The sequence below is a fragment of the Brassica napus genome, chromosome A3 (assembly GCF_020379485.1).
Source record: "Brassica napus cultivar Da-Ae chromosome A3, Da-Ae, whole genome shotgun sequence".
Taxonomy (NCBI): domain Eukaryota; kingdom Viridiplantae; phylum Streptophyta; class Magnoliopsida; order Brassicales; family Brassicaceae; genus Brassica; species Brassica napus.
Window position 1 is genome coordinate 31,565,228 of NC_063436.1, and position 131,967 is coordinate 31,697,194.

Genomic DNA, 131,967 nt, shown 5'->3' on the forward strand with positions numbered 1-131,967 from the left:
GAAATTTGCAAGGGGAAATATATGGGTAATTTATACGATTATCATCCAAAACTACTAATAATATTACGATTTTTTAAAAAGATATATGATAAGACTTTTTAATGATAAAGTAGACAAGCATAGAGGGGTATTTTACACATTTCTTACACCCAAAGAAGCAAAAACTTATCCACAAAGAGCCGTTTGGCTTTTTGCTTATGACTCAAAATAGTTTGCGTCACAAAAAGATCACGTGTTGGTACAATATTTACTAGATCAATGGAATTTGAACTGAGAACTGGGTAATTCGTAAAGGAATCGTTACGTATGTCTTTAGAAATTCCCTAATTGGGTAATGAGACCAAACAATGTAACATGTGAGTCTACTTTTTGCCCAAACCGGGTAATTTCAATCCGGAACACGTATGTTTTGGATCCTCATTCTCTTTTGCTTCTTGACCATTTCACCTTTCTTAGAAAGCTCTACACTCTACTAAACGGCTTATGTCACTATGCCATTAGTGGAATAACAAAAGTTTTAATCAATGAAATTTATCAATGCTCGAGCGCAACTGCTAAGATTTAGCTATGAGCGCGTTGTATATGTGAGGTTAACTTTTATATTTAGTAAATCACCACTGGACTCAAGTTACAAAAAAAGAGAGATCTGCATTAACTTGAATTGCCTGTTTGGCTGTTCAAGCTTAGAAGAGCTAAACGAGATTAGATTTGGATTAAAAATTAAATGCATTGCTATATAAAGCTACAAAATCTTAGACCCACGGAAAGAAATTGATATCTTATGTTATGTACACATACATAGGTATAATCAAATGCATTACTAATTAGGGTCCTAAAGCTATATAGACACAACATAGAAGTTAGGTAGTCTATATAATAACAATGGAAGTTTATCCAATGGATTACGAGTAACAGGAATATGATCGTGTTTGTATGCTCTCTCTCATCCAATATGTACTTTAATTGGAAAGTCGTAACTTAAAATATATTTAATGCCCTTTTAATTAAATTATATGATCGGTTGTGTTTATGCCAACACGTTTTTTTGTCTCAAAGTAACTTTCTTTGGGGAACATTTCTAGACCAATGTTTGTTCATTAAATATTCTCCCTCAGTTACGGCTTAATTCGAGCACGAAATACAAACTACGATGCCTTACTTAGTTCTTTAATATAAGACGCACATGCAAATACTTTCAAATATTTATATATTCCTTCACTGATTTGAAATACGTAGAAATGTCTTTTCAAAAACAGTAATTATAAGTCTTGTGTTGGCTCAAAATATAAATCAGCTCATATGTCTTTTTGGTGTAAATCAGCTCATATGTTGAACTATAGGCTAATAGCTCTACTAGATCACACTCGAGTTAGAGTTCTTTAGTGTCCTGTGAAGCTACCTACGATATATATTGAACAATGATACGCATGAAGTTTAGAACTTGTATTAGCACATAGTTAGAGTGAGTTTGCTCTCTCACGTGTTTGGTTGCGTTACTCTTGAATAAGAATAAGAATTGACCTAATCCATGTTTTGCAAGTAAATAATATTTTCACAGTTTAACTATAAAGGTAGAAGCTATGGACCTTAAAATCTAGAATAAAGCATGCACAGATTTTTATTTCTTCGACCAAAAAACAATTGGGACACAAGCCTCTCCGTCTCGCACGTCGCTCTTACCGGTCAAAGCACAAAATGTCCATGCACACTGAACCAGTGATTATAAAGAATATATGCTTCGTTATATTAAATAAAAACTTGTAAACATCAATTTTGTCAAACATATGTGCAGCTAAATTTTAACAAAAAAAAAAGAAGATGTGTAGATAATTAATCTAGATTATTACATAAATGAATTATCTTACACAGTTTTTTTATTAAATTATTTTCGTGTAGATTAGTTTATACTATACAACTACTCACCAAGAACAACATTTATATGCACACAAATCTACACAACTATCATCTGTGTTTTTAATATTATAGTCTTATACTGAAAAAAAAAACTACGGTGTTAGCTTAAATTTCGTTAAACCTAATAATTTAACGATTTGGTGCTAACTGCTAATTTTTCACAAATATTATTTTCATTTCCTGTTTTCTAATAACCAGTATGTAATTGAAGAAGTAGTTGATTGTTGAAATTTGTTTGTTTAAAAATCCAATAGACACCCTTATATCGTTCTGTAGTGAATTATAAGTATAAATAATCGGTAAACAGCTAAGACTAAATCTTTGGTTCTTTAAAATAGCAATTAAAGATTCTCAATTACTCGATTAAGACACTAATCACACCCTATCTTAATGATCAACTTCAATCACAAAACACAACGTGGACGGTCCAGAAAACACTCACGTGGAGTAAAAATTGATTTATACTTCCCACAAAAATATACTCCACGGTTCTTTGCTAATTTATTTTGCCTCTTTCGAGGTCCAACCTGTCTCTCTGTTTCTTCCTCCATCCAAACTCACTATTAGAGCTTTACGCACATGGTTAGCAACTAAACAAATCTTGTCAAAATTTCCATAAATAGCTTTATGAAACGTGGCATGTCTATTATCTCCACAGACGTCCCTAATGACAGCTAAAAGAGGATACATTTTCTAGATTGCTCTCGGGTTTGGTCCTAGATTCGTGAGGTGTTAGTTTTTAACGTATTATTTTATAAAAAATATTCTCATAATCAGTCTTAATTTATTGTTATGAACTTACTATAAGACTTATGAGAGAATGATACTTTATTGAATGATCAACGTACAATATTTATAAGTACATGACAAAGGAATATACTCAACATATTCTAAGAATATGTACAGCTAAGATAATCTAGATTTGTAGTTATCTTGTAAGTCAAGTATATCCAATATGCTCCCTCAAGACGGACGGCGATTTACAAGTCCGATCTTGATAAACAGAGACTCAAACCGACGACGAGGCAGGGGTTTGGTCAAGGCATCTGCTAACTGATCAGCAGAGCAGACATGTGTGACGCGCAGTGTTTTGGCCTGAACTTGATTGCGAACAAAGTGATAGTCAAGTGCAAGGTGCTTCATCCTGGTGTGAAAGACAGGGTTTGCTGCAAGATAAGTAGCGCCAATGTTGTCACAATATACAGTGGGAGTAGCAGGTATAGGAACACCTATTTCGTTAAGGAGTGAGGTGACCCAGCAAACTTCAGCAGAGGTGTTAGCAACAGACCGGTATTCAGCTTCAGTAGATGATCTGGAGACACTCGTCTGTTTCTTAGCTGACCACGAAATGGGGTGCTGTCCAAGGAATACAATGTAGGCTCCAGTGGAGGTATAGTCATCTCGATTGCCAGCCCAATCAGCATCGGAGAAGGCATGGAGAGACAGTGAGTTGGGACGCTTGAAGACGAGACCAGTTGTTATAGTGCCAGCAAGATACCGAAGAACACGTTTTGCTGCTTCCCAATGCGTCGTTGTGGGTTTGTGCATGAACTGCGAGAGCTTGCTGACCGCAAATGAGATGTCCGGTCGAGTGAGAGAGAGATATTGCAGACCACCAACCACTGTACGATACTCAGTTCCATCAGACAGCTGTGTTCCATCTGTGAGAGTCAGAGACGATGAAGAACACATAGGAGTAGCAGTGGGCTTTGCAGATGTCATATGAGTTCGATGAAGAAGATCAGAGATGTACTTTCGCTGAGAGAGAATAACACCAGAACTGGAGCGGGTGACTTCAATGCCAAGGAAGTAAGAGAGATCTCCAAGGTCCTTTAGGGCAAAGCGATTGGAGAGGAGATCAATGAATGACCGGACTGCAGTTGGAGAGCTTCCTGTGATGATTATGTCATCAACGTACACAAGAAGATACATGGTCACAGATTTATCCTTAAAGAAGAATAAAGAGGCATCAGCAAGTGAGTTGCGAAATCCAGCTTGCAGGAGGAACCGTTTGAGCTCATTGTACCACGAACGCGGGGCTTGCTTGAGGCCATATATTGGTTTCTTGAGTTTGCACACATATTCGGGACGATCCTTGTCAACAAAGCCTGGAGGTTGTTGCATATAAACATCTTCATCGAGAGTTCCCTGGAGAAATGCATTGTTGATGTCAAGTTGTCGCAGCGGCCAATCCCACGTAGTTGCAACACTGATGATGATTCGAATCGTTGGAGCTTTCACAACCGGACTAAAGGTTTCATGAAAGTCAATGCCTGGACGTTGAGTGTAGCCTTTAGCGACGAGGCGAGATTTTCGTTTGTCAATGGTGCCATCAGGGAGGAACTTGGTTCGAAACAGCCACCTGCAGCCAACAACGTTCTGTTCCGACGAGGGTGGAACTAGTTCAAACGTGTCAGTGCGTATGAAGTTGTTGAATTCTGCGCTGACAGAGTCTCGCCATAGAGGGTCCTTTAGTGCTTGAGTCACCGTGTGAGGGTCAAGACTAGCAAGTACTAGATGAGCCGAATATGAGTACTTTGGATTCTGTTTGACGATTTTGTTCTTTGCTCGAGTGACCATTTGATGATTGTTCGTTGGTACTTGTTCCAGCGATGAAGTAGGAGGCTCAGGTTGAGTCGTTGTTGTTGTCATGATTTGATCAGGAGGTGTTGTTGATGTTGTTGCCACACCGTGAGCCGGTGCTGCTGATGTCGTGTTCATCGGCAAAGGATCTGCACACGTGAGCACAGCTGGTGCTGGAGGAGCCGTGAGTGACCTGAAATCATTGACTAGTGGAGTCACTGTCGGAACCCAAGAGGGTTCAGACTCGTCCTGGTGAGCAGAAGATGAGGTTGAACTCGGAAAAGGAAAGTTATTTTCACAAAACTCGACATGTCTTGAGACATAAAGCCGTGAAGTTGGTAAGTGAAGACATAAATAAGCAGATTGAGTTAGAGAATACCCAAGAAAGACACATGGAAGGGAGCGGGGGTCGAGTTTGTGAGATGTGTATGGACGAAGCCACGGGTAGCATAAGCAACCAAACACTCGGAGTTTTGCATAATGCGGTTCCTCTGAAAAAAGCTGAGAGTATGGGGACTTCATAGCAAGTGTTTTTGTTGGCATGCGATTGATGAGGTAAGTTGCTGTGGCAAATGCATATGTCCAGTATGTAGGAGGCATTTTGGCGTGTGTGAGGAGTGCTAGTCCAGTCTCCACTATGTGACGATGACGTCGTTCAGACATGCCATTGTGTTCTGGCGTGTGTGGTGGAGTTGTAAGGTGTGAGATACCATGTGTTGACAGGAAGGAGGCAAGAGCAATGTATTCTCCCCCGTTGTCAGTGTATAGAGTACGGATGCGTTGGTTGAATTGATTTTCCACCAGAGTTTTAAACCGAGTGAAGGTTGCTGCTACCTGTGACTTCAGTTTAAGAGGGAAAAACCACATGTAACGAGTAAAGTGGTCAACAATAAGCAAGTAGTATTTATAGCCATCGACACTTAGGACTGGTGAGGTCCATACGTCTGAGAACAAGACATGTAAAGGATGAGTAGAAGAGATTGTAGTAGTAGAGAAAGGAAGTTTGTGGCTCTTATTCAATAAACACGAATTGCAAGGAGTAGACTCCAAGGCATTACATAAAACCGAAGGTAAAAACGAAGATGTTATTGTTTTAAGAATTGGAAAAGCAGGGTGTCCAAGGCGATGATGCCAATGAGACAAAGATGATTTTGAAACAGAAAAAGCTCCTAGAGTTGAATAAGGCCACTCGTAGCTACCATCCTTAGCCAGTCCCTTCAGCAGGGTTGCTCCCGTGTCCAGTGCCTTCACCTGAAACATAGAAGGGAAAAATTCCACAGAGGTTTGATTATCATTGCAGAACTGATGTACTGAGATCAAGTTCTTATGAATAGACGGCACACAAAGGACATTGTTAAATGTATAGTCTCGAGTAGGAGTGTGAGAGCGAAAAGAACCAGTATGTGTTATTGGAAGTGCAGAGCCGTTGCCAATGACAATGGAATCACTTCCCGTGTATGGGTTGTGAAGTGACAGGTTGTGGAAGTCTGATGTCACGTGGTTTGTTGCTCCACTGTCCATGAGCCAGCCTTCAGGGTTCATCGTGTTGAGACCTGCTTGATGGGCACTGGGACGCCATTGCTGTCCTGAGGAGGGTGCATTCTGAGTTGGTATAACACGGAACATGGGACAGCGTTGAGCACTGTGACCCTGAACGCCACATGCTTGACACTTTCCAAGATAAGGACGAGACTGCCTTGTGTAGTTGCGGTTTTGTTGTTGTTGTTGACCCTGAGATTGTTGCTGTTGCTGATGATGTTGAGGAGTTTGATTGCGCCAGTTGTTGTTGTTGCTTTTGGACCGAGATGCTTGATTTGCCGTGATTGGGAAGGCTGGAGATGATGGTTGAGCACAGAGTATCATCGCTTCCCGATTTACCAGTTTCTCGTGAAGCTCCGTAAAGGAGATGAGATTGTCACGACCATTGGTAGCATCTACTTCAGGTTTGTACTCCTCCGGAAGTCCAGCAAGGACTTGTTCAATGAGATCCTCAGGATCCATTGGCTTGCCTAGTAGCGCGAGTTCATCAGCTTTTGTTTTCATAGTGCGTAGATATTCACTGATGGTTGTGGAACCCTTAGTGCAGCTTTTGATCTGGAACTTCAGCTGTCGTATGTGACCCCTGGTTGGAGTACCAAACGCACTAGCAAGCGTGCTCCATACCTCATGTGTGGTAGTGGCACTGGCAACAAGAGGTTGGATTGGGAGGGAGAGCGCACCTAGGACCGCACTGTAGAGTAAGCGATCCTGTCTCCTCCATGTGATATATGCAGGGTTTGGTTCTGTTGCACCATCTGTTTCAATAGTTGGCGTAGGGATGGAGTCATGTGCAACGAGAAAGGTGTGAAGTTCATGACCTTCGAGTAAAGCATGGATCTGCTTGCTCCACATGAGATAGTTTGTGTTGGTGAGTTTGGTGATGTTGCCCATGTTCACCGAGAGAAGTGAGTTGTTAGGATCACTTGAGTTGTAAACCGCGGTGCGTTCAGCAGTGGCGGCGCTGGATTCAGACGACATTTTTGAAAAGAAAAAGAAAGGTTTTGAGAGATCAAAGCTCTGATACCATATAAGACTTATGAGAGAATGATACTTTATTGAATGATCAACGTACAATATTTATAAGTACATGACAAAGGAATATACTCAACATATTCTAAGAATATGTACAGCTAAGATAATCTAGATTTGTAGTTATCTTGTAAGTCAAGTATATCCAATACTTACAGCATTCTTTCTATATTCGCTATTGCAGCTTTAAATGTTATCTTGTAGAATTTTCGTGGTGGTCCAAGGTAATACATGGCACGACATGAAGCATGGTGTTAGTAAACTAATTAAGCTTATCAAAACACTAATAGTAGTTTATTGGTTAGCAAAACCAATCAGGTAAGATCTAGCTTTTAATAGCTACCATAAACAGTTAAATACAAACGTTTAATCAATTCAACATTTTGAATGTATCTTTAGCGTCGACCAGTAGAGTTTGGATATGGAATTACTTTAACCAATAGCTGAAATTTGACTTTCAGGGTGTATTAACTATTCTCCTCATTAACAACTTTATTTCTTTCTATTTACAAAATGTACCACTACGATTGATAATTTCATGCGACTCCTTTTTGAGATAGTATAGGTAGGATGATATTAGGTTAATTTGATTACGTTAGTTAAATAATACGCTTTCAAATACGTCAAAAGACATTCGGATTAGCCACTAAGAAAGCAGTCATAATAACAATTATAATTGCAATACTGTTAGCTATGTGTAGCTATATTATATATACTCTTTCTATTTCTAAAAGATAAAAAAGTTGTTTTAATAGATACATTTAAAAAAATTATATATACTTTTATTAGTTAATATTACAATTATTTTAAAATTATAGAAAATATCTCATTCCAAAATTTTAATTTTACGCCTGTACATGGAATTTATTAATGGTTGATTATGTAGTTTTCATGCTTTTTCAGTTCAGATTAAAGATTAAAGAGAAACAATTCAAACTAATACAAATCGAAAATAGATGAAAGTCTTTATGAAAAATGCAACAGAAGTGGGATACCATACTACTTACCTACTTGTTCTATCCTAGAAATTTATATAGTTATACTTTCAATCTAGCTCCATGATTATTATAAGGCATCAACAACAATAATTGTTACCATAGTATTGAGCAAGAGAGGGGAGTCTAGGCTCCATTCATCGCTGTGACAGGAAGGAACTTATATGCATACTTATTCCTTTCTTTTGTCTCCATCAAGTTTGCTGTGGTGTATTTGTTTCCAGCACTTTTCTTATTGTTTTCTTTTGTTTCGGGCAATGTCCCAAACTCTATAGCTTGGTCCGTTTGGCCCTATCAACTAATGAAGAACTTTTCAGTGTTAAAAAAAAAGTATTGATTTGACTTATCATTTACAAAATAAATTCTGTTGCCATTGACAAACCGCAACATAGACGGTTGTAGAGCTATTTTCTTTCGTTTGACGAATTTGTTAGTCTCAATCGATTTTTTTCTCTTTTTTCGATCTTTTCCACTGGAGTATTTCAATGTCTTTTTAAACTATTTGAAACTTTTTCGAGCTATGGTTTCAAGGATTCAAATGAAGATTGTCTGTGGATTTTTCTACTTAGATCTAGTCTCTTCTTTTAACACTTTTATCCTAAGGGCATCTCCAAACCTACTCCATTTTTGACTCCAAACTCAATAAAGGAGTAAAATCTTCTCCAACTCCACTCCATATTCAACTCCAAAATGGAGTAATAGCTAGGGTTACTCCATTTATGGAGTAATCTTACCCATTACTCCATTTTGGAGTTGAACTTTTTATATTTATGAAATAGTCCTTTTGATTTTTAATGTTTTTATTTCATACTTAAAATAATATAATAATATAAAAAATATAATACTCCACAAAAGATTACTACTTTATAGTTTACAGAAAATATGCATAAACTCATAAAAGTCAAAACTAAGAACAAAAAATATAAAATAAATATAATATAATATAAATAAGTAATTTAATAATTAATTCGGTAAATTGTTTTCGAAATTACCAAAAGCGGTGAAGTATTATTCAAACGGAATAGATGAGTTTTTTAATCTTGTGGGTCAAAATTTTGATTGATAACATTTGTACTTGTTGAACTTGATATATGCACAAACAAACAATAGGATCCAATACATAACTCAAATTACAAAACAAAACTTTATTTTTTCTTTATGTTCTTTTAATGCATAAAAATATTTTTGAATTAGAAAAATTGCATATGATAAAATATGCACGAATTGAAATTGGAAGATAATCTCTAGTTGTATTTTTAATGATAAATATTTAATTTAAATAAAATATATTATTATAGAAATTTTGTAAACATAAAATAGTTGGGTTAATTGTTAATTTTTATAAGTTGAAGGTACTAATAACAATTATTAACTAAATGAAAAAAGAATCTTTTTGTTTGGAGTAAAAAATGGAATAATACATTGGAGTAAAATCCAACTCTATTTTGGAGTTACACCATTTTGGAGTAAAATTTGGAGTAATACATTGGAGATGCTCTAAGTTCTATTGTTTTCATGTTATTGTTCATCTTATATATATCCGGTTGTAGTCGTCTAAGCGTCTTGGCATTGAGTTAATGAAATTTGTGGTAGAAAAAAAGAAAATATATAAACTCAATATGAATTTAACCCATGCTTATATTGTAAATCACAAACTGGACAATAAATATAAAGCCCAATAACTGGTCATACTCATTACCTAAGCTTCTGATATATATCATAAACGGGCTGATAAATATAAAGCCCAATTGTAAATATATTGACCCGTAAGGCAATACCGTGGACCTGACTTTGATTCTGTGTGCCTGTTAAATCTTCACTTAACCCCCATCTTTTAATTGCGATCACTATTTAGAGTGTTTGATTAGTTTTGTTTTTGTTTTTATTTTTATATTTTAAAAATTAAATCGATTTTATCGTTGACTGAAGCTTGGGGGAGATTATCACGATGGGGAAAGGAGGCGGATGCGTTCCCAGCAAGAAGAAGAAGCCGTCCTCTCTCGCCGCCACCACCACCACCGGCGATGGAATCGACGACGACGGCGCCGCCAATGCTCCGATCCCAATCGAGGACGATCAGACGACGAACACCGCCGGAACAACGACCCCATCGATCACGGCGAGGACGATCGCTCCGCCGCTCAAGATCTTCGTCGTGTTCTACTCGATGTACGGACACGTGGAGAGCTTAGCTAAGAGGATGAAGAAGGGAGCGGACGGCGTGGAAGGGGTGGAGGCGAGGCTGTACAGAGTGCCGGAGACGCTTTCTCAGGAGGTCGTCGAGCAGATGAAGGCGCCGGCGAAGGATACGGAGATCCCGGAGATAACGGCGGCGGAGCTGGCGGAGGCTGATGGGTTTCTGTTCGGGTTTCCGACGAGGTACGGGTGTATGGCGGCGCAGATGAAGGCGTTCTTTGACTCGACGGGGCAGCTGTGGAAGGAGCAGACGCTCGCCGGGAAGCCGGCTGGGTTCTTTGTGAGTACGGGGACTCAGGGAGGTGGACAAGAGACCACTGCGTAAGCTAACTCTGTTGTTTCCTTTTATGTCTGAAAGTAAAGTAGTTGACTTTGGAGTACAAGTGTTTAGTTCTTGTCATCAAAGTGTTTTGTCTTTTGATTGAGGCATTGTCTGAAATAAATGAGCAAGTACTTAAAAGACATGAACTTTATGTTTTACCTGAAAAGTTTGTTGTGTTCAGGACAATTGAATTTATATAGTCTATGTTGGTAGGATAGGACTGTAAAAATGAAAAACCTTTATTAGATTTGATTCTGTAAAATGAACTTTATATGAATTGATCCAAATTTGTCATCACCATAGTTGCTAAATTTCTAGACATTTGCCTCCTGTAAATTGCATATCTTGCAATAGATTCTTCAATGCTTTTTTCATTATTTTTACTCATAGTGTGGAATCTCTTCTCTTCATCTGATTTAGTTTCAGATTCTATGGAATCTATTCCCTTCTTCTTCTTCTTCTTTTTGTAACTAGGCTTCTGTGGTAGTTTGGTTCCTTTACACAAAATATCTTTGCAATTTAGTCTTGTACTGATAATCTAACAAGGTAATATAGAGAAGCATAACAATGTGGGATCTTAAGAGCTAAAGAAAAACAATGTGAGGTCTTAACATCACATGGCTTTTGTCAGATCTTAACAAGTGTACAACTAGGAGGTGTTTAATTCTGCTATTTTTAGTGTCAGTCTCTGAAACATATGCTGTGTTTGTTTTGCAGATGGACAGCAATAACACAGCTGGTGCACCACGGGATGCTATTCGTCCCCATAGGCTACACATTTGGAGCAGGAATGTTCAAGATGGACTCGATCCGTGGAGGCTCACCTTATGGAGCGGGTGTGTTCGCTGGTGATGGCTCAAGAGAAGCTACGGAGACAGAGTTGGCTCTTGCTGAACATCAAGGAAACTACATGGCTGCAATTGTCAAGAGACTTGCACAACCTTGAGAAGAAATACAAAAAACAACTTTGGTGGCTTCTTTATTTTCTTGTTTTATTTAATTCTATCCATTTTTTTCTGAGTGTTTTTGAGTTTTGCCATTCTCGGAAGAACATTGAACCTATCATAAGGTTCTTACGTTAATGGCCGTGTGTACATGCTTCTTATTTTTTTTACAATTCTCTCTTTGATTGTTCTCCTCCACAAATGTGAATTCCTGTCAAAAATAAAAAAAGGTTTATTGTGTGTTCTTTTATTTGAGCTTAATCAGTCCCAGCATTAGTTTCTTCACTTCTCTAACTGTTAAACGAAAAAATATTGCAAGACATTACACAGATTAGTTTCCTTAATTAGTTTCCAATAAGAAATCCACAAAATAAAAGGCTCATGTTTCTGATTATCAGTTCTTGAACCTTGTCTATATCTTCCTGACCACCAAAATTGCTTTAAATAAAAATGACTGGTCATTAACGTGTCACATGACTATGAACAATGTTTCGATCGTAACTCACCACCAAAGCAACAAGAAAAAAAAGAAGAAGCAACTCAGTCTCACGTGGACCCGAAGTAGGTCGTGTTACAGTTGCCTCATCAAATGGGCAATGAAAACATTGTCTTGTATCGTGAGAGTTACGACATATGGTATTTAATTTACAACACGCGATAACTTAATATAAAAGAAAGAAAACAAGTGCAAATTGGTGAAGAGAAGTAGTTGCTTTAGGTCCCAGCAAAAAGAAAAAGAGAAAGCACATGGTAGCAGGGGTCCATTATCCTCTCCTGTCCGTTCGTGGAGGTTTCCTTTCATTCAATAAACTTCTTTGCACCGAACTTAACACATACCACAAAGTCCACAATAAACTCTAAACTAATAACAATAGCTAAATAAAAGAAAAAAAAAATCTGAATATTATCATATCTTCAAAACACCTTGTATTATCAAAAACCCATTCATACATTACATCTCCAATAACATTATGATCACAAAAGAAAACATTTAAAGCATAAATGGAGAATGGTAACGGTATCTAAAATGTTCGACCCTTGCTTTGACCTTCCTTGGCCATGCCAGATCCTGTACAATGCCCAAGATTTTGTCTCTCACCACCAACTTTCAAACTGATGTTCATCGTGTTTTAGTGCCACCGAGAGTTAGCTCAAGATCTTCTACGGCAACTTCATGAATCATTTCACCTTCCCATGGCTTAACAGTTCCATTCTCAAACACAAACTCTGAACCGTTAATATTCATTCCTGACATCCCCCAGTCTGATCTCTTCATGTCAATAACCATAGATGTTTGCTTCACTAGATTAAACGTTGGTGAGCTAGGAGCTGTAGATTGAAAATTAATCCACCTTCCTGAATCCTCGAACGAACTCTCCTCGGACTCGTCACACTCCGGTATAGTAGGCGGTGTCTGGTGACCAGCACGGCGTGTAGGGCTAGATGGAGCTGAGATAGCGAAAAGAAGCGGATGTCTCGGTAACTGTTGCGTCATGAGTTTCCTCTTCGAACCACGAGAAGTAGGAGAGGACAGAGGCGGAGTTACAGGAGCACTGTTTGATGTTCTAAGAGGAGGAAGGTTTGCTGGAATGGAAGAAGCGATGTTGTGTAGGAAAGGGAGTAGAAGGTACGAGGAAGGGTTACCGTCGTAACGAGATGGGCTAGGGAAGGAAGATGAGACGGGACTTCCATGGTAAGAAGGTGCAGGGCTTGGGAAAGCAGATGATTGTGGACTTGCTTGGATTGAAGAGTTTGTGCTGAATGTTGTCGGAGTTCCTAACATGTCTGAAGCTATTGGCTTAGACCCCTGTCACACAATTCAAGAATCAGTCACCATATTTCAAGAAGCAAAACAGATCATTATTCTAAAAATCATCTAGACGGTACTTAGATGTCCGCATATGCAGCTCAGACCTAAACGAAATAATTTTTTGACTTAATTTTGGAGTCCGCCTAATCAATAATCTCATGTAACATGTCTAACTACAGCCTATCGATTTTTTGAACATTGAAACATATATTTAAATTCTTGGCATCAACAATATGTAATTACAACGAATGCAAGATTAAGTTACTAAGATTTGAAGTTAGATCGGTAATGAATCATTTTGAGATTCTTCTTCTCATCTAAAAGTATTTTAGGTTAATTAATTATTAGAAGAAAGATCAGTACCTTGCGATAAGTGGTGCCATCGTCTTCGACGATCCAACCAGCTTCGAGACAAAGAGCTTTAAGAACCTCGTTGTTATCGCAGTGCTTAGGAAGCTTGTAGTTACCTTGTCCCCTGAGACCAGAGTAAATCTTTGCCGTGATGGCTCTTCTTCTCCTCTCTCTCCTCTTATTGTTCTCCCTCTCCTTCCACGTTGGAGTTCGTCCAGACGATGATCCTCCTCCTCCTCCTCCTCCTGCCGCCATTGAAAAAGCTCTGATCTCTCTGGATCTCTTTCTGTCTTTGTCAGTCTGGCGCACGAGGGAGAGAGCGTTTCTTTTAGTTATTACGGTGACTCTCAAGCCTATTGGCTACAACATTTCTTCATCGTGTCTGAATATAAACTTGTTTGTCTCCGCACGTGCGATCCGCTTGTCCGCTTTGCAAGTCATCTTACACGTGTCGGATTAATGTAACGCACGAGCTGTGGTCCCCTCGTTGTTTCCCCTTCACTATTCAATGAATTGGTATCTTGTTTTTTTCTTTTGCGATTTAATGGTTTTTACAGAAACTTTTTTTTTAACTGAATTGAAACTTTTTTTCGGCACAGAAAGCATTGTAAACATAATTGAAAATAGATTTGCATCTCTTTTTCATATTTTAAAAAGAGTTATTAACACTGCAGGGTATTTTTATGTTTTTATTTACATTGGAAGGCAGTTAATGCTATTAGGGTAGTTTTTCATGTGAAAAGTCATTATTTACCCTTGAAAAAAGTAACTCCCCCTTAACTATTGAGTTTGGCGCTGGTTTGAAATTCGAAATTAAAGTAGGGCCCACATCCTTTTACCCTAGTTTTATTGTGTAGTTTATTTCTATTGGTTGTTATTTCACGGGAATATATTTGTACCGAGGAGAGAGAGAAATTGAAAACGCAGTGTTGCCGGAGAAGATGGATACCGACGACGGCAGAGGCGGACCCGATAAACACCGTAGAAGTGCGAGGAAGACGAAGGCCACAGTAGACGACGATGGCGGGAGCAAATTACGTCGGAGAAACTCAAGGAAGACGACGAACTTGATGGCGACGGAAGCCAACAAACGGCCTATTGCTGCCCAGAAACAAGCCACGGAGGGTAAGCAAGTAAAAGTGTGGTGTTTTCTTTTTTGGATCGGTGGATTCAAGTAAAAGTGTGGTGTTTTCTTTTTCAATGAAACTGTTAATTTCCTTTTGTATAACCTTCTCAATCGCATGTATGGATTCAAGAGAATGTTTTGTTATTTTTTAGGAATTGAAGGACATGTAACTTAGTACTAAAGCTGTACACATACGGTTTCCTAATAAACATGACGATTTACAATCAATCAGGAGTGAATTTAGTCAGTGTGCATGTGTACCAGTAGTTGAGTAGTCTGCAAGAGTAAATTTAGTCGGTGTACATGTGCATGTGAGCCGGGGCCAGCGATATGTGAGACAACAGGTGTTGTCGAATTCAGTTGGTGTACATGTGTACGTACAGATGGTGTGGCTTTGTGTGCTTAATAAAACAGCTTAAATCCCCCGAACGTGTACGTGTGTATGAGGCATGAAAGGCTGTACATGCCGAAGAAGTAGCTTCCTTGCGTTTGGTTGACATTTATAGTTGTACACGCACGTAGCAGTACGTGATGGTGGTGTACACGATTTATAGTGGTACACGCAAAAGACTTCGTAACTACTTGTTAGTAAGTTGTACGAGTAGATGTGTACGAGTAAATTGGTAGTCTTGACAGGTGAATACAGTAGGTGTCCATGTGCATGGGGACATTTCTCCTTGATATTTGAGACAATAGACGGAGAGTCCGGTCTGTACATGTGTATGAGGAGTTGAATGACCCTGACTGTACACGAGAGAGTAGTATCCTTGCGTTTGGAAATGATCTCGGAGGAGTACATGACATTTTTTAAGAAGTGTGAAAGTAGATGGGATATTGGGGAAATGAGAAACTTAATTTGTGTACATGATTTATATGTGTACATGTGTACATGGGACTGATCTCGGAATAGATGTACATGTGCACATACGTGTTAGTTAGATGTACATGACATACGAGTAGATGTGTACGAGTAGATTGGTAGTCTTGACAGGTGAATACAGTAGGTGTCCATGTGCATGGGGACAATTCCCCTTGATATTTGAGACAGTAGACGGAGAGTACGGTCTGTACACGTATACGAGGGGTTCAATGACCCTGGCTGTACACGAGAGAGTAGTATCCTTGCGAGTAGTATCCTTGCGTTTGGGAATGATCTCGGAGGAGTACATGACATTTTTTAAGAAGTGTGAAAGTAGATGGGATATTGGGGGAATGAGGAACTTAATTTGTGTACATGATTTATATGTGTACATGTGTACATGAGACTGATCTCCGAATAGATGTACATGTGCACATACGTGTTAGTTAGAAGGTGGAGATCTTTTCATGGGGGTTGTGTGTACGAAGTTTAAAGGTAGTAGAGTGAAAGATAATTAAAATGTGTTGCTTGGAGATAATAGAATTAAAGCAATCAAGCATCTTCCAAACAGCTAGCATAAGTTGCAATCCAAAAAGAAACAAAAGAGCTGTTGATGGGTGAAGAGTTGTTGATTTGAGGAGTCAAAAAGAGACAAAAGCAGTTACAATCCAAAAGAGACAAAAGTGGTCGGCCATGGAGAACGGTGGATGAATAGGGTTTCAGCTTTGGGAATGTGACAGCAAAATGGAAAACTTAGAAAGAAGGAAGATGAGATTGACTTTTGCATCAACATGCAATATTGGCCATAGATGAACAAATGAGAAAAATAAATCCAAGGACTGAAAAAAGAAACAGATATCAGTTTTGTCAATAAAAAACATATTAAATCTGGGCCGTCTATGGAGTTTAGATCAACGACTGAGAACATCTCCCGCTAAAAACAAAATTTAGTTAGCAAGTGAGTTAGTTAAGATATAACTAGTTAGTTAGGCAAAAATGAAGCTGTTACTCGAAACTGTGTGAGGAACATAAACTGTTTTTTATGATATAAAAAAGACAAAACTGTCTTATGATATAAAAATATGACGACATGATTGCATAATGTCATATCATGAGTTTGCAACGCATCGATACAACTCACAAGATTTCCACATAAATTTCTTTTTACAAATAAATATAGAGTTATTAACACTGCAGGGCAGTTTGTGAGTTTCTTTTACACATCAGGACAGTTATTGCTACTGGGACACTTTATGGTGTGAAAAGTCATGTTTTACCCTTGTAAAAGGTAACTGGCTTTTTATCTGGTTTGGATCGTAGCTTTTCAAAATTTTTATGGTTACCATTTCAAAATTCAAAAAACATGGTGGGGCCTAGAAAGAGATAAGACTAATTTTTCTACCGAAAAAGGTGAGTAATATTCTTTTCATTTCTTTTACCGAGGGAGGTTTTGAAAAAGTGAAAAGGCGACGGAAACAAGATTTGCGACGGAGGAGATGTCGGTACGACGGAACAAGCGTGGGAAAGATAACGCCGAAGGTTAGTTTACTCCGCGATTTGCTTGTACTTTTTTTTATTACTGGGATTATGGTATTAACCCAAGGGGGGTTGTGGCTGCGTAAATTTTTGCAACGCAGCGGTGGGGGAGGTTGAGGATGTTCGGGAAAAGTTTTCAGAAAGATTGTTTGCTACCGACCGATTCTCAAGCGAGAGGGTGAATATGTATTCCACCGTAGATAGACTATTATGGGTTAGGGATGTGCTAGATGGAACCCCGGAGATGTCGACGTTCTTGGAATCTTGTTGGGATCTTGTTTTAGAGGTCTATTTCTGTGTACTAATATGTGGTGTATATGAGTAAATGATGTGTACGATAAACGTATACAAAATGTCTAATGTACCCCATTTAATCATGTACAACATATTTTAATATTTACATTATACGTACACATCAACTTGTACACTAAATGTACACGAAGCCATCTCATATTTTATGCACATGGACGCGTGAACGTTATGTACACTGTCATCTCAGCATTCAGGCTAGTCGCCGTAACCCAGTCATGTGCACCACAACATGTACACTCTTATATCATGTACAACGTATAAAATGTTTACATGATATAAGGGTGTAAGTGTTGTGGTGTACATGCATGGGTTATGGTGACCAGCAGTATACACTCTAAGAATACGCATAGCTTGAATGCTAACAAAGTGTGTTAAAGTGATATGTGTTTTTATTGTACATATGTATAAGGTGGGTAACTAGATGGTGTACAAAATGGTCGTCAATTCCCAACCACAACGTACGTGTACACATGTACTCAGAAGATGAGTGACAATGTAATTTCAAATACACAATGGTAGTTGTTTTTATGTACACACATTTTCATGTACACGAATTCATGAAAGGGGTAATACATGTTTGCATAATACGTCTAGTGGTGAGTGTACATGTGGATTTTTAAACATGGATGTATAATGAACATAGTGTGGTTGTGGGTGTGGAAGTGTGCCTAAGTGGTAAATGAACACATGTACAATGCATTATGACAATATAGTATACATTATATATTGTCGTATGGGCACAACCTGGTTTTGTTGTCATCTGTACATCATAACAGTATACGCATGGTTTGAATGTACATTTTATAGTTGCTACATGTGGTGTAGATGAATGAAAGGTGTGCACGAGACACGTATACGAAATGTCTAATGTACCCCCTTAAATCATGTACAACGTATTAAATATTAACATGTGCACTAAATGTACACAAAACCATCTCATATGGTGTACACATGTGCAATAGAACATTATGTACATGTACACCACAACATGTACACCGTTATATCATGTACAACGTATAAAATGTTTACATGATATAAGGGTGTACGTGTTGTGGTGTACATGACTGGGTTGTCAGTATAGCCGGTGGTGTCGTCAGTCCGGTGGCAAGCTCTTTTGTGTTAGGTGACCAATAACTCAGTTGGGCGAGAGGAGGTGGGTTCGTGAAAGTGAAGAACTCCTTCGCCACATTGTTTTGTAGTTCCCGCAACGACATGCCGCTCCACACATGTACGATTCGTGTCATATTCTTCTTATCAATTACGAATTCCCAGAGAGAGCCGACGGAGGCCCATGCCCCCAGGATGACCATGCAAATACTCAGCCATTACGAATCTGCGAAAAAAAATTTAGTATGTGCACTAGATTTTAGAAAAACTTTGTTTAAGTTTGGTTTAGTGAACAACCTCAAACTTAGAAGCAGTAATCTGATTTGCAGAAGAACAAACCGTGCCAAAGCTAAAGATAGAGAGAAGGTTAAATTGACTTTATCAAACCCAGAAAATCAAGATCGCTTGTGCATCTGATAAAAAGTAAATCCAACGGTGTGGAAAGATTTTGGTAGATATGTGTCTTGTCACTCGCTTTACGATCGGCACCGTTGATAGGAGAGTTGAGATGTGCGTTGGACAATTGTTCCCGCTTTTACCATTGTTTAGTTAGGAGAGATAGTGGAATGTCAGTTATAAATGGACTTAGTTAAAAGTATTTAGTTGAGGTAGAAAATGGTTTGTTAAGAGAAAGTGTGTCAGTAGTGTAAACTGTCTTATTCTGATATTAAAAACTTGAAACTGACCTGCAGCGTAATATTCTCATATAGTGATCTATTCGAGTTGTCTAATCGAATAATTGAAATCTATAGTATTATTTTCTAGTTCATGTATATGCATAAATCTAAAATTATATTTTCCATTTGTAGCATCTAAATAACTCAAAGCAGTGATATTCAGCTCCATAAAAATCCAAACAATTTACTTTTATTATTTGATGTTTATCAAGTTCTATAATCATCAAGATACACTAGAAGGGGAATAGTTTGATGTCATTCAAATGTATCTACGTAATTAAGAGAACTAACAACATTTTAAGCATAAAGAAATGACACCATTTGGATCATGGTGGTCGGACCACGTGCGGTTCCAGTTAGGCGTGAGCAAAGACAGGAAGCAGAATCCCCAGCTGGATTCATGCTATTATTACACAGCCCAGCCAACTAATTTTAGGATAATTAAACACAACCTTTTATTTATATACTCACCGATTATTTTTTTACAATTTCAACTGATTTTAAAATATTGAAAAGTATTACTTGTAACTACATACCAATCAAATGAAACTATTCGCGTTATTTTTCTTGTTTGGTTTTATTATTTGCATTATTTTGTGTTTATTATTTAAACCACGTTCTATAATTTATATTCACAAACCCAAAAAAACACGAAACTAAAAAGAAAAATACAATAATTGGTGATACAAAAAAATCCAATCTGTCAGTGACTTTGGATCAGATCACTCACGTGGGGAATATTAACATCGACGTGTACGGCGGGGTCAAGTACATTTAAGAGAAAAAAACTAGGATAACACCAAACCAAATTTTTATTCCCAAAATAGCACTCAAGGCTCAAGTCACAAAAATAGATTTCATTAAAGAGATAAATATACATTTATACCCCTTGGATTAATTAATCTAAACCTTAGGGTTTAGAGTTAAGGGGTGGAGTTTTGGAATTAGTGTTTAAAATTTTATGAAAAATAAATACAAAAATAAAAAAATAAAAATTTTAAAAACAGTTTCAAAAAGTATTTTTAAATTATAAAAAGAAAATTTGAAAAAAAAATAAAAATTTTTTTTTGAAAAAAACAATTTCAAAAAAAAATTTATAAAAATTTCGAATCTGAAAACATATAATTTGAAACTATAAAAGAATTTCTTTTTTTCATTTTTTTATTTTTATTTTATTTATTTTATTTATTTTTGTTTGTTTATTTAATTTTAAACCAAGAGTATTAGAAATATTTTACCCTTTAATGAATGTCATTTTTGTGACTTTTTCCTTCTAGTGCCATTTTTGAGACATAAACTTCAAAAAGTGATATTATTGATAATTGCCCTACATTTAATCTATTTTGATTAATCTAATCTAATTAACCGTGCGGCGTCCATTGAGTCCCAAAGGACCCAAACCAACGAAACTATTCTCGTTTCTCAGAAGTGTTCAATGCTTGGGTCAATATTGGTTATTGCGTATGTAAATTGTTTGCAAATTTGATAACTCATAAATATTATCGCGTGCTTCTCTCTAATGGGCTTTTGTCGATGATGGCTGTTCTGTTTGGTCTGAAATGATCTTGAGAGCTTTCAGTTGTTCATTAACACACACTTATAAACTGAAACCGAACAAACCAAATCCACAATTTTGAGTTTTCATTTTCTTTCAGTCTCTAAGGGAAATGGAGGATGTAATTTTACAACAGCAAGCAAACAAACAAAGGTCCTTTGAAAATAAGAGAAATACAATGGAGGATAAAGTGGTTTCAGGTTCTTATCTTTTTTTTTTTTTTGCTTGGAGAAGACCAACCAGAGCTTTTTGTTAGATACAGCTAGGGAAAAAGGTTTGACCAACATATCCACCGGTCATGGCCTTGCGGACATTGGTCTCAAACAGCTTTGGTTCCTGTGTGAACACAGAACATTCAGTTTAAGAGAATCAAATAATAACATAAACACAAAGCTTGATGATGTATCAGGCTAATTGTTTATACCGTGAAAAGATGGAAGAGTCCATAGATAACAGTGTTAATGTTAAGAACAGGTTTCCAGTCTTCACGCAAGATGTTGAGGCAAACGTTTCCTTCCAAATCAATATTGGGATGATAAACCTAAAAAACAGAATACAAAACATCTTTACATACATAAACAAGTAACATTCCAAGAAGGAGATGAAACTATAAGGATCCAACCTTGGTTTTGCATTTAACTTTAGGAGCTTCGTGTGGATACACAGGAGAAACTTGGAACGTGAAAGCAAACGTACCATTACTGTATTAATTCACAAGAAAGAAACAAATGAGTTTCTGAACCATTACAAGTGTGAGAAGAAAAAACAAAGCTGGACTTAACTGGTAGTAACCATCGTCAGGTTTAATGGAGACTTCAAAGTTCATCAAATCATCTTTGACATTGGGAAAAGATATCGTGCAAGAGCTCGGAAGGTTCAGCTCTGATATATCTACACCAAATCAAAAAAAAAAAAAAAACTAGCATTAGGAAGAGAGCATAAGAAAGAAAGATAAAAAGGGAATATAAAGAAGACCTTTGTGAAGACGAAGTTCACCAGCAGATTGCTTCTTGACAGAAGCTCCTCCTCCTCCTCCTCTACTAGCGTTCTGAGCTTGTTCTCTTTGCTTCTCCTTTACTTTAAACAACCCAATCATTGCTTCTTCTTATAACCTAACCTCTCTGAGAAACTCTTCTTACACAACAGCTGTCACAAATCATTGTTAGATCAACTGATTCTTAATGTGATGTTTGATCAAAACAAGGTCAAGATTCGAAGTCGGGAAAGCTATCAGACTTTCAAACAATACAACACTTGAAGAAGATCCCTAACTCAGAAATGAAAACTTCATATTGGGGGTATATGATAGGATATACACGAAAGTGTTGATAAGTCCGTATAGGTAGTCAAGATAAGGCTAAATCTTAGAGTGAATCTTATTGTTACGTGGAGATCACGTCGACTCTCATGTTGTATAAATACTCAGCCATTGGCTTTCTAATAAACAACACACATACAGTACACAAATCTACATGGTATCAGAGCGGAAGATTCTGAAACTCTGATCTTTCGTTCCTTATTAGCGTAGAGAGTCATGGCTGATACTGTAGCTGTTCAAAGGAAGGATGAAGCGACGTCAAGCTCACCTTACATGTTGTATGGTTCCGACAATCCAGGGGCCGTGATTTTCTCTGTCAAGTTGAACGGAGTGAATTACAATGAATGGTCTTTAGAGATGGTTAATGCTCTGCAAGCCAAGCGTAAATTGGGTTTCATTAGGGGAACCTTGAAGAAGCCAGAAGAGACGAGTCCAGATGTGGAGAACTGGCTGACGGTTAACTCGATGATAGTGGGGTGGATACGGGCTTCTATCGAACCGAAGGTACACTCCACGGTCACGTATGTTACGGATGCGCATCAGTTGTGGGAAGATCTGAAGCAAAGGTTTTCCGTGGGAAACACCTTACGTGTTCATCAAATCAAGTCTCAACTTGCGGCGTGTCGACAAGATGGACAGTCCGTTTTGGACTATTTTGGCAAACTCTCGACGTTGTGGGAGGAGCTGCAGATGTATCAACCGCTTCATGCTTGTACGTGTGGAGCAGCTGCGGCTATGGCAAAAGAAAGAGAGCATGAGAAGATTCACCAGTTCGTAATGGGGCTAGATGATTCACGTTTTGGGAACATATCAACAAACGTGATTGGTCTTGATCCTTTGCCTTCACTTGGTGAAATTTATAATAAAATGGTGAGAGAAGAACAGAGGCTGGAGACTGCACGAGGTCGCGATCAACAGCAGGAAGCAGTAGGGTTCGTGGCTCGACAAAATTCAGCTTCGTCGCGACAACTCTCCAAGCGATTCTGTCTCAAGCAAAGGTGACAACTCGATCTTGCGTTCTCGACCTCTCTGCTCTCACTGTGGACGCACAGGTCACGAGAAGCGTGACTGTTGGCAGATCGTGGGCTTTCCTGAGTGGTACAATGATCGAAGTGGTGGTCGTGGTCAGGGAGCTGGTAACAAAGGAAGAGGACGAGGCGCGAATGGTCGAGGACGTGGTCAGGCTAATGTTGCTCAAGCCACAAGCTTCAACACTTCAGTTCCAACCCTTCCAGAGCTCTCATCAGAACAATGGAAAGTGCTCACTCAGATGATACAGGAGAAGGCTAGTGTTACAGCCTCTGACAAGTTGGCTGGTAAGAGAATTTTGGGTGATGTCATTCTCGATACAGGTGCTTCGCACCATATGACGGGAAACTCGGATTTGTTAACCGATATTGAGATGATTCCACCTTGTTCCATCTCGTTTGCTGATGGAAACAGAACCTTTGCAGTAAAAATGGGAACATTTTCCTTATCTGATAAGATAAAACTGCAGAGAGTGTTATTTGTTCCTGATATGAACTGCACTTTGGTATCAGTTGCAAAGCTTTTAAAACAAGCGAACTGTTTTGCTCACTTCACTGATACAATCTGTTTTGCAGGACCGTTTTTCGAGGACTCTGATTGGAGCCGGTGAGGAACGGAATGGTGTGTATTACTTTACGGATTTGGTCGTGGCGAAGAGTCATCGGGCAGTCGGAGGATCTGATCAAGTCTTGTGGCATCAACGTCTAGGCCATCCATCGTTTTCAGTGTTTTCAGATTTATCATTTGTTTCTAAACCAGCTAGCTCAAGTCCGTGTGACACTTGTTTTAGAGCTAAGCAAACTCGAGAAGTTTTTTATAAAGCTTGAGAATGGAGGAAGAAGATGGCTTACAAGTTTATCAATTCGATACGTAAGACGATGATCGGAAGAGATTACGAGTGGATCAAAGGTTGCCGATTCTATCTCTCTTTCTCTCTCTCTCATCCACCGGATTCTCGTGCTCGAAAGAATGTTGATGAATCTTTTGTCGACGCTTTGAATTAAAAATGAATCGCTATGTTGGCCCATGAGGTTTATTATGGCCCATTAAGTGATTTGCGCGCGCTCTAAGCATTAATTATTTGCAAAGCCAAGCTAGAAGATGTCTAAAAAGTAATTCAAATGCCAATAACTCTCAGGCTCCCAATGGTGACTGCAGTTTGAGCGGTGCGGGACAAGCGGTTCAACTGCGGTGCGATTTTAACAATTATAAAACGTATAGATATATGGTATATGTAGAGATTTTTGTTTGCGGTGCGGAGCGGGATGGGTGTAAACATTCGAAGCCTCAGTCAGAACCGGATTTGACCCAACTATGTATCATGCCATTTAAAGTATTTCGTGTCAAAGATCAACACAAATGATCAACCAGTAAAAATGGAAGATTTGTTTCATGTTGGACTTTCGCTCGGATTTTTTTTTTCTCTAATGTTTTTTCTTAGTTCGGTTATTTTTTAAACAACAGTTTTTATTTTTTGAAAATTTTAAAAATGTTAAAGCATTTTTCTATTCTCGTCTTGTTGGGTTTTAACACTTCATTCCATCAATCTGAAGAAGTACACTACTTTTTATCATATTTTAAAATTAATGATCAAGTAGTCTTGGCCTAGTGAAAAATGGCTCATAGCTCATAGCTGTTAGTATCGTCTTGGGTTCGATTTTCTTTGGTTATCTGGAACGTTTTAACTGATAAAAAAAAAAACGAATCCTGCGGGCCTCGTGGTAATTAGATTTTGGGCCTAGAAAACCTTTAAAATTATACCACAGTTATAAAAAAAAGATATATATTACTTATCACTCAACGAAATTTGACCCTAGTTATTTATTGAATGTTTTTCAAAATTAATTTATACAATGGAGAAAAAAATATTTTTTTATCAAATGAGAAAAAAAATGTTTTTCCAGTTCTCCAAGTCCTTATATTTTTTAAAAAATCATTTTTATAATCCGAAATTACAGATTTTTGGAGGAATCACAATGGATTCTGCAGTAACTCCCGGTTCATGGATTCACCACAACCAACTTTAAGAAATAGTTTCTTTAACTTTTTAGTTAAAAATTAAGAAACAGTTTCTTATGTTTTTTAAAGAACTCCACTCCAAAAAACCCAAACCCTGGATAATGATGCTCTCAGATCCAGATCTCCTCCCCCCATCGTGACTCTTAAACCCTTCCCCCTCACTCCAAACGAACCGTTTCATCTCCAGTCGTCACGACAGAAGAAGCCAACCGCAAATCCTCTTCCTCCTTCGACTTCATGTCTTACATCCTCCTTAAAGCCGACTCCGTCAACAAAGCCTTAGAATCCGCCGTCGCTCTCCGCCAACCACTCAAGATCCACGAAGCCATGCGCTACTCTCTCCTCGCCGGAGGCAAACGCGTCAGGCCCGTCCTCTGCATCGCCGCCTGCGAGCTCATCGGCGGTGAAGAGTCCCTCGCTTCACCAACAGTTTGCGCCGTCGAAATGATCCACCACGACTTGCCGTGCATGGACAACGACGATCTCCGCCGCGGAAAGCCCACAAACCACAGAGCGTTCTTTTCGGCGAAGATGTCGCCGTTTTAGCCGGAGACGCGCTTCTCTCCTTTGCCTTTGAGTTCAGAGGTTTCTCCGGTGAGAGTGGTTAGAGCTGTGGGGGAATTGGCTAAAGCCATTGGCTCGGAAGGCCTCGTGGCGGGACAAGTGGTGGATACGAGCAGGGAAGGTTTGGACTTAAACGACGTCGGATTGGAACATCTTGAGTTTATATAAATTTGCATTGCTTGAAGCTTCGGCGGTTTTGGGCGGGATCGTTGGTGGAGGAAGTGATGAAGAGATCAAGAGGTTGAGGAAGTTCGCGAAGAACTGGAGAAAACCGCTGAGAAAGATTTGGTTGCTGATAAGTTGACGTATCCGAAGATTATGGGTTTGGAGAAATCGAGAGAGTTCGCTGAGAAGTTGAATATAGATGCTTGTGATCAGCTTTTAGGGTTTGATTCCGTCAAGGTTGCTCCTTTGCTGGATTTGGCTAGTTACATTGCCAATAGACAGAACTGAACTGTGTTTTTTTTTAGGTTTCTTGTCGGAATCATTGGAGATTGAATTGTAAAAATCTTAGAGAGAAGTTAAAACAGGTTAATATTGCTTGTAGTGATCTCTCCTCTTGTTGGTGTAATCTCTAAGTTTCCTTATACTAAAAACTAGGATAAGACTTGCGCCTTGTGCATAGTGAATTTTTATGAAAATTATTTAAGAAATATCGTATGGGAAAAAATTATATTATTGATCGAATTACTATATTTGGCTCTTAATCAATTTTTAAAAAACTTCTTTTGGTTAATTACATAATTTGTTTACTAATGAACTGATACCATTTTAAAAATATTTTAGATCAAAAAATTAATTATCGCATAAAACTTAACGTTTAGGCCGAAAAATCTCATGCCTACTATTTGGTTACAATGAAACTATCAACTCGTTTTCTATCATGATTTAGCAATTTTAAAGTTAATTATGGTTATGAAAAGTTTACGTTCACGTGTCAATCCTATCTATCTTCGATATTTTTCTCCTTTTTGTGTCATTTTGGTTATTGATCGATATAAATATTAATTTTTGAGTTTATTCTCATTTATTTTATTTTTTTGGCATGAGATTTAGAAAATATTTAAGATTCAAAATTATTAAAGAGATAAATACTTAGGTTAATATTTGCTCCTTGTGTAGAATAAATACTTATTTTATATTTTCTGTATATTATGAAATAATAAAATAATAATTGTATATTAAATAACTAAGAAATCAGTTACTATAATGTAATAAATTAGCTTGCACATATAAATCAAATGACTGTTCTTGTTTATTCGCAATAATTTCAGAATAAATAATTAAAATTTTTTTATTTTATCTATCGTATATGATATATACTTAAATTTAAATGATATGAAGTATATATATATATATATATATATTTACATAAACACCTATTAAAATAAAATTACTTATTTATATGATTTTATTATCATTGTATCTTATTATAGAAAAAAAAATTAAACATTGATCACACAATTTTATGTGAGATTTTTAATAGTTTTAGTAATTTGTACTGGTTTTGAAAAATTCAAAATAGAACATATACAAAAGAATCTAAAATTTTAATATATGAATAATGTAATTGTGTACTTTATTTTAATAGTAAAAAATTAAACAAAAATGATAGAAAGCATACATATTATTAGCAAATCTTTATTATTTAAAATCATTAATTACTATATATATCATAATCACATTAGGTAATTTCGTAGGTTTTATTTATGGAAATAATATATAATAAATAGCTACCTTGTTTTAGTTAATATCATATGATATCATATAGTTGGTATTAAATGTTTCTAGTGAGATATAAAAATCGAATTGGACCAACATGTTTTTCAATTTCAATGTGAGTCTGACATGTAGGACTAATTAACTACCTAATTGATTGACACATAAGCAAATGATCTTTTTTAATTATTACAAAAGATGTTACATCTTTTCAAATGTTACTCAATTAATATATAGGAGATTGGATGATTTTGAATTTGATTAGTCAAATGCTTGAAGCTGATGATGAACAGTGTATTTTTAGGACAAGGAGATCTCTCATCTTTGTAATTGTGGTTATTATTCAGATTAAAAAATTTTGAAGGTACTACAACACGGTGTCGTTCAAACTCGGTGAAGCAATCTACTAGTAAGGTCAACAAGCAGAGCAGAGTTACAGAATTTAAGATTAGTAACATTAACTCATAAAAGCCCGGTAAGCAACTTGACCGAGACAACGAAAATGTTATGAAATATTTAAAAATGTTTTGAAAATTGGCCAAGCCCATATATCGGTTCATAAATCAAATATATTGAGTTCTTATTGCTTATGTTGTCTTTTGGGTATATTTAAATAACGATGTAATATAGCTATTGGAATCATGTTCTATCCGTCCCAAATCTTCAAATGTCGATCGATAATATGGATTTGCTATCCTTTGCACCTGACAGTACCAAAGTCCGTACACAACTGTCAGCAGTATAATTTAAATTTATGATGTGGTGTATAATCAATCGTTAATGGCGTCCATTCTTTTTGGAACCCCCGTGTCTTGTGGTGTTGGTACATGCAGCGTGAAGATTTAGGATTTTTTTTATTCTCTCTTTCTCAATAGTATCTTTCACGTTTTTATCTAAATTTGATATTTTGAGCCCTTTTATCTATTTTGTCCGTATGCTCCATGTGCTTATATTCTCTATATGACATTATCAAAAATATACTACCGTTAAAATTACAAACAAAAAGTAAAACTACAGAATCTGATTTCGTTGGTTGATGTTATGGTGTATCATATGATCATACGTCGAAAAGGAATATCTACAAAGTTTGGTACATTCCTGATTTCTGAGATTGTGTGAAACTCTGGAGAAAAAATGGATGTCTCTTTAAAATCCTTTCCTTGATATTATTGTGAAGATTTTAACTAAGATGATCTTATATCCAGAGCTATACTACATTAATAAGAATTATTATAGTTGGTTTAATATATTGAGGTGCATATATTTGTAGTGCTTATAAACAAAATTGCATCCCATAATATTTTGTGACTATAAAAAGAACACATGCAATAGATCGTATAAAAAGTATAAATCTCGCAACAAGAAACTGGCCACTTGCGCAACGAAACAAATTGTCACTTGCATGATTTTCCAGCATTGTTTTATAACTTTATAGAATTGGGTTGAAAAAGAAAATGAAGTGCTACTAAAATAAATTTATCATTTAATTTCTTACAAAATGACTTGAATTTATATCAACTATATTGATTTTAAAGAGACCAATAAATATTTTGTAAATGAATAGTAATTTGGATTTCCATTATCATTGTAATTTCTGTAATAGTTTTCAGTGTATATAAACTACATAAAAATAATTATCTCTTTGTTTAGTTAACATATCTTATCTGCTGAATGCTGATACTCTTTATCCTAACCAGTTATAAAAAAACTTATATAATTATAATAATTATTGTTATTATTATTATTATTTTAAAGATAAAACTAATACTGTATCACCAAAATAAACCAAATAATACAAAATCTTTCACCAATATGGCAAAGACTAAATGGAAAATGTCGGAACACGTCAACTTTCAGTATTACCGGATTTCCAAATATACATACACATAAACACCATCCTTTCTAACATTATCATCTATATGTAAAAAGATAAAGTCAGAAACTATGGTGACACCTTTCCTTACAAACTATAACTGAGTTAAAACCATAAACAATTTGAGTAACAAATCAACAAATCATCTCCTCTAACATAACCATTCACTTACTATATGTAAAAAGGATAAAACAGAAAATATGTGGCGACACGTTTTTAGTTTTAAAATCTGTTGTTTCCATTATAGTCGAAGAAAGATAATATTTACAAACCAAAATGTTAATCGGACGGCTGCGGAGGCACCGCAAGCTATCACCAACGGTTGTCAGCCATCCAATATCTCAAGAATTATTCAGGAAAATGAAACGTAGTATATTGTATTGAATTGTTCTGATATATATCGGCTGACGTGTGCCGGGCCCACTTAGTTAATTTTGTTTTAAGACAAAAAGTAAACTAGATTGTAACAGAGGACTTTGGTTTTATGTACCCTATATAAAGCTATCTTGCTCCAGCTATTATTTTTTAATGTATATTGAATTCACTCTTTCTCTTTGGTTTTTCTTTCTGGATTTCGTTGTTGATTATTTTGTTTTGATTCTGGCAATGGCTATGGGGAAGCTTTTGTCGCAGCGTTTGTTCAACATCTCTAAGATGTCGTTGCAAGGTCTCATGAACTGTCGAATCTCCTCGTCTTCGTTAGCCGTGCGGACCAGGGTTCCCAAAGACCCAGGAGAAGCCACGGTTGATCCGGAGCCTGGTGATGTGTCGGTGTCACGTAGGTTTTGGCAGAACATCGCCGTGAATTGGATGGATACGACTCTGAAGGTGCCGGTTAGGGAGAGTTTGATGGATAAGCTTCGAGAGATGGATGTGAACAAGGGCCGGATTCGATTAGACGGACTTTCACCTCCGATGAAACCCGCGGCGGAGGAGGAGACGTTGGCTTTGGGGCTTACCGTGCAAGACGCCAAGAAGTTGCTTAGAGCTGCGCAGATTGAAGTCGTGAAAACGAAGCTGATGGAGACAGGGCAAAGCTGGATCCCTTACTCTGATTTCGTCAGCGTCTGCAATGATTCTTGTTCCGATCCTGCTCATGGAAGTTGGATAGGGAAGATGCTTGATGATTCAGGAAACGTCATCGTTCTGGGAGATTATGTGTGCTTGAGACCTGATCAGGTAACTTGTTCTTGTTCTTCTTTCTATTTAGTTTGGCCAATTTCAAATAATCATTAATTAGATCAATGTTTAAGAAATTGCTGGGTGGTAATTAGGTATTTTATAGAAAAATATGTTTAGGCAGGCATATATAGGCGCCTACACCAATTTTTTTTTTAAATGTCTTATAATTTTTTTTTCTTTTCTCGGTCAAATTAATTTTGTTTTGTTTATGACCGACGATTTGTTTAGGCGCACATGATTTGGATGATTGACAAATTAGTCAATAATATCATTGATCATAAGCTGTCTTGTGTGTTTTAAATGCTAATCATGTCCAAACAAGTTTGACAAAAAAAAAATCATGTCCAGTTAAAGCTTAGAGAGGTGGTGGGTGAATTTGTTGTTATAACTAAAAGTTTATATGTTTTTGTCTTCTGTGTGATCAGGTAACCAAATCCATTGAGGGCCTGCTTCCTTTAACACAGATCCGTAACCCAAAGGACCCAAGAAAAAAGGAGCTAAAAGAGCTTGAAGCCATAAAGAAGGTCATTGACCAGAAATCACATTTCTTGGTGAGGAGAGAGCTTCAGGCTGGTCTTGGTTTCATGATCCTCCAGACCGCATTGTTCATGAGGCTAACCTTCTGGGAACTCACATGGGACGTTATGGAGCCAATATGTTTCTATGTCACATCTATATACTTCATGGCCGGTTACTCTTTTTTCCTCAGGACTTCAAAAGAGCCTTCCTTTGAAGGGTTTTACCAAAGCAGGTTTGAGGATAAACAGAGGAAACTGATGGAGGCTCAAGATTTTGATGCTGGGAGGTATGATGAGCTGAAGAAGCTGTTTAATCCAAAGCCTTCTTCAGCTTGTGTTTCCAAGATTCTTAGAACTATACAGAATTAATCTTTGATGAAGGGCATATTGTTACATACCGTGATGTCTCGTTGTCCTAACCCGAGAAAGATATTCTATTAACAACCCAAAAACTTTGAAAGAAAAGAAAGAAAACAAAGTGTTCGGATAGGTGCGGCTTATGTTAACATCTGGAAGAGTAGATAAAATATCTAATATGATGTATATGTAATAAAAATATCGAAACTATTATCATAGTTTTTTTCTAACAAAATCTCCATGCATATGAACTTCGATTTCTAAAGTGTGAAGTTCTTAATTTTTTAATTGGATAAAATTATTGATTGTATTACACTATTACTGTATCCAGACAATCTCAATAATGCTAATGTATCATATCGTCACGTTTGTATAAGATTAGTATAGCAACATGTATAAAGTTGCCTAATCTTATTTCGTCGGACTTTGCTTAAATGATTGATAGAAGTAGAACATGCATCGCGTGGTAGTTGTTGTTGTAACTTGTAAGCTCACCGTCCAAGTCCGTTGTAGGTATTGGTAAACACAGTAGAAAGATACAAATCTAATCTATTAAAACTGAAGTAAAATAATATTTAACCCTGATAGTTTTTTAATATTTACAACATATGCCATTACTTAAAAATCAATAAATTTATCACAATCATTTACCTACTTTATTAAAACAGAAGTACACTTATAGAATAACCCTAAAAGTTACATAATATTTACAGTCAAATGCCATTAAAAATTAAATTAGTTTTACATTAAAAATGATTGTCTTTTCTACTTATTCATTGTTTTCCTAAAATAACTCAAAGGAACCACAAAAAAAGAAAACATATTATTAATAAACTCAAACAAACTACATATTTTAAAATAAAGGAACAAACATAAATAATTCCCCAGCAATATCGACACCCTAACATTGCTTATTATATAAATCCCATCCTTAGCTTACTTAACCTGCACGAACATCAAATTATATAAGTTTTATAAGTAATTAAACTAAGAAAAATTAACAATGATACTCACACGAGTTTGAACAATTTCAGTTCACTTAATTTATGGTGGTGTCTGTAGCATATTTGTAACCACCTTATTATATTGAAATATTCCACTGACTTCCATATGTCCAAACAATTAATAATCATTATATATCTTATTAAAATCTAATATTTTTGAATTGAAAAGTTGTTTCCCTAACAATCTTCGGAAAAAAAAATTAGAAATATTTGCAGAATTTACTAATTTGTTTCTAAATAAGATTTTCCCCTTCAGTTTTGGAACAAGGAATATATATATAAAATTTGATCCATAACTACTAAATAATAAACACAATATTCGAATTTCAACAACATATTCTGCATACTAATGCAACCAAGTGATGCCTTGCGAGGGTGGTTAAGATATTTCCTCAATTTTAGCGTTTTGTATTGCGGTAAAAAAATTGACCCACACACTTGCGGAACAAGCACAAGATCTTATCATTTCCTATTTCAAATCGTAACCATTAAGATTTTACCATAATTTCAAAAACAAGAAACAGAATCAACAAAATATTCTTTTCATTTATTTCGCCTAATATGACTTGTAAAATAAGCAAAGATATTTATTTTCAACTAGGGTATTGTCCCTCTACTATATATTCTACCCGAGTACAAACTCATTCTACACATTCTTTTACGACTTACCTCACAAAAAAATCATGTCTGTTAATAAAATATTTCATTTGATCAGCGATCTTAAACCCTTTAAGGATGTGTGGCGTGTTCAAGTGAAACTGATTCACTCATGGATGCAAAACCCACCTTACGCTGATGAAACATTAGAAATGGTTTTAGCTGATCAAACTGTTAGTTCTACTCTTTGTATTTTTTTGAATTTTAGTAAAGTAGATCAGGATGATTAAGTGATGATCTACAATAAATAACAAGTAAAACATTAGAAATGCCACAGTGTGATCAAATTATGTTACAGCAATATTTGTATTATGTGATGTATTTTTTTCATCATTTGTATAAAAATTTGATACATTATATAAGGTGTAAAAAATTTTAATTGCATTAAGTAAACAGAAAAAAACACCCGCCCGGTCGGGCGGGTCTAGATCTAGTTATTATTAAGGTGAAAGTAACCGATTTTATTTTAACCACTCGCTCCACCACTTTGTAATTAATGTAGCCATGTTTGTTATTTTATTTTTGAATACATTCTTCAAAACATGCAACACAATATATTATCATGTGCTTTTCGTTTTAAGTAATGAAACTAGAGATTGACCCGCCCTCAAGAGGGCGGGTATATTTTTTTGTTTTTGATTTTTTAACCTGGTATAGTTTATATGTTTGTGTGTTTGTATAATCATATTTTTGTATGACATGAATTTAATAGAACAGATAACTTTTAAAGTATATTAAATAAATAAAATTTCGTAAGTATACACTTGTGTCATATATGTTTGGGATTTTTTTTTAATTTTTATTCTTAAATTTTGCAATATGTTATCTTTTTGTAGTTTCATATATGATAACAATTTTAATTTCCCACATTTTATTTCTAAACCTAAGTAGGTGTTTTATTAAAAGATATAACAAATTATAGAAATTGTTTGACAATAATGTAGATTAGTAATATTAAAATTTTGGTATTTAAAGAACTTAAACCAAACCCGAACCGAAGTATTTCGGATACCTGATTATATCCGAAATAAATTTATATACTTATATATATTAATTACTTTTAGATTTAATGTACATTAAAACATTCAAAATATGTAACATACTTTTAAGTTGTCCAAAATACTTAAAAATATATATATATATAATCAAAAATACATGTTCAAAATAGCTCAAATATACTCAAAACACTAAAAGTACTTAAAATATTTATTGATTCGCAATCCAAATATTCAAACCAAAACAATTTATATGTTAATTTAAGTATTTTGACATATGCTATTCAAATTTATATGTAATATATTATTTTATTTATAGATTTTGTGTAATATATTACTTTATTTATAGATTTTGAGAAATTTAAAGCATATATTAAATTTTCAAATTTTAAAAATAATTGAATTGGATTATCCGAACTGGAACTGAACCCGCAAAGATCCGAACCAAACCCGAACTACAATCTAGAAAATACTCAAATGGGGCTGAAATCTTTCAACTCGAAAATCCGAAACCCGTATAGATCCGAACCGAACCCGAATAGGTACCTGAACGTCCATCGTTAGAAAATAGATTTTATATGGTCCAGAATATTAGGAAACAAATCATAAAAACGGAAGTAACTTTCTTTTAGTTTCTCACCCGAAAACAAATCATATTTTTAGTATATATTTGCATCTTTATTTGATGTTTGATTATTTGCATTTTTATTTAATATTTGATTAAAAACAGAAATATATAATTTTAGCAAAAAAAAAAAGAAAACATAAATATATTGAGGCGGTTATAACTTATAAGACGTGATCATGTCGTGGTTATTAGGAGAACTGATGTGGTGGTCATCTATGTATATTATCGTTAGATGCAGTTATCATATAAAAACATAGTTATTAAAGAAAATAATATTTGGACTGAACTAATATCAACTTGTCATACTTGTGTTTTAATAGAATAGATGATTTCTTTTTAACTATATATGATTCATTCGTGCGTGTGTGTGAGATTTTCTGATTGACATTTGAATATAGAGACAATCAAACTACTCAAACTTTCTTAGTTTCAGCTACAGAGACATTTCAATGTTTTGTTCATTGCTACAGACCGCGCTTTTGAATTTTGATTTATTATCGTGTGTAACACAAAAATTATGAAAATATAAATATTTTTGTAATATCAAACCATTCAAAAAATATACCTCCACATATTAACCAATACTAATAACTGAAATAAATTAAACATTACAGAAAAAAAAGAATGATGTTTTCATTTTTATCTACCATATTAATAAACGTATATGCATCCTTTCAGGACATATATTTTAAACATTATAGCTATTTAAAAAAAAACTTATATAATTATCCTATTTTAAATTTAAATAATTAAAATTAAACTAAAAGTTAAATAAAAAGGTTAAATAAATAAACTTTATAAATAATATTTCTTTTAATAAAACGGAACCCGCGATTTCTAAGGGCAGGTCAAAATCTAGTAAAATTTAAAGGATAAAACTTATGCTGCAGTTGTGGTGGCTAATTAACATTAAACTTCATTTGGGTATCACCACGTCTACGTCGGAGGTCATACAAGTCCTCATTGCTGCAGATCGGCTCAGAATCTAGGGCAAATTGTTATTCAACAGACAGTGGAGACTGAAGAGTGATTATGGTGTTGAGTCAGTAGTAAGAGGGAGGGTTTTACCTTCCTCACTCTCTTAGGCCTCTAGAGCAACAATTCAAGGAAAAGAGGTCAAGTGTGGTTAAGGGAATGGAAACGCTCTTTAGTTGTTAGGCTGAGCTGATACAGTGGAAATAAACATATTTGGGAAGGAGCAAAGTATCTGATGTATTGTCACTTCTGAATTCATTGCAGTTGAACTTTGTGATTCAGGAGTTATCAAATGTTTATCACTGCCTAGAGATTCAAAGGAGGCTCAAGCCAAAATGTTTATCATTGCAGTTGGAACCATAATAAGGTTAGGGTTATTTAAGTCTATGATTGATTCTATAATTTTAGTGACTAAAATCACAGTCAGTTTCTCTGATTTTTATTTGAAATATTGATCAAATACATATTATTATAAAATATCTATATGAGTATACTAATTTATCTGAATAAATCGGATTTTTTGGTTTATTCGATTTGATCGCTTAATATACAGAACCATATCTATATACTGTGGTTCGTTTTTAAATGGTTCAGTTTTACTAGATTAAACATCCTAGACTATCGTTATTTTGTTAATGTGTTATATTTGTGATTTTTATAATCCTTTCACTGCCACATGATTTCTTTTCAGTCCAAATACAATGTGTGTTTAATTTCAAATACAAATTTCCTAATTTACTTATTGCTATTAGAAAAGATTTTGATTCAAAATCTACATCACATAAATAAAAAATAAAACAATGAAACAAAAGAACATAATTTAATACATTGATTACTAATATGAATTTTGAAATTTTATAATTTAATAATTAAATTTTGTTAAAAAGAAACATTAAAAGTAACAAAATGTTAGGTATATATATTAATCCGCACAGGGTGCAGAACATCAACTAGTAATTATTTATTAGTTATGAGATAAAACAAAATCTAATCATATAAAACCTACACAAATAAAAAAGATTTTTGAAGAGTAACATATATGAGACAAAGAAAACTTTGGTATATCCATTTTTTTTATCTGTCTCACATTTTCATTTTCGAAAAGAAGATGACCTTTGTGTTTTTGTGTTTTGCAAATTAATAACCTTGAGGTTTTGAAGAAAATCTTGCGCGTAAATGGGTGAGGTTTGATAAATCAAGGCGATGATAGAATTAGAGAACAGAGTAAAATCCAAAGATATTAAGCAAACACAAATAAAAAATATGATATGGATAACAACATCTCTCGGGGAAGAAGCCTTACATTGCCACATCAGGTTTGCGGATCTTTTAGTTTTATTTTTGTAAGAATCAAGAAAAATTTGTTGCTCTAAAACCAAAAGAAACGTGATGAAAAAAATAAACGATTAAGAAAAAAAGAGAGAACAAATAAAAAAGGTTAAGTGATAGTTATATAGGCAATGAAACAGTTTGGTTCGTGCCATGAAATTAGAGCTAGTGGGGTTCTTTATTGTTAGAGAATTATTTTCATTACAATTGTTTAATTTTGTAGTTGGCTTAAAATTTTAACCATTACGTAAACTATTAGTTGGTTTTTTAATTTTTAATTTTTTTAAAAAAATTCCACTTGTCATCATTTTATTGGAAATGTGATTTGTGTAATATATTACTTTATTTATAGATTTTGAGAAATTTAAAGCATATATTAAATTTTCAAATTTTAAAAATAATTGAATTGGATTATCCGAACTGGAACTGAACCCGCAAAGATCCGAACCAAACCCGAACTACAATCTAGAAAATACTCAAATGGGGCTGAAATCTTTCAACTCGAAAATCCGAAACCCGTATAGATCCGAACCGAACCCGAATAGGTACCTGAACGTCCATCGTTAGAAAATAGATTTTATATGGTCCAGAATATTAGGAAACAAATCATAAAAACGGAAGTAACTTTCTTTTAGTTTCTCACCCTAAAACAAATCATATTTTTAGTATATATTTGCATCTTTATTTGATGTTTGATTATTTGCATCTTTATTTAATATTTGATTAAAAACAGAAATATATAATTTTAGCAAAAAAAAAAGAAAACAGAAATATATTGAGGCGGTTATAACTTATAAGACGTGATCATGTCGTGGTTATTAGGAGAACTGATGTGGTGGTCATCTATGTATATTATCGTTAGATACAGTTATCATATAAAAACATAGTTATTAAAGAAAATAATATTTGGACTGAACTAATATCAACTTGTCATACTTGTGTTTTAATAGAATAGATGATTTCTTTTTAACTATATATGATTCATTCGTGCGTGTGTGTGAGATTTTCTGATTGACATTTGAATATAGAGACAATCAAACTACTCAAACTTTCTTAGTTTCAGCTACAGAGACATTTCAATGTTTTGTTCATTGCTACAGACCTCGCTTTTGAATTTTGATTTATTATCGTGTGTAACACAAAAATTATGAAAATATAAATATTTTTGTAATATCAAACCATTCAAAAAATATACCTCCACATATTAACCAATACTAATAACTGAAATAAATTAAACATTACAGAAACAAAAGAATGATGTTTTCTTTTTTATCTACCATATTAATAAACGTATATGCATCCTTTCAGGACATATATTTTAAACATTATAGCTATTTAAAAAAAAACTTAGATAATTATCCTATTTTAAATTTAAATAATTAAAATTAAACTAAAAGTTAAATAAAAAGGTAAAATAAATAAACTTTATAAATAATATTTCTATTAATAAAACGGATCCCGCGATTTCTAAGCGCGGGTCAAAATCTAGTAAAATTTAAAGGATAAAACTTATGCTGCAGTTGTGGTGGCTAATTAACATTAAACTTCATTTGGGTATCACCACGTCTACGTCGGAGGTCATACAAGTCCTCATTGCTGCAGATCGGCTCAGAATCTAGGGCAAATTGTTATTCAACAGACAGTGGAGACTGAAGAGTGATTATGGTGTTGAGTCAGTAGTAAGAGAGAGGGTTTTACCTTCCTCACTCTCTTAGGCCTCTAGAGCAACAATTCAAGGAAAAGAGGTCAAGCGTGGTTAAGGGAATGGAAACGCTCTTTAGTTGTTAGGCTGAGCTGATACAGTGGAAATAAACATATTTGGGAAGGAGCAAAGTATCTGATGTATTGTCACTTCTGAATTCATTGCAGTTGAACTTTGTGATTCAGGAGTTATCAAATGTTTATCACTGCCTAGAGATTCAAAGGAGGCTCAAGCCAAAATGTTTATCATTGCAGTTGGAACCATAATAAGGTTAGGGTTATTTAAGTCTATGATTGATTCTATAATTTTAGTGACTAAAATCACAGTCAGTTTCTCTGATTTTTATTTGAAATATTGATCAAATACATATTATTATAAAATATCTATATGAGTATACTAATTTATCTGAATAAATCGGGTTTTTTGGTTTCATCGATTTGATCGCTTAATATACAGAACCATATCTATATACTGTGGTTCGTTTTTAAATGGTTCAGTTTTACTAGATTAAACATCCTAGACTATCGTTATTTTGTTAATGTGTTATATTTGTGATTTTTATAATCCTTTCACTGCCACATGATTTCTTTTCAGTCCAAATACAATGTGTGTTTAATTTCAAATACAAATTTCCTAATTTACTTATTGCTATTAGAAAAGATTTTGATTCAAAATCTACATCACATAAATAAAAAATAAAACAATGAAACAAAAGAACATAATTTAATACATTGATTACTAATATGAATTTTGAAATTTTATAATTTAATAGTTAAATTTTGTTAAAAAGAAACATTAAAAGTAACAAAATGTTAGGTATATATATATATATATATATATATATTAATCCGCACAGGGTGCAGAACATCAACTAGTAATTATTTATTAGTTATGAGATAAAACAAAATCTAATCATATAAAACCTACACAAATAAAATTGTTTTTTGAAAAGTAACATATATGAGACAAAGAAAACTTTGGTATATCCATTTTTTTTATCTGTCTCACATTTTCATTTTCGAAAAGAAGATGACCTTTGTGTTTTTGTGTTTTGCAAATTAATAACCTTGAGGTTTTGAAGAAAATCTTGCGCGTAAATGGGTGAGGTTTGATAAATCAAGGCGATGATAGAATTAGAGAACAGAGTAAAATCCAAAGATATTAAGCAAACACAAATAAAAAATATGATATGGATAACATCATCTCTCGGGGAAGAAGCCTTACATTGCCACATCAGGTTTGCGGATCTTTTAGTTTTATTTTTGTAAGAATCAAGAAAAATTTGTTGCTCTAAAACTAAAAGAAACGTGATGAAAAAAATAAACGATTAAGAAAAAAAGAGAGAACAAATACAAAAGGTTAAGTGATAGTTATATAGGCAATGAAACAGTTTGGTTCGTGCCATGAAATTAGAGCTAGTGGGGTTCTTTATTGTTAGAGAATTATTTTCATTACAATTGTTTAATTTTGTAGTTGGCTTAAAATTTTAACCATTACGTAAACTATTAGTTGGTTTTTTAATTTTTAATTTTTTTAAAAAAATTCCACTTGTCATCATTTTATTGGAAATGTGACTTGTGCTTTAGTATATAAGGGATTCTTAGAACATTAATTTGGATTATTGACAAATTAGTCATTAGTCTCAGGTAACCAAATCCATAATTGTATAGATAGTCATAATTGTATCACCAAAATCAACCAAATAATACAAAACCTTTCACCAATTTTGCAAAGATTAAATGGAAAATGTGGCAACACGTCAACTTTCAATATTACCGGATTTCCAAATATAAGTACACATAAATAAACATCATCCTCTGTAACATTAGTCTCATTGATCACAAAGCCGTCTTGTGTGTTTTAAATGCTAGTCATGTCTATTAAAGCTTAATAGTAGAGATGGTGAATTTCTTGTTAAAACCAAAAGTTATTTATGTTTTCGTCTTGTGTGTGATCAGGTAACCAAGTCCATCGAGTGCCTGCTTCCTTTACCACAGATCCGTAACCCAAACGACCCAAGAAGAAAGGATCTAAAAGAGCTTGAAGCCATAAAGAAGGCCATTGACCAGAAATCACATTCCTTGGTGAGAAGAGAGCTTCAGGCTGGTCTTGGTTACATGATCCTCCAGACCGCATTGTTCATGAGGCTAACCTTCTGGGAACTCACATGGACGTTATGGAGCCAATATGTTTTTATGTCACATCTATATACTTCATGGCCGGTTACTCCTTTTTTACTCAGGACCTCGAAAGAGCCTTCCTTTGAAGGGTTTTACCAAAGCAGGTTCGAGTCTAAACAGAGGAAACTGATGGAGGCTCAAAATTTTGATGTTGAGAGGTACGATGAGCTGAAGAAGCTGTTTTATCCAAAACCTTCTTCAGCTGTTGTTTCCAAGATTATTGGAAGTATACAGAATTAATCTTTGATTAAGGGGATTTTGTTACATACCGTGATGGTGTCTCGTTGTCCTAACCTGATAAAGATATACTATTAACAACCCCAAAACTGTGAAAGAAAACAAAACAAAGTGTTCGAATAGGTGCGGTTTATGTTATCTTTTGGAAGAGTAGATAATATATCTAATATAATGTATACTATGTAATAAATACTGAAAGTACAGTATTATCATGTATGGACTTTCATTTCTCGAGTCTGGGGTTCTTAATTTTTAATTGTATATGATTTATTGTATCCACATAATCTCAATAAGGCTAATGTATCATATCGTCGCGTTTGTATTAGTTTAGTACCGGTATATACAATACAGTAGCGTTTTATCCGTATAGCAACATGTGTAACGTTGCCTAATTACATTTGAATTCGTCGGACTAGCTAAAATGATTGACAGAACATGGGTTGCGTGGTAGTTGTTGTTGTAACTTGTAAGCTCACCGTCCAAGTCCCTTTTAAAATTAATTCACGAGAAATCAATTACGACCGTGTAAATAAAAGAAATCTCGAGTTTGGTAGGTCAAACGTCACTTATCGCATATACTATGAATCAGGTGGACAATACCAATAACCCAAATTACTCATTGTGAATTAACAAAGAGATGTAATACCGGCCTTGACACAACAACGATTACGATAACCGACAACTAATACTTAATCCTGTTGTTTGATTACGTATCATTCAACTACGTTAAACTCAAATAACTCATAGAATGTGATTGTAAAGTATTTTTAACGATAATAAAGTGGAGGAAAAACTAATTTCAGCTGAGTTACTTTACTTTCACCTGATTTCAGCCCATTTATTCCAAACTAGAGTAAAATTTTACTCCCATCCTCACTTTTCTCTCCTCCGTTTTCAACCATTTATTTTTTTCATTCTTACTCTATTATTAATTATCAATCAAAGCCATAGTGTACTGGTAAGGGTGAGCGTTCGGATACCCGTTCGGGTTCAGATGTTTTGGATTTTCGGATATTTCGGTATAAAGGTGTAGAACTCGTTCAGGTATTTCTGAACTTTGGGTCGGGTTCAGATATTTTTAGTTCGGATTCGGTTATTTCGGATCGGGTTCGGATATTTAGATTTGGAAAAAAAATATATTAAATTTTTCATTTCTCGAATTTCTTGTATTTAAAAATATAACTTTCACTTAACTAATTTTTTATTTTTAATAGATTGAATGGTTAATAGATTTGGACATAACATTTTGAAACTAAAAATACATTAATTTGGTTAATGTTTTTAAATTTTGGATTTAATTTTTTGTTAATTTTTGAAATAAAAAATTTGGCATGCATTTTAAGTGAGTAGCAAATTATTTTCTCCGTAATTGTATGTATATCATATGAACTTAAAATATTTGTAGTATCAATATAAATATTTTTTTATAAAATGAGAGATGTAAACTAGAAATATAAGGTTAATTATACATATGTTCGTTATCTTCGGATATCCATTCGTATTCGGATATCTAATCTCTCCTAATTCAATACTGTAGAACCTAAATTCTACACAAAGTATTTGATAATTATCAGGGTTGATCTAGGAAAGATAAATGATGTGGGCAACGATATCTTTAGAACACAACGATGTTAAATAGTTTCCGGTAGGCAAAAATAGACTTTATTGATAATTGAAATCGAATACAATAAGTTGAATTAGATCGATTGATACAAACAAGTTCGATCTAGTTGGAATCTAAAAATGGAAAGACAATAAGATCGATGTGAATGTAAAGCTCTCTCTAGGGTTTTGAACGTGTCCTCTTTCTTGTTTCTTCTCCTTCCTTTATAGCGAATCGACTGTGAGATCTCCGTGGTAGCTCCGCGATCTTAGCTTCTTGTTGCGCGATTTTTATGGCTCCTTTCTCGAGCTCGATTTTGGTTGTGGGCTTTGGTATGTTTCGATCCATGTCTTTGATCGTGACCCATTTCGATATTGACCAAAATTGGATCCAATAAATATCCGTTCGGATATTTTGCTACATCGGTTCAGATTTTTCGGATTAAGTTCGGATGCGGCTTCAGATATCGTAAAGTGACCACCCCTATGTACTAGTACCAGTAAAAAAGTGTGGTACTAAAAGAAGTTATACGGTTATACCTCCCAAATAAGACTAGCACTATTATTTAAAATTATTTTAGTGGATACGTATCAGATATATGTCTTAGCTGTTCATCAAATGGTGTGAAATAATAATTTAATAACTCGTTACTACTTACTACTGATTATCCATCTTCGTAATAGTCGCCCGACGCATATTCCATCCTAGCCATGAAGTAAAAACTCATGCATATTGACCGACTCAAACTCTCCTTTAGTCCAGAGGTGTTTGGGTTTTGAATGCGAGTAATTACCAACTTATCGCGTACCAATTATTCTTGATTCCCTTTTGATTTCAAAGATATCCAAATATTGTTTCCTATTCCGAAGATATAATAAAATCAAATTTAGACCAAAATCTTAAGCTTTTAGAAACGTTTTCTAAAATATGATTTGATATGATAATAGATAACATACCTAATTTAATTTGTCACGTACCGAGCACATGTGTGACAAATAACATTGGTCCATATCAACTTGCTTTCTTGACAAAACCGGCCATCTTGTGAGCTATGTTGTTTTATCTCAGTTATTTGGAAATGAAAATGATGTAAAGAGAGCTTTACATATGAAAAAGACACACGCACACATATAAACACACTAGAGGGAGTAAACAAGAAGAAGAGTCACCGACGATCACCGCCACCTCCCGATCATGTCCACGGCTCTGATTAGCTCTCTCACCTACTACCTCTCCGAACATCCATACATCGTCGGGTTCCGCTGGGGCCACAGCCAATCATGGGGCTCCACGTGGTCTTTTCTCATCACCTCCATCTTTCTCTACATCGCCGTCTCCTCCTCCCTCCACATCCTCCTCTCCGCCTTCCTCCGCCGTAACCGCTCCGTTCCGTTAGGCCACATCCCAGACATCCACAGCCTTCTCATGTCGATCCTCTCCGCCACCATTTTCGCCGGAATCCTCCTCTCCGCCGCCGCGGAGATCCGTGACACACGGTGGTTCTGGCGCCGGAGCAAAACCGCCACTCCTCTCCAGTGGCTCCTCTGCTTCCCGCTCGGTACGCGCGCCTCCGGTCGCGTCTTCTTCTGGTCCTACGTGTATTACCTCACGCGGTTTCTCCACATGCTCCGCACGGTCTTCGCCGTCTTTCGTCGCCGGAGACTCGCCGTGTCTCAGCTCTTCTGCAACTCTGCCATGGCGTTCACGTCTTTCCTCTGGCTCGAGTTCTCGCAGTCGTACCAGGTTCTAGCCATTCTGTCGACGACGCTGGTTTACTCTGTGGTTTACGGTTATAGATTCTGGACCGGGTTTGGTTTACCCGGTTCGACATTTCCTTCGTTGGTGGTGAATTGTCAGCTGCTTCTCGTGGTTTGTAATCTCGTGTCCCACGCTGGGGTTCTTGCGATGCACCTCATTAAAGGCGGATGCAATGGGATCGGCGCGTGGGGTTTAAACTCTGTCCTCAACGGTGCGAGTTTGTTGCTTTTTCTTAATTTTTACATGAGAATGCATTCGCCGTTGCGACGTCATATTATCAACACTTCGCCGGAACTTGAACCTAGTAATGCAAAATAATTAACTTTCGAGGATTAGGGTGGCTCTTGGGTTGATCCTTTTTATTCTTCTCAATAAGACAAATATTAACCTTAATCACTTATTATAAAAAAACTTTGTAACTCTCTCCTTCTTGCTAATCTAGCCTTAATTGCTAACACTTTACCACAATATTTAAAAAATAATCATCTAACCACCACTTAGCTATTTTTGAAACATTGACATCTTTCGTAGTTGTTAATTAACTTTTTTTTTTGTAAACTACATACATACGTAGGGAAAACGACTTATTCATGCCCGAACTATGAGCCGCTGAAAAAATACATACCCCAACTTTTATTGTATGTCAAATCATACTTTCACTAATAATAAATTTAAAATTCATGCATGTACTAGGGATCAATTAAAAAATACACACCTCAACTCTTATAGCATGCCAAAACATACATTAACTAATCAAAAATTTGAAATTTATACCTAGGGTTTAGAAGTCAACGCTAATCACAATCTATACTATTATTTGCGAAATAATTTTTCGCAACGAAGTTCTCACGTTAAAAACTAGAGTGGTTAAAGTCTATCTTACCCTTAATGAATTTTTATATATATTCTATTATATAATAAAATGAATTTTATATTAAAAATCTTATATAATTTTTTTAAAAAAATTATGATAATTCTTATATATTATGTTGTTATCTTAAAATAATATTTTACTATTATAAAAGTAAAAAAAAATTAAAAGAAGTGATATTTTACAATATTATATATTTTTTTAAATAAAATAATTCTTATATAGTGTGTTGTTATCTTGATGAAAATATTATTTACTTATAATATTTAGTTATACAAAATATCTTAAAATCACTTCTTAGAAAATATCTTTATACAAATATATTGCTTCATTAATATTTACTTAGATATTATGTTTATCTTAAAATTTAACTTTCATAACAGTAAAATATTATTTCAAGATAACAACACAATATATAAGAATTATCTTATGTATTTTTTAATATAATATTGCAAAAAATCACTTCTCTTATTTTTTACTTTTATAATAGTAAAATATTATTTTAAGATAACAACACAATATATAAGAATCAGCATAATTATTTTTAAAAAAATATATAAGATTTTAAATATAAAATTGTTTTATTATATAATAGAATATATATAAAATTTCATTAAGGATAACATAGACTTTTGCCACTCTAATTTCTAATGTGAGAGCTATGTTACGGAAAATTACTCTCTTAATTTTTTTTTTACTTTTATAATAGTAAAATATTATTTTAAGATAACAACACAATATATAAGAATCATCATAATTACTTTTTAAAAAATATATAAGATTTTTAATATAAAATTAGTTTTATTATATAATAGAATATATATAAAAACTCATTAAGGATAACATAGACTCTAAATTTTAACGTGAGAGATTCGTTGCAAAAAATAAATTTTCAAATAATAGTATAGATTGAGATTAGCGTTGACTTATAAAGACTAGGCATACATTTCAAAATTTTGATTAGTTAAGGTATGTTTTGGCATGCAATAAGAGTTGGGGTATGTATTTGTTTATCGATCCCTAGTTCAAGCATGAATTTTAAATTTTTGATTAGTGAAGGTATGTTTTGACATGCAGTAAAAGTTGGGATATGTATTTTCTCAGCGACTCTTAGTTCGGGCATGAATAAGTCATTTTCTCTACATACATACATACATACATCCCTTAGACTATATTTGCGAAGTGATTTTGCTACATGTCATTTATACAATCAATTTTACAAAACAAAGAAGACATTAATACTGAAATTGATGACATGTGTTATAGCTTAATATGACATGGAAAATTACATTTAATATTAATTTATATTTTTGGTAAACTTTTTAAAATATGGTAATAAATCATATATTACATTTAATGTTAATTTATATTTTTAGAATTTTTTTAGAACATGAGAATAACTCATAAATCATCATCTATACTATTATTTGCGAAGTAAATTTTTTGAATCGAGCTCTCACGTTAAAAGTTAGAGTGGTTAATAACGTTTATACCCTTAATAAATAAAATTTATAATTAAATTAAAAATAAAAACGAAAATTTAATTTATTTGATTAGATAATTGATTAAAATTAATAATAGTAAGAATTATCCAAAATCTGAAAATATAATTTAAAAAAGAGATAATTTCTGTATATATTGTATTGTTATCTGAAAAAGTATTTTAGTAAAAAGTTAAAAACACGAATTATATAACTAAATATTAATTAATTAAATAATTTGCGTAGTAAATTTTTTGAATCGAGCTTTCACATTAAAAGTTAGAGTAATTAATAACGTTTATACCCTTAATGAATAAAATTTATAATTAAATTAAAAATAAAAACGAAAATTTAATTTATTTGATTAGATCATTGATTAAAATTAATAATAGTAAGAATTATCCAAAATCTGAAAATATAATTTAAAAAGGAGATAATGTCTGTATATATTGTATTGTTATCTGAAAAAGTATTTTAGTAAAAAGTTAAAAACATGAATTATATAACTAAATATTAATCAAATAAAATTCTTAATTATATAATTAAAAATATAATATTGAATTATCCAAAATCTAAAAATATAATTAAAAAAGATAATTATATATATATATATATTGTATTGTTATCTGAAAAATTTAAAAACATAAATTACATAATTAAATATTAATCAAATAAATTTTTAATTATATAGTTAAAAATATAATATTAATTTATTTTAAAATTTATTTTAGTATAATGAATATAGTGTACAAAGAATTTTTCAAAAATTATGAAAATATTTAGGCCCGCATTGCGGGCAAAACACCTAGTTAAAATATATATTCAAATATGGCATTCTAAATTTCGAAATAAAATTTAATTAAATATTTTTAAATTATACAATTTTATTAATAAAATTTTAAAAAATGTACACAATTTTTTAAGAAAATTATAAAAATTTAATTGTAAAATTATTATTTTCTTATATATCTACAACTTTATTAAATATATTTAATTGAAATAAATTGGTAAAAAAATCTATCTAAGATTATAATTTCAAATATATACATGCATATTATAAAATTAAATTTTTATGTTTAATTAAATAAAATTTATTTTAAAATATTGATACGAAAAAGAAAATTTACAATATTGATAAAATTTTATTTAAAATACAATTTATATTTATCTGTTAAAAAATATTTTAAATTTTTTACTGCACATGGTGCAGGAAAACACTTAGTAATAACTTATTTTGTTAAATGTATTTGTTAGATATACAAAAAAGTTGTTGTTTTGTAAATCATATCTTGCATCAATGATAGTTTCATAACTCAGGAAGGATGATCTATTTTTTTACCAAAAAACAAGAAAAAAAAGGAAGGATGATCTTTATTTCGGGCAAGTTCTTTTTTTTGCTGGGCAACAAAGGTAGGATGATCTATTTTCATAAATACTCGACTCTAGAGGCTGGTCTTCTACGCATAGATTGACGATTTTAGGCTGGTAGTAAACGTATTCATAGAGTAATATAATGCTGCGATAAAGGTTTATATCAATAAATAAACAAGTGACAAAAATCCAGTAATATTTGGTGAGACGTGTTGGAACATTTCTAATGAGTCTGAATTTAAGTATCAAAATAAAACCTACTGGGAATGTGATAAGTCATTGTTGCAAATGTTAAAAAAAAAACAAATATATTCTCAATTCTATTATCGATTGTATTTAATTAAATAAGTATATTTTCTTTTTATATTAATAGTACAAAAATATAAAAGACATATATGTTACAACCTTACTCTTTCCAATTTTTTTTTTAAATTACATTAATGCACATCTTTCATTTATAATGCATACATATATGAATGTAGTGGATGAATTTTGTTCGAGCAACTACTCATTAGTAATGGATACAAACTTAACTAGGAATTATTCATAAGAATGGAATGAAACCATTAATAATGCACTTATAATCATATTTATTATAGTATGGTTCAAACAACCTTTTATTTTTGGTTTATAAATTGGATGTAGATTTGTACATATATTTTCTTAATGAACATAAAGATCGTCTGATCATATCTTGTTCATGCAATGTTATCACTAACATTACAGAGATAACAAATATCTGAGATGTAAATATATAATACTTAAATAAATATAAGAAATGTCATATTTTTTGTTGACCAGCGTAAATTTTTTTTCTCTTACAAAATGGAATACAGTATTAACAAATCTTTAAAGTAATGAAACTATCGAATAGATCGACATATGGTTTGGTTCAACTGGCTGAATTTACTTTGTTAGATATACTATTAGTATTCCGGCGGTACGCGCCGGGTTTGTATATTTTATTTTAATGAATTTTAAATCGATTCTATAGTCTTACTAAATAGAATATTTTTAAATATACGAAGAAACAAATATGTTGAAAGAAACAAATCGATTCTGTTTGATATTGTTTTCATCGATCAATTCAATGAAATCTAATATATATATATTTGCCTTGTGTTCTATTCTCAGGCGTCCACGTCAGCAAGGAGGAGGGGGCTTTTTTGGACACGTGTTCAGCTCTTTGTTTTTATCGTTTTCGTTTGATTTTTTACATTAGAAATCTTTGTTTGTTACTAACATTAGTAAAACTATCATCTTAACCAAGTTGCAGGAGCAATTCATTTCAAATGTAATTGCTATAGTGATGTTATTGTAAATTTGTCATACTGATCAAACGTAAAGTATATTACAATTTTTATATATATCTTTTTTTTTGTTAAAGGGTTTTGTATAATGATATATGTTTTAATAGTTTTAAAATTATTTTTGGTGTTTTAGTAAAACTTTTTTATCAAACATATAAAGATATTTAAATTTATTTCAATTCTTGTATTAGTTGTCTTTAGATTTTTAAAAAAATAAGAAAAAATTGAATATATATACAATATATTTTTGCCTTTTATGTAAATGGATCTTTTGACCTTTTTATTAATCTTTGTTGCTTTTGATCGAATTTTAACACTTGGATATTATGTTCCTAAATTTTAGAAAGATATACAATGAATTTCCAATGCAATATAAACAAATTGAACATTATTAATCACAGGTGATCTAAAATACTATAATATCAATGAAAAATGCATTAGAATCAAGACTAAAATACGAAAAATATTTTATTTCTTTCATTTGATAGAACATTTTTGATTGTTTTCCAACAACATACATGTATGATTTAATGTACTCCAATTTCAGCGAGATAATAATTTAGGAGAAGAAACCGAGCCTCTCGATTGAGGGAGACCGTAACCAAAGTCACGATCAGTCTAAGGTTGAAATCTGGATGATCTTTTTGCTAGACCCGCTGGTTCGAGTCCAGCTCGTGACAAAAGGCTTTGATCAGACTAAAATATATAATCATATTATACTTATACCATTTGATAGAACATAGTTTCACAAATACTATTATTTAAGCTTCATATGCATATATTAAGGGTATTCATATATGCACCAAGAGTAAATCTGCTACTCAAACTAATAGATTATTTTATTTCTGTTATATTTCAAATTTTGGAGGCTGAAATACAATTTATGCATGAGTATTGATATTTTATATGATTTTAATTGTTTTTGTTTGATTTTAGAATCATTTTATTATATTTAAATATTTACGCTATGAGGATTGTTTTAATTTTCTATTTTAGAAATTGTTCAATGAAATAACGATTGATTTAAAGTATAACATCTGAATTGTTTATTATTTGAACATACAAAAACAATTAGTTACACTGAAATGAGAGACAAATTGGTTCTAAAATTTGGATATTTTTATAGAACAATCATATAGATTACCTTTATATGTTTGCTATTTCTGCTCATACGAACATATATTTGATGTAATTTATCATAAATATGTATAATATGTATATTATGAGTATGTATGCAACACTAATCAGTTATTGGGCTTGATTCTTATTTAGAAGAAAGATTGTTGGAAAGAGGAAGCATAAGACGTTCTTTCATTGAACTCAAATGTTTATTAGTTTTCTTAATTTATGTTTTGTACGTTTATATAAAAAAAGAGAGTTAAAGGTAAACTAAAATTATCGTTGTATACTTGTAATGTGTCATCATCCTTTATCTGATAATTGTTTATAAATTAATCCTTTCTTAATTTGATCTCTGTTGGTTGGAACTTTGGGGCTTTAGATTTTAGACCAGGATAAGATTTATTCGCAAAGTTGAAAATGTTAAGAAAAATAAAGTGTATCCGACTTTAACTTGTTTATTAAGTCAGTATATATTATGCACTACAAATAAGAAGTTTCATGTTTCTCAGATTAGTCATAGCAAGCCGATCTCCTTTCTAGATCATCCACTTCAGTAGATTGCAAGAAACAAAGTTTTAGTATAAATCACCTAGGGTTATTTTCTAAGACATATTTAGCAAAACTTTTTAAGAAAAGCAAACCTTAAATGCAACACAAAACACTAATCTCATCAAGCACCTATGAGATCGATACAAAGGAATGAGCTACTTAGAAGAAGCTTGAAGAAAACCAATGAAAAGTGTGCGAGTATGAATCTTGTGATTGAAAAAGCAAATAACTACATGGTTTAGTGAGATATTCAGTTTTATTTTCATCTTCTCTTCGTCAACTCCATCAGTAACCTCTGACATCATCGCTTTCAATAAACACTATAAACAAAACAAACATGACACAGTCAATCTTTGTGATTACCCATGATTTCAGAGTATTATGGTCCTAGAAATGAATGTAGTTTTTGTTTTGCGTCATGTCCAGTTGTGCATAAAGCTTTTGGAATTCGTTGATCACTTTTGCTTGATCCATAGATGAGATTTTCTGAAAATGTGAGAAACAGAGCAAGGTATGAGAATATCAATTGTGCTAAGATTTTCTTTTGCTACACCTTTTAGCTACCAAATCGTTAAGATATAATTTCCTCGTAGAAGTAAGTTTCCAGAGATAAGAACACATATCATGTGTAGCCACAACCATTTCTTGCTTGAAAGTGCAGAAAACATCTGCTTGAAGAGAAGCAGGAACTGACTCAATTACAAAGACACGAGACCATAGTTTCTCCTGACAATCGATTTCCGGGAATAAAGGCATCCACGACCTTTCATACATTGTGGATAAAGATCATATGCAGTCGTACCTACCCAACATAGAACAAAGCCCTAAATCTCTCAGAACGAAGATTATGATTTAGATTTCCAGATAAAGAAGATTTCCATTCAGGTGTTTGGTTTGAGAGTGGAAAGTACATGTTCTTCAAGGAGATAGTACCTGGTGAGGGTGGCTATGATAAGTTTAGGCTTCAGGGAGAATAATTGAAGTCTCCGAAATTCCATAGTAGGTCTAATAAATCAGAGGCCGAAGAACAATACGAACCCTAGAATTGGAGTTGAGGTTCTTGAAGACGAAGAGTTTGACTATCGATTTCAGTTAGTACACTTAGGAAACGTCGTAAGCCCATCGCAATTAAATCTCCGAAGCCCAAAAAAAAATATCAAACGAAAACGATAAAAACAAAGAGCTGGACACGTGTCTAAAAAACTTCCTCCTCCTTGCTGACGTGGACGCCTGAGACTAGAGCACAAGGCAACTTTATATATACTAGAGATTTTTTCCGCGCTTCGCGCGGATTGTTTCTTATAAATTTATTTTATTTATAATATTATTTTTTGGTTTTTTTCTTTTACATTAACTTCTTGTTTTTTCAATGTTAGTTTTTCTTAATTTAAATTTATATGTTTATAGTTTTTCATTTTTCTTGTTGTAGATGGAGAATTATATTTTCTATTGATGGTTTTTTGTATGTGATATAAACTTTTTGAAATTTTAAAATAATGTTATATATAGTACGATTAACACATTAAAGAAGAGAAACATATTCAGGCACATTTTACACAGGTTTTATATGCATAATTTTAAACATTATATATGTATATATTATAAGTTTGAAACATGTAAATGCTTTCTAAAGCTAAATACTTGTTCTGAGTTTACATAACTTATCGAAAGTTTTATCTCTTTTTAAATTCAAATCACAGAAAAAAATATCAAAAAGTCAGTATAGATGGGTTTTTTGGGCTTTTAAATCAACACTGAAAAATTACATGAATCAGATAACAACAGTTTTATAAACAACTGGATGAAATTTGACCGAGCCAAAGATTTTCACACAATATGTTCTTTTTTCTTCAAATTGCGAAGAGCCTATAGGTAAAAGAAAAAAAATCATAATTTTTGTTTTCACTTATATAACATTTTTTCTCCTTTACACACAGAGTTTATTACACTGTTATAAGCAATGGAGAACTCTATTCATATAAGATTCACATCTATGCATTTTGACAAAGAAGAATTTTAGTCATCTTTAGTTTCAGAATGGACCAACTTCAGTCATATACACTATTTTCTCTATGATTCAAATCTTACGATTTTAATTATGTGCAGATTTCCATGTGAAAAAGCATGCACGTCATCTATCATTCAACCTATTACTTTTTCCAAAGTAAACATTATAACCTTGTTTGGTTAGCTCCACAAATTAATCTCTTTGGATCAATTTACTAAAAAAATATAGATACTAATGTCAGAAAAGAATATAAACACTATCAACAACAAATATTGGCACAAGACTATTTGGTTCAAGGAACATATTCTACGTAATGCGTTTATATCATAGCTGGCTTTGCGGAGAAGACTGCCAACCAAGGATCGCTTGAGGTGTTGGGGGTTAAATGTCTTAGGAACGTGCGTCCTTTGTAATCTGGAAATAGAGACTCACCATCATCTCTTCTTTGAGTGCTCTTTCTCTCGCTTGATATGGGAGCCTTTTGCTGCTGAAGTTTGGATTTCTCCTCCAGCGGATCTCTCCAGCGGATCTACGCTCTGTTGCAGCCTCGATCAATCAACCTCGCGTCAACGCAGATACGCATGCTACTCCAGTCATCAAGCTCTACTTTCAATCAGCCATCTACCTGCTGTGGAAAGAGCGTAATGCTCGTGTGTTCACAGCTGTCTCCTCACCTTCATCAGTCATCCTTGCCTCTCTCAACCGTATGATGCGTGATCGTCTCCTCTCTTACCCAGCAAGTTCTTCTTTCTCCTCTTCTTTACTTCTTTTTATCTTTCTTGTATAAGACTTCCTTAAGGCTTTTTTTACCTTGAGTTGTTGTTGGTTGTTTTTGTTTCCTTGCTGTAATAAGTTGTTTAAAAACAACAGTGTAACCTTTCAAAAAATGATAATCTTAACATCTTACCAAAAAAAACAACAAATATTGACTTATTTATGTGAATATGTATTTTATTTTAAATCATTATAGTGGACGTAGAAAGCACCATAATTTGCACAACAAATTTTCTTAGATTCACGTCATCATACTCACCATTTTACCATTTTAATTACATAATTTTACATGAGTTTCTTCACCCTTTCCGGTTATTTTCTCTTTATTTATAACTACAATATAAAGTTATAAACTATATATATTATAAATTAATAATTTATTTACCTTTGAAGTCTAACGATTAAAAATAGAACATAATTCAATATAAATATATGATTCTATTAATAAATTAGTAGTTACAAATTTGAAATTTCTAGAAATATCAAAAGTTGTATGTTAGTTAATTATCTTCTAAGTGACATTTATTTTTAATCTTTTTGGATGAGAATATTTTGGCTGAGGTGGATAGTCCCAAAAGCCTTGAATTTAGTCCCTTTTATATAGTAGGATATATAAAAGATATGCTGGATATAAACTTAATATATGTTTAGTGTAGTATTACTTTACTTGAAATAGTTAAATAATATTGTAATGTAAGAGTTGGAAAAAACAATTAAAATAATAAATTAAGCAGTCGAGGCAAAATAAATATTAGTTTAATTAAGAATGATAAGTAAGCTTTATGATGACATACGTTCACGCGGTAAATGTTATGGCAAATATTATGGCAAATATCATAAATTCACGTTCGGGATGTTATTCCTTGTAATATAACTTGTAATAAGCAGCTTGAAGAAAGACATTTGAAATATTTCCCCACTGACACCGAGAACTGTAAACAAAACTTTAAAGTTAGGTTAGAAAACACAATATTCAAATTCCTGATAATTTAATACTACCTGATGAAAATTTTTGGGACCTCATAATCTATGATGGGTTTATCACATGCATGAAATTCAGGATGCCAAACACCACCCATGCAACTCCAAATCTTCCATGACTAATATCAGCTGCAGTGAGACTCTTGCATGGTATAATCTATGGTTTATTTGTCTAATTGAAAGTTATTTAGAAATTGACATAGAAAATAGTTTAATCTGCGTTCCTCTTACTTTTTCATTCCCAATTGAAGATCCTTTCTTGATGAAGATAAGCAACAAAGACGAGTGCATAAAAAGAATATAGCAAACTAACAATCATTGTCTTGAAGAATATCACAAGTTCACCCTGTTAACATTTGGATATATTCACAAAAAGCATAAATATTTATAATGAACTAAATGCAAAATATTTAAGGAAATAAGTAAGAGCTCATATAATAATCACACTGTATTACAAAAAGGTTTTATTTTGAAAAAGTGGAATATTATACACATTTCCAGAGAGGATGTTTTGTAGAAAATTTTATGTTTGGAGTATATAATATATATTAGTGGTATACATTAGTTTACAGTTCTTTTTCTCTATTTTTGTTGTTGTTGGTCTTATATGCTTTTGTGTGGAGATATTAGCAAAGCTAAATGATTGTGTCGAGGTTTTCTGGATGACTGATTTGCTTACAATCCTTCTCTTTTCAAAATGGACTATTCCAGATAGAGCATTTCTAGTGCATACATATAGGTATGCTATGAACAAAATATTATAAAAACTACTCATATAGAAGTAATGATTCAACCTTGATTAGAAATCATGTGATTCTCTTAAAGAAACGACTATAAATAGTCATTTACAATAATTTACTTGTAATCATATCTCTAGTTTGTTTATCAAACGTGATTAAGATAACTGATGGTGAAGGTTGAGCGCCAGGTATCTTTCATAAGCAAGTCAGGTATGTGGCAGTTAGGTAAGATGGTGGGAGGAAGGTGTGGAAAGTTTCGAGATACATAAATGTATACATCAACCTCCTTGTAGATTTTCTTCAAAAAGAATGAGTCTTTTGTGTGGAAGGACAGATGGAAATGGATGGGGATAGTCAACATTTCATAATCTGCAAAATTAAACTTTGTATAACCTTTCTCTTTAACTTATTAATTTATGTTTTTTATAAACTTAATCCAAGTACTTCTTTTTTTTCAATAATAGAGGGCAGGGGAAGAAGAATACGAAGACACTTTCTCGGAGAAGAATATAGACCTCTTCAATTCCATTGTCTGAGCCACCATCTCCGAATGTCATAGGCGCTTTGCATTTACACTTGACGCAGACATTCTCCACTGCATCTTTCTCACGGCCATAGCAACCGGACTCACAGTCAGAGAAGTTCTAAATCGGTTTAGGCAGCACCTAAGCGACAAATAAACCATAACCGAAAATATTGTCTTAAAATTTTTTTTAAATCGATCTAAATTTGTTAATCAAGCAATAATGTTAGTTTTTGTATATGTAATTTTTATAATTCATCAAAATAAGTTTATAATTAACCTCAAAAACTAAAATATCTAATGTAAATATTATAAAAAAATCAATATTTCTAACGGAGATGAATATTTATCTAGTCTCTAGTCCTCTACAAAGAGCCTAATTTTGGTTCTACCGCCTAGTGATTTCTCGAATATTGATTTTTCGCTTTGAAGCATGAAAATCTCACTCTAAAATGTAATCCATAGAAAAGTAACTAGAGAAAAGAGATTTCAATGAGGACATAGTAAGCAACACAACTACAAAAAGCCTAAGTGACAGCGAGACGGAACTTTCCAAAGACGTTGCTCCTGAAACAATCGGCGCAAAATCTTATTCGTCCGAGCCACCGTCCTGAATGTCATAGGCTCATTGCTTTTACATTTGAAGCAGACACTCTCCTTGTTATTTGATAGTGAGGGGAACCAAAACAAAAACCTTAGGGAGGAACAAAACATGTTGGTAGGGAAGATGTTAGAAGCCCAAATATATTTAATAGGCCCAATAATATGATGTGGGCTTTTGTCCAGTTTTATAGAACACTGCATGTCGTTTTTTCGTCCAATACCGGGATGATGTTCTTCTGCCTTTATGAAATATTTATTGTTGTAGAATACTGAGATATTCTCGAAGATAGTGATTGTTACATTCTGTTTGTCCAGTCGTCTTTGTTAGGACGTTGGGTGGTGGCTAAAGACGGACCTATTAACATTTGGAGATATTCACTAAAAGTTTGCACACAAAAAAGCATAAAAATATATAGTAACTTAAACACAGAAGATTTTAAGAAAATAAGAAAATAAATAGGAGTTCAAATAAGAACCACACTTGTATTACGAAAAGATTTTTCTTTTTAAAAAGTGGGATGGTAGAAAGCTTTTATGTCGACCTTTTCCTTTTTGTCTTTGGTCTTATATGGTTTTGTATAAGAGATATTAGCAAAGCAAAATGATTATGTCGAGGTCTCGTGGTGGACAAATTTGGTTTCAACCCTACTCTTTTCAAGTTGGACCAATGCACATAGAGCATCGTCATTACATAGTGCATTCATATATGTATGTAGTGAAATAGATATTTAAAAAAAGAAGCTACTCATTGGAATGTAATGGATCAATCTTTGATAAGGAATCAAGTGATTCTCTTAATGAAAGGATTATTAATAGTCACTTATAAACCGTATGTATGTTTTAAACAACTTTTTCCTTTTGGTTTGTAGTGTAGTTGTAGAATTTTACATATACTTTCTTACAAACTAACAATAGCTGATGAACAAACAATAAAGATCGTCGTATATTCTTTTGTAGTGATATTTTTTGTTCGTTTGATCAAATCTTTTGCATGCAATGCATGCTATCACTAGTATTATTGAGATCGATAAATGTGTTTAATAGTTAGAAATATAAAAGAAATGACATAATATGATTTTTATTGTCGACCGACATAATATATATGATATTTACAAAATGAAATATCAACAAATTATTAAAAAGTAACAATGAATATCAAAAATAATCGACATATGGTTAGGTTCAGCCGACTGAATCTACTTAGTCAGTTATGTCGGATCTAAACTCTGAGAATAGCGTGTAAGAGTACTTTACTTGAAATAGTTAAATAATAGTATCATGTACAATATCAATTTTAAAACTAATTCTAGATCTTGGGAAAATGGTAGAGACATTCTTTCAAAAAAGAAAATGGTAGAGACAAATAATTTAAGAAGCTAAAGTTTACGGGGTAAAGACAAGAAGACAATACTACTACATTAAGCTTAAATTCTTTCTTAAAAAGAAACAATACACATACAGTAGCTGGTGATTCGTAGAACGAATCCAAGAGTGATTTATTTTTGTCATTCAAAGAGTCTTTATAATTAGTAATAAAAAATGTTGAGGACATTCGCATTAACAAAACTTAGTAAACTATAAATGGATTGGCCAATGGTTACATCGTCGAATCATTTATTAGAATCTTGAACAGCTGGACTTTTTAGAATCTAGAGTCTCGAATATAAGTATTCCCTCTGTTTTTTTAAAATGCATATTCTAGACTTTTCACATATATTAAGAAAATACATTAAATATACATTATTTTTTGTGAATAACAATTTTTCATAACTTTTAGCAAATAGAAATTCAATAAACACCATTAATTTTTTTTTAAAACTTACAATTTTTCATAAAATCATACATTGAAAAAGTAAAAAATCTATCTTTTTAAAACAATTTTTTTTCCAGAACAAATATTTTAGGAATGGAGAGAGTATTTGATAACATCATGAATTGTAGTAAGTTGTAACCAAGGCTATAATATCCTTTGTTAAAAAAACCTGCCAAATAATTTTAAATTTGAAGTCCATAAAATTTAATATAGTATCAGAAGCACTAGAGTGGATTCACACACTCTTATGATTTATAATTTGGTCTAAAAAGTAATTTATGCTCTCGGACTCGATAGAGTTAGTATTCAAAAATAATGGTAGAAAAATTATTATTTCGAGGGAAAATATTGAAAATATATGTGTAAATTAATAGGCCATAAGCCTTAATCTACAGAGTGTGTGAGTATATGCTCCACGTCGAAAGTTTTAATGAAACATGAGTAATATATAAAAAAATTAACCTATTTTATTTACCGCTAATCCCATGTATATTAATCATGAAGCATTACAACATGTTTTCGTAGCCACGTGTCATCACGAGAATGATTCTTAGAATTTTTAGAAAATAAATTGGTCCATATAAACATATACTATGCTTTTAATTAAACTAATTATAAAATTAATTAATAGTGTACAAAAAAATATTTTTATTTCCTTAAATAAAAGCTACAGAATTACCTAATATAGTTAACATATATATGATAATTCATTATTATGAATAATACATATTTGATAATAATTTTCTAACCTATCTCTTTTTTGTTTAATTTTATACTATTAAAAGAAATTAAACAATCACATTAAACATATAATAAAAAAATTTACATTTTTTCTTATATGTTATATTTTGCATTTTTAAAAACGAATATAAATGACTAAAAATGGTAAAAATCCCACATTGAAAACTTTGTGATCAATGGTTTAACTTTTTTTTTGTTCAAGCAAGATACAAATAGTGATCATATATCGTAGGGGCGGGCATTCGGATACACGTTCGGGTTTGTATAGTTTTAAGTTTTTTATATTTTAAAATATATTTTAACTTATCTGAGTTTTCAAATTTTTAAGAGATTAAGCTATAGATAGGTTTGGAGATAAAACTTTAGAAATATAGAGGCTCTAATTTAGTTGTTGTTTTAAAATTTTAAATGCAATTTTTGTTAATGCAAGAAACAAGAGTTTGATATGTATTTTAAGTGAATAGCAAATAATTGTGTCCATAATTATATGCATATTATCCAACTTTGAGCAATAAGCATCATTAATATAAATATTTTGAATAAAATGAGAGAAATAAACTAGAAATATAAGGTTAAGTATACTTATGTTTGGTTATCTTCAGATATCCATTCGGGTTCAGATATTATCCAAACTGGTGAAATAAGTAATTTGTTTTGTTGTTCCAGAAATAGATGATTTTTAGACCAAACTGATGAATATATACTATACATATATTAATATTTTGAGTCTGCACTTATATATTCTATAACAATTTGATATATTAGATTTGAACACTAATCTATTAATATAGTTTGTCGGTGATTTTCTTCAAAATTTTGATTCTTAGATATGTATCTGAAGTGAAAATAATTTTTACAGATGTCCATTTTTTTTTTAAATTGACACTTATTTAATTCACCGAATTCATAGAAGAAGTTAAATTTTTTTTTTAACTCATATTAGTAAAACAAAGACGAGAATGAAAGCACAATTTTGTAGTTGTAAAAAATGAACTTATTTATGGAGAGTTAATAGTAACAAATCGCGAGCAGAAAACCTAATCACATTTCATCATTATACAATCAATGTTGCCAATTTTGTTTTGGTGATTTGTGTCAGCCGTAAAACTTAATTTTCTTCTGTGCATATGAAGTCTTAAAAGTAATTAAAATGAGATGTAATATGTTAACTCTTCAACAACGATAATATATTTAAGAGACCAACATTTGTATTCGTCATTTTATAATCGATAAATATTATAGTGTATTAAAAGCATTTAATAAACAAACATCAAAATACTAAAAGGGGAATATGCTGAGATATTAAGCTATCCACATCATCAAAAATAATCAACCAATCAGAATATTTTATTTTTGGGTATGGGCTTAAAGTTTGTTTAAAGTGGACTTAGGTGTGTGGGCTTGGTTTGATCCCAACAAAAAACAAATCATAATCCACCTCTGAAATTGACAATCACGTTTTTTCTAGGTTCGAGATACAAAAAGAATGGAGAACCCACCTCAATCGCTCCCTTTGGAAACTGCAGGTACAAAAATACTTTACTGTAGAAAGTATTGTTTTTTTATGGAGTTGAAAATAGTTCATATATTTTAAGTAACCATATTTAACTCCATCGACACAAAACTTATAATACCAATGGCTGTCACCCAATTTTTTGTTTCTGAGCAACAAATTTGTCAACGTTGATCAGTTAGACAGAATTTTTTTAACAAAAATTAATGTGTTCTAAATTGTTAAAAAACTATAAAGAGTTTTGGAGAATTTGGGGAGTATTGTTAAATGGTTCTACTAAAACCATATAAATGATGCAAATATTTTTAAAACTCTAAACTCACAAAATACTTTACTGTAGAAAGTAATGTTTTTTTATGGAGTTGAAAATAGTTCATATATTTTAAGTAACCATACTTACTCCATCGACACAACACTTATAATACCAATGGCTCTCACCCAATTTTTTGTTTTTGAGCAACAAATTTGTCAATGTTGATCAGCTTGACAGAATTTTTTTACAAAAATTAATGTGTTCTAAATTGTTAAAAAAACTATAAAGAGTTTTGGAGAATTTGGGAAGTATTGTTAAATGGTTCTACTAAAACCATATAAATGATGCAAATATTTTTAAAATTCTAAAGTCATATATGGTTTTACTAAACTAATAAAATGGAATTCAATTATATTGTAGTATAATTACATGTAACTATAAAATTGAGAATTGCATTATAGATAGGACGACACTGGTCTCCACAAATATAAAAAAACTAAAGAAGGTTTGTAATCAATTATTAAAAAATCATAAATTATTTTCGTGTATTTATTTGTATACTATAGAAATAACTGCATTTTAGTATCTTTTTATTAACTACATTTAATATAATCTGGATTTCTCATATATTATTATTTCAATTTTTATAAGAGTTAGTGTTAATACGGAAAAAAAACATGCATATGGTTTGATAAACATAAGATAATTCTCTTTTTAATAGGAACGTGGTAAGATAATTTAGAAGTTAACTAAAAGAACCATAACTCATATTAAAAAAGTTAACTAACTCTACTATTATGAGTTTTGTAGGTAACACAACTGTAATACCATATGAACTTTTTTTTATTTGTATGAATGATAAGTTTTTTCCCCACATTTCGGGGGTTTAATAATTTTACAGAAAATAGTATATAGATATATTATCAATTCAGAAACCATTAGAATAATTTTATTTTTATGACATTTTTAATAATAAACTAAATATTAATTTTTAATATATGAAATTTTTTTTAAAATAATATTCTGCACTATTTATTACAGTATTAAATATTAAATATTATAAAAAATCACATAGTATGAATACATTATTTAATAAATGTCTATAAATAGTTTTACTAGATTAAAATTTAACAATAAGAATTTTCGTATTTAAAAAAAAATACTTTAAGAATATTATTAGACATTTTTATAAAACAAAAATATCACTTTTCATTACTATAGGTTAGCTATTTCAGAACACCAATTTGTTAATTTTTACAATCTCTTAGTTATTGACGCTTTTTCAAATCTTTATCTACCTACAAGAGAAAATGTTAAAAGTCGATTACGGTGTAGTATTAAGCTCCAAAACCTTAAATGTAAACTGTAGTTTTCATATTATAAACAATTTGATGTAATATCAACATTACTATAATAAATTCATGAAAATCATATGAATATTCCTACTTACGAATATTTAGTTTACTTAGTTTAGAATCATGAAAAAATAAAACAATATTAAAAATTGTTTGTAAAGTTTTACACAATGCCATTACCCAGCCGCTTGAAACCCCAATTCCCCTAACTGCCTTGGAGCAGGCAAATTCATAAATATACTTATTCAAGAAAAAGAAAACAACTATAAAATACATGATTTCTACCATGCACAACGAGCTATTCCCTATTAAATTTAAAACTCAAAATCTCATTGAAGGTTTCTTTAGTGATTATGTATCTAATAATTCACATTTATCTGCTATGCAGTACTCGAGCTATCAACAGAAATGAACCAGAGTTAAAATTCCTTATCCGATGATGGATACCTCACTATTTCCAAGTACGTCTCCCTATTCTATTAACTAAGTAAACCGATTCCTATTACTAAGTTATGTTCACTGATATATTTCAAAATAAATTACAGGCTCTCCAACTCAAGAAAATCTCATCACATGTACCATCTTCGTCGTCAAAAAGTCCACCATCTTATTTATGATTTCCGTTTCTCTGTTATAAGACTTTAGCATTTACTCTTTATAATGATAATGACTTTACTGTGCTTCTAAACATGATTTATAACAAATTTAAATTTTAAAACTGATCTACTGTACTTTGGACAACCAAAAAAGTTTGACAAATCAAACAAATAATAGCTAAAACTTCATCACATATGCGTTTGAGATTAAAATAATATAAACATTTTCCGCGCGTAAAAAATATCAAACCACACATCAAAATATACAAATTATAAAGATGGGCAATACAAAATAATTCTCATTCTCATTTGTGCAGGACATGCAGCCGAAGATCACCCCAACCAAAGCGACCACCTCGGACCACAATCAATAATCGTTAGGATCATTAGGATGTGGTCCATCACAAACCACATAAACAAAAATGTTTTCCTAAGAACAACTTTCATGTGTCTTGACATCCAGGTTTGTCTAAAAATACTATGTTTTTATCACTTTAACTACATTTGAAATGATTGCTTTTAACCACTAAACATGAACAACAAATGGAATGGAGGGTGCATATTTCTACATCTGACAAAATGTACCAACGGTTCGAAGAAGGGAAAACATACCACCAATTCCTTCATACATATTCCATCCCCAACACTATATCCAGTTGATCAGCTTAGCCAGTTCAACTAACTTCCTCCCAGGTAAAAAAAAAACCATTACCTATCTCACATACCAAAAAATTCTCTTTTATTGTTACTAAAAAATTTATTCCCACAACTGTTATTGGCCGAATATGCATCATCCAAAAAAGTGATATATATATAACCACAACAACGATACAAAGATCATCATTGGATTGTGTTTAGACTGGTACTAACATTTTATTAAATAAGATTTGTTTTTCACCAAAAAAATATAATACAATATTTTTTTGTAGATCCAAATTGGTACGTCTAACTATATGGGACAACGAAGTGGCTAATTTTAGAGAGCTAAATCGCATATCTACCTGAAAAAAAGCAAATCGTAATCATCACAAGTATAATTCCACGGTTACATGAAGGTAATAACCTAAACATAAAGTTTATGTCAAACTAAATGCTTAAAAATATTCCACTTCTACAGAGAAACTATCACTCACAACCACACCAGGATCGCGCTTTTACTTTGACAACGACATTGATATCATACAATGCTTTTAAAAGAAGAATGAACTGCTATCCTAAACCTGATGGCATAACTCCACATGGGATCGAACAATAAGACAGTAAACGAGACCAGTCAACTGTTTAAAAAATTACATTACTATTTCCTACGTCAATTAAAATAATCATTGTATCAATAATTACCAATAGCCATCGATAATACTTTTTTGTTTCTTTATTTAACATTCAATGATTATTTTAATCCAAGCATTATTTTACATTAAACATAATTTAGACAAAATTATATTAATATACTATGATATTCTACTTTAACATTTTCATAGAAAGTAACCCATGCGTAACCCGGGAACCGCCCTAATTATTCTAAAAATTTATTCTGCGCATGCGTACGAATTATCATCTAGTTAATTTTAATTTAGAAACCAACGAAAATTAACAACTTATAGAGTAAAGATACAGAAGACGAATGCCAAGGTCATCTATACGAGTATTGTAATATTTATACCTACAAAAGGCAAATAATTAAAGTGAAATTGCATCCCATATACATAATTTTTCCCTTAATTAACTAAATACCCTAAATCCCACAACATCATACCTTAGTTGTTAGACACACAACTTGTCACATCATGTGTATTCACCTAATTTCTAACTTCTTTGTGGTTATTTAGCTAATTGACTCTAATTAAAATGGTCACAAACTAACATGTAATTCCGTTTTCTATTCGTTCTTGATATCAATCTATCTAGTCATTTTAAAATGATGCTTCGTTAAACATACTTATATCCAAGTTTGATCTTATGATCATACTTTGTTCAAAAAAAAAAAAATCTTATGATCATATACTTATAATACCGAGACGGGATGTCTTAAATGATAAACATTGTAACGTGATAGAAATTGACATGATATACTTAGTAAAATAGCAACTATAGGTATAACCTGTAGAGGGTAAATTAGAACTCAGCTTTCTCTAGTGAACACAAAAACAGACCGATTAAAGAACTGTGTAACTAATATTATTGAACATTTAACATGTGAAAGCACATCTGTTTTTCTTTGTCAACGTGAAAACCACATAACATCAGGTATGTATGTACGTATTTTGACGATTTTGTTAAACATTGTATTTTAATTTATATTGCAATCCAATACCGCGTTACAGGGTTTTCGGGACCAATCACATGTTCTTTTCTTATCATTATAACAACAATGAAATAGTGTTCTGTATTTGTCTATTCAAAAGATGAAATCTAATATGATTAGTTATGCTAATTTAATATGACCAAGATATAGATTTAAACTATAAAATTGTCTCATAACGGAGATTTTAGAATCCATGGGAAAAGGGAAAGTGTAAGAAGAATAAGAATTTAAAGTCGACAAATGTCACAAATCAATGATAAGTACTATTGCTACTAAAATCCCAAAAGATAACTTTTCGAATATTGCTAATTTGCAACTTGATTCTTCATTGAATGACTAAAGTGCCCCAACATAATTACAACTATCCACAAACTCTAAAACTACCCTTCACTCTTCTATCCCACTCAGCTCCGCCGCGTAACACTTCCTCCTCCGGCCACTACTACTGCTACTACCACCACCGTCACCGTCTCTGCCTTTCCTTCTACCACCGCCGGATCCCACTGTATCATCACCGGAGCCAAATCTCTTCCGAGACTTACCAGCGACAATAGGATCTACACGTTGCCGGCGACAACTTCCTCCACCACCACCGCTTTGCATGAGCGCAGCGCTAGCTTTAACGGCCAATGCAGCCATCTCATCGGCTCTAAGCGGCTCACGAAGCCAACGAAGAGGAAGCGCGAAGTATATCTGACCTAGCTGAAGCTCTTCGTCGGCGCTAATAGCTGAAACGGCGTCGTCGAAGTCCATATCGTCTGAGTTGCAGATAAAACACATGGGATACTTTTGCAAAACGTATCCTACTTTCACGGGGCTAGTAAACTCTATCATCCTTCCGTCTTGCAAGATCAGTTTCGCCGTTGCCACTTGAATCGACTCGCTCGAACTGCATATACCCATCTCGCCGAGTTGACTCGTAAGCCGTGGCTCGTTCTCAGGTGAAATAAGCTTATTGAAGGGTTTGTAACTTGTGAGAGGAAGTGATAATGTGAAAGAGAAATGGAAAACTTAGTGTAATAGAAGAGTTTGAGTTTGTGTTTGAAAAAAACTGAATGCCACGTAGGACTTTGTCGTTTTGTAAACCAATAGGAAGTGATGACAGGCTGTATAAGTGGTGGGGACTGGGGAGGATGCCAGCTTTGTGTGTGTTTAGATAGTTTTACCCTTTATTAATTACCTATAATTACCATGTTAGGGACTGAGCTTAGTTATCATGAGTGTATTATGAATGAATATGAACACACTTGCTTTAGCTAAACTGATATAATGCTCGTGGGGGTAGCGTGGGGGGTTTAGGAATTTAACAACTTGAAAGATGATATAAAACAACTTCAAATCACAATAGGGTCCATTATAATTGATGCCCTTTATGGCTAGGTTACAAATTTAAATCTAATATCGATTCCCACTTTTTGTGGTATATGAATAATTATGAACTTTCTTGTCACTTTTAAATCTGTGATTTTGATTGGCCAAGAAGCTGTCGGATCCTTCAATGTAATTTAATTTCACTAGATATGTAACATGTACTTTTCAGTAGTGTGTTTATTCTTTATTCATTTTTATCATGTATATATAGATTTCAAAGTTAGTTCATATCACTAATTATTTCGATATTTACGCTTCATTTATGATTTTACTGGTGGCTATTTTTAAACAAATGTAGTTAGTGAAGCATATTGAAATAAAAAGTTGACGTTGTTTAATCTGTTTCTTTGAACTTGAAAAATAAGCAGCTAACGTTGTATTATTCATCATTTCTTTCTTCTTCGTTTACCTTTCAAACTAGTGAATACGAATGAATATGAACACACTTGTTTAGTAAATATTATGAGTGTATTGTGTGGCAGATAGATTATCAATTTACAAAATTGATAGGATAATGCTCGTGGGGTAGCACGGTGGGTTTAAGAATAAAATAGCTTGAATGATCTAAATGATATAAAACAACTTCAAATCACAATAGGGTCCATTGTAATTGCTGCCCTTTATGAGTAGGTTACAAATTTAAATGTATAATGGTTCCCATTTTTGTAGTATATGAATAATTATGAATTCTCTTGTCACTTTTAAATCTATGATTTTGATTGCCCGAGAAGCTGTCGGATCCTTCAATTTGTAGCATGCGCTTTTTTTTTTATAGTAGTGTGTTTATGCTTTATTCATTTTATATACATTTTGAATTTAATCTCATTAATCTCTTTTTCAACTTGATGTTGTTTAATCTTTCATAGATGACAAGTTCAGTAGTGACTTGTCATTGATGAACGGTGGTTTTTAAATAATAGTAGAATAGATAAGAGATGAAATCCAATAGCTAAAATAATATTTACTTTCAACTTAGAAAAATGGTCTCACATTATGTTAAAACATTTTTTGTTCTAAAAGTAGCACACAAGGAATTTTCTTTTCCAAAACAGGCCTTAATTAAAAGTAAAAAAATATTTTTTATTTTATAATTGAATTTGTTTTTAATGATTAGAGTTTATGGTTTAGTATTTATAAAATGAGATTAACATACAAGAATATTAGTGCTTGTTTCAAAGAAATTAAGCAAACCTTTTGTTTAACCAGAATAATCAACATCTGCTAACCAGACTAAACAAACAGATTCTCTAGCATGTTTTATTGCTCAAGTTTAGCATACCAGATACCCTGGATCTTGACATCTTCAGGAGTTTTAGCACCCAAGTCAGTATCCGAAGGCTGAATACTCTCAAACAAACTTATCACTTCACCGCTCTCGGGTTTACTCTTTGTTACACTGAATGTTATCTCCCCAACCGAAGCAGCTGTGTTCTTGTTGTTCTCCTTATCCAACTCTTCATCGTCCCCTCTAGCTGGTAACGCAACTGCATTGTCATATCCTGTAGAGCCACCACGGCCTTTTGGGTCCAAGAAAGACGAGCCTCTATAAGATGGCACCAAGAAATCTCCACCAAAGCTCTCTGGTTTACCTGTTGCCACAAGCTGCTTTATGGTGAACAAGAATGGTATACGCTCACCACCTGGAAGTTGTACTGTTACTGCAGCGTAGTCACTACCGTCTTTCTCAAGAAACCTCACCGTTCCATCAGATGCTACCTATTGAATCAGTACAAGTTCGTTAAGAGGATACATAAAAATAGTGTTCTAAGAATCAGTATAAGCAACGCGTAATCGTCCATCTAGTCAGCAAATCAGGATTAAACAAAACAATTTTCTTGAATATTTTTATTTTAAAAATCGGTCTAAAATTACCTAATCAATAATTCCATATAAAACGTTCAATTAACACCTACTGATTTCTTGAACATTTATAAAACAGAGCCTAGCAAGGATCATATTTACTTCAAAAGGACCTTCGATTTCGTCGAGTGTGTAGGTAAGACGGGTCATGAGCTTGGTGTTTAGAAAAAACGGCGTGGCGTTCCTGCTAACACCTTCTGCTTTGACGGTGAATGAAGTTGGCTCCAAGCAGACTTTCTTGGCGTAGTATTTGCCTGGCTTAATGGCGAATGACTCCAAGCCACCTTCAATGGTTGGACACTGATTAGCGGTTCCAGTTCCTTTCACTTCCATGTATGTCTTGCTCTGTATATCCTTGTATGTTAGCCTCTTCGGCACTCCTTCTGCACTTGCACCCTTATTCATACAAAATATAATAAACCTTAACTTTAGTAATCAAGATCATAGGAATCACACTGAGTCTTTAGCATCAAAGATAGAGATCGATCAAGAACCGTACTGAGACTACAAGAGCAGAGGTAGCTAGTGCAAAACCAGCGATCTTGGTAGCCTCAACGCAGTTCAGAGTCAAGTTCTTAAGATCGTCGTGGAGGGAGCAAGAGACACGTCTCGTCACCGGCTTAAAGGATTTAGAGACGCTCTGAGAAGGAGGATGGAGTTTTGCGGCTGTGAGAGACTGCAGAGCCACGGTGGTAACGGCAGCCATTGTCAGCCGCAGAGTTCCTTGTCTGATCAGACAAAAAAAAACTCTCTAATGTGTCTCCTTAGTGTCAAATGATTATCAGGTTCAGTCTTATGTTACGTGTCTGATGATTGTTGGTCACCAAAAGATTCCGCATCTTGAATGAATATTATTAGTATAACAAGATGTGCGCTTTGAAAACGTCATGTATTACACTTCTTAAAAAAAAATGGCAAGTAGTTAACATCATGTATTAGTTTTACTTAGGCCTGCGATTCCGAACCAAACCGAACGGTCCGAACCGAACCGAACCGATGTTTTGACATTTCGGTTATTGTTCGGTTACGGGGAGGAAACCGTTCGGCAGAGATTTATATATAGTTCGGTTATTCCCTCGGTTCGGTTAAGAGTAACCGATCGGAAACCCGAGAATCATTAAACCTAGGTATAAATACTTCTCTTAAGCTTAATGATCGGTTAACCTTTTACTAAGCAGATCGAAAACATAACCTCTCTATGACTCTATCTATTCTTTAAACTCAAATCCATTTCTCTCAAACCGATCGATTAAAAAGGTTAGTTCTGCTTCAATCTTCATCTTCTGTTGATTTTGTAGATTAGGTTTCTGTTTCAGATCGATTTTGAAACATTTAGCATTTAGGGATTAAAGTCAAAATCGATATGAGTTTTATGATTAGTGTTGAATAATGGTTTGATTTAAGTGTCTGTCGATTTTGTAGAACATGGTCTTAATTTTGTGTTGAATGTTGAATGATGGTTTGATTTTGTATCTCATTGTCTTAATTTTTTTTCCTTGATGTAGATGTCTGCTTATGAAGATAACATTGATGATGATCAACCTGAAGAAGGACATGAATCTCAAGCTGGTGGAAAGAAAAGGCCGGCTTCAGAGAGATCAAGTACCGAACTGCCTCCACCTACAAAGAAGAAACAAGTTCACAGAGCAGAAGTGTGGCAACACTTTATTCAGAGGGAAGATGACCCGAGCATAGCTAACTGTCGATATTGTGGTCAAGATATAGGCTGCGACTCTAAGAAGAGTGGAACAAGTGCCATGAAAAATCACATATCTCGCTGTAAGTTGCATGAACTCTTTAAGTCTAGTGGGGGTCAGACAATCCTAGGTGGTGATAGTAGTGGTGTAGTGACTGCAGTGAAGTATGATGCTACTCTGTTTAGGAGATCTGTCAATGAGATGATTGTGTTGAATGAGTTACCGTTTGCTTTTGTGGAATCTGAAGGGTGTATGCGTTTCTGTAAGAACGTGTTGCCTATGTACACGGTTCATTGTAGGAGAACAGCAACAGATGACATTTTTGGGATGTTCTTGAAAGAGAAAGAAGCGTTGAAGCACTTGTTCAGTTCTGAGCAGAAGAGAGTCTCTCTAACCACAGATATATGGGTTGCTCCTACAACCTCTTGCAGCTACATGGTTGTGACAGCTCACTGGATTGACAGAAACTGGACTATGCAGAAGAGGATTATTAGCTTTAAACCAGTGACAGACCATAAAGGAGAAACGATAGCTGAACATCTCAGTCACTGTCTTGAAGATTGGGGAATCAAGAAGGTGTTCACAGTGACAGTAGACAACGCCAAGGGGAATGATAAGGCACTACGACTGTTTATGGAAGCATTTAAGCAAGTAGGAGCAGATGCTTTAGTTAGGAATGGGGCGTTGATGCATATGCGCTGCTGTGCCCACATATTAAACTTGATAGTGAGGGACGGTTTAGCTGAGGTAAAAGAAAGTATGGTGGCTATCAGGAACGCAGTCAAGTATGTGAGATCATCTGGTCCACGGCTACAATCGTTTCAGTTGAGGGTCCTCACAGGAAAAGTTAGTAGAGGAAGCTTGTCTTTGGACTGTACTACAAGGTGGAACTCAACATATCTGATGTTGTGTGCTGCGTTGAAGTTTAGGGTTGCGTTTGAGAAGCTTCTAGCAGAAGATATGTTGTACAATGATTACTTCAACGAAGAAGAAGAGACTGGACATAAAAGGGTTGGACCTCCAACTTCTCACGGGTGGGATGAAGTGCAGAGGTTAGTGAAGTTTCTCAAGCTCTTCTTTGGTTGCACGTTGGCGTTTTCAGCATCCAAGACAGTCACTTCAACTATATGTTACAATGATATTGTTGTCATCGAGAGGAACCTCATCAGTTTGAGCAACAGCAGAGATGGAGTTCTTCAGATTCAAGCAAGGGAGATGAGGAACAAGTTCGAGAAATATTGGGATGGCCTTATCAACATGAATCCACTTATCATCATTGCAAGCGTGTTTGATCCAAGAAACAAGATGCAGTTTGCTTGCATTTGCTTTGACAAGCTCTACGGTAAGGACAGTGTCGAGAGTACCCATCTTAGAAGCTCAATTAGGACTTTGCTGAAACATCTGTTTGAGGAGTATGCAGTAAAGATGCGTCCACAATCTCAAGGCTCTAGTAGTGCTGGTAACAATAGTGAGAATGTCGAACATGAGACTTGAAACATGTTTGACATTTCTGATGATGATGAAGAGTATGAGGGTAGGGATTCTTTGTACTCAGAGATGGAGTCAGAGGTTGCAAATGATGAAGGCAGTAGCGAGCTTGATATTTACCTGATGGAAAGACCAGTGCTACGGACCTCAGATAGGATGGGAAGGGAATTTGATGTTTTGGGATGGTGGGGTCGTAATGCTGCGAAGTATCCAGTTCTATCAGATATGGTGAAGGATGTTCTAGCTATTCAGGTCTCTTCGGTTGCTTCAGAGTCAGCATTTAGTACTAGTGGAAGGATTTTAGATCCATATCGAAGCTGTCTAACACCCTACATGATCGAAGCACTCGTATGCACACAGCAATGGATTCGAAATAATATACATGCCGAGAAGCTTGCAAGTTTGGTTCAGATGTTTGAAGAATTGGATTTTCATGAGTCTTTAGGTAAATCTTTCACTTTTTCTGTTAATATTTATGATGTATTTTGTGCTAATTGTATTTGTCATTGTGTAGAGACTCTGGAAGTAACAAGACAAGCTGAGAATTAGAGGTATTTGTCATTGTCTCTTTATTTACTTTGTAGTTTGAAGTTTGTATCTTCTAAAGCCTGAACTGATTTGTACCTTAGTAAATTGCAGGTTGGAGTATGAGAGTGAGCGTGGTGATGGCCTGTCCTTTTTTGGCTCTTGTTCTCTGTTTTGGACTTAAGCTTTCCTGTTTCCCTTTCTCTATTTTTGGTAAAACCACCACTTGAATCTATAACTCTTTGCCTTTTTGAATGTGTGTGTTCGTGCAAAGAGAGTTAGATTCAATAGGTTTTAATGTTTTATGAACTATTGTAGATGTTTGGGAAATGGATGTATTTGGTTTGAAGTTTTAACAATGAAATTTCTTGTGTGTTTGACTAATTTTCCGAAATTTTAACAGATTAACCGATTAACCGAATTGAACCGACGAACCAAAATTACCCAATAACCGATTTTTAACATATTAACCGATTTTTAACAAATTAACCGGTTTTTCCGAAATTGAAATTAACCGAAATTAACTGAAATAACCGTAATTAACCGAATTAACCGATTTTCATTCACATTTACAAATAGAATCGGTTAATTTCGGAAATTCCACGATTCCGAAAAAAACCGATTTCCGAACCGAACCGAACCGATAAATTTATCGGTTATTATCGGAATTACTTTCCGAAAAATCGGTAAACCGAAAACCGAAAAATCGGTTCGGTTTGGTTTCGGAAAACCGAAATCGCAGGCCTAGTTTTACTTACACGAGGATCCACACTAATTTTGAGCCAGCCCACTCTCGTTTATTCAAGAATAAAATAATTTGATTAATCAAATATGGGAAGTCATGAGTGAAATCTCAATTAGCTGATGTATAATTGGTTTTAAAACAAAAATAGACATAGGGATATGGAAGGAAAAAGATGAAGTTGGTGCTAGTGATGAGGCCTCAATTTTACTTAGCCTCAATACGGTCTTAGAGAAAAAGAGCTCTATCTATCTCTCTCTCTCTCTCTCTCTCTCTCTCTCCAAATCTCTATTTTCTGAATCACTTACTTTTACTTCCTTCCTCATTGCCACTACCCACCACAAAGTAATTCTTATAAAACACACACACACCTTCTCTTAGGGGTGGGCGTTCGGGTATCCGTTCGGGTCGAGTATTTTGGATTTTTGGATATTTCGGTATAGAGGTGTAGAACCCGTTCGGGTATTTCTATACTTTGGGTCGGGTTCGGATATTTTTAGTTCGGATTCAGTTATTTCGGATCGGGTTCGGATATTTAGATTTTGAAAAAAAAAATTAAAATTTTCATTTCTCAAATTTCTTGTACTTAAAAATATAACTTTCACTTAACTAATTTTTTATTTTTAATAGATTGAATGATTAATAGATTTGGACATAACATTTTAAAACTAAAATGCATTAATTTAGTTATTGTTTTTAAATTTTAGATGTAACTTTTTGTTAATTTTTGAAAAAAACTTTACATGCATTTTAAGTAAGTAGCAAATCATTTTTTTCCGTACATGTATGTATATCATATGAACTTAAAGTATGTGTACTATCAATATAAATATTTTATATAAAATGAGAGATGTAACTAGAAATATAAGGTTAATTATACATATCTTCGGATATCCATTCGGGTTCGGATATTATACGTTCGGGTTTGGGTATCCAATCTCTCCTAATTCAATACCCGTTCGGGTATTTTGCTACTTCGGTTCGGATTTCGGTTAGGATTTTTCGGATCGGGTTCGGGTGCCACTTCGGATATCGGGTAAAGTGTCCACCCCTACCTTCTCTCTTCTTCCTCTTCTTTTCATCACTATTCATTCATATACACTCTTCCTCTGAAAAGTCTTTGGTATATGTAATTCAGTTCCGGTTTTGTAACCTATGTATTATACCTTCTCTGAATCTTTCTATGGTATTTGATTTGTTTGTTGTCTCGGTTAGTTTAGTTTGAATCTGAAAGCTCCTTCACTGATGCAGACGTCTATTTCAGGTAATGTTAAAGAGAGAATCAAAGCATCATTGTTTCTTTGTTTGTGTTGACATTGTGATGGTAACTTCTTGTATGTGTACTGTGTAGTGACTTTGGAGCTGTGGAAGATGTGAGGATACCATATCAGCAGCAACGGATGTATGGGTTTGTTACTTTCGCTAATGCTGAAACTGTGAGAACCATATTGGCTCGTGGGAATCCTCATTTCATCTGTGAGTCTCGTGTGCTTGTTAAACCGTATAAGGAGAAAGGAAAGATCCTTCAAAAGTAATGTACTTGATCCCTCTTTGTGTTTTTTAGTCTGCTTTGGGTTTGTTTTCTTATTACGGTTTGGTGAAATGATAGCAAGTGGCAACAGCAGCAACTTCAGCAGCTGTTGGATCTCTATGAATGTCACTTGGGTTAGTTACTATTTTGAGATAAGAATTTTTTTTTTTGTTTCTTTCTTACTGAGATTGTAACTCTTCAGTTGTCTTTTCATTACCAGGGCCAAAGATGTTTTCAAGGAACACAGATGAGATGATGAGAAGGAAAGCTGATTTACAACATGCCATTGAAGTAGAACTCCAAAGAAGAAGGTTCTTGGCTCTGCAATTGCCTGAGAGGGAGAACGAGCTTAGTTTTTCTATCGGCTCTCCTTCTCATCTCCCACCTCGGTTCAACCATAGTCTTCTCTTTAATTCAGAAAGCAGCATGGAAGAAACCACAGAAGGTTGTTCTTGTTGACCTAAGCTTTCTTTTCTCGGCCTTCATTGATGATCTTTTTTCCTGGCAGGTGATAGTGATAGAGGTGAAAGCCATCTTCATCTAGTACCAAACAACAACAAAGAACGTGGATACAGTAGCGAGTTCTACAACAGGTAAATGAGTGATTTGAATCAAGGCCTAAATGAGTGTATATACAAAAGCTTTAGGATATTATGTCATCAACAAAAAGCTATTATGACTAACCTCAGACAATATATGGAGGATGATCAGATCAACATAGTAACTGAAACTCCAATTAGATTTTCTTTTAGTTTTTTTTGGTTCTAGTTCTATTGATGGGCAAAAGCTGCATATGTTACTTTCTACCATGATTGTATAAAATGCATGTATGCATGATTGTACTAATCTTTATTTTTATGTTTTTTATAAATGTATGTTTAAAATGTTATCTTTTAATATGTTTTATGAATAAATAAATTTTGTCCAAAAAAAATAATGTTTAATATTTTATTTTCTTAAGCCCTCCATATTAAGCATCTTGCATTGGAGGATCAAAATATACAAGTTTCTTAATGAAATGCTTAACACATATTTAATAATAAAAAAAGTGATTAAGCACCCCATTAGGAGTGCTATGGATAATGTTGCTCTAACATTAAAAGGATTGTGTCCATTGGTAATAGCTCATAAAGCTGGGAAATAAAGCCACGCAAGAGTAAAGGAGCAAAGAAGAAGAATGAGGAGAAAGATTCTCATTGTTATTCAAGAATGACAAGTCAATTTTTGCTTCTTTACCTCTTTTTCTTTCTCTATAACAAAATAATTAATATTGTGGTTGGGCAGTGTTGCCCATTGCCATAGAGATAAGTGCTAAAACACCAGATGAATTCCAAGTGGCTCTCAAGGTTGTCAGAGAGCCTTACACTTTTCATTTGATATAAGGTAATGTTTTGAAAACCAGTGAATACAGTTCTCTCACATTGAGGATATGTTTTTGGTAAAGGGAATCTCTACGGACATAATCTTAGGTGTGAGGAAGCTCTTGGCGGTCCATGTTCAAACATGCCACTTCACCAACTTCTCTCTTTCTCATCAGGTTTCCTCTTCATGCACTTATGATATTCGATGATGATTTTGGTTAATGGCGTTACATATCTTTTCTTCTTAAGAAAGGTTGATTTAAAAAAACATTTTCTTTACGGTATTTGCTATGGGGCCCAGTATGGTGTTACGTAGGCCCAAACACGCAAAAGAAATTAAAACTCTAGAGGCGAGAGTAGGCCTGGGCATTCGGGGTCTCAATCGGATTTCGATTTTGTCCAATCGGGTCTCGCTTTTTCGGGTTTATTAAAATCAACCTCATTCGGATTATATAAAAATTCGGTTCGGGACCGGTTTGGATTTTATCGGGTTCGGATCGGGGTTAGTAAATCTTCAAAGAACCGGTACAACCCGTTGTACTTTCGGGTTTTTAGTTCCAACTGGTTCTTCGGTTCTAAAGTACTTGATTTATACCTATTTTGTAACCAAAACATAAGTAAAATTGGTTCTTCGGGTTTAAAGTACTTGATTTGTACCTATTTTGTAACCAAAGCATAAGTAAAATCGATTCATAAAAATAAGAAAAAAACATCAAACATGATCATTCAAAGTCAAACGAAAGGTATACGTTGTTATTGATAGAAAGAAAACTAATAAATGAAATCATAAAACGAAAAATTAAGTTCTCATGAAATGAAAAAAAATATTCAATGAAAATAAAACCAAAATCTAAAACTTTCAAGCCTCAACCGCCACTTTCAACCATCAACCTTCATGTAGTAGATAGTTATTGTAGATGTTTGATAATATCTTAGTGTATTTTGGCTACATATCAGAAATTGAGATCATGTTTGGTACAAGTTCTTTTTTGGCATTTTGAATGTTTCGGGTTCTATCGGATATCCATTTAATTTCGGGTTCGGTTCGGATAATACCCATAACCCGAAATACCATAAAACAAGATCCATTCGGTATTTATGTCGGGTTCAGATCGGTTCGGATTCATTTTTATCGGATCGGGTTCGGTTCGGATTTTCGGGTTCGGTTTATTTGCCCAGCCCTAGGCGAGAGACTAGTTTCTTCAAAAACCCTAATCTTCTTGTACACTATTATGTGATCTTGTTGTATCTGTTAATATTCTGCTGCTATATAAACGTGAAGTTATTCCTATTTTTTTTATATATATTGTTTTCAGCTAAGAAGATATAGAGATAAAGATATATACTTTAAGAGATATAGATGAATACTACTTAGTCATTATCTTCTCAGGTAGTTCCCCTTTTAATTAGGATCTATCTTGTGTATATATACCGAGCTATGTACATCAATACCATCAACACATTACAATCTATTTCAGAAGACATTCTTAATATCTTGGGATTTTCGAGTAACTTTGTGATTAACTTTGGTAAGTGTATCCCTTTATTATCTGAGGGAAGTTTGATATATTTCATCTTTCTTTAATTCCATCACTGGAAGCTACGCCAGGCTTTTTTTTATTAAACTGAATCTTCATTAGGTCTAGGGAAGAGTCCATGAGTTTCTTTGTTTTCTGAGTTTTAACGGAGTTTTTGATGCTCTTTGTATCTTAGGCTAAGCCCCCACCCAGACATATCTCATTAGGTCTATGTTTCGTGTAAAATAGAGGTTTTGATTCTTCTTTTATTTTTTGAAAAAGAGAGGTTTTGATTTTATTGATTGTTATTAGTTTGTGTAGTTAGTCTTATCACAAAATTATACTCCATCTGTTTCATATTTAGTGTCATTTTAATATTTTGTTCTTGTTACAAAATAAATGTTACATTTTAAAATTTTAATGCAACTTTCAGCTTTATATTAATTATTACAAATTAAATACATTGATTTTATAAATAATTTTATTTATCTCAAATATTATTGGTTGGATATGTATAATTAATAGAAACTTAAATGCATTTCAATCATTTTTTTTAATTTGTGCAAAAAATGTCAAAATAACATTCCCTATGAAACAAAAAGAGTATTAACAAAACAAAATTGCAGGAGAGGGAGCAGCTTATTTACGAGCACATAGAATACTACTTGAATGAACGCAAGCAACATCTAAACAAGCTGCAGCGAATGCTGAACATAGGTATCTGTGTTAGTGTTGGAGGGATATTGTTCACCGGCTGGTACGGAGGTATCATAACAGTTCCAATGTTTCAAAACTGAGAGTGGAGTTTGCCGCTTGTGTTTTTCATCTTCATGGAAGAAGACTTATGGATGATTTTAGTGTGTTTTCTTTTCTTTTTGGTTTTTGTTTAAATTTTAATTTGTTTTTGAGTAATTTTTCCCCCAAATAAAATAGAAAATTTAACATCCAAAGCTTTATCAATTATCACCTAAGTTAGCAAGCAAGTAAACAAAAACAATTCTGATTATGGTTGGATGACAATTAGCTCTATAAGCAACAAGCAATTGTAGTAAAATCTCCATGAACACGGTTGCCAAGGAACAACCAAAAAACAGATGTTGATGTGATTCACTATGCCCGTAACAGAGAACACAAACATCAGGCACAAAAACATCTGTTCTCTTTAAATGATTTCACGCCTGAAAAAAAAAACAGTTTCAGTAAGGTCCACAGATTAAATAAGCAACAAATGAAAAGGAGATGAAGAAGAAGAAGCTTGCTTGGCGTGTCAACATTCAGAGATCCTTCCCCTATGTGCAGCCATTATCATTATCAACACAAGATAACACGGTTTAATCATCGTGTGTTTAAAGATATCAACATATCTATTTTAAAAACAATATCAAATATTCTGTAAAACAGTTTAAGCTTGATTTGCTCTAATATTATCCATTGTTATAGACTATATAATGTAAACAATTACTAACTTTAAAAAAATTAAATTATTATAAAATAATTAAAATCATAAGAGATTTGTCCCCACGGGAGTAACACTAGTTAGCTCTATAAACAACAAGCAACTGTAGTAAACTACCAAATGCTAAAGGATCATCATGGAGATGAGTGCAGTCAATATAATCTAAAGGAAACAGATTAGTTGAGACTGCCGGATTGTTAAATGCATTTGAGAACAAGCTTTGTTAGCTATCAAAGGACATGAAATCTGTGTATTACACACTTTCTTAAAACAAAAAAGTGCAAGTAGTTAACGTCTGTTGTGAACAATAAGGGAAATCGTGTGTGTATTATTATTTAATCAAAGTGTTCCTTTATATAGGGATTACAAGATAAGGATAAAAGGAAAGAGTACAAATCCTTATCTTAAAGGAAAAAGGAAAACTACTTAAAGATAAACATGAAGTGAAAAGGAAACATCCTAATCTATAGTCGGCCTAATCTTTGGCCGCCTCTCTCTCCTTCTTGGATGCGGTCTTGGACATGGGCCGGACGCGGTCCGTTCTTCCTTGATATGGTTACTAGCAATCCACATTGTTCTTAACACTCCCCCTTGGATGCTATAACCATATGGGCTCGTATCATGCACGATGTTGCCTCGTTAAAACCTTTCTAGGAAAACCAAAAACCCAAGGTGGGAAAAATGGAAACCATAGACAGGAAAAAGAGTACAACGCATGATACTCCCCCTGATGAAGGCATCTCTGAAGATCCTTCAGCCGGCGCATCCCTATCTGATGAACCAGCTTCCTGAACGTTGAGGTAGGCAGAGACTTGGTGAAGAGGTCGGCTGAGTTGTCACTTGATCGAACTTGAACTACTTGAACCTCCTTTGCCTTCTGCAAGTCGTGGGTGAAGAAGAACATGGGCAGGATGTGCTTTGTCCTGTCTCCCTTGATGTATCCTTCCTTGAGCTGAGCAATGCACGCTGCATTGTCCTCGTAGATGATCATTGGCTCCTCCTTCTCTTGTCCCACGGCCAGACCACTCTCTTTTAAGACATGGCCGGTCATGTTCCTCGACCAGACAAGCTCACGGCTTGCCTCATACATGGCTATGATCTCAGCGTGATTAGATGATGTGGCCACTAAGGATTGCTTTGTTGAACGCCAGCATATTGCGGCTCCACTGTGTATGAACACATATCCTGTTTGAGATCTAGCCTAGTGTGGGTCAGATAAGTACCCAGCATCTGCATATCCAACCATGCTCTCTCCTGGCCGGTTGGTGTAGAACAAACCGAGATCCTTTGTTCCTTGCAGATACCTGAACAGATGTTTCACTCCGTTCCAGTGCCTTAAAGTCGGACATGAACCAAATCTAGATAGTAAGCTCACGGCAAAGCTTATGTCCGGTCTAGTATGACTAGCCAAGTACATTAAGGCCCCAATGGCACTTAGGTAAGGCACCTCCGGTCCGAGTGCTTCCTCGTCCGGCTTCTTAGGTCCGTATGGATCCTTCTCAAGGTCTAAGGACCTCACGACCATAGGACACGGCAAGGGGTGAGCCTGGTCCATATTGAATTGCTTGAGTATCTTTTCTGTATAAGTTTCTTGGTGCACAAGGATTCCATTCTCCATATACTCAAACTGTAATCCCAAACAAAACTTAGTTTTCCCTAAGTCTTTCATCTCGAATTCTTTCTTTAGACATTCAACGGTTTGGGAAATCTCCCCAGAGGTTCCTATTATATTCAAGTCGTCCACATAAACTGACATTATCACATAGCCCTTGCTGTCGAATTTCTTTATAAATATACATGGACTTATTGGATCATTCTTATAACCTTCTTTCACTAGGTACTCGGATAATTTATTGTACCACATTCGACCTGATTGCTTTAAACCATATAAGGCTTTATTCAACTTGATGCAATGTTGTTCTCGAGAACCTTTTTTATTTTTGAGCTCAATACCCTCTGGAACTCTCATATGTATCTCATTATCCAGTGGTCCGTATAAGTATGCAGTTACTACATCCATTAGGCGTAAATCAATGTTTTCTTTCACGGCCAGACTGATTAGATATCTCAGTGTAGTTGCATCCACCACAGGGGAGTAAGTCTCCTCATAGTCTATTCCTGGTCTTTGTGAGAATCCTTGTGCTACAAGCCGTGCTTTGTATCTCACTACTTCTCCTTTCTTGTTTCTCTTCCTTACAAAGACCCATTTGTATCCCACTGGTTTGACATCTCTTGGTGTCAAGATTATAGGGCCAAAAACGCCTCTCTTTCTCAATGATTCTAACTCCACGTTTATAGCTTCTTTCCATTTGATCCAATCTGATCTTAGCATGCATTCTTGTATGGACGTGGGTTCTAGATCCTCATCTTTATCCATAATCTCAAGTGCCACCTTGTATGCAAATAAATCATCAACGTTGATATCTTTTCTGTTCCATTGTTTTCCAGACATTACATGGTCTATAGAGATCTCTTGGTTGTCCGGCTCTTGTGTCCCGTGAAGCCTAGCGTCCCGGACCTCACTTTGAGGAACGGCCGGATCATCGGGTGTGGCCGGTACGCTTGGCTCGACCGGTCCATCTATGTCCTGGACGGTTTCCTTGATGCTTTCGGATCCAGCACCTCTCTTGGACTTCCGAGGCTGTTTGTCTTTGGAACCAATTGGTCTACCACGTTTTAAACGTTGCCTAGACTCTGTAGCCACTTGACATTGTCCATCTTGGACGTCTAATCTTATAGGTGCATTACAAGCCGGGATGTGTGATATTGTTACTCTATTTGGGTCAGCAAATGTATCTGGCAATCTATTAGCTAGCTCTTGAAGATGTATAATCTTTTGGACTTCTAAATCACAATCTCTAGTCCGAGGATCTTGCCAAGATGTTGATGGTCTAAACCATTCTAAATCTTTTGTTATCAACCGGCTATTATCTCCCCCTAAGGACGGATATATGGACTCATCAAACTGTGAGTCTTCGTATCTGGCCTTAAACAAATCACCGGTTGTTGGCTCAAGATACTTTATAATGCTTGGGGAATCATATCCTACGTATATTCTCATCCTCCTTTGTGGTCCCATCTTAGTTCTCTGTGGTGGAGCAATTGGAACGTAGACGGCACATCCAAATGTCTTGATGTGGGACACGTCTGGCTCATGACCCGTAAGTAGTTGGGATGGTGAATATCTATGCTCACTAGATGGCCTGATGCGAATCAGTTCCGTTGCATGTAAAACCGCATGTCCCCATGCTGATACCGGAAGTTGAGACTTCATAAGCAGTGGCCGGGCTATCAGCTGGATACGTTTAATGAAGGATTCGGCCAAGCCGTTCTGTGTATGGACATTTGCCACGGAGTGTTCTACTCTTACCCCCATGGACATACAGTATTCATTAAACGCTTGGGACGTGAACTCACCAGCATTGTCTAGACGTATAGTCTTAAGAAGGAAATCTGGAAAGTGTGCTCTCAGCCTTATCATCTGAGCAAGCAGCCGTGCAAAGGCTAGGTTCCGAGTGGATAGTAGACACACATGCGACCATCTGGTCGATGCATCAATGAGGAGCATGAAGTATCTAAACGTCCCACAAGGTGGGTGTATTGGTCCACATATATCTCCTTGAATCCTTTCCAGAAATTTTAAGGTTTCTTTATTAACCTTGGCTGGTGATGGCCTAATTATGAGTTTCCCTTGTGCACATGCTGCACATGTGAGATTGCGTGGAATCACTCCTTTAAACGTGTGCCCTTGTGAATTCATCATCAATTTTCGCATCATTCCTGTTCCGGGATGGCCAAGCCGGTTATGCCATAAAGTGAATAGCTCGGAGGCATTTGGCTCGATCATACTGATCCTTGCATAGTATAGACCAGTAGACATTGCGGGCATAGTCTCTAGGATCTTTTTATTGCCTTTGGTGATCGATGTTATGTTAAGGAACTCTTTGTTTCCTTCTTCCCATGTTTCAAGATGGAAACCATTCAGTCTTATATCCTTGAAACTCAATAAGCTTCTTCTAGAGCTTGGGGAATACAAGGCGGTTTTTATCTCTAGATGAGTGCCCTTGGGTATCAACACATAGGCTTGGCCGTGACCTTCTATCAGGCTAGCCTCACCCGCACTGGTATGTACCTTTGCACTTTGCATTGTGAGATTCATAAAGTATCTTTTGTCTCTAAGTATTGTGTGACTTGTGCCACTATCCACCACAAGTATACTCATCTCATCATTCATTCTATAAATAAAATTTTCTAAACTTTAGAGACTTCATAAGATCTTTAAAACTCTTATTATTATAAATGTCATTACATAAAATAAAAACACCAAATCAAAGACATAAAGCAATAAGACAATGTGATTCGAAAAACTAGCCCTTGAGACAATCGGATGTCTCAAAATCCATTAGGTCATCTTTGTTATCTTTGTCGGATTCATTGTCAGCATCATACCCATATCCTTTGTCATCGTGACCGTTTTCTTGGATCATGTTTGCCTCCGGATTCTTGTTCTTGAGGCTCTCTTGGTAGAGGTCGCACAAGTGTTTCGGAGTTCTACAATTCTTGGCCCAATGGTTGTCCATCCCGCATCTGTGGCATACAGACTTGGACGTGTAAGATGGTTTGGATATGCCACCTCGTCCGCGGCCGTAACTGCCTCGACCTCGGCCGTAATTGGAACCACGACCACGGTTATTGTGGTTTCTTTTCCGGCCGGTCGAGTAGCCGTCTCGGCCGTTCGAGTTGTCACGTCCACGCCTCTCGAATCCACCACGGCCATTGCCGTATGGTTTCTTGTTGTCTTGGGCATAGTAGGTCTCTTTGGGATCTTTCTTTTCAACCTCATGGGCTTCGGGTAATGGTGTTGTCCCGGCCGGTCTGGCTCCACTATTCTTCATTAGGAGCTCATTTTTTGCCTCGGCCAAGAGTAGACATGAGATCAGATCAGTATATGTGGCAAAACCTTTTGTTCTATATTGCTCTTGCAACACAGAATTGGACTGATTGAAAGTCGTATAGGTCTTTTCAAGCATCATCATATCGGATACTTCTTCACCATAAAGCTTTAGTATTGAAACTATCTTGAACAAGGCTGAATTGTACTCATCCACCGACTTATAGTCTAAGAACCTTAGATGCATCCAGTCGTGCCTTGCCTTTGGAAGCAACGCCATCTTTTGGTGATCATATCTATGCTTTAAAGCATTCCAAAAGATCTAGTAGATTCTCAATTGTCATGTACTGATCTTTAAGACCTTCAATGAGATGATGACGCATAAGGCCTATGGCTCCGTATCTATTCTTTTCATTCTCATTGTTGTCCTCGGTGATAGTATCACCGATTCCCTTGGACTGTAGACTGATCCTTGTGTCTAGCGCCCACTGCAAGTAATTGTCTCCGGAGAGATTAAGGGCTGCGTAGTCTCTGTTTGCTATTTTCGACATCTTAATCTCATTATCATATAAGGTATTAGGCTCACAATGTGATTCACGTGGCCGCAGGATATAAGCAAGCTCGGCCACAATATGTCTTACGCATTTATGATGTTCAAAACAATACTAATCGACCATGGTGCTATCAATCATGAACCACACGGCTCTATAGGTTTACTAATGCATTCAACCTAATTCGTGTGATCTATATGCTGGTCGGTCTTGTTTCAATCAGTTATGAATGCAATACCATGTTCGGATTCATGCAAAACAATCTACCTTATACTTCTTCTTTTTTTTATAATACCTAGGGTTTCCAATCTTTTAAATTCTATCAACCTTGTGTTAAGGTTTCAAGGCCTTAAGTATTTGTATACATAGTTAGATTATTTCAAACAATCTAACAATCCTAAACCTCAAATCAAGCAAGAAATCAAACAAGCAAGATCAATCTTAAAATCGGATTCTAACTTCTTTTAGGGTTTAGGGTTTTCGATTCCTTCATTAGGGTTTGTCAGGTTTCAGATTTAATCAATCAACATACAATCAAGTTCTAATTGGAATCATATATCTTTCTAGTTTTAAGACTTGTCGATTTTAATCTTGTGGTTTCTTTTAGGGTTTCATCGAGAATATAGTTTCCATAATGATGGATTAGGGTTTTGTTCTTATTCTATGTTCTCAGGTTATGTTCATACCTTTGTTTCGTAGAGGTATAGAACCGGACCACCTGAGAATGGATGAAACTTCGAGCTGAGGAGAATGAACGCTTGCTGCCTCCTATCGGGTCGCGGATGTAGTCGGACGCGAGATGAGGACGGACGCGAGCTGTCTCGGGTGCGAGCTGTTCTTGGACGGATGTGTTCTTCTCGTGTGCGAGCTGAGGACGCGATCAGGAAACTGAGGACGTTCGGTCTTGAGGACGTCTAGGTTTTAGAACGAACAGGGAACGTCTAGGGTTTTAGCTTTGAGTCGCCGGTTATAGGCTTTTAGGTTTCGATTTAGGTCTCAGGGATTTAGAGGCTATCGTGCTGATAACGTGTTGTGAACAATAGGGGAAATCGTGTGTGTATTATTACTTAATCAAAGTGTTCCCTTATATAGGGATTACAAGATAAGGATAAAAGGAAAGAGTACAAATCTTTATCCTAAAGGAAAAAGGAAAACTAATTAAAGATAAACATGAAGTGAAAAGGAAACATTCTAATCTATAGTCGGCCTAATCTTTGGCCGCCTCTCTCTCCTTCTTGGACGCGGTCTTGGACATGGGCTGGACGCGGTCCGTTCTTCCTTGATATGGTTACTAGCAATCCACATTGTTCTTAACAACACGTCATGTATTACACACTTCTTAAAACAAAAAACGGCAGGTAGTCCGTTCAAAGGAAACAACAGAGAAGAGATGTTTACAACAGTTTCGTTTTAAACACATAACTTAAAAAAAAAAAAAAAAAAACTCTAATCTGAATCCGAAGATTCCAAGAACTGATGAGGACTAAGCTCAGACACCATTTTTGCCAGATTCTCCCTCATCTCCTGCAACTCTTCTCTCCCAAACCCCCACGTCCTCACCACATCTGACCCCACAGCTCCCCATTGTATCCCAAGCTTCTCCAAATTCACCATCCTACTCTCCAAGAACGGCAAAACCGCGCTCGAAGATCTCCATCTCGTTGCTACTGGCACCGAGTGAACATCCAGCGACCCTCTACACATCAAATCCGACGCCGGAGAGCTCAGGATCTCGCCTCTCCTCCCAACAAGGTTCCCAAATATAGAAGGAAACGGTAACGGCACAGGGAGAGGAACACGCGAGACAGAGAGATTGCAAAACAACGGTCTACTCTGTTCATCATAAGATGCATCAACAGCATTCCTCACTTCCGAAACAGTTGCTTCTTGATCTTCTGATCTAAGAGCTCCAAGTATACACATCGACTCAACTGATTGATTGTCTTCTACATCTTCAGCCACTTCAGGGGTTAGAGCTTGCAGATTCGTTAAAAGGGTCTTCTCTAATTGCTTAGCTGCTAATGTAGGAGCTGGCATTGCGGAATCAAGAATCGCCACTATGTTCTGTCTACCACGGTTAGTTAAAAGCTGCACGAGTGTATTAACATCCATAGCGTTAGACTCTTGAGTTGAATCTGAGCTTGTATGCTGCATTCTGAAAGGGAGTGTGCTTGAATGCAGAGCAGCCGCGTACACTGCGCTGCTTCGATAAGGCTTCTCATCTCCAAGATTAAGATACTTCATCCCTCTCAAGGAAGGTAAACCAATGGGAGTGAAGAGTTTACAGAAGGAAGAGAGTCTTGAGAACGATACAGCGTCGTGAAGCTTGTTTATAACCGTCTTCTTCTGAGCCACTGGACTCCTCAGGGAGTAAAGCAGGACAGGAACGTTGGTGTAGTCATCAGCCATCGTCTCCAGGAAGTCACCTGCGAGAGGAGAGAAGCCTCCGGAGTCGTCCACGAGGAAGTTAACGCCCTGGATGTGATCACACTCTTCCACGAAGAAGCGGAGTTTATCGCATATCTCCTCTCCACGTGAGGCCTCGGAGAAAAGGTCTTTGCCGGCTCCGTAGTTGTTGAAGTCCTGAGAGTCCATCCATAAGCCGTTTAGCTCGTATAGGGTCTGAGGGTGGTAGTGGGATTTGGAGAAGTCTGTCCAACATTCAACGGTTTCTTCCAAGGATCCAACAATGTCTTTGTCTTCAATCTCTGCTTGAGCTTCTTCCTCGTACAAAGTTTGTTGAAATAAGTTTCTTTTTCGAGGTTCAGATCTCTGAGTATCAACATCTCCAAACCTATACAATGGATATACATTATTCAGAATCTCTCAACTAATCATGTTCTTAAAAAAATTGTAGCATTATCTAACCAGGTTTTAGAGGAATCAGATCTTGATGAAGAGCCTTGGTTGTAGAGGGTACCGTGTGAGCTCATGGAGCCTAGTGACCCTGAAAGGTTACAAAAGTTTCAGATGATAAAAACTTCCATAAATTAAATAATTAATCTTGAACCTTGCTTGTGACTCTCGTGATCAACAGGGCCGGTTCTAGACAAAGCCGAATGAAACATTTGGCTATAATAGAATTTTTTTTTAATTAAAAATCTTTACTAAATAGCCCCCAAAATCTCAGGCCGGCCTAGTGATTGATTAATAACAGTAAAAACTATCGTAAAGTTATTCAGATTAGTTTTTAAAGAGCTAAGCAACTTTGAATAGTACCTTTGAAGTTGATTGAAAGCAGACGAGGAGTGTATGTAGAAACCCCCTGTAACAAAACATCACCACTTAAACGTTGAGGTTTTTAAAAAAAAAAGGGAAATGAGCAAAGTCAAACGAAGCCTCCCTCACCTGCTGGGTCTCACCGGAGCGGTAGAGGACGTCCATGTTGAGATTATTGTTTCGAAAAATTGGATCGCTTTCTGGGTCACTCGCCAACCCGAGCAGTTCATCCTACAAACAGAAAGTCTTTATCTTTAGCAAAACCCAACGATCGAAAAATAAAAAAAGGTGAAGACTTTTATGTAGTCAAGCACAGAGAGAAACGATTGAAATTGAGAGATGGGTTCTAACCTGGAAGTTCCAGAAATGAGAACCGACGAAGTTCGCCAACTCTCCAACTTGAATCGTCACTATTTCTCTCATTCTGCTCTCCTTAACAAAAGACAAGTTTTTAGCTCACAGCATAGAGCGAGCTCCTGTGATTGATTGCTTAAACCCTATGATTCGACGAGGGCTTGTTAAATGCACACACACACACAGAAGTGAAGGTGAAGATGAGGCCCAAAAGGCCCAAATCCAAAATAATCATGTGGCTAAACCGGTTTAGATATATAAACGAGTCAAGTGCTCGGGTGCTCTTAACGAGGAAAAAAGTGATTTACCATACTCTCATGTGATCTGCCATACTCTTATCTGTTTTCATATTCTTAGAGAATGTGGTTAATATCTAAAATACCCCTGACCAATTTAATGAATAAATTAATCCACTCTCTCTCTCTCCTCTCATCCCTCCCCCCCCCCCCGACGAATTTCGACTCGAAGATTCACTTGAAGCCCACTCGATATTTTCCTCGTACTCATCTTCTCGTGAATTCGTTTGGAATACGATCTCTTCGCTTGGATACTGGATCATCGAGCTATTAATTCCGTTATACAGGGTATGTATCTCAAATCGTCGTTAAGACCGATGTATAGAATCCACCATAGACGAACTCATTATTCACGGGATTCCGATTAGATAGAAGATTTCGTATTTGTGTATGAACTAATCGACGATCGGAAAGTTTGAATAGTCTGTTTGTTAGGGAATTCGATAATCAACAACTGTATAATTGAATGTCGGGAATCAAAGCTGATAACAATTTGGTTTTGAATTGAAGACTCGACTCCAAATTTATAGTTTTAATTGAAAAATTCTTATTCATTTGGGTTTCATGAACTAATCAAGGATCAGAAAGGAATGATTGAATATCGGGAATTATGACGATTCAATCGAAGATTAGACGTTCTGGCTTATCACTAATTGGTTGGTTACTGACACAACTCTGTGACATGGTATAACGAAGTATAACGAAGTATAACTTTAATGGTTTAACTGTGTAACCAAGTATAACGTGAATGGTATAACTGAATAAACAAGTATAACTTTAAGTGGTTATATGTTTTTATTGCAGACAATGTGTCCATTTTTGACGAACATACACTTTGATTATGATGGACATTATTCTAAGAATGGAGATGATTATGAATGGATTCCAACCGTTGCTTGTTTGTATGCTATATCCTTCAAGACATCATTGTTGGAGGAGATCACTTATTCGTTGTTGAAAGAGAGGATATGCAGGAAGATGGGAATAGATCCGTTTACGAAGAGGCTCAATTTGGGTTACATTCCATTGGTAGTGGAACCTAAGAGGCAATCGTATATTTTGGATGATGAAGATGTGTTTGTTTATCTAACATCAGTTGATAGAGAGCAAAGAAGAAGTATTTTGCATGTGGAGGACATCGAAGAATTGAAAATAGTTCAAATAACCGAGCAACTGTCGAGAGTTGGAGAGAGCTCTTGTAGTAGGAACTATTGTGAGCGTGAGAGTGGATATGGAGAAGAAGATAATGTGGGCACAGGTTTGGAGCACGATGAACATCCCCACAAGAAACAGAAGAAGAGTAGGTTGTAAACCTTTCGATTTCAGTTTTGATGTGGATTAGGTTGTAAGCCTTTCATTTTCGGTTTTGGTGTTTGCCTTTCACTTTCCGTTTTGGTGTTTTTATCGTATGGGAACGTTGTGAGGTGAAATAAATTTTATTTGTGTGTTGTATAACTAAGTGAAACTGGTATAACTACGTTATGTAAATTGAATAATATGATTGTAAATTCTAGACTTTGTAATTTAATTTTATAAGTCATGGAAGTAATACGATTGTAGTTTATTATTAGTGCTATGTTAATTTTGATTTAATCAGAATTGTTAAAATTCTATCTCATTGCTTGGTAGCAATCATATAGGAAATACAATGTGTTGTCATAGCTTTATCGCTGAAACTGACCTCGTTAGATTTGATAACTCTTTATGGCACGAAATCAAGTTTATATATATGTACATGATCGTATGAGAAATGAACTCAGAAAACATAATTGCATTGGTATAACCACAAAATCATTAATTCAAGTCGAGTATAACTAAGATAAATAGAAATAATTAAAAAGTGCAACTTTGACGCTTTCTGTAAAACTGAGTACTTGGTGAAACTTACAACAGAAAAAACCGTGGGATTCTTAATTTTCCCGCCCAGCTTTTCGAATTTCTAATTTCCCAGCTTTTCCCAATCGTTCAATCGAAGTATTAAAGACCCTTTTTTTAGGTTTTCCCCATTTGCTATCTTCATTTTCTCTCTCTTCCCTAATCTTTCTCCTCTCTCTCCTCGTCACTCCCTCCCCTCCCAAAAACCGAGATGTCCGCCGCTTCATCTTCCACGACCGATGGTCGGAGACGGATACGAACTCCGGGGATACCTAGTAGGTGTTGGTGCGGGGTGGACGTCACCGAGATCATCTCCAGAACCAATCCAAACCCATATCGCCGGTATTATCGGTGTCTCTTTGCGGCTTCACAAAGGGTACATCCGTTTGTTGTTTATATATCGAACTTATGAATCACGCTTACTCGTTTTGAAAAAAAATCATGTTGTAGCTCGAGAACGACAATCATGTCTTAAAATGGGTTGACGAAGCCTTCACCGATGAGATACAGCAGCTGGACTACCAAGTTCGAATGCTCGAAGAAGAAGTTCAGAGTCTCAAAGCAACAATAAGGAATGAAGGAGATATCCGCGAAGGTCCAAAAAAGATGCCCATGATAAAGATATCAGGAGGTTGTGTTCTTCTTACCATCGTTTTAGTTGTAGGAATTATGATGTACAAAAAGTAATTGAAATTCCTAAGAGAATTCCAATTCCTAAGAGAATTCCAATTCCTATAACTAACTGTTATTGCTAAGCTATGTTTTTCTAAGTTATGCGAAGTTGAACAACCATGTAGTTTGATTTATCGAAAAAGTTTCTATTATTTTTAGTATGTTAGACAATTGAGAAAGTGAAACTAACACAATATCTGACCTATTTAAACGAAAAAGTCGAACAGAGGATTAAGTTAAGCCAGAAGTTGGAACAAGGATTAAGTGAAACCAAAAGTTGAAACAAGTGAGATTAAGTGAAACCAAAAGTTGAAACAGGTGAGATTAAGTGAAACGAAAAGTTGGAAAATTGACTAAGTGAAACTATAAAGTTGGAAAATTGAACAATAGAGTGAACAAAGTTGTACCGACAATAGAGATAGTTTCACCAACATTAATACATAGTTGTACCGATATTTAAACAAAGTTTCACCGACATTAAACATTTACACGAGACCTTCAACCCCATATTTCTGAACATAAGGTTCGCTGTTTAGTACAGACTGCCTGAATTCCTCAACCTCTGGCAAACACGGATTGAACCTGAAGTCCGCAAATCCACCTTCGGTCTGAAGCCATATATCATCAGGACCAAAATAATCTGCATGGTCTTGATTTTAGAAAAAGTTCTACTCAACTATCACATTTAAAACTAGACACAGAAACAACACTTACTTGTAGATTCACAGACTCTCCACATCTTAAGGACCACAATCACCTGTCTACGACCCCCACCACTCATGTCATCAAGACCATCCCGGAAGGCAACTACCTGAGTGCCGGTCACCACACATCTTACCTGATGGTCACTATTCAGAATAAAAAAAAGTGTGTCAGTTACAATATATATATATATATATATATATATATATTTTTTTTTTTTTTTTTTGCTTGGATCATATGTTACTTTATATTCACATGTTGTCCCTTATGTAAAACTCCATCCTTGATCCTGAAGGGGCATCGAGATGGGCTTCCGTGTTGAAGACCACTCCCATTGTATCTACCATATAAGTGTTACTCAACTATATCAGTTCGTTTCACTTAGTTTCACTTACATCTACAGAGTTATACAAAGTTCTGAAACCAAGCCATGCGACTGTTGAGATTACCATTCCTAAATCAGTTGTGATTACCATTTCTAAACCATTCCTAAATCATTCCTAAATCAGTTATGATTACCATTCCTAAATCTGTTCGTTTCACTTAGTTTCACTTACCTATGGGATATTTGAGGTCACGCCAGTGCATGCGAGGGATTGCATGGATGCTTTTGAAATCAAAGAAAAAGACGATTGTTCAGAGGTTCGATGATGCGGACTTGCATAACGCGCGAAGCAATTAGTCTGAACGGAGAGCTAGTTGTCTTGAAACATGGGGAGGCCCGTTCAACATCTACCACAAAGATTTCCACCCATCTTCCCTCTTCCTTCTCAAGGCCTCTAAAATTTTCATAATTCCCATAAGTGTTCATCTCCATCTTGTATCTTTACAAAAATAAAGTACAAAGATCATGTTTATTACATGTTACAAGGATCAAGTTTTTATTTCTGACGGTTACATGTTTATTACACAATTGAGAGATGATGATATAACACTTACATCTTCATCTGCGAGGATATAGTTATAGTAAGGCCCACTGTTGGTAACATAGGAATAGAAAGGGTAGATCCTGTGTAGTTTCACTCTGAAACGCCAAGCCTTGACCGCCGGGTTATAAGTAACCTCGGAAAGCTTATTGTACTCTGCCATCTTGTTTGTTGAGAGATGAGAGAAGAGATGGAGTATTCGCAGAGATGAGAGAAGAGATGAGAGAGGAGATGGAGTAACGGTGAGTGTTTAAATGCAGAATTCTCTTAAATGCAGAATTCTCTTAAATGCAAGAGATGTAGCGTATAAATGATACTCGGAAGTGTCATGATTATTAAAAGAGACTTTTTCACAAGAGAAGTCGTGGGGACGTGTTCTTTCGACGAGTCTATCAAAAGTCGTGTTCGTTCCACGAGTCTATCAACCTCGGGCAAAAATAGGAGTAATAGATTCTAAAAGTTCATTAAATTACAGGCTTTTTCTCAAAATTAATATTATCTTTTTCATTGATTATCTCCTACACTGGTAGTTGCTATCATTAAATATATGAACTCTAAATATATTCACTAACTATTATACATTTTGGAAACTGACCATCTTTTAAAAAATAAAACGATATAATATCTAAATTTCGTTAAGTTTTGTATAGTTTCAAATTTTCATACAATCTAAATTGTTACGTTTTGCTTAGTTTCATAAATTTAGCCCGTGATCTCCACGAGTTTCACTTACTTATACATATTTATGTATGTTAAAATTCAGGAGAGGCAACTGTTGCAGTCAGAGAGCGTGTGAGATAAGTTGAAGTAGTTATGCTTTCTCGGAGAGAGAAATGGTTTAATCTCGGGGGAGTCTCGAGTCAATCAAGTAATAATACTCATCAAATCAACCTTAAATGGACACGCCACTGTTCAACTTCATTCAATTATTGGATTTAGACAATAAGTAGTTATGCTTTCTCGGGGAGAGAAATGGTTTAATCTCGGAGGAGTCCCAAGTCAATCAAGTAATAATACTCATCGAATCAACCTTAAATGGACATGCCACTGTTCAACTTCATTAAATTACAGGATTTAGACAATCGAAATCATTTAGGTTCGCTTACGTATGTATAGTTAGATATCTTAATAAATTATAGTTTTACAAAGTTTCAATTCCAACAGACGCAACTGTTATTCAAAAGGCGTGTGACAGAAGTCATGTCTTCTCGAGGAGTCCATCAAATCACCTATAAATGGTTTATCACTTCTACAATTACACTCTACAATTACATACAATTTCGAATCTCTACAATTTCCCTCATCTCTCTCACACAATAACATTTTTTCTTTTATAAGAGTTAGACATGGATTCTCTCCCTCCTTCAATGCTTCATAAGATTCTCTCTACGGTAGCAACGATGAATATCCGGGATTTTGGTTCTGCAAGGATTGCTTTTCCCGGGTTCAACGAAGTTGGAAGAGAAGATCACTTCTACAGATCGGCCAATCTCATTTACCTGAATGACTGGGTAGATGAGGTCAGTGCTGTTCGAACATTCAGGCTTAAATGCTACCGTTCGGGTAATCCAGAGGCCATATACTTGAGAGGTATGTATGAGTTCTTCATCCTCCATTTAGTTGATGAAGGAAGGGAAAAAATCCATCTTGCTGGTGAGAGAGGATGCGAGTTGGCCCAGTTTGTTGATGGAATGCTGAACTTAGCCTTTAGCGTTGATCATAGGGGAATTGTTCACAACTACCCTGCCTTTACTCGTCAACATGTTTATAAGATGTTTCAAATCATCTGTAGTTGGCAACTCTCAGGCCATTGGGATTACGATAAACCTGGCATGTTTCTATCTGTGGCTGAAAGGATAGATCCTAATGTGCCATGTGATTGCTGGTGTTCCCACATAGACCCTCCAGAGTTTGAAGTCTCCCTAGATGGATCACGATCACGGTGGAAATGCGATCGTTGTTTCTGGAATTGTGCAGCTTGGGACTTCTGCTACCAAATACACTTGACTGCTCGCACATGGCCAATTGAAGATTAGTAGAAGTTTTATCTAGTTTTACTAAGTTGTTAAGTTGATGAGATGTTATGCTCTGTTATTTTTCTAGTTCTATCTATAAACATTATGTAATTACTCTAGTTATATCTATAAACTAATCTTTTTATTTGAACTTCAATAAATATATCAATAACAACACATGTGGCCGAACAATAACGTAATAATAAATTGCAATCTAAATGTGGAGTACTCAATGTGCGATTTAGTTCAATTTAGCATAACTTTGTAACTGGGACAGTATTTATTTGTTCAGGTTTTATTACGCTACACAGTTATACCAGAATTTACAATTACACTAAGTCATACAAAGGTTTCGGAAGTTAAGGCGAAATAGATCCGAATTTATGGATCGGGTCTGGATGGTCCGCGAAATGACCCTGGTTGGGTTGTAATTATGTAAGTTTCTGTTGGCTCTGTGGTCTTTTAATAAATTTTCTGATTTAATTAAAGATATATTAAATGCCAAATCCGGTCAGTTTCGGGCAGGAGTATCTCGATCATTTTTTTCGGGCAGGAGCACCTGAGCGTTTAATTCTATATAAACTGCATCGACCGAGTCAAATTTATAATTTTGATTTGGTCAAGTTTCTATAAATTCAAACCATACCAACCCAACCAAACGTTTAGATTAGGTAGACTCAAGAAAATAATGTGTTGTGATTTTCTTCATCCTCTGTTTTCAAAGTAATTTAGTAAACAGAACCATAGATTTGCCAATACATATGACACTTTCTTGCACATGAGACCGGAGACTAATTAGAAAAACAAAAACAAAATCTTTGATTTATTAATTTCCCTTTCTTATGAAATTAGAAAAAAAAAACACAAACTGAGGATTTTGATCTCTTTCTCTCTATCTATTATATTGCACAAAATCCTCTGTTTATGTCCCCCTCTCATGTTTACATCTACAACTTTTAAGTTTTGAGCATTGTATACCTAACATAAGTTGGTAACTTTATCATTCATCACTATTGCATAGTATTATATGATTGATCTTCAAAGCTCAAGATCCAACAACCCTTGTCTCTTCCTCCTTGATTCACTTTTCCAGCTACGTCCATCAGATTTCTCTTCTTCCTCTGAGCTATGTCCATTGTTGCTGAACAAACCTCTATCAACAAGCGGGCCTTGTGGTGAATCCGACCTCGACAAACCATGCTGATCAGAGGCAGTCAAAATCTTTGCTGGATGCTTGTGGATATGCATTCTATATTTCTGCAAGAGGTTTATCATTTCACACTGTGTAAAAATCATTCATTCACACATCAAAGTTTTTCAATTTGTAAACAAAAAAAAAAAAGATAAAAAACTTTTTTTACTTGTAAATGGCTCTTGATTTCATCGTTGGTTAAACCATCAACTTTCATGATATCTTTAATCTGCTTTGGTGTTGCCACTGGTCTCACCAACAACAAACATTAATCTCAGTATAATCAATCAAATTGGTTAACGAGATACAACTAAAGTTGGTTCCTTGTTTGTGTAAGGACTAACCTTGTGACCCTCCAATCATCTGAAGAGCATCAACGAACCTCCGGTGAAGATCCTCAGACCATCTCCTTCTCAGCTCTTTCTTCTGAATTGGATGACTCTGCTCAATTCTGCTGCTATAGTCAGTCAATATTGGAGTCCTGAGAGACAGAGGAGGTGGTCGGGGAGGGACGTTAAATGACAGAATTGCCCCTCCTTGGTTAGAGTTATTATTATTACTACAGGTCTGAGTCACACACCGGTCTTCTTCTCCGTTTGTCTGTCACAATGATCAAAAAGGTTAAGATCAATCAAACACAGAACAAAACATTAAAAGGTTTGATATATTTTTTTTTTCATCTTACTGATGGCAACTGGGAGTTAGTGTTCGAGATCCATAACTGGGCAGAGTTCATCCAGTTCTTCTTATTATCAATTTCCAGTTTTACTGATGAAGCCTCTTCCTTCAACCTCTCAATCGCTACACAGAGAAAACATTTCGTTAAATACCAAACCACCAAACAAATAAAAATGAGAATAAGAGAGGGAGAGAGGCACCTTCGTTCATCAAGAGCATGCATATAGGGAGTTCACGTTTGAAAACATCGATCTTCTTCCTCTCTTCCTCCAATTTTCCGACATATTCATCTATTTCAAACAGTTTTGAATGATTGTCTCTGATTTTAGACACATCGTTGAGAAATTGAGATAAGGGTTTTGCTAAAGAGTACAGATTCAAATCAAGACTCATTCTTTGATCTGTATCTGTTTGCACCATCAGAAACAATATAAGACAAATAAGCTAGAAGATCGTTTATATAGAAGAAAGAAGAAGGAAGAAGGTGAGATGATAAGAAGAAAAGAGATTAGGGAAGAAGAAGAAGTACGCGGTGAATTGTAGCCGCTGTAAATAAGTGAAGTCACGAGGGTATTTATGTAAAGTTTTAGTTAATTAGACTATCTTTAACTGGAACTAAGAATCTTTTTGAGATAAGACCGTACACAGATAAGACCGTACAACTTACGGATGAGACCGTACAATTACACTAAACTTATATAGTATGTTTATTCTCTTATTTATTTATTTATTTGTTTTGATATTTCTTTCCTTTTGTTTTGCCTTTAACATAAATACACAATATCTAGTTTTGTGTAAACTTGTTATTATTTTGTATTAGTGATTTCTTACTCAAGATTCTTAAATTCTCCCATGCTGAGTATATTTTTTTCTAAATTAGAAAAAATGGGTTGTGAAAAAAATGTATAGAATTACACTGCGTATTATTCATCATCACATCAGTGGTTGCCCTTGTACACCATTGAATAAATGTTTTCATGGTTTAGTTGCTTTTCTTTAGCATTTTATTTGGGTGTGTTTTCTCAAATCAGATTGTATTATAGCATGGGCGGACCCAAGATTGAATATTGGGTTCAAAAATTATATTTTACTAACTCTATTACTTATTCTTTGACAGTTTCTTATACAAAACAAAGTTTTATCAGTTTTCTGTGGTGTCAAGTGACCCTACACCTTTGCAAGTGGGTCCGCCCCTGTATTATAGTGAAATAACGTGTTTATAATTTGCAAATAACTATAGGCTTTATGACTAGTACTAACACCACACTTGATCATTTATTTTAGAAAATGATAAATTGGAAAAGTAAAATAAAAAGAATGAAAAGAACATAATTATATTTTCTTATTGATTGGGATGGTTTACTGGTAGACAAACTTTAGGAAAATCTGGAATTTAGAATCAGTTCCCTGACACTAAACTCATGCTTTAAACTTCATTTGAATATCCAAAGAGATGATACATCCATGCATTGCATTTTTACAGAGATTAATATAAATATTTTCATAGATCAAGAACACTCATTGTTTATCCAAAAAGAAAGATATATTTTTGTATTAGTAAAACATCTACAAAATAAAAGTAAATTTTGTTTTTCATTAAGCTTATAAAATAAAATAATAATTTTTCAATGAATTCTACATAAACCTATTACTTAAAATAAAGAAGGCTTAGCAAAATTATCTATTCATTCATTGTGCTTGTTACTATACTAACGTGCGTGAGTTTTTTTTTACGTGTAAGTAAGTTAGTTCATACTGTATTTCTAATTATTCTAAATTTGTAGAATAAAAAAGGCGATGTAAATATTTTTGAACTAGAACACTAGCAAATTACCAATGAGCATAAAGGATCTTTTCGCACAATCCAATGTTGATCCCACCACACAAATCAGCTTTATTCGACGCTTTTTCTTGCTAGCCATACGCAAATATCAACCAATTTCTTTTTTGAAAAAAAAAATCAACCAAGTTTTTATATCATTTAATTTTTCAAAATAATATATTTGATTCCTAATCCAAAAAATATTCCCGAACATCGTAGCATGCAATATGTCTAATTCCATATACACATTACACAATAAAGGCCAAAAGGAAGCTTAACGGACGGACAAAAGGAAACGGTTACTATAGCCATTTGTAACATGACATATGCCCAACTAATCAGATTTTTTCACGAGAATGGTTTTCTTTGAAAGATGAACTGAAACGTCTGGAGTTGTAATAAGGAGACCCAGATATTGATACCATTGATTGATTAGATTCCTCTTGTGGGTTCACGTCATGTGTCTCTCTAACCTTCTTTTTTTTTCTCCACTCCTTTTTAAAATATTTTCTTACAAAGCTGTAGCAAACCATAGCTTTTGCTTTGTCTATCTACTTGGAGGATAAGGTTTGTCGTTTCTATCGGCGAGAATCCAATGATATCTTTGGTGAATAAGCAAGAACCTGATGATTTGACTAAGCCAATCTCGAAAAATACAAAACTTATAACATTGTGCCATCGATCATTGAATATGTACAAGGAATAATTGGATATGATATATCTTATATCTTGTGAAAGAATACCTTAGATTATTGATCAAAGTCTCCCTATATACAATACATTTTCCATAACACATCAAACCTCATTGTTCACGACATACAAATTAAAATCCAGCAAACATCAAAGAAAGTTCATATATACATAATTGGGTTCTTGAACTGAAATCCTTGCTGATCTTTAGACTTATGAAAGCTTAGTTACTTTTGACCCCAAAAAAGCAAAGAAAGCTTAGTCGTTACCAACCATAAATGAATAAGGTGTAGAGAAGTAAGAGCATGATTATCAATGGGACTTATTTGGTGGTCCTTAGAGTTTTCTATTATTATTTCTAGATTAGGACATTATTAAGGACTTTTAATGAAAATGGTGATTATTAGTGGGATTTTTTGTTGGTCTTTAGGTAAATTTTTTTTTTTTGAAATAACTAGTAACATATATAAGATAAAACATATTATTATTTTAAGTTGAATAACTATTAAGAAAAGAAAATTTATTCATTTAATAGAAAGATAACAAACATTTTATTACATTTCTCACCGCCTGCTCTAACACGAGGACTTGATGCGTAGTAATCTCCAACTCGTTGCCAGAAGGTGCCTGACTTATGATCAATGCCAACAAGGGCATCCTTAGATGTGTTGAGCAAGGCGCTGATAAGAACCTCGTCATCAGCTGGAGTCCATTTTTTTCTCTCCCGACGCTCCGCGGGTGTGTCTTCAGGTGTAGCAGGAGCCTCAGAATGTTGGGAACTGAAAGGAGAGATTTATGAGGCTCCGGGGTATACAGTAGAAGGAAAACTTTCATAAGGAAAGTTTTCATTGCCAACATTTTCACGTTGGCTATGAAGAAGCCCGACGTAACTAGTATACTGGCTATATGGATTCCTTGAATCCATAGCACCAGGAGCAGAGATAAGATTTATTCGAAAATTAAGCTAAATAGTGAAGAAAGAGGAGAGAAAGAGGAGTATGGATGTGGTTGATGAATGAACTGTGGATGGGATTTAATAATATGTGAAAGCTAAACAAGTAATAAGTTACAACAACTAACCATTATCTACCTAGTCTAATCAGAAGTTATTACACATATATCAATTTCTTAAAATAAAAAAGACAGTTGGTTTAAGTACCATTATCTACCAGAGTCTAATCACGCACTTGACATATCAATTTAGTTACATCAAGACAGAACTACGCAGCAATCGTTTACAACAAACTTAAGTTGTTTCCTTGTCAACTCATCAAAGGAACTATCTACCACAAACTAAACTTCAATACGCAATACAATTTAGTTACCATCACACTTGGATATCAATTTAGTTCACACTTGCATTGTCTACTCACTTTAGCATTAACAACTAGAGTCAAATCACTACCAATTAACCAATAACACCTACCTCGAGCTGTAATGAATGTGATAATTTGTGTTCTTGTTGATGAGAGTAGAGCGAAATTTATTCCAAACCACAAAACACATACAATATAATCGCAAACGGAACCACGAACTCATGAAAGTAGACATAATCTAAACAATACAATCGGAAATGGATCTATCAAAGCGAAGACAGTGGATCAATACAATCAATCTATCAATACGAACTAGTGGATCTCAAGAATATTGAACTTACTGCTAGAACTACTCGAGCTCTAATCTATGAATCTATCAAAGCGAAGAAGTGGATCTCAAATGAACTTATTTAAAACGAAAACATTCAATCGCAAACGACATTCATTTTATCACAAGAAAAACAAACTAGACCCACTTGCGGAGGAGTTAAAGCCACAAGATGAACCAAAAAATGTCAAAGCTAGGGATTGAGATTGAAATACCTTTTCGATTGAAATAGGCGGCACCGCTTTCGGTGAGATAACAGAGCAGGCTCGACAGAGCCTTTCGCCGTCGAAACTGCCGAGCCGCGTAGTAATCGGGATGATTTGGGGACCAAAGCTGAAGATGCCCGCGATCGCCGTCAAGAGAGAGAGACTCGGGAGAACATGCAAAAGAAAGAAGAGGCAAAACGCAATTGCCCTACTCCAATTCCATCGACGAATCGCAAGCAGACAGGTGGCACTAAGGACACAAGACCGAAACTTCTTAACTAAGGACAATCCACTTTGTTTCTTCATTAATTACGCCTTTTTATTTAATTTTGAATCCAATTTAACCAGGATATCGGGCTAAGATACACCGATATTTATGCTCTAAGAACCATAATCTTTCAAACCTCATCGTAGTAATGAATTTCTTATACTTGATTACCATGAACTAGTTAGGACTTATAAAAACTCATAAACTTAAGAATTTATATTTGTTTATCTTAGGAAATGAATAAATAATAAGATTATACTTTATGAATGATTTCACATATGTTTTAATCACTTATACTATCTGAAGATATTGTTGGTAATTGGTAAACAAACGATACTTCATGTACTTTAAACGATTCTTTCATTCTCTACAGCTAAAAAGCTGAATGTTTTGGATGGTCTTAGTTTTATCTTTTAAAGACGAATAACCAATAAGATGCTGTTTTCTCGAGTAAAACAAGGAACAAAGAGAAAGGGTGATTCCGTTTTTATACAGCGAAAAGATGAATAGATTCCATGGAATAATGATTTATTCATTTGGATATCTATGTTTTCTGGAGTTAGCAACACATCCGTTGTCGTCCAGCGGTTAGGTTATCTGGCTTTCACCCAGGAGACCCGGGTTCGATTCCCGGCAACGGAGCTTTTGTTTTTGTACATAAATTATTTTATGTTGTCAGTTCAGAAGGTTTATTCAGCTGTTATGTTATGTTATGTTATGGGTGGCGAGATTTTTACTTCACAAGTGTGGAATTACCTTCCGCCTTTGATATTCAAGAGAAACATTGTCTTCTTCTTATGCCTCACAGACTGATATCCAGAACCGGTTTCACGAGAAAAAGTTCTTCAAGTCGAACCTAGGAAAGAACGGAGGATAAGGTGTTCAAGAACTTGAGGTCTTGTTTGGATTGTCACAGTGCTATTAAGTTCATATTGAAGATCACAAAGAGGAAGTAGCGGTGAGAGACTTAGTCCGTTTCATTGCTTTGAAATATGGACAATGTTCTTGTAGAGACCATTGGTTGCGAGAAAACTAGTCAGAGAAATTGTACACAGTAATAGGTTTAGGATTAAAGTTTTATAGAAGCTTAATGTACATAAAATCAACATTAAAGAGATTAAGGAACAAACGCATGAAACTTCCTAATTCCGAAAAAGAGAGGGCGAGTGTATTAATAACATTTGCTAGTCTCAAGACAAGTTTCGTAAGATGAAGATTGGGGAATCACTCAAACCCATGCATGTATATACTAGTAGTAATCTAAATACAAATAGCGTATATATACATATTGTGTCGTGTAAATACATTAGGATATAGAGATTCACATGGTACAAGCGAGCTTAGTGGTAACGAATCCACATGAGTGATTAATTAGTGTTTCTTCCTCTTCCCTATATGTGATCTCTTCTAGGGATGCATCACCATTTCTCACGGTTCCGAGTCATTAGCAATTGGTTTGACTCCACCTTCATTATATTTATTGTTTACAAAAAATATTAGTAATGCAAATTGGAATCTCGTGAGATAGAAAGCACTCCTTCCTTATGTTTTAACTAGTTTGGGGACTTAATTATGTGATCGTGATTCGTTGATTTTCTTAATTTTATATATAGGATCTATGTGCATACATCAAATCAAAAGTCAACCTATTTATTTTGAGCATTTCCTGCTGGAGGAACACAAAATTTAATATAGATCAAGATCTACATTTGCACACTGTTATTTATTTATTTGGTTTATATTAAAACTCCCAAAGTCAAATCTCAAAACACTTTTTTTTTCTTGAACCGTCGGTCGCGATTATATATACAGTAGAACCTCTATAAATTAATAATGTTGAGAGTTTAAAATTTTATTAATTTATATAGATATTAATTTATAAAAATTTCATTTTTTAGATTTCTTTTTAATTTTGAATATTTTTATTAATAAAATAAGAAAATATTTGATTTTACCGTATATAAATTATTTAAATGTTAGTAATTTGACTTCCATATTATTTTATTATCTTATTTGGTATAAATTTTTATGTTTCATAGAATTTTTATGTGGTTTTCGATTTAATTTTACTAAATATTATCAAAAATATATTAAAATATTAAAAAAATAGAAGTATTTTCATTGTGAATATAAAACCGTCTCTACTTATATAAAATATATATAGAGATAGATTATTAATTTATGATTTTAATGGAACTATATATTTACATGAGAGTTTTAAAAATTTAATATCTTATTATTTTATCAATTTGTGTCATATTTTACACCGACACAAGTTTGTACCGACAGAATTTATTAATTTGTAGAGATTATTAATTTATTGAGTATTAATTTATAGAGGTTCTACTGTATAGTAGTTGTATTAGTTGAAAATAATTTAAAGCAGATTGACTTCACTTAATTTTGCTGTTGTTGAAAATAAGTGATTGGTAATAAATATCCCACTTAGTCAATGTAAAATAAACAATTTTTTGAGCAAGGGGAATCAATCTGTATATGAAAATGTACTTTTGCCGACAACGAAAACTTGGCAATTTTAGTAAAATTCTAGCATGCCTATATATCCAGTAGATTTGACGTAAATTAAATGTAAAAGTTGTAATTAAAGGCAAGCATTTTGCATGAAGTACGCCGCAAAAGAGTTTATGGGAGTGTGATGCATGGGGATTCACGTCGTCTACGCTGACAAAACTTAATAGAATACTAAAACTTAATCGTCTCTCTAGCTTCGTACATGTATTTAAAAGACTGTCCTTAGGTCGAACCTCAAACATAGACTCGCAACACAAATCTTGAGGGAGATCAAGATTTGATTATATTTTGTCTTACAAAAATGAAACAAACCAATCTCCTATGTAACTTATTCATAGGAACCTTGTTAGTTTGGTTGGGCTCTGTTTTGGTTAAGGCAGAAGACCCTTACTTATTCTACACTTGGACTGTTACCTATGGAACAAGATCTCCTTTGGGTGTTCCTCAACAGGTATACTCTCTGATCTTATTACTTATATCTATTGCCGTTAATCGTTATAAGAAATCAACACTAGTTAATGTATTTCTAATATTTTGGTACGCTGTACGTAGGTCATTCTTATCAATGGGCAGTTCCCTGGTCCAGCGATTGAAGCTGTCACAAACAACAACATTGTTGTTAATCTCATCAACAAGCTCGACGAACCTTTCCTCATCACTTGGTATATACCACACAACTCATTGGCGTATTTATTTTGTATAAGTGTATATATACTTAAAGATATGTTATGTGTAGGAATGGAATTAAACAGAGAAGGACATCGTGGCAAGATGGAGTATTGGGAACAAACTGTCCGATCCCACCAAACTCGAACTGGACTTATCAGTTTCAACTTAAAGATCAAATCGGCACTTTCACTTACTTCGCTTCCACATCGATGCACCGAGCTAGTGGTGCTTTTGGTGCTCTCAACATTAACCAGAGATCCGTTATTACCACTCCTTATCTCACACCTGATGGTGATTTCACCCTTCTCGTCACTGACTGGTTCAAATTGAGCCACAAGGTACATATACTAACACGATACATATAAGTACAACCTAATGCTTTATATTTACATTGTATACACCTAATACTTATTTTTACTCTTATTTGTGGTTACTAGGATTTGCGAAAGCGGCTTGACGCAGGCTATGCACTTCCACTTCCGGATGCTCTTCTTATCAATGGTGCTTCTAAAGGTTTAATATTTACCGGTCAACAAGGTAATGTCATCATATAACCCAATAAAGAACCTTTTGTTCTTTTATTACATCCCATGGTCTAGCTAGTAGTCTAGTGCTATTATTTGATCTTTTATTTTCGACTATCATCAGGCAAAACATACAAGTTTAGGGTATCGAATGTGGGGATAGCAACATCCATAAACTTTAGGATTCAAAATCATACAATGACCCTCATTGAAGTAGAAGGCGCTCACACTCTTCAGGAGAGCTACGAGTCTCTTGACGTCCACGTTGGTCAATCGGTGACGGTCTTGGTTACTTTAAAAGCTTCAGTGAGGGACTATTACATTGTAGCCTCGAGCCGGTTTACCAAACCAGTACTAAACACTACCGCGAGTCTTCGTTACCTAGGCTCCAAAAACGCAGTCTATGGCCCTCTTCCCGTTGGTCCTACTTACCATATCCACTGGTCCATGAAACAAGCAAGAACCATCAGGTATAATAATAACAAACCAACTTGAACCATACAATCTTAGATCGGTTTGGTTTAATTCGATTTATTATGCTGTATTGTAGGATGAATTTGACGGCAAATGCTGCAAGACCAAACCCACAAGGATCATATCACTATGGTACCATACCGATAAACCGAACTTTGGTTCTAGCCAATGCGGCTACGATGCTCTATGGCAAGCTTCGGTACACGGTAAACCGAATATCATACATCAACCCAACAACACCTTTGAAACTTGCCGATTGGTACAACATTTCGGGCGTGTTTGATTTCAAGACAATCCTTAGCACTCCTACAATCGGACCAGCTCATTTTGGTACATCGGTTTTCGACATTGAGCTCCATGAGTTCGTGGAAATCGTTTTCCAGAACGATGAGAGATCAATTCAATCTTGGCATATGGATGGTACTAGTGCCTTTCTTGTTGGGTAAGCATGCACCTTTCCCTCTGTTATCTAAACCGGTTCGGTTATTTACAACAATAACCGGAGTTTTTTTTTCAGATTTGGGTCAGGGACATGGAATGAGACCATGAGAAAACGTTACAACTTGGTTGATGCTGTTGCAAGGCACACCTTTCAGGTAATAATTCTTAAAAAGAAAAAATAAGATCTTAAACAACTTCATTTAATCTAAATATATACATGATCATTTATGATTGTGAAGGTGTATCCGTTGTCGTGGACAAGCATATTGGTGTCGTTGGACAACAAAGGGATGTGGAATTTAAGGTCACAGATATGGTCGAGGAGGAATTTAGGTCAAGAGCTCTATGTTCGTGTCTGGAACGATGAGAAGTCTCTATACACTGAAGCTGATCCGCCTCTCAACGCTCTTTATTGCGGCCTAGCCAAACGTCCCCTTTAGATATTTTTCACGTATATTATTGTTCTTACAAGTGGAGTGAGGAAAAAGAACAAACGTACACCTCATTGATTTTTCAATAAACAGACAGAAAAAGAAAAGAAAAACTTTATGTCTTATGAATTGTATTCGGATTGTGTTCAATGTTCATGCATCTAAACCATAATTTCTATATCACAATTATTACTAGAACTTCTGCTTAACCAATTCAAACTATTTATGCGGTTTGTATATGTTTGTGTTAAACTAAAACCAAATCATGTGTTACAATAAAGCTTTAACGTATTTACATAATTCTTTTTTTTTTTGTAATTTGTTTAGAGTCTAGGTTTTATAACAGAAACACTAATTAACGGACAACAAGCTCGGTTGAAGATTAAGGGCCGACTAGTTCGAACGCAGCGGGAGCGGAAATTTGCGGATGCAGGCAGGGGCGAATCTAAAATGATTTGTTAATGGGTGCAAAATTTAATAATTGACTAAAGGGACTTCGAACATGAGACATTGAGGGGGTGCACAACACCATTAAACCATTTTATCCAGCTGACTCCTTTGTATTTCTAGTTTTCTACATACGAAATTAATAATATTAAGAATATTACAGGTGCACGTGCCACCATACCTGATGCAGTGGCTTCGCCCCTGGATGCAGGTGGTTGTGGTTTCAAGCGTTATTAAGCGTTTTGTATGACTGGCATAACGTTTGGAATTTTTTGTGTGTGCGGAATATTTGCGACTGGTTGATTATAAAATATTGCACCAGTTTAATAATAAATTATCAATATTATAACATTATAAAATATAAAAACATATAATTATATACTAATTATCAAGGAGAAATTTTACTTTTACACTTTATTTGATACCACTTTTCATATATACACATAGAAGGAGGACATTTTCAGAAATACCTAAATCATTAATAGACAAAAGACAAAAATAATCTTCTCACAATTCTAACTTTATTTTCTATCTCTTTCTTTCTCGAGATAAATCTTTGACAGACGAGATCGAGCGGCGGTAACGGAAACGCGACGGCGACGAGATCGAGCAACGTTAACGGCAACGAGATCGAGTATTCTCTCCCACGAAGCAGACGAGATCGAGACTCGAAACCTCAAAACGTTGAATCCTCAGAAAGAATCACAAGTTGTAAGTAATTTTCTCAGATTTTGTTGTTTCAAGAAAGAGTAGTTACCTATTAATAATCGGATCTAAGAGAAAGAGTTTCGTTAGTGAACATTGAGTTTTTAAAAATTTATAACCTTTTGTAAATCTAAGTTTTAGAAAAAAAATGCGTGAAGTTGAATTATGAATTTTTGCATCATGTTTTCATTGCTGCGACAACTTAAAAATAATCCATTTTATCGGCTTCTACCATTTGTGTCCAGCTTTCGGAGTGGAAATGAGTTCTCTTTTACTCAAGTTGGAGATGATTTCAAATTGGGGCGTTGGATGAGCTTATATTCTTTTCTTTCACATGGTAGTGAATCCAGATCTCATTTCTCCACTAGTTTGACTCTGACATGATGCTTTTGAGTTATTTAGTAGTGTAATTGACATGTTCAGTTCCCGACACTCATGGAAGAAGCATGTGTTCAAGCTTATATGAGAGCCACAACCCTGTCAGCACACATTTGCTTCGATCTACAATGGTAATCAGCATATTCATCATCTGCTCTTGTTTTTTTCTTAAGTCTTATTGACCAATCATTAATATTTTTTTGTTTCTTCTTGTGTCTTAGATTGCAGAGTCTGTTCTCTTTAGCAGTGATAAAGACGCAAGTGAAGGCTCCACCTCAGCTGTAGAAAACAGTGAGTTAAATAACTCAGTTTCAGTTGCTCTTTCTTGCATTTTTGTCTAATATGTCAGATGTTTCCTATGATTTGATGTCTCGCATCAACTATTTACGAATGCCGGGTGTTGTGTAGAGTGTCGACGGTAAGCCAGGGATTTGTTTAGAACCTTATTTACTTCATGAGAAAATCCTGTGGTGGCGAATGTAAGTTTGGCAATAGACTTACCTTTTTTACTTATATGTTTTGAGAAATGCTGTTTCTAATGAAAAGAGTCAACATGTCTGCATTTCTTTCACTAGTAATCACTTTTTAAACTCCCAAGTATAATCTAGTCTTTCTACATTGAAAGACAAACCATAGTTTTTCTTCTAGAATTGAGTTTCTTAAGAACTGCAAGTGAGTTACAAGTTTATTGCTTCTGCAGGTGCTTGTACGTGACATTTCAAAAGTCTCTATTCCACAGAGGAGCTTGCTGGCGTCTCTGTGACATTTCAAAAGTCTCTATTCCACAGAGGAGCTTGCTGGCGTCTCTGTGACCGTATTGAATTTCCTTCAAAGGATAAAATCCAACATGCCCTCTGATTTTTTTTTTTGCTGAGTTAGTATCTTTACACAATTTACAGTCTTCCAGTCTCTGTTACAACTAAAGGATGAATGTTGTCTGATTAGGTTCTAGATAATCTTATAAACAATTTATAAAGACTTATAAAACCATTTGTAAAGTATATAAACAATTTATAAATGCTTATGAAAACGTTAAAGTTTATACAATTTATAAGGTTTATATAGGTTTATGAATCAATTAGAAAGTCCCTAAATCATTCATAAGAATCTATAACCATTTAGAAAGTCTTATAAAACAATTTATAAGAGTTTGTAAAAAAATTTATAATGGTTTACAAGAATATGTAAGTAATCAATAAGAATTAATAAGAGTTTATAAATATTTTGTAAAGTTTATAAAAAACAGTTTATGAAGTTTGTAAATCATCTATAAAGTTTGTAAATCATCTATAAAGTTTGTAAATCATTTATAAATGTTTATAAATTATTTGTAAGAGTATATCAACCATTTATAAAGGCTTATAAAGAAGTTTATAAAGTCAATAAACCGTTTATAAATGTTTATAAAAGAAATCAGTTAGAAGATTTTTAAATCATTTATAAGAGTCTATAACCAAGAAAGGCTTACAAGAAAATTTATAAGGTTTGTAAAATAATTTATAAGATTTAATTATAAAGGTATGTAAATAATTTATAAGGGTTTATAAAACATTTATAAAAATTCATAATCGGTATATAAATTGGTTAAAAACAAATAATACTTTATAGAAATTAGCGCAAATAGATTTAAAAATTGGTTTATAAATTTTGTTTATAAAAGTTCATAATTGGTATAACAAATATATCATTTATAAGAGTTTATAAGTAATCATTATAAGAGATATATGTACCGTTTATAAGAGTATAAATTCATTTATAAAATTATAAACTATTTATAACGTTTATTAATCATTTATAAGGTTTTCTAAAATTTTATAATTTAATTACAAGAGTCCACAAATCCTTTTATAAAGTTTTATAATGCTTCATATATAAATCAGTTACGAGATTCATAAATCATCATTTTATAAGAGCTTGTAATGTAAGAGTTTATAAAATGTATAAGTGCTTATAAATAATTTTGTAAGTGCTAATAAATACTTTTGTAAAGGTTGTTAAATAATTTATTATCAGTTACAAAAGTGTATAGATCTTTTTAAATAACACCAACATTCACTACTCCAAACTTTCATATAAGGGTATAAAATTTAATATATTTTATAAGGCCTTGTAAATTTTAATGTATAAAGCTTAAAATTATAGTTTTAAATAATTTGTTAACATATTACATCGCCTATAAATAATTATTCGCAAGAGATGATTAAAACATTTATAAGCATTATCTATGGATTCATAAACAATAATGTATTAAAATTTATTAAAAATCACTTACAAACCTTCGTAAAACTCAGATATACTTGTTTATAAAGTATTATATAAACTCAGATATGAAATTTAAACACAAAAAAAAATATGTAAAGGCTGATAAATAACTTTTAACCCCTTATATATCTTATAATAAGATTTTAGAAAGCATTATGAAAATTAATGATAAAAAGTTTAAAAAGTAAAATCGGTGATATAAATACATGAAGATGCTCGTTGCAAATTTTCTTTAAAAAGAAACTAGAGTAAATGTAAAGTACAAATGATTTACAGCTTACAATCACTTATAAGAACACGTGTAACACATATATATTACAGAAAGACATGTGTCTTGTTTCTCTTATATGTGTCAAGAACATATATATTACATATAAAAACACATGTCTTCTCTCTCTTTCTGCAACTCCAATCTTCTTGAACATTGTGTTTCCCTCTGAAAACATAAAAACATAAGGCTAAATATATATATTATTTTACGATTTCTTTTATAAGGCTTTATAAATATAAAAATTGTAATAAATACCTCAAGGGGGTTACTATTTCTAGCAATATGCAAATCATGAGTAATTAAAACTTCATCCAGTGTCTGAATCGTATTTGACACAATCCTTGATGATAAATGAGTTCCTCCTGAAACATTAACAAAAAACATAAAGCTAATAGTGAATCTCCAAATGACATGATTATATTTATAAGGTCTTATAAACGTAAAAGTTGTAATAAGTATTGTTATGGCATACTTCCAGCAATAAGCAGATCTTGAGTACTACATACTATCTTGTAAAATAACTAACTGATAACTATCATAAACGAAAACCTTAACAAGAAGTTTCATGTTGTTACCTTAATGGTTACACATAGATGAAAGCCTCCATTCTCTTGAAGTTTGTTCAGATATGATGCTACTTGACGAGCATTCCTAATAAATACCGTTGGAAGCTCTTTTAAACTAAAACTTAACTTTGAAGGTGAGACATAGCAAATATTTATACTGTTTAACTTGGAAGGTGAGACATCGATTCCAAAATCTTCTAAAACAACCCCAATCAAATCATTGTAGTTGATATCTTCAAGAATCATACTAAGAGAAGATCCCCTTTCATCATCGACTATGAAAGCCCAATGAATTCCATTTATTAGTTTCCAGTCTCCACGTATAGAACATAATTCGATCGTCATAATTCTGATTATAAGAATATGGGGATTAAAAAAGGAATGATCAACAAGATATATCAAAAAAAAAACATAACACTATGTTCCTCATTGATAAAAATTTATAAGGTTTTATAAATCTGAGATTTGAAAATTTCATGAGAAAAACTTCGTCTCCTTCCCAGAAACCGATCGATCTTGAGAAACCAAGCAAAAATTACAGAAAAGAGACGAAAATCACTATCTATTATCCTCTGACCTTTTTTACGCGTTCGTGAAGAGAGATTGTTATGTCCGTTTGAGCTTGTAGTCTTCGCCAAATCTCGTCAGACGTCAACGTCGTCAGAATCGTCAAATCTCGCCGGGGAAATCGCCGGAGTCGTCGAATCTCGCCGGAATCATCGAATCTCTCGCTGGAGCCGTCGATCTATTTGGAGATTTTGAAAATTCTTGTTGGAGAAGACATATGTTTATGTTTGTGATACCACTCAAATTACCCTAAGGAGTGTTACTCTCATCAAAAGAGGTTCAGATGTAGTACTTAGGGATCGAATCCACAAGGAGCTAGGGAAAAATTAAATCTAGTGTTTATTAATTCTAAAGGTTGTAAATGTTTAAATGAAATAGCAATAGTAACAAGCGAGTAAATAATAAATGTAACTTGGTTGGAAATGATATTAGATGCAGGGCCACTATTCAGGTGTTGGAGATTATAATACCTATAGATGCCTAACTGTTGCATGCATGATATATTAGAGCTCATTCGCTTAACTCAGTGATCAGCTGTCGCATGTACCACTGGTTAAAAGACTAGATCTCGTGTCTCAACGGTTAGTATGCAGACAACGAGAGAGTGTCGATCGATAGTCTATTAAGACGTCGACCGATACACCTTTGCCAACGTCGATCGATTATCAGTTGAGGACATCGATCGACGGGTTCTAGCCAGGCCTATGCGTGATATCTTCTCAATTTGCATTGTTTTAACCATTCATTTTTGCACATGTTGATCATTTAGGATAGCATTTAGATATGTTTAGGTTGCATTGCATTACATATGTCCTTATCAGGTGATGGAGATTTCACATGGTGACTTTGGAGTATCTAGAGATGATTTGGAGGCAAAATTGGTGATTCTCGGAGAAGAGACGCAGAGGTTAAGTGTCCCAGCAGCCTTGTGACGTCCCAGCGGCCTTTTGGCCCCTCAAGAAGCCGCTGGAGACGCTCGAGAGATGAAGACTCAAGAAATGGAGACCAAGTGCGGGAGCGGCCTGATGCAGCGGTGTGACGAGACCGCTGGGAAAATACCCCGTTCCCTGCCGCGTTCGTACTTGTCGCAGCGGTGTACCGAAGCCGCTGGAGACGCTCGAGAGATGAAGACTCAAGAAATGGAGACCAAGTGCGGGAGCGGCCTGATACAGCGGTGTGACGAGACCGCTGGGAAAATACCCCGTTCCCTGCCGCGTTCGTACTTGTCGCAGCGGTGTGATGACGAAGCAAGGAAGCCGCTGCGAGTGTCCCAGCGGCTAGGCGGAGCGGTTTCACGTGGCCGTTGCGAGTCAAGAAAGTCAACATTTTCCGTGTTTGACCAGATAATTACCAATTTGTGTTTTGGTTAACCCAGGTTTGTTGGGTTAAACCATGTTCGACTTTAAGCTACTATAAAGGTCCTTTAGACCTAATTGTAGGCTCTTATCTTGTTTTCTATCTAATCACAAAAGAACTTTTAGGTGAAAGATCCTATCTTGATCATTTTTCTCTTGTGATTGCTTGATTATCTTGATCATTAATCATGATTAGCACCAAATCATCTTTGATTCTTGGGCTCATCATGGAGAGTAGTGAGTAGTCATCTTTGGATTCATGGGTTAGGGAGATTAAGGGTGATTAAGCTAGATCTAAGGTGTTTAGGTGTAGATCAATCTTATTCCTTGCTAGTAGAGGGCTTTTAATGCAACTTTAGAGTTGGCCTCTCTAAAGTTGAGCTCTAGGCATTTCATACCCGGAAGGTGTTTGATGAAATGCCTGAACCAACTCTCCTAAGCTTTTAACATCCTTTACCAAAGGGATTTGTTGTTAAAGGTGTTAAGATGGCTAGTAGACTTGAGATTAATGATTACTTAGATAACATTCAACCAAAGGGATTTGATGCTTGAGTTATCTAGGTAAATGAGCATTCATCTAGGGATAGAGTTTGCTTAGGATTGTGTCTAGGCCTAAGGTAGATATAGATTGGTTAAAAGTTGACACCTTTAGGTTGAATCTTGATCACCCAAGATCAATTCCCATAGCCCATGAGTTCTCCCTTCTTATAAGAAAGAAAGCTTTGTCCTTTATTGCATTTTAGGTAGTAATCTAGTTTCAAATCATCTCAAAAACTGGTAGCACTTAGATTAAGCATGGTCTTGCATTTCCTTTTGCTTTAGAATCACTTAGAACTGGTTTGACATCCTTTATACTACAACATTTGATTAGGAGCCTTGAAACTCCTATCATTAATGCGCGAGTATGAAATGCCCTACTAAGATTCTAAATTGGCGGTTAGCCCTCTCTAGCAATCCTAATATGATAGATAGATGTCAGGATAGGATAACAAGGGTGCTTGAATATGCAATCCTATGATCAAGTTCTAGTTAGCAAGGCTAAAACAAGCAATGAATACAAATCTATCATGAATATCACAACAAGGCAGATCTATAGTTTGGGGCTAATCCCACAAACCTATATGAACCCTGGATCTAACAGTTGAACTACTCAGACATAGCAAAGCAATTCATATCAATAGAAAAATGAAAACTCATAGAATAGATGAAAAGAAATAGAAACAAGGAGTTCCAATCACAAGTGATCTTCTAGGAAATGTCTCAATGAACTCAACCCAACGTGCGTGTCTCTTGTTCAGCTTCACCTTAAGATATCTCAAGGACTGGTGGTCCGTGTGGATAACAAACTCATTAGGCCAAAGATAGTATTGCCACGTTTGGAGAGCTCTCACCAAAGCATATAGCTCCTGGTCATAGGTGGGGTAGTTGAGTGTGGCGCCTCCAAGCTTCTCACTGAAGTAAGCAATGAGTTTCCTATCCTGCATCAAGACAGCACCAATCCCAACTCCGGAAGCATCACATTCAATCTCAAAAGTTTTAGAAAAATCAGGAAGTACAAGTAAAGAAGCATGAGTCAGCTTCATTTTTAACATCTGAAAAGCTTTTTCTTGGGCTTGTTCCCATTTGAAACCGACGTTCTTCTTGATCACTTCAGTCAGCGGAGCAGCAATGGAACTGAAGTCCGGAACAAACCGGCTATAGAAACCGGCCAGACCATGAAAGCTTCTTACCTCGCCCACCATCGAAGGACTCGTCCAGTCTCGGATGGCTTTGATTTTTTCCTCGTCCACTCTAAGTCCATCAGCACCTACAACAAAACCTAAGAACACTACGTGTTATGTTCTAAAAGAGCATTTACCAAGATTGGCAAAGAGTTTTTCTTTCCTAAGAACTTCAAGAACAGATTTGAGATGCATCTTATGATCTTCAAGGTTTTTGCTATAGACAAAAATGTCATCAAAGTAGACAACAACAAAATGACCTATGAATGACCCCAAGACATGATTCATCAAATGCATGAAAGTGCTAGGTGCGTTAGTAAGACCAAATGGCATAACAAACCATTCATACAATCCTAACTTGGTTTTAAATGCGGTTTTCCACTCATCACCTTCCTTCATCCTAATCTGGTGATAGCCACTTTTCAAATCAATTTTAGAAAATACACATGATCAATGCAACTCATCAAGCATGTCGTCTAACCTGGGGATGGGATGCCTATACTTTACCGTGAAGTTGTTGATGGCACGGCAGTCCACACACATGCGTCAAGAACCATCCTTTTTGGGCACAAGAAGGACAGGAACGGCACAAGGACTGAGGCTTTCCCGGATGTAGGCTTTCTCAAAAAGGTCACTAATCTGTTTCTAAATTTCCTTGGTCTCCACCGAATTGGTACGGTAAGCTGGCCGGTTTGGTAGAGACGCGCCAGGAACATCGATCTGATGCTCAATGCCTCGTACTGGTGGCAATCCTTTAGGATTCTCATTTGGGAAAAAATCAGAATACTTCTGCAAAACATCTAAAAGTTCACTCAGAATCTCCGGTGCAAGATCAGAAGAAGAAGCCATAAGAGATTGTTTGTACACAAGTAAAACAAATGGCTTTTGAGAGTAAAGAGATCTCTTGACCTGACTTTGTTTGATATAGAAATTGGAGTTCCGTTGGGATGATTCAGGTTCATCTGGCTTGGGTTCCTTGTCACGGTTCCTCTTGAGTTGGATCTAGTCTTGATGAACCTCCAAAGGTATCAAAGGAACAAGCGTGATCTTCTTCCCTTTATGATCAAAGGAGTGTCGGTTTGTGAAGCCATCATGCACGGCTCTCTTATCAAATTGCCATGGCCGGCCCAAGAGAATGTGGCATGCATCCATAGGAAGAACGTTGCAAACGACCTCGTCCTCATATCGGCCAATGGTAATAAGGACAGTGACTTGCTCTTTCACATACTGTTCTCCAGCCTCGTTTAGCCATTCCAACCTAAACGGACGAGAGAGAGGCAGAGTAGCAAGTCCTAGTTTCCTGGCAAGAGTGTCACTAGCAACATTAGTACAACTCCCACCATCAATAATCAAAGAGCAAACCTTTTCAGAAACTAAACATCGAGAATGAAAGAGATTCTCCCTTTGTTCCTTCTCATAGTTTTTGGGTTAGACACTCAGAGTTCTTCTTGTGACAAGTATAGGGCCATGCGCTGGATAGTCAAAACAAGGCTCCTCATCATAGATCGGGTCGAACTCATCATCAAAGGCGGAGTCGGAACCATCAACCAAACGGCTGTCCGTCTCATCGAAAATAGACTCGACCATGCCTTTCCTAGCAACGAGTAGTGGCCCGTGATGCGGATATCCAAAGGACTCTTCCACTTCATCAAAGATCGGACCAAGATCTTCTTTGTTCTCCTGCTCATCCTCAGATTCAACTTCTCCATTATCCATGAGAATCATCACTTGTTGGTTGGGACAGTTTTTGGCAAAGTGTCCTAGGCCTTGACATTTAAAACACCTAATGTCTCTTGCTCGGCCAGAAGTATCAACTGCCTTTACTTTGTCATCACGAGCAGGGACATCAGTTTGAAAAGCATTATGTGTTGTGGAAGAAGACTTACCTTTGTCTTGGTAGCTTGGCTTAGGAGCAAAAGTCGGTTTAAGAGAGTAAGCCGTTTTATAGGTAATGGCCGGCTTTGAGAAACTCTTTCTCTTAACTTGTTGCTCGATCAAGATGGATTTGTGTAGCATCTGTTCCACACAACCATACTCTTGAAGCTCCATACGGTCTTGGATGTCTCGGTTAAGGCCAGAGAGGAACTTAGCCATAGTGGCGTCCATGGGCTCGTCTACATCAGCCTTGATTTTCAAAGTTTCCATCTCCTGGTGGTAGTCTTCCACGGACTTAGTACCTTGAAGCAAGCGTCTGAGTTTCTGGTGGAGGTCTCGGCGATAATGAGCAAGAAAAATCGTCTCCTCATCAGCATGGAAAACTCATCCCATGTTTCAATCGGACTCTCACCTGTTCTTCTCCTGTGTGTCACAACTTGATCATACCAATTAATAGTATAGCCAGAGAATTCAGTAACAGCTAGTCTAACTTTCTTAAATTCAGAAAAGTTTTGATAATCAAAGACATGTTCAATTTTTCTTTCCCATTCAAGAAAAACATCAGGATCATTTTTACCTTCAAAAGGTGGGATTTTTAGTTTCAATCCACTTAAACTATCATTAGTACATTCATTTCTAGCAAAAGGATTGACATCACCTGGATCTCGGGTTCTAGGATCTCTTCTTGGACGGTATGCTGATCTGGCCTCATCCTCTTGATCATCCTCCTATCGGATCTCATCGTCGGACCGAGTGTTCCTACGCGGATGGTTTCTTCTTGCTCCGGCTCTAGAAGGAGCTTGGCTGGCCTGAATCTCATCAAGCCTCTGGTGGATCTGATCTAAACATGCGTTGAACATGTTAGACATAGAATCATTCAAGGCACGCATTTGAAGGTTAGACAATCCAGCAATAGAATCACTCAAGGCACGCATTTGAAGGTTAGACAATCCAGCAACTGAGTTTCTGGGACGGTTCCGTTCATCATCACTACTCATGGTTCCTGAAATTTCTTAAACACAAAACGTTAGATAAAAATCCTCACTTTCTCAAGTGTTTGATCCTCACCCACACATGTGTTTCTCTCAGAATTTGGATGGTCACACAACAAGTTTTCACTCAAAGTTCTAAGAAGAATAAATAAAAAAAAACTCAATGGACAAAATCCAAGCAAACACAAGGGATTTTTGGTTTTGAGAATCCGTTTTAACCACCTCAAAGACTGGATTTCTCCTCAGCCAGCAGGCTTTCTCTTCCACCACCAATCCCCAAATGAAAAACTTTTCAAATTCTTTTTTTTATAGATTTTTCTTTTCTTTTTTTTTAATAGATAGAGGATGGTAATGAGGGGCCCGGATTCAAGATAGATAGAAGAAGAAGTGTTTATGATTAAAAAATGAAAGATGAGAAAGATGAATGATTTAGAAGATACCAAACGAGCGGCTCTGATACCACTTGAAGGACCCTAAGATCGGCTCACTCGAATGGATCAGATTTGGATATGAACTCCAGATGGAGAACTCGATGGATTGAAGGGTCGCACGAAGGTTGCGGAATGGCCTTCGATATTCCCGACTTCAGATGGTGCTTGATATGACTCACAAGTCCACCAAATGAAGAATCTCTCGTCGTTACTAGATATGACTCACAAGACCAACAATTTGAGGAAGTGTTTACTTGAATATGACTAACCAAGAAACTAAGAACAAGTTCTAAACGAAGAACAAAGAGTTTAACTCAAACTTTAGACAAAATCGATTTCTGATTTATTAAAATGAAAGAGTTTCATACTTATAGAGTTTTGTAGATCTAGGAATTAAATAGAAAAGTAGATCTAGATCTAGTTTTTAATGCGAAAATTAAGTGATAAGACTAGACAAGGTGACTGTTCGGCTTCTGTCCAGATGCATCCGAACCGGCTAAGTCCAAGGCGGTAAGGACAGTCACATTGGCGGGACGATCAGCAAGGGCCGCGGGGCGGTCTGATCGGACAAGTTGCGTTCCGACAAAACCAAAGTCTTCTGATAGCTTAAGGACCCTTGCCTTAGAGAAATTTCCAAAGGAAAAGTCCATGATCGGATCGAACAAGGTAGAGAGATCATCAGCACGGTCGTCGGTACATGCGGTACGAGCCAAAAGAGAAAAGTCTCGATTATTTTGTGAAACCTCATGATCCAAGTGAAGTCTGGCATGATTTTTCTCAAGTCTAGCATGATCTTTCTCAAGTCTGGCATGATCCAAGTCAAGTCTGGCTTGGCTATCAGTCTTGGCTTGTCGAGTTGGCCGGGAGAGATGGGCTTCAGTTCGGTCAGTTCGAGCATCTGGTCGAGGATCTGGACGAAGCTCCAATCCGGACGTTCGTAGATCGAGCGGATAGACGGCCCGGTGGATCTGTCTGATCTGATCGGTAGGATGAACCTCAGCTGGGACGTCTGGAACGTTCTGATCGGTCTGGTCCATGGACTGGGGCACATCAGGATAGGATCCGATAGGATCCGATCGGATTTGGGATTTTCGGATAAATGAATTCTATACCCAATGGGTACTTAGTAGATTTTGGTTCAGGTTTCAGATCAGGTACTACCGGTTTCGGGTCGGTTCCGGGTACCCGTTTCTTATGTGAATTATATAAATATTTGCAAAATAAAATAATTATATACCAGTTATTTATTTATTTATTTTATTTTTTAAGGAAAAGTAAATAGAAATCGTATACATATTAGTAATATGTATTAAATACAATGAAGTTGAACTAGTCTAGTGGTATTACAGTTGTCGCTTTGCCTATCCAACCCGGGTTCGACTCTCGGAAGATACAAATCTATGTTTTTTAAGCATAGAATTCGGATTAAACAGGTATCCGTTCGGTTTCGGGTAAAAACCGGAACCGAACCGATACCCATGAATAATTAACACTAATACCATCAGATAAATTACCTAAGACCGAAACCGAACCGAACGAGTCCATTTCGGGTCGGTTCTAGTTTGGAATTCGGTTATGGATAAAAATTCCAGGCCTATTACCAACCGCAAAAGCTTCGTTTGCGGGTGGTAGCGGAGAAACCAGTCAGACCTAAACCGAACTATACCAATTTTAACATAAATGTCTATTAGACGTAGATAGCTCCAAAACTTGATGTCTTGTCTGGATCTGGATTAGTTCATTTGATTCAAGATTTCACGTGATTTTCCATCTTTGATTTTTCTCTCTGCTTTCCACAGTGGGACCAGAAAATTTTTTATATTCAAAAACATGTTTCGTTACAAGACAAATGTTTCGTTGAATTGTCTTTCTTTTCCTAGCCTGAGGACAGAAAATTCCACAATCAGTACAGTAAAACGATGAACCTAAATTCAAATATATTTATTTATTTATAAATTGTACAGTACAAAGACATTAATGCGACATTTCAAAACGATAAATGTCAATCGCCATTATAAATCACCACAAAAAAAAACCATAATTAAAACAGTCACAAAAGAAGAAAGAAGAAAAAAGAATAATAGAGGATGAAGAAGCAATATGTGCTTGTTCACGGTGGTTGCCACGGAGCATGGTGCTGGTACAAAGTAAAACCGATGCTAGAACATTCCGGTCACCATGTGTCGGTTGTTGATCTAATGGCGTCTGGTGTGAACATGACCAAAGTAGAAGAGATTCAGACTCTGGAGGATTACGCTAAGCCGTTGCTGGAGGTTCTTGAGTCGTTTGGCTCAGAGGATAAAGTAATCCTCGTCGCGCATAGCATGGGAGGAATATCTGCTGCTTTTGCAGCCGACATGTTTCCTCGTACGATCTCTGTTGCTGTCTTCGTTACATCTTTTATGCCTGACACGACCAATCCACCTTCATACGTTTTTGAAAAGGTACACAACACTATTAATTAATAATAATAAAAAACACTTCTCTCTCTCTCTTCCTGAAAGTATGATTTTCTAAATTTATTTTTTGTTCCAAAATAATAAATTTTCTAAAATTTTAAGGTATTTTTAATAGTTAATGTTGAAAAGTTGTATATTTTTAAGAAACATTAATTAAAAATGAATTGATTGAATACTATTGGTTCATATTTATTGAAAAATGAATGATAAAATAAATAATAAATTCAATTGTAAGAAATTAATTATTTCCTTAATATACGTGAATACTCTACAAAATCCTTCTTTCGAGAATAAATGGAGTATTAATCAACACTACTCTCTGTATTTTAATGAATGTCACTTTAAAAAAAATCTTGTTACATCGTTTTATATTTCCAATGCAAAATGCATTGATCTAATAAATAAATTTATTTACTCAAATTTTTTTGGTCAACTAGATGTAATCAACAAAAACATAAATACATTTCAATTATTTTTTTAATATTTGTGAAAAGTGTTTAATTGGCACCTATAATGAAACCGAGGGAATATTAATCAAGCCTAAAGTGTATGATGCATTATTAGATGATAAATGATTATTATTTTATCTTTATAAATATTTTAATTTTCTTAGTTAGGATAAGGGTTCTCTAATTTTATGGTTTTGACGTTTAGGTTTTCAAAATTATGTAGATTTTCAGAATTTTTAAAAAGAAGTTTTTTTGTGGAGATTTTGAAAAATACCCTATTTATCTTTCAAATTTTGGAAAATATATTATATTTTATTATTTTTGAAAACTACATCTTATCTGTTGTGAAAAGACCATTATATCGTAAATAAAAATTTAAGAATATATATAATATTCTATTGTTATGATAAACAAATGATAGAAATATATCTCGCGTATGCTGAATAAAAATCCTACTAAAAACATTGAAATATCCATAAAACAAATCAAATTTAGGATTCGCAAGCATTGGAGTTTTGATTTCATCTTGGCCAATAAATTTATGTATAAAACTCAAATATAATGAAGAACAATCATTTAACAAATTACAATACTTGAATCATACTATCATTGAGGATCTAAAATAATATATCTGAAACAATAATGACTTGATTCAGTAGAGCGTAATCTCACACGACTATTTGTATGACTACTGGTTGGGCTCAATATTTCATTTGCTTTGGTTGCTTGATGATACACGTGACTTGGTTCTTTAAAAAAAACATTTTTATGTATTCGGGTGGATCATAGAAAACTTTATGGCATAATATTTGTATGGTCTTAGAATACATGATCTCAAAAATGAAATAAATTAAATTTGTTTGATTTCATGCTGCTATTTTTTGTGTCTTTGTTTCGTTTTTTCTTATATGTGCAGCCTGGTTAATTGAAAAATGGAAGATAGAGTTAGCATAAGCAAATATTCAACAACAAAATTTAAAATGCCTCCACCATTACAAAAAGAAGAAAACAAATTGTTAATGTACCAAAGTATTAACGAATAAAGTTAAAATAAGATCTTTTGAATGATAGCATGAATGAGGAGGCCTAATCGGACATGATCAGGTACTATTTAATTTAAATAGTAAAGTAACTATCTATAGATATAAGTAGTAGGGATAGTTTAGTATATTAGTCTAAGATAAAGTGTAATTTTCAAAAATCAAAAGTATAAGTGTAGTTTTCAAATTTTATTCTCAGTTCATGCTATTTTTCCAAATTTTCCCTTTTTTTTACCTTTTTTTAATTTTGATATGTGATTGTAACTGCAGCTTATAGGAAGCCACTCAGATTCAGAAGAAATGGATTTGAAGCTTGAGAATTACGGAACTAATGATCATCCTCTAATGACTGTTTTTATTGGACCCAAGTACTTAAAAAACATGTATCTACTCTCTCCTATCGAAGTAAGACTCAAGAGCTGCTCTGCTTTTTACAAAATACACAATTGAGAATTACAGTATAACATTTTTTGGTTGATTATTAGGATTTTGAACTGGCCAAAATGCTGGTGAGAGTTGCACCAGCTCTGACCAGTAATCTGACGGGAACAAAATGCTTAACCGAAGAAGGATATGGCTCGGTAACTCGTGTGTATATCGTGTGTGGTCAGGACAAGGGTATAAGCGAAGAGTACCAGCGATGGATGATTGAGAATTTTCCGGTTAAAGAATTTATGGAGATCGAAGATGCAGATCATATGCCAATGTTCTCCAAGCCACAAGAACTCTGTGATCGCTTACTAAAGATTGCTGACAAATATGCATAAACAAACCCGATTGAGAATGATATCACTATTGTCATAATATTTGTAAAAATAATCTTCAACTTGCACCACCATGCATGATCGGATACATGTTTCATGAGATGGATGATTATATCAATAAGATTCATGATAGTGGGGTTTAGTAGGGAACCTTCATATATATTTAGTTATAGTTTAGTCAACTAACTTTTTAAAACACGTTTTTCTTCTTCTTATTTTTGGAAGAAACTTTTTTATTATAATAATAATAATATTTAGTCATTATATAAAGAATAAATTTAATTACTCATTAAAAGTACTAATAACTTTAACAATATCGCAAATAATAATATAGGTTATAATTTTTTAACTTTATTTATTAAAATATTATTATTTTAAAGTGATTGGAATTGATAAGTTCAAAATAATACATTTATTAATAAAAATTAATTTAGTTTTAATATGTGCAAAAATACATAACATAAATCTTTAAAAAACAGATAAAATACAAAAGTATATTATACGTATAGATAGCTCCAGAGCTTGACGACTTGGCTGGATGAATAGTTCACTGGATTCAAGATTTCCCAATATTTTTCATCTTTGATTTTTCTTTCAGTTTTTCACTTTGTCACCAGAAAAGACTTTTCTTTTAAACCATCTTACACTACAAGACAGTGTTTTATTGAATTTTCTATTTTTCCTTCATGATGACAGAAATTCCACAAATGTTACTAGAACGATGAATCCATATCCAAAAAGAAAAATATATAGACAACGATAGACAATGAGTGTGACATTTCACCAACTGAGGGCATTTTATATAGCATAGGTATAGTATAGAACCCACATTTCTATCGGGCCTACAATATTTAAAAAATCATTTTTAAAATAGCTATTTAGCATATTTAAATAAAAATGAAGTAACAAAATATATATAACTACAAAATTACATACAAATAAGCTGATTAATTATATAATATGTAGATATATGTTTTAGTTAGTTATTTGTATTTAATATACAATTATTAAGTAAATAAATTTTACATAATCATTTAATATATTTTAGTAATATTAAAAAAAATATTTTGATTTTGTACGGGAGCACAGAAATATCATGAGCTGCTCTCCATTTCACAATGATAAATGTTACTAGCCATTATAAATCATCACATCACCAGACACTAGCCACACAAAACAAATCATGATAAAAACACAGTAACAAAAGAAGAAGAAAAGAATAATAGAGGATGAAGAAGCAATTTGTGCTTGTTCACGGTGGCTGCCACGGAGCGTGGTGCTGGTACAAAGTGAAACCGATGCTTGAACATTCCGGTCACCATGTGACGGTTGTTGATCTAGCGGCGTCTGGTGTGAACATGACCAAAGTAGAAGAGATTCAAACTTTGGAGGATTACGCTAAGCCGTTGCTCGAGGCTCTTGAGTCGTTTGGCTCTGATGATAAAGTTATCCTCGTCGCGCATAGCATGGGAGGAATATCTGCTGCTTTTGCAGCCGACATGTTTCCTAGTAAGATCTCTGTTGCTGTCTTCGTAACCTCTTTTATGCCTGACACGACCAGTCCACCTTCATCCGTTTTAGAAAAGGTACGCACACTATTAATGAAAAAAACACTATATTCTCTCCGTTACATATTAAGTGTCCTTGTAGAAAAATATTTTCGTTACAAAATAAGTCGTTTTCGATTTTTTGACTTTCGATGCAAAATTTATTAATTTTATTTAACAATTCTTTTTCTATTGGTTGAAATATGGTTAGGTGTATAGTTAATTATGTTTTTATATAGTATACTAAATCAATTATTTTTTTAATTTGTGCGCATAAACCTAAAGCGACATTTAAATTGAAACAGTTGATAAATTTTTATTATTTTCGTTTTATAAATATTTTTATATTCTTAGTTAGGGTAAGGGTTTTCTAATTTTATGGTTTTGACGTTTAGGTTTTTAGAAATTATGTAGATTTTCAGAATTGTTCAAAAAAAATGTAGATTTCCAGAATTTTTAAAAAGAAGCTTTTTACTTTTTTTTTTTATAATTCTGATATGTGATAGGAACTGCAGCTTATAGAAAGCCTTTCAGATTCAGAAGAAATGGAGTTGAAGCTTGAGACTTACGGAACTAATGATCATCCTCTAATGACTGTTTTTATTGAACCTAAGTACTTAAAGAACATGTATCTACTCTCTCCTATCGAAGTAAGACTCAAGAACTGCTCTGCTTTTTTACAAAATACACAATTGAGAACTTTTTAAACAAGATTTTTATTTTCTCGATTATTAGGATTTTGAATTGGCCAAAATGTTGGTGAGAGTTACACCGGCTATGACCAGTAATCTGACGGGAACAAAAAGCTTAACAGAAGAAGGATATGGCTCGGTTACTCGTGTGTATATCGTGTGCGGTGAGGACAAGGGTATAAGCGAAGAGTACCAGCGATGGATGATCGAGAATTTTCCGGTTAAAGAAGTTATGGAGATTGAAGGTGCAGATCATATGCCAATGTTCTCCAAGCCACAAGAACTGTGTGATCGCTTACTAAAGATTGCTGATAAATATGCATAAACAAACCCGAGAATGATCTCACTATTGTCATAATATTTGTAAAAATAATCTTCAACTTGCACCACGAATGATAGGATACATGTTGCATGAGAAGGATGATTATATCAATAAGATTTATGAGATGAAAAAATTCACCGCTTATGATTAAAGAGCAGGACACACACGCAATGAATTCTTGAGTAGCATAAAAAACAACAAAAACAAGTAATTTCTAAATGTCTAAGGAAGGATTGATTACTTTAGCTAGTTTTGCTAATATGATCAAAGGAAGTAATCATCAAGTGAAGAGCAGTTATCTTCCGCCACAAGCTTCATAAGAAGTCGTTCTTATAGTCTTCGACGACACATTCCAGAAAAAAGACCGCGAGCTACACATATGGTGGTGATAAGACAAACGATCTTAGCTTTGTTCTCTCTTGGCATTCTACTCCACGCTGTATCTTCAGGCTTTGCCTGGAACAAATTCTAAACCCTAAACCTATTAGACGATGAGCAAATGCAATTTTGATGTTTACTGTTTCAGCTTAGTCCACATACCTTGCTCCTGGGTCCACCGTAGGAGTGGGAACCGGAAGAGTGGTGTTTGTTATCCGACATCTTAGATATCTGATTATTACCTTTTTCTTCGCCGGTGCTTTCTAGGATTTTTTTCTCCGACACACACTAGGGTTTTAACGGCTCTGAGAGGACTTCGATTCTCTTTTTTTTATTCACTACGATGGGTTTCATTTGGGTTCTTGTTACGGCCATTTTAGTAAGCCCATTTACTAATCTTAAATCTAAATTGTTTTGATCACCCGTTATACCTAAAGCTGGAATAGCTCAGTTGGTTAGAACGTGTGGCTGTTAACCACAAGGTCGGAGGTGCGACCCCTCCTTCTAGCGTTTTTGGTTTTTCATTTGATAGTATACACAACACTGTTGGGCTATGAATCAAAGAGAGAATTCGTGTTTGTTACATGGAGAACACACTCCCATGTGTTAAATTTTTTCCTCCTTGAATAGTTTCAGTGTCTCCTAAACAAAAAAAGTATGTTTTTGGCTTTTAAAATACAAAAGAAACAAACGCAAAGTAGAACAGACTATACACTTTCAGTGTCTTTTCTTAAATCTTAAATATACTCTCGTATGTTACTCTATGTTTGTTTTTTTATGGATTTAAGACGTTAATATACTGGACAATATATATTGTGTTATCTTACTATAAATTAAAGTGAAATTGCGAAAAGATATATTGATATAGAAATAAAGAAAGTTGCAATTATCTTAACTTATTTATAAAGCTAACAAAGCTTGAAGCAAACGTGGTAAGTAGTGAGATATAAACTCCTAAACAAGTTAGTTTTTCTTCTGAGTGTGTTAAAGAAGTTCATTTTATTAGTAATTTAGATGAAACATCAGAATCACAACCTGAAATCAACTCCGGATTATCTGACAGGTGTCTCTAGAACAAGTCTAGATGGGGAGGGAGATGTGTCCTAACAAATCCAAAAGTATCAAACTTTACTATTAAAAATCAAATAATTGAGTTTTGAGTCTTTTGATTTTGATCTCGTTAGCTATTTCGTATTTGAAAGTCCACGAAAACAACATTTCATTCTTACTTAATATTATCTAAATATTTTCTCGTAAATTAAGCTCATGACAGCTCAAGCTCGACATTGATATTGCCTGTACATTACAACAAAGAAAACAATTCAAAAGAAAAATATATAAATTACAATCATGATTAGCACGAAATGTGCGAAGAAAAAGTCTCAGCAAACAAATATATCTTATAGATTATCCTACGCGTCAAATTATGATTTATTTATTTATGTATTTATATCCTTACGAGAAACATATCGCATAGAGCATTAACGGTGAAATTTCCGATTTATAATTCTTCTAGCTCAAAAGAGAACGATCAACTATCATGGCAAACGACTCGTCCTGTAAGAGAAACAAACCGCCGTCGTGTGTATAGAGCGTAAAGCTTAATGTTATTAGATGAGAATGTTACAATATATATACAAGAGAACTAGGGATTATAAGGATAAGTATTTACTAATATATCCTTTCTATATATACATTCTACACGCCCCCTCAAGATGGAGGTAGTTGACGAACTCCAATCTTGCCAGAAAGTTCATGAAACCGTGTTCTGGATAAAGGTTTGGTGAGTGCATCTGCGAGCTGATCGTGAGTGGAGACATGAGAAACTCGCAGAGCTCCGGAACTGACATTATCTCGTATGAAGTGGTAATCCAAGGCTAAATGCTTCATGCGGGAATGGAAAACGGGATTTGCACAAAGATAAGTAGCGCCCACGTTGTCACAATAGACAACGGGTGTGTGAGGCAGAGTAACGCCAAGTTCAGTGAGCAAGGAGCAGACCCAGCGTAGTTCAGCTGCAGTGTTGGCGACTGCTCTATACTCTGCCTCGGTTGAAGAACGGGCCACGCCCTTCTGCTTCTTGGAGGACCACGCAATAGGTGATGTCCCGAGATATAGGATGTGCGCGTTCGTGGACACAAAGTCGTCGACATCGCCGGCCCAGTCAGCATCAGAGTAAGCATGTAGCGAGAGCGGAGAGTCCTTACGAAGAAGAATGCCATGAGAAGTTGTACCAGCTAGATACCTGAGAATACGCTTAGCTGCTTGCCAGTGTATATCCGTTGGACGATGCATAAACTGGGACAATCTGTTAACCGCATATGCAATGTCTGGGCGCGTAAACGCCAAGTACTGGAGGCTTCCAATCACAGTACGGTATTCCGCAGGTTCAGTAAGAGCACAGCCTGATGTGAGAGACAGCTTTGGTGTCGTAGCCATTGGCGTGGAGACTATGTTGGCATCTGACATCTTCGTACGCTGGAGGAGGTCTGTGATATACTTACGCTGCATGAGATGAAGTCCCTGAGATGTTCTTGTAACTTCAATACCCAGAAAATATCTCAAGTCTTCTGGTTCTTTTAAGGAGAACCGAGTGGAGAGCGAAGCAATCAATCCTGCAACGAGAACTGAGCTGCTGCCAGTTATTATTATGTCGTCGACATACACAAGGCAGTAGACCTGATGGCCATCCTTATTGTATACAAACGCAGACGTGTCTGCCATCGAGTTCTTGAATCCGATGGAGATGAGATATGTCTTTAACTCTTGATACCAAGCACGTGGTGCTTGTTTGAGACCATAAAGGGCTTTCCTCAGGCGACATACATGATGTGGACGATCTTTATCTAGAAAACCAGGAGGTTGAGTAACATAGACCTCATCTTGTAAAGTACCTTGAAGGAAAGCATTGTTGACATCGAGCTGCTTTATTGGCCAGTTCCGGGAGATAGCTAGCTGAAGAACAAGCCGAATTGTAATCGATTTGACAACCGGACTAAAGGTTTCGGCGTAGTCAATTCCGTGTTGTTGGTTGAAGCCACGAGCTACCCAGCGGGATTTGTGCCTGGCCAGTGTACCATCGGGATTGTATTTCACAGTATGAATCCACTTCGTTGGAATGACATGTTGATGCGGTCGCGGTGGGACAAGATCAAATGTTCTGTTCCGAATCTGAGCATCCATTTCAGAGACCATAGAGTTCCTCCACTTCTCATCTCTCAAGGCTTGGGTTACAGTGGTTGGGATGATGGGTGTGAGGTTTGTTTTGACAGTGAGGAGACTGTGTTTAGGGTTGGGCTTTGTAATCTGGTTCTTTGAACGGGTTCTCATGGAATGAGTGTTTTGTGGTAGCGGGTTGGGAGTTGGATTTTGGCTTTGGGACGTGTTTGAGGTGAGGTTTGTGTCTGGGTTGTCTGTCTGGTTCAAAGTACCTGTTGCATGAACAATAGGTGGAGGAAGAGTTTGTGTACATACCTGTGCATTACTCTGGAGCTCCGTTGAATCAATGCCTGGGTCCACCCGTGTGTCATCTGATGATAACACAGCATCGTTCATCTGTGAGGATGAAGACGATGGAGGGTCGGTATTTAACCGGTGGTGAGAATCGGAGCTCGGGGTTGGCATAGCTGTAGACGTAGCTGAGACGAGTGGCACTGGAGGTGGGGTTTGGTGGAGTGGTACAGAGGTGGTAAAAGGGTAAGAGTTTGATGTGTCTGGTTCATCAGTAACGGGAGTGGATGGTGGTTTGGCGGAGAAAGGAAACTTTTCTTCAATAAATTGAACATGCCTTGATGTATAGACACGTCCGGTAGTGCGATCGAGACATAAATATGCACTCTGCGTGAGAGAGTAACCGAGAAACACACACTCCTTGGATCGCAGTTCCAACTTGTTGCTCGCATACGGTCGTAACCATGGATAGCAAGCACAGCCAAACACTCGGAGCTTAAGGTAGTTAGGTGACTGTTGAAAGAGCACTGCGTAGGGTGATGTGTTGCTTAAGACCGAGCTGGGTAAGCGATTGATGAGATACACCGCAGCTGAAAAGGCATAGCTCCAGTACGACGGCGGCAGGGACGCTTGATGAAGCAGAGTAAGTCCCGTCTCGACTATATGTCGATGTTTACGTTCTGCGATGCCGTTATGTTCAGGAGTATGTGGCGGTGAGGTCAGATGCGAGATCCCGTGATCGAGAAGAAAGGCTTTCAGCGCTATAAATTCGCCACCATTGTCCGAGTATAATGTTCTGATCTTGGACTGAAAACGATTCTCGACCACTGCTTTGAATGCCACAAACGTTTCTCGCACTTGGGACTTAAACTTGAGTGGATACAACCATGTATATCGGGTGAAGTGATCCACAAAAATGAGGTAATATTTGAAGTTATCAATAGAGACAATGGGGGATGACCACACATCAGTGTAAACATATTCAAGAGGTTGAGTTGAGACAATAGTGTTTGAGTGAAAAGGCAATTTATGGCTTTTATTGATAAGACAATGAGAACACGGAATCTGTTTTTGAGAAGACAATGAAACTGGTAAAGAAAACTGAGAAACAAGAGTTTTTAAAGTGGGTAGGGTTGGGTGGCCAAGTCTCGAGTGCCATGAGATAAGTGTGGTCTTGGGAGTTGGCGACGCAAATAGGGAGGTGGTGGTGGGTTTAGACTCGACTGGCCACTCGTACAGCTCATCTCTAGCTCTGCCTTGGAGTAACCGGACCCCCGTGCTGAGATCCTTCACCTGAAAGTGGGCAGGAAAGAATTCAACAGATACTCTATTAGCATTGCACAATCGATACACTGAAATAAGGTTCTTATGAAGGTTAGGGACATAGAGAATATTGTTTAAAGCTAAGGGACGAGATGAAGTAGAGAGAGTAGAGGAACCCGTATGTGTGATCGGAAGACCTGATCCATCGGCAATGATAACCTCTTCACCACCATTGTAAGGTTGATGGAGAGAGAGGTTGTGCAAGTCGGTGGTTAGGTGATGAGTGGCGCCGCTGTCAACAATCCAATTGTTTGGATTATACGCGGTTGCAGCCATGTTCGCACGAGGTTGCCACGGCGTCTGCGAGGAGTTGTTGTAGCCACCGGATTGTTGCAGCTGAGGACAACGCCTTGCACTATGGCCAAAAACACCACAAATTTGGCACTTGCCTTGATATCCACGCAAGTTGGTGTCTTGTTGCTGCCATGTGTTGTTGTTGTTGCGGCCATTGTTGTAGCGGTTGTTGTTCCCACGATACCCCGAGTTGTGACTCCTGTTGTTGGTGTTGTTAGACACGCGGGTGTTCGCGACGTTGGCAGAGATCGGAAGAGATGGGTTAGGAGTCGCGTCTTGTAACTTGACTTCCTGATTCAGGAGTTTCTCATGAACTTCAGTTAAGGAAGGAGGTACATCACGACCTTGTATCTGATCGATAACTTGTTTGTAGTCCTCAGGAAGGCCTTCCACAATGAACTCAATCTGATCTTCCAGATCAAAGGCTTTACCGAGTAAAGCAAGTTGGTCAAATCGGGTTGTAAACCCCTGGAGGTACTCATCAATCGATTTAGTTCCTTTCTTCCATTGTTTGATCTGTTGGCGCAGCTGTTGAATGTGACCGCGGGTGGGTTTGGCGTATGTGGAAGACAGCTTCTCCCAGATCTCGGCGGATGTGGTGGTTGTTGCAAGAATCGGCTGGACTGTGACAGAGATAGCCCCTAATAAGGCGCTATAGATGAGTTGGTCTTGACGCTGGTGTGCTGTGAAAGCAGGGTTGACAGAGACAACTTCAGCTGTCATGATCGTGGGTGGTGGGACAACGACGGTGCCGTCGAGATAGCCAGATAGACCATGGCCATTAAGCAAAGCTTGAACTTGACGGCTCCACATAAGAAAGTTGGAGGCCGTGAGTTTGGTAACATTTGACATGTTAACATTAAGGAGTTGAGCGGCATCAATGGTGATGACGGTGGTGTTATTTGTCGCAGAGTTTGCCATGGAAGCAGAGAACGTAACAGAGAAAAAAAAGGTTGTGGGCGGCTAGGTTTAGATTTAAAATCTCTGCTCTGATACCATATAGAGCGTAAAGCTTAATGTTATTAGATGAGAATGTTACAATATATATACAAGAGAACTAGGGATTATAAGGATAAGTATTTACTAATATATCCTTTCTATATATACATTCTACAGTGTGGATCTCTCGTAACCATCCTTAGCCTAGACGGCGGCGGAATCCGAGGAACCATCTCCGGTGTCATCCTTGCTTGTCTGGAAAAACAACTTCAGGTTATATATTACCCGAGGCCTAGACTCTCTATATATAAGCATATTTATTTCATGAAAAAATCATAAAGCATATATATTTTTTTTTGTCCGGGCTTTAGACTGTAAATTCTGTATGCGGTTAATTCTATATATGTTTGGACTGATTAACCATCAAATATATAGGAGATCGATGGAGAAGACGTGAGACTAGCTGACTATTTCGACGTGGTAGCAGGGACTAGTACTGGTGGTCTCATTACTGCCATGTTGACTGTACCTGACGCGACCGGACGGCCTCATTTTGCGGCCAAGGACATTGTTCCTTTCTACCTTGAACATTGTCCCAAAATATTTCCACAGCCCGAGTAAGAAAACAATAGTTACGTGCATATTAGTTATAAATAAAAGAAAAAAAGTTAGTTTTTTTTTTTTTGGTAAAATGTTAAATTTTATACCA

General features: G+C 35.0%; 15 protein-coding genes, 1 long non-coding RNA gene, 2 other non-coding genes and 1 pseudogene across 21 annotated transcripts; 13 read left to right on the forward strand and 6 right to left on the reverse strand.

The window, feature by feature from the left end:
- The first annotated feature begins 9,873 nt into the window (after nt 1-9,873).
- Nucleotides 9,874-11,767, forward strand: LOC111215672 (probable NAD(P)H dehydrogenase (quinone) FQR1-like 2). Its single transcript, XM_022719594.2, has 2 exons — nt 9,874-10,577; nt 11,296-11,767. Exons 1-2 carry the CDS (start codon nt 10,009-10,011, stop codon nt 11,522-11,524), a joined length of 798 nt encoding a protein of 265 aa, XP_022575315.2. The 5' UTR covers nt 9,874-10,008; the 3' UTR covers nt 11,525-11,767.
- Nucleotides 11,768-12,434: 667 nt separating this feature from the next.
- Nucleotides 12,435-14,051, reverse strand: LOC111215671 (BES1/BZR1 homolog protein 2-like). Its single transcript, XM_022719593.2, has 2 exons — nt 13,696-14,051; nt 12,435-13,329 (listed from the first exon to the last, which is right to left on the reverse strand). Exons 1-2 carry the CDS (start codon nt 13,936-13,938, stop codon nt 12,643-12,645), a joined length of 930 nt encoding a protein of 309 aa, XP_022575314.1. The 5' UTR covers nt 13,939-14,051; the 3' UTR covers nt 12,435-12,642.
- A 6,706-nt stretch (nt 14,052-20,757) lies between these two features.
- On the reverse strand, nt 20,758-22,060 carry LOC106449313 (NEDD8-conjugating enzyme Ubc12-like). Its single transcript, XM_013891089.3, has 5 exons — nt 21,831-22,060; nt 21,638-21,746; nt 21,478-21,556; nt 21,280-21,396; nt 20,758-21,191 (listed from the first exon to the last, which is right to left on the reverse strand). The coding sequence occupies exons 1-5, from the start codon at nt 21,949-21,951 to the stop codon at nt 21,108-21,110; spliced, it is 510 nt and encodes a 169-aa protein (XP_013746543.1). The 5' UTR covers nt 21,952-22,060; the 3' UTR covers nt 20,758-21,107.
- A 1,957-nt stretch (nt 22,061-24,017) lies between these two features.
- LOC106448001 lies at nt 24,018-26,921 on the forward strand (annotated as a pseudogene).
- Nucleotides 26,922-29,851: 2,930 nt separating this feature from the next.
- LOC106449312 (calcium uniporter protein 1, mitochondrial) lies at nt 29,852-31,747 on the forward strand. Its single transcript, XM_013891088.3, has 2 exons — nt 29,852-30,556; nt 30,985-31,747. The coding sequence occupies exons 1-2, from the start codon at nt 29,906-29,908 to the stop codon at nt 31,444-31,446; spliced, it is 1,113 nt and encodes a 370-aa protein (XP_013746542.2). The 5' UTR covers nt 29,852-29,905; the 3' UTR covers nt 31,447-31,747.
- An 8,074-nt stretch (nt 31,748-39,821) lies between these two features.
- LOC106448000 (calcium uniporter protein 1, mitochondrial-like) lies at nt 39,822-41,144 on the forward strand. The gene is made up of 2 exons (XM_013889940.1): nt 39,822-39,830; nt 40,683-41,144. The coding sequence occupies exons 1-2, from the start codon at nt 39,822-39,824 to the stop codon at nt 41,142-41,144; spliced, it is 471 nt and encodes a 156-aa protein (XP_013745394.1).
- Nucleotides 41,145-43,768: 2,624 nt separating this feature from the next.
- Nucleotides 43,769-44,924, forward strand: LOC106449310 (elongation of fatty acids protein 3-like). Its single transcript, XM_013891086.3, has one exon. The coding sequence runs from the start codon at nt 43,939-43,941 to the stop codon at nt 44,818-44,820; it is 882 nt and encodes a 293-aa protein (XP_013746540.1). The 5' UTR covers nt 43,769-43,938; the 3' UTR covers nt 44,821-44,924.
- Nucleotides 44,925-65,620: 20,696 nt separating this feature from the next.
- Nucleotides 65,621-66,648, reverse strand: BNAA03G53610D. Its single transcript, XM_013891085.3, has one exon. It carries the CDS (start codon nt 66,312-66,314, stop codon nt 65,799-65,801), a length of 516 nt encoding a protein of 171 aa, XP_013746539.1. The 5' UTR covers nt 66,315-66,648; the 3' UTR covers nt 65,621-65,798.
- Nucleotides 66,649-67,729: 1,081 nt separating this feature from the next.
- LOC106445516 (oxygen-evolving enhancer protein 1, chloroplastic-like) lies at nt 67,730-69,353 on the reverse strand. Its single transcript, XM_022717116.2, has 3 exons — nt 69,142-69,353; nt 68,745-69,038; nt 67,730-68,498 (listed from the first exon to the last, which is right to left on the reverse strand). Exons 1-3 carry the CDS (start codon nt 69,346-69,348, stop codon nt 68,040-68,042), a joined length of 960 nt encoding a protein of 319 aa, XP_022572837.1. The 5' UTR covers nt 69,349-69,353; the 3' UTR covers nt 67,730-68,039.
- Nucleotides 69,354-74,113: 4,760 nt separating this feature from the next.
- LOC106445517 (zinc finger CCCH domain-containing protein 55) lies at nt 74,114-79,536 on the forward strand. Of its 3 annotated transcripts, none has more exons than XR_007328143.1 (8): nt 74,114-74,358; nt 74,446-74,625; nt 74,704-74,759; nt 74,846-75,070; nt 75,134-75,218; nt 75,750-76,008; nt 76,095-76,162; nt 78,130-79,536. XR_007328143.1 is itself a non-coding variant. In XM_013887087.3 (6 exons), the coding sequence occupies exons 2-6, from the start codon at nt 74,495-74,497 to the stop codon at nt 75,754-75,756; spliced, it is 504 nt and encodes a 167-aa protein (XP_013742541.1). In that variant the 5' UTR covers nt 74,114-74,358; nt 74,446-74,494; the 3' UTR covers nt 75,757-76,023. The 3 variants fall into 3 exon arrangements, 1 of the variants encoding a protein (XP_013742541.1); XR_007328144.1 differs by having other exon boundaries at nt 75,750-75,971; nt 76,070-76,162; XM_013887087.3 differs by lacking the exons at nt 76,095-76,162; nt 78,130-79,536 and having other exon boundaries at nt 75,750-76,023.
- A 5,905-nt stretch (nt 79,537-85,441) lies between these two features.
- Nucleotides 85,442-88,198, reverse strand: LOC106445515 (protein misato homolog 1). The gene is made up of 5 exons (XM_013887084.3): nt 87,972-88,198; nt 87,750-87,851; nt 87,621-87,666; nt 87,270-87,348; nt 85,442-87,195 (listed from the first exon to the last, which is right to left on the reverse strand). Exons 1-5 carry the CDS (start codon nt 88,041-88,043, stop codon nt 85,848-85,850), a joined length of 1,647 nt encoding a protein of 548 aa, XP_013742538.1. The 5' UTR covers nt 88,044-88,198; the 3' UTR covers nt 85,442-85,847.
- A 2,158-nt stretch (nt 88,199-90,356) lies between these two features.
- Nucleotides 90,357-90,832, forward strand: LOC106447997 (uncharacterized protein At4g04775-like). Its single transcript, XM_048777123.1, has 2 exons — nt 90,357-90,521; nt 90,596-90,832. The coding sequence occupies exons 1-2, from the start codon at nt 90,357-90,359 to the stop codon at nt 90,830-90,832; spliced, it is 402 nt and encodes a 133-aa protein (XP_048633080.1).
- Nucleotides 90,833-95,268: 4,436 nt separating this feature from the next.
- LOC106449308 (transcription factor HHO5) lies at nt 95,269-96,853 on the reverse strand. Its single transcript, XM_022717117.2, has 5 exons — nt 96,531-96,853; nt 96,338-96,453; nt 95,997-96,252; nt 95,822-95,898; nt 95,269-95,717 (listed from the first exon to the last, which is right to left on the reverse strand). The coding sequence occupies exons 1-5, from the start codon at nt 96,748-96,750 to the stop codon at nt 95,499-95,501; spliced, it is 888 nt and encodes a 295-aa protein (XP_022572838.1). The 5' UTR covers nt 96,751-96,853; the 3' UTR covers nt 95,269-95,498.
- Nucleotides 96,854-101,530: 4,677 nt separating this feature from the next.
- On the forward strand, nt 101,531-101,602 carry TRNAE-UUC. Its single transcript has one exon. It is a non-coding gene; the product is annotated as a tRNA-Glu (tRNA).
- A 2,103-nt stretch (nt 101,603-103,705) lies between these two features.
- On the forward strand, nt 103,706-106,322 carry LOC106449307 (L-ascorbate oxidase homolog). The gene is made up of 8 exons (XM_013891083.3): nt 103,706-103,943; nt 104,045-104,154; nt 104,229-104,499; nt 104,599-104,698; nt 104,810-105,155; nt 105,236-105,601; nt 105,677-105,755; nt 105,840-106,322. The coding sequence occupies exons 1-8, from the start codon at nt 103,794-103,796 to the stop codon at nt 106,038-106,040; spliced, it is 1,623 nt and encodes a 540-aa protein (XP_013746537.2). The 5' UTR covers nt 103,706-103,793; the 3' UTR covers nt 106,041-106,322.
- A 1,111-nt stretch (nt 106,323-107,433) lies between these two features.
- On the forward strand, nt 107,434-111,175 carry LOC125592325. The gene is made up of 3 exons (XR_007328146.1): nt 107,434-107,520; nt 107,607-107,692; nt 107,783-111,175. It is a non-coding gene; the product is annotated as an uncharacterized LOC125592325 (long non-coding RNA).
- An 8,352-nt stretch (nt 111,176-119,527) lies between these two features.
- On the forward strand, nt 119,528-122,463 carry LOC106445514 (methylesterase 9). Its single transcript, XM_013887082.3, has 3 exons — nt 119,528-120,045; nt 121,820-121,954; nt 122,035-122,463. Exons 1-3 carry the CDS (start codon nt 119,689-119,691, stop codon nt 122,314-122,316), a joined length of 774 nt encoding a protein of 257 aa, XP_013742536.1. The 5' UTR covers nt 119,528-119,688; the 3' UTR covers nt 122,317-122,463.
- A 991-nt stretch (nt 122,464-123,454) lies between these two features.
- LOC106449306 (methylesterase 9-like) lies at nt 123,455-125,016 on the forward strand. Of its 2 annotated transcripts, none has more exons than XM_013891081.3 (3): nt 123,455-123,899; nt 124,367-124,510; nt 124,596-125,016. In XM_013891081.3, exons 1-3 carry the CDS (start codon nt 123,543-123,545, stop codon nt 124,875-124,877), a joined length of 783 nt encoding a protein of 260 aa, XP_013746535.1. In that variant the 5' UTR covers nt 123,455-123,542; the 3' UTR covers nt 124,878-125,016. The 2 variants fall into 2 exon arrangements, with proteins under 2 accessions (XP_013746535.1, XP_013746536.1); XM_013891082.3 differs by having other exon boundaries at nt 123,458-123,899; nt 124,376-124,510.
- Nucleotides 125,017-125,688: 672 nt separating this feature from the next.
- On the forward strand, nt 125,689-125,762 carry TRNAN-GUU. The gene has a single exon. It is a non-coding gene; the product is annotated as a tRNA-Asn (tRNA).
- Nucleotides 125,763-131,967: the final 6,205 nt, after the last annotated feature.

What these genes read in the sequence shown, in the direction of transcription:
- LOC111215672 (XM_022719594.2), top strand. Translation starts at nt 10,009, where the DNA reads ATGGGGAAAGGAGGCGGATGCGTTCCCAGCAAGAAGAAGAAGCCGTCC. An exon ending in GGTGGACAAGAGACCACTGC is followed by an intron (nt 10,578 to 11,295) that starts GTAAGCTAACTC and finishes TTTGTTTTGCAG; the next exon opens with ATGGACAGCAATAACACAGC.
- LOC111215671 (XM_022719593.2), bottom strand. Translation starts at nt 13,938, where the DNA reads ATGGCGGCAGGAGGAGGAGGAGGAGGAGGATCATCGTCTGGACGAACT. An exon ending in ATGGCACCACTTATCGCAAG is followed by an intron (nt 13,330 to 13,695) that starts GTACTGATCTTT and finishes ATTGTGTGACAG; the next exon opens with GGGTCTAAGCCAATAGCTTC.
- LOC106449313 (XM_013891089.3), bottom strand. Translation starts at nt 21,951, where the DNA reads ATGATTGGGTTGTTTAAAGTAAAGGAGAAGCAAAGAGAACAAGCTCAG. An exon ending in TGAACTTCGTCTTCACAAAG is followed by an intron (nt 21,747 to 21,830) that starts GTCTTCTTTATA and finishes GATTTGGTGTAG; the next exon opens with ATATATCAGAGCTGAACCTT. An exon ending in GACTCTTCCATCTTTTCACG is followed by an intron (nt 21,192 to 21,279) that starts GTATAAACAATT and finishes GTGTTCACACAG; the next exon opens with GAACCAAAGCTGTTTGAGAC.
- LOC106449312 (XM_013891088.3), top strand. Translation starts at nt 29,906, where the DNA reads ATGTATATTGAATTCACTCTTTCTCTTTGGTTTTTCTTTCTGGATTTC. An exon ending in TGTGCTTGAGACCTGATCAG is followed by an intron (nt 30,557 to 30,984) that starts GTAACTTGTTCT and finishes CTGTGTGATCAG; the next exon opens with GTAACCAAATCCATTGAGGG.
- LOC106449310 (XM_013891086.3), top strand. Translation starts at nt 43,939, where the DNA reads ATGTCCACGGCTCTGATTAGCTCTCTCACCTACTACCTCTCCGAACAT.
- BNAA03G53610D (XM_013891085.3), bottom strand. Translation starts at nt 66,314, where the DNA reads ATGGGTATATGCAGTTCGAGCGAGTCGATTCAAGTGGCAACGGCGAAA.
- LOC106445516 (XM_022717116.2), bottom strand. Translation starts at nt 69,348, where the DNA reads ATGGCTGCCGTTACCACCGTGGCTCTGCAGTCTCTCACAGCCGCAAAA. An exon ending in CCTCTGCTCTTGTAGTCTCA is followed by an intron (nt 69,039 to 69,141) that starts GTACGGTTCTTG and finishes TGTATGAATAAG; the next exon opens with GGTGCAAGTGCAGAAGGAGT. An exon ending in AAATCGAAGGTCCTTTTGAA is followed by an intron (nt 68,499 to 68,744) that starts GTAAATATGATC and finishes CTGATTCAATAG; the next exon opens with GTAGCATCTGATGGAACGGT.
- LOC106445517 (XM_013887087.3), top strand. Translation starts at nt 74,495, where the DNA reads ATGTATGGGTTTGTTACTTTCGCTAATGCTGAAACTGTGAGAACCATA. An exon ending in AAAGGAAAGATCCTTCAAAA is followed by an intron (nt 74,626 to 74,703) that starts GTAATGTACTTG and finishes GTGAAATGATAG; the next exon opens with CAAGTGGCAACAGCAGCAAC. An exon ending in CATGGAAGAAACCACAGAAG is followed by an intron (nt 75,071 to 75,133) that starts GTTGTTCTTGTT and finishes TTTTCCTGGCAG; the next exon opens with GTGATAGTGATAGAGGTGAA.
- LOC106445515 (XM_013887084.3), bottom strand. Translation starts at nt 88,043, where the DNA reads ATGAGAGAAATAGTGACGATTCAAGTTGGAGAGTTGGCGAACTTCGTC. An exon ending in CTCATTTCTGGAACTTCCAG is followed by an intron (nt 87,852 to 87,971) that starts GTTAGAACCCAT and finishes TTCTGTTTGTAG; the next exon opens with GATGAACTGCTCGGGTTGGC. An exon ending in GCTTTCAATCAACTTCAAAG is followed by an intron (nt 87,349 to 87,620) that starts GTACTATTCAAA and finishes GTAACCTTTCAG; the next exon opens with GGTCACTAGGCTCCATGAGC.
- LOC106447997 (XM_048777123.1), top strand. Translation starts at nt 90,357, where the DNA reads ATGTCCGCCGCTTCATCTTCCACGACCGATGGTCGGAGACGGATACGA. An exon ending in TCTTTGCGGCTTCACAAAGG is followed by an intron (nt 90,522 to 90,595) that starts GTACATCCGTTT and finishes ATCATGTTGTAG; the next exon opens with CTCGAGAACGACAATCATGT.
- LOC106449308 (XM_022717117.2), bottom strand. Translation starts at nt 96,750, where the DNA reads ATGGTGCAAACAGATACAGATCAAAGAATGAGTCTTGATTTGAATCTG. An exon ending in CATGCTCTTGATGAACGAAG is followed by an intron (nt 96,454 to 96,530) that starts GTGCCTCTCTCC and finishes TTCTCTGTGTAG; the next exon opens with CGATTGAGAGGTTGAAGGAA. An exon ending in GATGATTGGAGGGTCACAAG is followed by an intron (nt 95,899 to 95,996) that starts GTTAGTCCTTAC and finishes TGGTGAGACCAG; the next exon opens with TGGCAACACCAAAGCAGATT.
- LOC106449307 (XM_013891083.3), top strand. Translation starts at nt 103,794, where the DNA reads ATGAAACAAACCAATCTCCTATGTAACTTATTCATAGGAACCTTGTTA. An exon ending in AAACAAGCAAGAACCATCAG is followed by an intron (nt 105,156 to 105,235) that starts GTATAATAATAA and finishes GCTGTATTGTAG; the next exon opens with GATGAATTTGACGGCAAATG. An exon ending in TTGCAAGGCACACCTTTCAG is followed by an intron (nt 105,756 to 105,839) that starts GTAATAATTCTT and finishes ATGATTGTGAAG; the next exon opens with GTGTATCCGTTGTCGTGGAC.
- LOC106445514 (XM_013887082.3), top strand. Translation starts at nt 119,689, where the DNA reads ATGAAGAAGCAATATGTGCTTGTTCACGGTGGTTGCCACGGAGCATGG. An exon ending in CTTCATACGTTTTTGAAAAG is followed by an intron (nt 120,046 to 121,819) that starts GTACACAACACT and finishes TTGTAACTGCAG; the next exon opens with CTTATAGGAAGCCACTCAGA. An exon ending in ATCTACTCTCTCCTATCGAA is followed by an intron (nt 121,955 to 122,034) that starts GTAAGACTCAAG and finishes GTTGATTATTAG; the next exon opens with GATTTTGAACTGGCCAAAAT.
- LOC106449306 (XM_013891081.3), top strand. Translation starts at nt 123,543, where the DNA reads ATGAAGAAGCAATTTGTGCTTGTTCACGGTGGCTGCCACGGAGCGTGG. An exon ending in CTTCATCCGTTTTAGAAAAG is followed by an intron (nt 123,900 to 124,366) that starts GTACGCACACTA and finishes GATATGTGATAG; the next exon opens with GAACTGCAGCTTATAGAAAG. An exon ending in ATCTACTCTCTCCTATCGAA is followed by an intron (nt 124,511 to 124,595) that starts GTAAGACTCAAG and finishes CTCGATTATTAG; the next exon opens with GATTTTGAATTGGCCAAAAT.